The following is a 140,446-nucleotide window of genomic DNA, read 5'->3' on the forward strand; positions in this document are numbered from 1 at the left end:
TGAGATTTGCTGAAGTGAATATTGGTCACATAAGAAGAAGTAAATACTTTCAGTTTATAGATCGAAATATACAGAAAATTCTCCAATTCACTTTTTCGCATTACTGTTAATTCTCTCATGTGGTGATCGTCCGATTCAAATTCTGAATTAATCCCTTTTTGTTCTTTAATTTGGGAATTGACAATTCCTTAACAGTCCGCTACCTTCAGTAGTTAAACTCCTGTCTTTCTTGCAGCTGCTGTCATTTGATGCTGCTAGATGATTCGGTTTGACCCGGAGACTTATATGGACCAGCACAGTGATGGCCCTGCTCCCAAGTGGAGTAAGGGCACTCCAATTTTGATCAATTTCATCACCATCACGTTTCTAGTATGCTCTCCCATTTTATCTGTTGAGTGTAGTGCAATCAGTGTTTGGCCAAAACCAAGAGAATTTTCATGGCCAACTCAACAGGCGACCTTACTGTCTCCTTCTTTTACCATCGAATCTCCCCATCACCAATACCTCTCAGCTTCTGTTAACCGCTATCTTCATCTCATCCTCTCCGAGCATTTTTATCCTCTTTCCAATCCGCATGCCAACCTGACGAATGGCCCCACTTTGCAAACTCTGCTTGTACTGGTCAATGATCTAGCTGCTCCTCTCAGCCATGGTGTGAATGAATCCTACAGCCTTAGCATCCCCACCTCAGGCGACAAAGCGAGCCTGATTGCCGAGACAGTATGGGGTGCTATGAGGGGTCTTGAGACATTCTCCCAGCTTGTGTGGGGGAAGCCCTCATGGGTGGCTGTTGGAGTGGAGGTGCGGGATTGGCCAATCTTTTCTTATAGAGGGATAGTGCTGGATACCTCGAGAAACTACTATAAAGTTGAAGACATCCTAAGGACTATTGGAGCAATGAGTGCCAACAAGCTCAATGTTTTTCATTGGCACATCACTGACTCGCATTCATTCCCTTTGTTGTTGCCTTCAGAACCCGATCTAGCAGCTAAGGGAGCCTATGGGTCTGACATGCAATACTCACCAGCTGATGTTAGGCGCATCGTTGAATTTGGCCTGGAACATGGGGTTCGTGTATTGCCAGAATTAGACATGCCTGGTGAGTGGATTTATAGTACTTCTTCATTGACTATTTCTCTTTCTTCTTTTGGCTAAAATTAGCATCTGCTGAACATAAATTAGTGTACTCCCATGTTTGTTCTTCTGGTTTTCCTGATCCTCTGTTTTTCAGGTCCTGTCCTATCATTGACTTTCTTGCAAATGAATTCGAAGATAAAATGTGTTTCAAAAACAATGCACTATCTAGATTCAGCAGAATTCGCGTTTTGCAGTAAAAACTATTATTTTGACTTTTAGGGTTCTCTACGATTGCTATTTAAATAAGTTTACATGTTCCTGTTCCAAACGGTTCATTTTCTCTGAAAATGCGGGAAAGTAAAGAAAACAATAATGCAGAGAGTATAGCACAATGTGGGTACCAATTTCCATTTTAAGGCTTGAAGGGAAAGTCAAGAAAACAATAATAGTATAGCAAATGTGGGTGTCAGGAGTCGAGAAATTATTAAAACAAGTAGATATGCTTTGAGACAGGATGATGAATCAGAAAGTTAGTTGACCCTTTACCAACTTATGTCTAATGCCAATCTGATAATATTCTTACTTCTGGGAACTTATAGACTTCACCTAATCGTCTTATTAAACTACTAAAGGATTCTGAGAGAAACTTGTTAAGTCAGATGAGAGATGTGGACCTTACGACTGAACTAGTGGCTAGAAATCAAATTTTGACGCTTGCGTGTGCAAGAAGAGCAAGATGTCAAATATGTAGAATTGGTTGTACCAGTTATTCCATGAGAAACTTAGGGACTAAAGACATGCATTAGAACAGTTTTGTCTGAAAAAAAATTTTAAACACCGAGTGAGAATTCATGTGTTTTGATACTGAGAGTGCCCTCACTGCAGGAACAAGAAAATTCAGCATATTGCTGAAAAAGAAAGAGAAACAGGGGAAAAAGGTGGGATTGTCATAGTACATGCTTTTATCTAAAGAATCACCAGGAATTAGATTAAATGAGGAGCATTTGGATTGTAGTCATCTGATCATCGTTATTGTTCGAGGAATTCTCAATAAGCAATATGAGCATCAACTTCTTGGTGAAATTCGTTTTTTCAAGATTTATGAAAGATGAGTACCATTTCCAAATGTAGCACTGTATCTATCTGATTCTGTTCTGGGCATTTTTCTACTGGTCATCAGGTCATACAGGATCGTGGGCTGAAGCTTATCCAGAAATTGTAACCTGCGCAAACATGTTTTGGTGGCCAGCAGGAAGTGAATGGGCAGATCGGCTAGCATCAGAACCGGGAACGGGTCATCTTAACCCATTGAACCCAAAGACCTATCAAGTTCTCAAGAACGTCATTCGTGATGTGGTGACATTATTCCCAGATCAATTCTTCCATGCTGGAGCTGATGAGATCATACCTGGCTGTTGGAAAGCCGATCCAACAATTCAAGCATTCTTGTCGAGCGGTGGCACTCTGAGTCAGCTACTTGAGACATTTGTCAACTCCACCTTACCTTATATTTTATCTCTTAATAGGACTGCTGTCTACTGGGAAGATGTCTTGTTAGATCCGAATATCAAGGTGGATAAATCACTTCTTCCCCCAGAGCACACTATCTTGCAGACATGGAATAATGGTCCCAATAACACAAAAAGGATTGTCTCTTCTGGATATCGAGCCATCGTGTCATCATCAGATTTCTACTACTTGGATTGTGGGCATGGAGACTTTCTTGGAAATGATAGTCAATATGATCAGCCGCCAGGCAGTAATCCAGGGAATGGTGGTTCATGGTGTGGACCTTTCAAAACGTGGCAGACTATATACAATTATGATATAACATATGGTTTAACTGAGGAGGAAGCAACATTGGTGCTTGGTGGAGAGGTTGCACTCTGGTCAGAGCAGGCGGACCCAAATGTTCTAGATGCACGTATCTGGCCTAGAGCTTCAGCAATGGCAGAGAGCATGTGGTCAGGGAATCGGGACGAGAAAGGCATGAAGAGATACGCGGAAGCAACTGATCGTTTGAATGAATGGAGGAGTAGAATGGTCAGTAGAGGGATTGGCGCTGAGCCCATTCAGCCACTTTGGTGCATAAGGAACCCAGGGATGTGCAATACGGTTAATCCATTTGTTTAGTTGCTATTGTTGCCCCAAGAAAATGAAAATGGGAGTTGTTTTGTGTAATCTTACTGCATTTCTTTTCCAATTGTAAAAGCTGAGAAAATGTCCATTTGTTCATCCTTCTACGGGTCTTCTGTTAAATGTGGTCCGTTCAGTTGACCCCTGTCCCTGGTTTGACTGTTCACTAATCAGGCTTTTCATTTATATATTAAATTTGCCAATATTAGTTATAAAACTCGACCTCAATTAGGATGGTCGATGTGAGCCCTAGGTTTGAATTTTCTTACTTGCATTTTACTCTTTCGCAAGCTGACTTTATATGTAAAGAAAAACCCGAAACCTGACAGATACAATTTTATAATCAAGAGGATAATTCACAGGTTGAATGGTGTGGAGCTTTTGCTCTCTTTCCTTAGTGTAATCAGGTCACTTTTTCAAAAATTAACAAGTTGAACTGGGTCACCAGTTTACTTCTCAACCAGGGTCAAATTCGGGGTTTGAGGAAACTCGACTGTTGAAGGCAACCCCCCAGCCCGATTCATCCAGTTGAACATTTCAGTTCAATTCTGTCTGGGTGTCAACAAAACACTAATGTTGATTTTATTAACGATGAATGGACAAGGCAACGATTTTTTCCACTTGGATATTGAGTTCTACATGATGTCATTTTCTGCAGTTAATTGAGTAAAGGCTGGGTTAATTATCCTTTATTTCTTAACAGTTACATTGGTGCTGGAAGAGTTGCAACGGATGTAATAAGCACGATTTTCTCAGATGATTGCATGGTCTATCAGCTTGATGTTAACCAGATGATAACAGTTCAAAAATGCGTCTGGGACTTGCATACACTTGTTCTTTGAACTTGATTGGCGTGCACTGCTATGTTGGAGAATGACTCGATGTGATTCTATCTGAATTACTGTTGGGGATATTTATATTATTGTCATTTGCATGTCAAACCAAAGCTCAAATAAGGACACTTTGTGCTACCTCCATGTGAAGGCCTATGGCCACGGTACATCTTTTCTGCCTATTCCAGTAGCTTTCATTCTTTTTGTGCTATCTCCTGTCATGTGTATTGGATTGGAAAAACAGAAGGAATTGTTGTTTAGTTTAGCACAAATGTTCATGTACTCTTTGAATCCATTGGACTCCATATTTGAGGAAACAGATGCATGTCTGTAGGTTTGGATTGAGATCCATCTTTTAGTTCATACATGAAAGGAGCGGGATTCGTCTGTGTTAACAGTTGCGAGGTAAGACTTGTACAAGGGGGAAGTGAACTGGATTGATAATTAGTGAAGAAAAGAATCTGTATTTTTCTTATTATGATTGAGTAATTACAAGGTGTATATATACAAGAATAGAAGACCTAAATTAGGTAACAAAATCAAATCAAATATTTACAGCTAACAAATCAAATCACATAATATTCCAAATAATTAGGGAGAGATTATAGGAGATTTTCCAACACTCCCCCTCAAGTTGGTGAGTGAATATTTTCCATGCCCAACTTGTGATAATCTCCGAAATCTCGACACCGGTAGGCCTTTGGTCAGTACATCGCTAGCCGATCTTTGCTAGGAGTGTAGGGAGTACTAATCAAACCGATTCAAGCGTCTCCTTTATAAAATGCCTGTCTACCTCAATGTGCTTGGTTCGATCATGCTGAACCGGATTGTGAGCAATGTTGATTGCTGATTTATTATCACAATAGAGTCTCATAGTTCCTTCGTGTTCCACTTTGAGGTCTTCAATGATAATCCTGAGCCACAAAAGTTCACATATCCCATTCGCCATTGCTCTCGAATTTAGCTTCACGGTAGATTCAAGAACCACATTTTGTTTTTTACTCCTCCAAGTGACAAGATTTCCTCCTAGAAAAGTGCAATAGCCGGATGTTGACCTTCTATCTATTGGTGACCTAGCATAATCTGCATCAGTATAGGCTTCAAGATTCAGCTTGTCACCCCTTTTAAACAAAATACCTTTTCCGGGAGTAGCTTTGAGGTAGTGAAGAATCCGGTAGACAGCTTGCATATGTTCTTCTTTAGGATCATGCATGAACCGACTTACAACTCCCACAACATAGGCTATGTCGGCCTAGTATGAGACAGATAAATAAGCCTTCCTACTAACCTTTGATATCTCCCTTTTTCAACTACGCCACTCTCTCCCTGTCCATCCATTTTATGGTTTGCATCAATAGGAGTGCTCACCGCCTTACTATTGAGACATCCTGTTTCCTTGAGAAGATCAAGTACATACTTCCTTTGGGATATAAAAATACCTTTCTTAGAGTAGGCCACCTCGATACCAAGGAAGTATCTCAACTTTCCAAGGTCTTTGATCTCGAACGCTGAGCAAGACTGCTCTTAAGAGACTTTTGTTCAGGCTTCATCATTACCAGTCACAACTATATCATCTACGACACAAGTAGAGCTGTGACCATACCTTCATTTGAATGTTTGATGAACAGAGTGTGATCCCCTCTACTCGCTTGTAACCCATCTCGAGCATTGCCTTCGTGAACCTTCCAAACCAAGCTTTTGGGACCTGTTTGAGACCATATAGAGCCTTTCTAAGCCGACACACCCGATTGTTTCCAAAGTCCTTGTCAAAACCTGGTGGAGGCTCCATAAAGACTTCCTCCTCCAAATCTCCATGTAAAAAGCGTTCTTCACATCAAATTGTGTAAAGACCAACCAAAATTCGTTGCAAGAGAAAGTAGCACCCGTCGTGTTCATCTTTGCTACCGGTGCGAAGGTCTCTTGATAATCCACCCCATAGGTTTGGGTGTACCCTTTTGCGACCAGCCTTGCTTTATACCTCTCCAAGGTCCCATCGGCTTTGTACTTAAGGGTATAAACCCATTTACATCCCATCGGTTGCTTGCCTTTGGGTAAAGTCACAACTTCCCATGTATCATTCTTCTTCAATGCATTCATTTCCTCCGTCATAGCTTGTATCCAATTCCTATCCTCAAAGCTTCATGTACCGAGTTAGGAATAGTAATTGAATCAAGAGTAGTAATAAAGGCTTTGTGTTGAGCAGATAGTTTATGGTACGACACAAAATGGGAGATAGGATGTTGGGTGCATTTCTGGTAGCTTTTCTCAAGGCAATAGGTAAATCCAAATCACTTAACTCGGTTCATTAGAAGAAGGGTGAGTGATTTCATTTCCGATAACGGTTCGGATAACGGGACTTGATCCAGTTCGGATTGAGCTTCGTCCTTCTTGAGTAAACTTGCAATTTGGTTGGTTCATTCTTAGTAGAACTAGATGAGGATGATGATGAACTAGGCAGAGGACTTGACGGGGGACTAGAAGCCTGACGAGAACTTGATGGACTTGATGAAGGACTAGGTGGACTAAGAGGGCTAGGACTAGACAGAGATGGGGAAGGAGATGAAGTTGGATTGAACGAAGTAAGATTGGGCGACGCACTAGGTAGTGGAGGCGATAGTTCAAACCCACTATCTTCATTTGGAGTCTCCCCGAAGATGGTGGTGGGAAGGAAAAAATGACTGGTTTTCATTAAAAGTGACATCCATAGAGATAAAAACTCGACGTGTTAAAGGGTCATAGCATTTATAACCTTTTTGAGTATTAGAGTACCCAATAAAGACACACTTTAGAGCACGGGGTCGAGTTTGTTTCGGTTGTGATTATGAATATGCACAAAAGCAACACGACCAAAGACTCGAGAGGGAAGGTGATATTTATGGGAAACATTAGGAAAAAAGGTAGACAGAGTGTAAGGGACTTTTATTTCCTAAGGTTTTGGAAGGAACCCGATTAATCGATATGCTTTGAAGTTAAAATGCTTCCCCCAAAAATGCTTTGGAACGACATTTGAAAGAGGAGAGCCCGAGTAACATTTAGGAGGTGCCTATTTTTCCTTTCGGTTACTCCGTTTTGTTGAGGGGTATCAACACGGAAGACTCATGAATAATACCCCGAGTTTGGAAAAAATGATCAAGATACTCGATTGAAATATTCCTTCCCATTATCGGACTTAAGTCTCCTAATTGACACCCCAAATTGATTGACTATTATTTTATGAAAGTTTTGAAAGATAGATTGAACATTAGATTCGTCTTTCATAAGATATAGCCATGTAGTACGAGTACAATCATCGATAAAAGAGACAAACCATCTAGCTCCTGTAAAATTAGCAATTTTAGATGGACCCCACACATCAGTATGGATAAGAGAGAATGGTGTTGAAACTCTAGCATTATTATTCAAAGGAAATGAAACACGATGATGTTTTGCAAGTTCACAAACTTCACAATGAAGATTTTCAAAGCAACATCTTTAAAAATGGAAGGAAACATAGTCCTAAGAAGACTAAACGGTGGATGTCCTAACCGAAAATGGTGAAGCCAAATCGAGATGAGTGGATAGGATTGCAAGAGTTGTTTCCTGGGTTACAAGAGTTGTAAGAGGTGCTATAACCCACAAGAGACCAACCAATTTTGCTCGGATCCTCAAGGTAGTAGAGCCCATTCCGTTCCTTAGCAAATCCAATCGTCCTCCCCGTTTTCAGTCCCGCAAGATACAATGATCAATAGAGAAAAGCACCTTACAATTCAGATTTTTGGTAAGTTGATTAATGGAAAGGAGATTGGTGGACAGCTTAGGAACCAAAGTTTGCATTCGGACACGCCAAAACTCAAAATCCTATCTCTCTCCATATGGTTTCGGAGAGTATTAGTGTCTTCACACCTCATCTCTAGATTCGATTGTGATCTATTTCAAGCCAGAGACCTCTCATGAGATTGTAGTATACGTAATGAACGATTACCTTGTTTTGTTGTTGAAGCCTTCGTCTTGAGTTCATACATTACCTTTGCATCTTGAACTTTTGAATAAGATCGAGGAACTGACCTCCCATATGTCCTTGGCGTAGGGAGAAACATGTAGTTTTTGCTGAATTCTGGTTGCATTGAGCTCCACAACCATGACATAATTGAGGAATCTTCTTCGTCCCATGTCCGAAACTTGGGATCACTTTTTTCCGGACCGAGTGCCTTCTAGATGACTTAGCTTCCTTTTCCTTTAAGAAACGTCCTCACAATCTGTGCCCATTGAAGATAATTTTTCCATCCAATCGGTATTCCTTCATGTTGGGAAAATCTCCAATCGATGAGTTGGATCGGTCTGAAGAGAGGACCGGTTTGGTTGGAGATAGCCTTCCCGAATCTTCCATTCGGCAACTTGAAAAATGATTATAGTAAGAGACTAAGAAGGGATTGAGTATGAGTGGTGTTTATCACACAACTTGAAGGCCAGCAATAAGGCTGAAACAGAATGGCAGCAATAAGGCTGAAAAAAAGGGCTGCAATGAAGCAGCAGTGGTGGGAAAGAAGCAGAGGAGGAAATTCAGATCAGAAAACTAGGCTTTGATACCATGAAGAAAAGAATCTGTATTTTTCTTATTATGATTGAGTAATTACAAGGTGTATATATACAAGAATAGAAGACCTAAATTAGGTAACAAAATCAAATCAAATATTTACAGCTAACAAATCAAATCACATAATATTCCAAATAATTAGGGAGAGATTATAGGAGATTTTCCAACGATTAGTCATGTTTCGAAGAGTGAACTTGACTTTCCATTGACCCTAATCTCTGGCTACAGCCACAACAGAGGCGATGCATGCTGCTTGGTTATCACTTTGCTTAACACAAGAGGATGCTGATTTCGGTGTTTCTTTGATATTGGATAGTCGGGCTCAGCTGAGAACTGATGCTGCCAAATCTTGGCTCGATGTTTGTGACATATGCTTATCGTCTGCTTTCTTGCGTTAAGAGAGTTTTTGGTTTTGGTTCTTCTTATTCATCTCTCAAGAGTTGGTTGTTTTGCTGGTGATGTGCATTGCTAATTCTTCAATGCTGGATACAGATTTGTCACAGCATTTATCAAAGGTTATTGTAGATGACATTATTCCCCTTCTTCTTGTTCTTGATCTGCTGAAGCAAGATCGTTGGCATTTTATTACTGTCACTGCATCAAATTTTCGTGCGGTTATTTATGATATACATTTGCTTATAGTAATTACTAATACCATGATGCCCCATTCAAATTGGTCCTTTGATATTACACTAGCTTGGGTAGATTGGTGCAAATAGCTCCAGAGTCGCTATTATCTACATTACTTAGAAATTTCTTAGTTACCCTGCTAACATTAGCTTTAATGTACTTATAATTGTTGATTTCTGTACTTCGTTAATTACTAGCTACTTTTATCCATAATAATTTCTGAAATTAAATTGGCCCCAATTTAAGATTCTCCTTTGATTTTTGTTCTAGAGTGGTTGAATGGTGCACAAATTAGCTCCAGAGCCACTAATATATGCAATAATTACAGGACAACCTTAATTAGCCCCCTAACATTTGACTTTACTGTACCTTAACATGAATTTCTCTCGTTTCGTGCCCGTTGCTCTTTACATCAATTAGCAAAAAAATCTTGATTATGCCACTGACATCAGCGTTGACGTACTTTGACATTAATTTCTTTAGTTCCATGGTCTATGTCTACTCTTATGTATACCTGTTGCTGAAAATAAATTTGGCCCATTCAAGTTTATTCATTGATTTCATAATAGAGTGGGCAGAGTGGTGCACCAATTCCTAGCCATCATTCTTTACATTGATTGGAAAATCCTAATTAATCCACCATTATTTACTATAATGTGCTTCGGTATTCTCTTCAGTTTAACGGTTCATGTCTACTTATATACATGTGATAGCTACTAAGACTAAATTGTCCCATTCAATATTTTTTTTTTGGTCGGTGTCCCATTCAATATTATCTAACTTGAAAACATGCATTTCTTACAAATGCAAATGCCCCCCCCCCCCTCTCTCTCTTTTTAATTTTTTTTGGTGATTTTACAATGCAATTTTATTCTGTCTACTGTTAAAAGAATAATTAACGGCAGCGAGTTTATTATCTAAATGACACATTTATATTGGTTCATGGTATTTGGTATTTGCATTACTTTCTCTAAGTAACTATGTGAAACATTATGAACATTGCTTTGATTATAATAAAAGAACCATATAAATAAAAATTATAGGAGAAGACCGTGAAGGTCTCTTGTCAAAAGCCCCAGTTAAGGCAGGGTCGTTTTTCTTCTAGGGGTCTGCCCGCCCCTTCAAAGACTTCTCATTGGCTTCCGGGCCATCCAGAAGATTAGTGACCATGGTTTTCCAACGTTTTACTCAGCAATTTCCTGGTCTTTTTCTTCTGTTTTTTTCAATTGGGCGTTTGAGCCAGTCATCTAAAAGAGGAATTCTAGATACAACGAACTCCGTGTACAAGATTTGATGTATCAAACGTCGAAATACTATCTATTACGAGATGTGCTTTTATTTCTGAAAAATATGAGCCACTCGACACTATTATTCGACACATCGATTTTGTGGATGGGTGTTGATATGTTATGCCCATTGTCATGTACATTACAGTTGTTACCATTGCCTCTCATGCTTGTCGGGTCATGTGAATTAGACACTCTGATTGGTAACTTCATTTCCTAATTATCATATGGTTGGCTCTTAAATTTCTTCCGCGATAAGCACAGAAATACCAAGAACACGTCTCCTTTATTACTTCTCAAAATCATCGAGCTGCGTTTGCATTATTTGTCCAAAAGGATTATTCAAACCCAAATCCCACCTTGACGTCTAAAAGTGAAAGTCAAAGTCAGATATCTAAGGGCGTTTCCATGAAATGTTCTAAACAGAAGACTGTAGACCGTAGCGAGTGAACCGAAGTCATTGCAAAGTTGGCTTGGTCTACCCCTCTCTCTCTCTCTGTCTCTTTTCTTACGACCTTGTTATGGCCGTGTGTGACACGATGCCAAGAATTTTCTTAAGTTTCCACAGCTGAAAAAAGCCTATAAATAGAGTCTCGCAAGCATTGGCAAATACACACACAATACCAGCCAAAACCAAGTGCAATCTCTCGAGAATCTGCGCAATGGCACACCCTAAGTTTTTGTCCCCAATCTCATGCATGCTTCTTGTTTCTCTCTTCTTCCAATCGGTCTTAGCCCACTCCGATGACCAAAAGCAAAACCCTTTTGAGTTCATCAAGCATTTACAAGGATGTCACAAAGGTGAAAAGGTCAAGGGTCTCCAGGAGCTCAAGCAATACCTCGAAAAATTCGGGTACTTGGACTACAACCAATCCAGCCTCCCGGTCCACGCTGGCGACGACGACTTTGATGAGCTTTTAGAGTCCGCCGTCAAGATGTACCAACTCAACCACCACCTGAAGGTCACGGGAACCTTAGATTCCCAGACGGTGTCGACGATGATGATGCCTCGGTGTGGCATGGCAGACATCGTCAATGGTACCTCTCGGATGCGGTCCGGCAAGAGACGGAGCCACCACAGATCGAGTAACTTCCGCACTGTCGCCCACTTCAGCTTCTTCGATGGGAATCCCAAGTGGCCGCCCTCAAAGTACCACCTCACCTATGCCCTCAGCCCAGGGACCCGGGCCGATGTTGTTGGCCCCGTCTCACGGGCTTTCAATACGTGGGCCTCGGCAACGCACTTCACGTTCTCTCAGGTCCAAAACTATGCGGCTGCGGACATCAAGATCGCGTTCGCGAGCAGGGACCATGGCGACAACGCCCCGTTCGATGGTCCCTCCGGAGTCATAGCGCACGCGTTTCAGCCGACCATCGGTATGTTCCACTACGACGCGGATGAGCAGTGGTCCGTGGGTCCAGCCAGCGGTTCGTTCGACATGGAGACCGTGGCTTTGCATGAGATTGGCCACCTTCTTGGGTTAGGGCACAGCTCAGTCGAGAGGGCTATAATGTATCCCTCCATAAGTCCCGGAATCAGCAAAGGATTGGATGGGGATGATGTTCAGGGAATCAAAACCTTGTACGGCGTTTGATTAGGTTAGAGTGTTTATGCAGTCTTTCACTTGAGTAGATTAAGTTAAGGATGTTAGGCTGAATGTTACCAAAATAATTGGCTTCGCTAAGTCACGGGTGTTGTTTTGGCCATTATGAGGTTGTAAACTCGAGAATTTATCACAATTTCGTCTTATAGAAGACTGAAATGAACGATTAATTTCAAATGATGCTTTTTGCTATCAACGTGACACTCGCTTCTTCATGGCAAATTTAAATCGACACATTTTCTGCTTTCGGGTCATTCATAATAGACTAATAGAAAAGTTCTCTTCGGAACATTGATTACCTAAGGAACCACCATAAAGCTTTTAACGGTTATCTGAAATTGATTAATTTGGTGTCTATACTCTATTGATACAACTATACACAAGCACGATGTAGGGGAAATTTACCAAAAAGTCTTATACCTATTGCACTTTTGTCATTGCGGTCCTAAACATTTTAATATGCTAATTGAGTCATAAATATTTTCACGTTTTGCCGATTGATTCCATCTGGCCAATTTTGGCCGGGAATTTTAACATGGAAGCCGGCCGTTCCATGTGGCACGGCCGCCACTGATGTGAAATATTTTAATAATTTTTCGAATGTTTTATTAATTTTTTATTGTTTCTTTTCTTTTTCCTTTTCTTCTCTTTTCCTTCTTTTTTTTTTTTACTGTGATTCGAAAATTTTTTAAAAAAATTATCTACTTTAGTGTTGACCGTGCCACGTAGGACGGTCTATGTCCACGTCAATGATTCCCGGCCAAAATTGACTGGATAGATTCAATTAGCAAAATGTGAAAATGTTTAGAACTCAATTAGCACAATTAAAATGTTTATGCTTGAATTGACAAAAATGCAATAATTTAGAATTTTTTTGGTAATTTTCCCCGCGATGTAGGGTAATATGTTACTTAAATTATTAGAAGAAAATGTGATTTTATCTTAAATTTCATCTTGTTTCATCGTATTCCATATGGAGCAAATAGAAAATAATAGGGAGATACTTACAATGAATAAAACATCGTTTCTGTCATTTCAAACTCAAGAGAGTTTTTTCCATTTTTATTTGCAATTTAGGAAACATAAGGAATTCATCATAACAGTGAATTTTGTTTTTTAAAGTTGTGGTGAGCCTTTTGTCATTTTACTTTGAGAAGTTTTCATGCATATTACATGCTAAGGGGTGGTTAGCAGACTGATGATTAATTAGTAATCTCAGCATTGCCTTACTCTATTGGTTAAAGATCAATAGACCTCCAAATTACATTTGGCTTCCATAAAATCCAAACCAAATACATAAAACATGTTTTCGTTCAATAAATGAAGGTATATGTGCGTACATTAACTTGAATATATTTAGGAATTTTAAGTACCTAGTTAGAGATGTTAACATCTAAATTTTGGCTGACTGCATAAGAAAATTAGGGATCGACCCCAATCCCTAGACAAAAATATCATTTGCATGCTTCACATTTGCATTAGAATCCATATCATGTTTCGTTGCATTTTTTGACTAACACATATTGTGAGGAGTCAGAAGTGAATTCGATAAGTGGCATGGTGGGGAATTCATGATAAAAAAGAAGAACTGGGTCTAGAATGAGGTATTCCAACTTGTTTAGAGCCCAAAAAATCTTTAATGAGAAGGATATCAGAATAAAATCTTTAAGATTTCCCTATATATGGCCCGCCACTTGAGGACTAAATTGGGCTTGCGATGATTCGTGGTAACGTCGTTATCTCTGCATCATAATGCAAAAATTTAGCAAATATTACACATCTTTAATATATATTGATGATTCTGGAATGATATTGCATAATATCCATGAGCATTGATGTATAATAATAATTCTTGAAGTTATTCACTGATACTGCGCTTCCATCAGACGCTTTCATCATATTTTGCGCTTTTATCATATATTCATGCATGTTGCATATCTCAGGTTATTCTAATCTATATATGTTTCCTAATCTAGGATTTCATGTATTTGATACATTAGAAATCATGATAGTTTAGTTCATTCATGATTAGTAATTGATACATCATTATTTCCTAGTCAATTTATGTTATCACGTAGGCTTAAGGTAGTTTCTTATTTCTAATTCATAAAGAAAAATCCAAAAAATACTTAATTAATATCTCGTGTAGATTGCATTTAATCAAAATTAATTCATGTTTAGTTTTACTGTGCTCGCGTTGCATATTGCATGTTACTTAGTGAATTGTATGTCTTGAGGAATTAATTTTGATTGACATTTCATATAGATTGCATTTAGAGTTAATGCATGTTTAACCACATTGCATAGAATGTAATATTACTTATCCATGTCCTGTAGTAATTTAATTCATACATGTTGTTTAATAATTTAATTTTCGAATGCCTGTAGGTTTCAATCATTTAGTGATCTAGGGCTCATTTGCATATTTATTATGTTAATTAAATGAGAAAATACCAAAAAGATTAGTATAAGTTGCATATTAATCGGTTTTGCACCATAATTGCAAATTCATGCGTAATCATGCATCACATTTGAACATTTCAGATAGTCTTCCATGTGGCATATAATCATTTGTTTATATTTGAGCCATAGTCTGCAGAGGCTTCGTTCCAATTGATGTAGCGAGGCATTGTTTGCGGTTGCTCATGCATAGTTCATCACTTTTTCGTAATATATTTAGTACTTTTGATTATTGAGTGTTGCTTTATTGTCTACGTACCCGCATGATCACCCTTTACATGTTAGTGGCATAGGATAAACCAACAAAGACTACAAGCAAAAACATTTTCAATATGAAGAGAAAAATGTATTGAAATGATATTTAGATAATCTAGCGTAACTAAGTTCGTGTATTCAGAATCTTTGATTCGCAAAAATAAGACAAACTCCCATGTTTTGCTTGGGTGTCTAATAGACCCATAATCGATCACTGGTAGCTCCATATGTTAGTGGCATAGGATAAAATCGACAAAGACTGCATGCAAAAACATTTTCAAGATAAAGAGAAATGTACCAGAATAACGTTAGATTAATAAAATGTAACCAAGTCCCGTATTCAGGATCTCTAGTTCGAAGTAAGACAAACTCCCATGTCTTTCTTGGGTGTCTAATCGATCCATAATTGATTAGTGATGGCTCCTATAGGTAAGTTTCTGCTACCCAACATCATTATCTCTCTCTCATGTGTACAATTATTTCATTACTGCCTTTTGAGTGACAAAATATACGCATTTACTATATAAAAAAAGTTCCCGCGTATATACCAGATTAAAGTCAAGTTTGAAATCTAGATGGAGGTCATTAATTAATTTCATTGAGCAAACTTTTCCTTGAAATCTTTCTATGAAATGCACATGGTCAATATAATAGCACGGAGCTAGTCAACACGTTTTTATAAAAAACTATAATAGCAGTTGGACAACAACCTATCGTTTTACTTATTAACTTCACTTTCTTATACATCTAGATGTGTCCTGGTCATGGTCGTCGTCTCGTACCCACCGTACTCACACTGTTTCGCCATGAACGTTTCCAGTTTAACAGGTCTCTTCATTGACCTAGCTCTTGATCGTGTTCATCAACATCACCTCTCAGATTGCACTTATAAATAGACGCAACAGGGATATGGACAACTACACCATAACATCGATCCAACATAATCATCACTTGCCATGGCAATTACTAACCTCTCGTCCACCTTCTCATACTCGCTCCTCCTTACTCTCCTCTTCTTTCATGCCGTTTTAGCACAATCGCATAACCAAACCAAATCAGCCTTCGAGTTCCTCAATCATCTTCAGGGGTGTCACAAGGGTGACCGCGCCAAAGGCGTTCGCGAGCTCAAGCATTATCTTGAGAAGTTCGGCTACTTGAATTACAACCAATCTAGTGATCCAATTCATGCTGACGACGACGACTTCAACGATGCTTTAGAGTCTGCCGTCAAGACGTACCAATTGAATTATCATCTGAACGTCAGCGGGAATCTGGATCCACAGACGGTGTCAAAGATGATGATGCCACGGTGTGGCGTGGCTGATATCATCAACGGCACTGCCCGCATGGGGTCCGGCAAGAAAGGTCGGAACCTCCGTGGGCTCGGCTCTTTCCATCCGGTGTCCCGCTACACGTTCATGAATGGAAACCCTAGATGGCCGGCCTCGAAATACCACCTCACCTATGGCTTTGCTCCCGGGACACCGACGGCTGCCAAGGGTGCGGTTTCGCGGGCTTTCACCTCATGGGCATCCATATCACGGTTCACCTTCTCTTATATTAAGGATTATGAAATTGCTGATATAGAAATAGGGTTTGAAAGAGGAGACCATGGAGATGGTACGATCAATAGCTTTGATGGGCCTGGAGGAACCATAGCTCACGCATTTCGACCCACCATTGGACTATTCCACTACGATGCGGACGAGAGGTGGGCCGTGGGTCCGGCGGCGGGTTCGCAAGATATCGATTTGGAGACGGTGGCTCTGCATGAGATTGGACACCTTCTTGGGCTAGGGCACAGTGATGTTGAGGGGGCCATCATGTTTTCTTCCATAGCTCCTGGCACAACCAAAGGCCTTCACGAGGATGACATTCAAGGAATTAGGGCTTTATACAACTTTTGATTAGTGGATTAAAAACAGTGGGTTTTGGAGCAGTGTGAAGCACATGGTGATTATCTTAATGTGATTCGGTGAACTCCAAATTCGTATTCTATGAAAGAGATTTAAAAAAGCTGGTGTGACGATTGAAATTTGAGATCTTGTATGGGACGATTATTTTTGTATACGGTCACTTTGTGCAAGTATGGAGTATAAATTGTCTTTTCCAATGCTGTTGGCTTTGTGTAAGGACGGATCGAGAAATGGCGAATCGAATTTATAACTATTCGCTTGAAACATAAATCCGACATTTTAGATTTTCCGCAAACACTGGCAAATCCATGTATAACAGAGTTTACTCCTTCAGATTCAAAATGAACTACTAACAAATTTTATTGCGAATTGGTTATGTTTTCGTGGAAAAAGGAAGAAACGAAACCAAGTATGGTGACTGTTGATTCATCGCGTATATTTCTCAAACCCACTGAGTCACGCTATGAAGTTCATCGGATTCTGCTTTGATTCGCTTTCCAAGGTTTACAGCTTTGATGTGGTGGACCTGGTTGTTCCTTCATTTTCTTCGAGTCCAACCCCAGTTGAAACAACATAACCAGGTACAAGTAAAAGGAAAGAATCAAGTGTAGACCTCGCAAGATCAGCAGCCATAGCTAAACTAGAAGGCTTGAAAGAGAGCAATGCAGGTGCTCAAAAAAGGCAAACTTTACTCAGAATTCTTAAGATCATTGGGCTTCTAATGTGTGCTTCAATAGATCCATACGACAGAGCACGAACGCCGAAAAAATAAAACAATGAACCCAATTCTTCTACCTCATGCATACAAGGCATGTGTTCCATCGCCACCCTTCTTCAGATACAAAGGAAAGAAGAAAAGCTTGAGCTCGTACTTATAGTTTTTTGTTTGCATCGGTAGATAGAACCTCGAGTTCCGCCCAAACAAAGAGGAGAAATTATTGGGATTGCCCCCTCGGGGTGATTCCGGCTATGTCCCGCAACATCGCTGCCGCTTCTCTCGTTGCTGGTCTAACTCTCGGGTCAGGTTAGACTCATGATTTTGTTACTTGTCCATTTCTATCCACCTGTTCCTCTTGAAAAGAATCAAGACTTGAATCCACCATTTCCCTGAGAGGTTGCTCTCCTCTGAAATAGTCCGACGCCCAATCTTCAACGGAACCGTTGTCTACGGAATAAGGAAGCCTAACGGTTATCATCTCAAACTGTTTTATCCCGAAGCTGTAATCATAGCTCTCGAGCCCTCGTGTGGTGGAAGCGGTGTTTGTTGAATACTAATATGAGTACAACAATACTTCGCGCACGTAAGATAATATGAATCAATAATAAATACGAAAGTATAAAGTATGAATGCAAATCCCCCTCTCTTAATAGATTTCCTCCATTTTATCGAAGTCTTCACCCTTGTACAACCTCTACCACTATTGCCTGATCAACTTATCACTGCCCTTGTGTGTTACGGTGAATGGGATTTTTTCACGGGTGAGTATTATTTCGATTCATTTTACTAATCGCATAAGAAGATATAGAATTCATAGTGGGTCCCCCTGAACATGTTTATTTCCAGCTTGATGTGAACTATTTTTTTTTTTTAATGATTCGGACTCCCGCACCGGCCGCACTAAAATAGTCCGACTAGCCAGACATCAACCAAAAGAGAACTAGCCAAATCCACAGACTAGCCTCCATGTAAGTCAAGGGTATGATAAGGTGGAGGGCAGAGGGACTCGAACTTGGGATCAATCACCCACAAGCCCAAAACCCTTACCACTCCACCAACCCCTTGGAGGGTAGCTTGATGTGAACTATCATTGTCTCTACACTACATATCTAATGAAAATAGAATGTACCTATACAACATTTGCGACTTTTCTATGTCGATACTTTTACATTATATACTAACACAACTACTCATTTCACCTTCACACATTGCTTTAGCATTTTGTTTGGCTCGCAATATTGCTTGAACGGTGAGTGGGGATCAAAGATTTGGTCAATGTGTGCGAGGCTTTTTCTTTGAAAAACATAGAAACAACAATTATCGCCCTTTCTAGAACTCGATCACACACACACACACACACACACATATATATAGTTGTTGAACCAGTCCACATTATGTTACTTCTTCATGTCCCAGTCTTATACGTCTTCTTCTCAATGACCTAGTTATGGTCGTTGTCTTTAGTGCCGTACTTAGGGTTTCTTTCCAGGAATTCCCAGTCCTATACGCGTTCTTCTCAATGACCTAGTTAGGGCCGTTGTCACGTAGGATCGTACTATCGGTTTCTTCCCATGCATGAAAGTTTCCGCTTCAACAAGACCTTATGACCTAGCTACTAATCATGACCTTAAAAGAGGCATGTGTCGATAAATAGACCTCCTAGTGTACGTGCAACAACGCAAATAACATTCATTCATTATTTATTCTCTGCTCGAAGAGTGCGCGTTCATTAGTTTAGCGATGGATGCTAAGTTCTTTTCCACCTTCTCATACTTGCTCCACCTTACTTCCCTCTTTGGCGCCGCTTTAGCACATCCGGATGACCAAATGAAATCACCCTTTGAGTTCCTCAAGCACCTTTAGGGATGTCACAAGGGTGATCATACCATAGGCATTCACGAGCTCAAGAGGTACCTCGAGAAATTCGGCTACTTGAACAACAACCAATCTGGTCACTTGACGACCCATGCCGACAATGATGACTTCCACTATTTGTTAGAATTTGCTATTAAGACGTACCAACTCAATTATCATCTAGATATCACCGGATGCTTAGATCCTCAGATGGTGTCCAAAATGGTGAGGCCACAATGTGGTGTGGCCGACATCATTAATGGAACTACCCGCATGGGTCCGGAAAAGAAGGCCGGACGTCCACAGGGTCGAATCTTTCCACGTCGTGTCCCACCTACAAATTCTTGGATGGAAGCCTTAGATGGCCCGCCTCTAGTTGCCATCTCATGTACGGCTTCCTCCCAAGGACCCAAGAGGCCGCGACGGCCCCGGCTGCCTAGGCTTTGGCCACGTGGTCCTCTGTGACACACTTCACTTTCTTGTACGTCTAGGACAATGAAATTGCCAACAAACGAATAGGGTTTGGAAGAGGAGACCATGGAGATGGTGCACATGATAGCTTTGATGGGCTCGGAGGAACTATATGTTGTGAAAGCAAGCAATCGAACAATAAAATAGATAGAATAAGAAAATAAATCAGATACCAGATTTACGTGATTCGATTATAGTGATCTACGTCCATGGAGAAAGCAGTAACGATCGAGCGATACAACGGTACTTCATGTACTCTTCACGTCAACAACAACGCTTCTTGAGCACTCGCACGGCACACACCAACAAAACCCTATAAAATAATATTTATATGACAATGTGAAGACCACCTTTGTCTTTGCCGACTTCAAAGTGATGAAAGGAAATCCCCGTAAAGATCCAAATTCGGTCAAAGTTGGAAGCTTCCCTTCTTATTCTCCATGGCCGACTTTAATTTGAGGAAATAATTCTGTTATTGATCGCGACTTCCACGCGAATGTAATTTCTGCATTATATATTGCTCGATTTCGGACGTCCGTAATATCCAATTCGCAATATTCAGACCTCCACTTCTGATTAGTGGATTAAATTGATTCCTTTGTGGGTTTTGAGCAGGGAAGTACTTACTATTTGGTCATAGTCTCTTTCGATTATCCATGTCATTGAATCTTTAACGCCTGCTACAATCGATATAATCTATCACATACAATTTTGACTCCCTTCTACAACATAGAGGAAATAACAAAGGATGGGATTTTTTGCGAAGTTTGAACTAGTTGCAACTATATGTACCAACACAATGTATAAGTAAAGCCACCCGATTCATCTCGAAGGCTCCTTTAGCTCAGTCCTAGTTTTCGCATGAGACTGCAAAAAATGTATTAAAGCCGAGTGATGCTTCTTCTAGAGACAACAAAGATAACCTAACGCATTAATCATCAACTTTAAAACGTAATGAGGAGGAACATAATCTCCAAGAAGCCTTCAATGTCCCCCTATTTCTGGGTACCATCCCACGCACGTTTTTGGTTTGCTGTTCTATTTTATGATATCAGAATCAGATGCCATTTGTGTCACTTCAAGAATATAGCAGCAGTATCTCGCCCTTCATATATAAATGGAACTTCCTTCTCTGTACCACCTCAATTGCGAAACATGCATCGAAGCTTCGACATTACTCCCAGGCATATGTTTGCCTGGAACACATCTCGAGAATGGCAAAGACGCTCAGCATCAATCCCGATGTCCCTCAGTACCCAAACGTGTGCAGAGCCTTTAAGAATGAGCCAGTCTTTAACGAAGTCAGGAATGGGGCTCAGCTTGGCCAGTACCAGAAGGATCTTCCTCAGCAGAAGGTCGAAGCAGTGTCGGTGCCAGTCTTCTACGAAGTCCGAAACGGGGCTCTGCTCAGCCAGTACCAGAATGATCTTCCTCAGCAGAAGGTTGGAGCGGTGTCGGAGCGGGATTATGAAAAGAATGAAGCCCGCGGAAGATTTGCTGAGTTTGAAGCTGATGGCGATGGCTTTGTTCAGCAAGAGAAGAGGAAGTTTCACCTGAGCAAATGGAAGATCTACAAACAGTTCTAACCGGCATCCAAATGCACTGGTGTTAATGCAAGAAGAACGAATTTGGTCTTGGCATGTAGTAGTAATTCACAGTGTTGAAGTAAGCGTTATAGTTTCTTTATAGTAGTTTATAGTTGCTTTGTAATAAGGCTTTGAGTACTATCCCTCTGCTTTATAGCATATTCTGGTTAGTACTAATAATAGAAATTTTCATGTCTAAGCAGACTATTGATTTTACATTTCTGAGGAAAGATGAACATCTGATTCATCACGAATAAAACTTCCTATGAACTGGGGGAAAAGTAGTAAACTAAAGAATTGAAGTAGAGACACCAGATGAAGCAGCTAAGTACAGGAACCAGGTGATCTTACCAAACTATAACTTGCAGAATACGAATTACAGAAGAACAAATGACTTTATGAGTCCTTTTCTTCTAGGATTATTGATCCTTGTCATTCATCTTTTGGAAGCAATTGTCGACACCAAATTTTTCGTTTAACATACAGCCTAACATTTCATACGCAAATTAGGAAAAAAAAATTTAGCTGGCCCTAATGTGTATGAATTCGGCCATACAAGGGCAGAGAAACAATTTCGCGATTTGAATCTCCTCTGAGGGACACTCATTCAGCACGTGAGATTGAAAGAAAGGCAATAAATTCAAGAGATAATCGGCCAATCCTTTCCAAGAAAAGAGAACTATGAATCTCGCCCATAATGCTGGAGTAGGGAGACCAATTTGTGCACATGTGAATGATGTTTCTAGGAAGGAAAACGCAGAAGGAAAGAAGATTATTCAGCCAGCTCTCCCTTCCTTGCCGGAGGCTCACGATTTTGGCTAAAAGGAGAGGGATTTTGACCAAATTCACTCACATCTACCTTATGATATGATAAAGGCACTGACTTATCGATCGAGGAACAAGAATTTGGAGATATCAATCAAAATCACGAGATGATTCTTGGAGATGCAAGAATCAAGTGATTGACAACTCTTTATAATATAATGATCTTTTCATTTATTATTTTCCAATGTTGTTTTGTTTCCTTACGAAGTGTAACATTTGTAATATCTATATATAATGGAAATCATCTCAACAATGGTACGTTGAGATCAAGAATCAAACTCATTTGTTCTTTTATGGTATTAGAGCAAATTTTTTCGAAAGAAATTGATCCTTCACCATGGCTTCCACCAATCCTAAGTATCCATACCCCTCGTCTTTGAACATTAGCAATTTTGTGTCACTGAAATTGACACAAACAAACTATTGCTATTGGAGAGATGCTTGCACTAATTGAAAGTCAAGATCTGGTAGGATTCATTGATGGCGAGTACCAGATGTCGAGTCCAACAATAGTCACCCCCTCTGATTCCGAAAAAGAAGCTAGAGTCTAAGAGGAAGTGACAAAACTAGATTTTTTACAATGGAGAAGGTCATATCGCCTTCTGCGGAAATGGATCATTTCAACGCTCTCCAAAGAAGTTCTTGCTCAAGTAGTAGAATTGAAAACATCTGCTGAGTTGTGGTTAGCTTTACAAAATATTTTTGCCAAGGTATCTGAGGAACGTGAAGTTTCAATTTTTCTACAAGTTCAAAAATGTCATAGAGATAATTCTCATCTCTTCACGAGTATCTTGGTGTTTTTCAAAAATATTTTGATGAGTTATCTGCTATCTGATGTCCCCTTGAGGACAAAAAAGAAGGTTCTCTTTGTTTTGAATGGCTTAGGTGATCAATGTGATTCATTCACAACCTCCATGTTGAAGCCTCCAATGCCGATATTATCTAACTTGGTTTCGCAACTGCAAAGCTTTGAGAGTCGGCTCACAAATAAAAGTTTCCTTGTAATTCAACACGGGACGGCTTTCTTTGGTCAAAGAAGTAATTTTAAGAGCAGCAAGAAGGGCAAACAATTCCAACATCCCAACAACAATTATTTTCTTCGCATGGAAGAGGGTTTCTCATAATGGTCCAAGAATGAAAAATTCTCAGGCTGATTTTGTGCATTCGCAGGGTCACAAGCCACAATTTAATCAAAGCAAGATCGAGAAGCTTGCGAAAGGAATCGACAAAGTCATTTCTTGTCAAATATGTAACAAGTAGGGACATGTTGCTTTAGATTGCTTTAATCGATTTAATCAATCTTTCCGCCTGTTAGATGTGCCAAAGGCATTTGCTGCACTTACTATTGGAGATAGTCAGGATTCAAAATGGTTCACTGATACTGGAGCTTCAAATCACATGACCGGAGATGAAGGTAACCTTTTCAACTTATAACCATATATTGGGAAAGATAGCGTTATGGTTGGAAATGGTGATTCGCTTAAAATTTCCCATACTGGTGATGCTCAGATCAATTTGGGCCAAAATAGCATTGAATTAAAAAATGTTCTACTTGTTCCTCAAATGAAAAAGAATTTATTATCAGTAAGCCAATTTACAACTGACTATCCTCTAAATTTTGAGTTCACTGCCACTGGTTTTGTGATAAAGGACAGGAAAACGGGAAATGTTCTAATAGTTGGAAACCGTAAAGGTGATCTATATACCTTGAAGGTGCCAAAAGAAGCGCCATTTTCGAATCGGTTCAGGAAAGCCGATAAAAGTACTTGGCATCAAAGGTAGGGACATCCAGAACCGACGACAATCCACCATCTGCAAAATAAAGGCGAGATTACTGTTACTGGTTGGAATAAACCTACTACCATATGCAATAGTTGTTAAATGGGTCGAGCATCTAAACTTCCTTTTTTGCCTTCCAAATCTATTACTACTAAGCCTTTTGAAAAGATACATTGTGATTTGTGGGGAAAGGCTCCAATAATCTCATTTCAAAGGTTTCGGTATTATGTTTGCTTTGTGGATGATTATAAGCGATATACTTGGTGGTTTCCATTACCGAAAAATCTGACTTTTATGCATGTTTTCTCAATTTTGAGAAATATTTGGAAAGGCAATTTGGAGGGCATATTAAAATCTTTCAATATGATGGAGGAGGAGAGTTCAATCAAGCAGATTTCTTAATTCATTTGCAAAAGAATGGCATTATTAATCAAGTATCTTGCCCAAATACTCCAGAGCATAATAGAGTTGCCGAGCCGAAACATAGGCACATATGTGAAATTGGCTTGACTACACTTCATCAAAGTGGAATTCCTAAAAAATATTGGGTCAACAGCTTCCAAACGGTAGTTTTTCTCTTGAATCGGCTTCCTACAAGAGTGTTGGGCATGAAATCACCCTATGAATTCTTATTTGGCAGAAAACCAGATTATAATTCTTTGCGAGTTTTTGGTTGTAGGTGTTTTCCTTGTCTTAGGGACTACACCAAAAATAAGTTCGATGCTCGGTCGTTGCCATGCGTGTTTCTCAACTATAGTGATCGCCATAAGGGATATTGATGTCTCTATCCTCCAATTGGTCGAATCTATATATCACGACATGTCGTTTTTTATGAGACGGTATTTCCTTATATCGTGCCCAGCTCGTTATTTCGGGGTCAAAGTGACAAAGTGGAGATATATGAATTTATAAGCTGGCCAAATCATGACACGACAACATCAGACTTGGAAATTTCACCTTTGTATTTGCAACAAGGTGCATTCTCAGTTAACTCTGATTAACTGCATGATGACTTATTAAATTCTGCTACCAATGATACTTCTCATGAAGACAACATTGATGGAGGTGAATCACATGTTCATCAAAATCATGTTGAAGTTGGTGACACATCGAGTGCTCTACTCAATTCTCCATGCAATTTGGAAAATGAAGATTCCTCTATGGATGTCCTTCATGATTCTTCAGTAGCACATTCACCCACTTAGAATCATTCAATGATTACTCGAGCATGTGCTGGTATTGTGAAGCCTAATCCAAAATATGCCAATTTACATATGATGGATTCTATTCTGAAGGAGCCGAACAATGTACGCTCTGCTTTAAAGCATCCAAGGTGGTCGGCGGCAATGAAAGAGGAACTCGAGGCACTGCATCGGAATAAAACTTGGACTCTTGTTCCACGTCCTTGAAATACTAATATTATGGGATGTAGATGGGTTTTTAAGTCTAAGTTAAAGGCCGATGGTACATTAGAAAGATTACAAGCAAGATTAGTTGCCAAGGGATATACTCAAGTAGCAGGAGTAGATTTCCTTGAGACTTTCTTGCCAGTTGTTCAACCAGGAAGTATAAGAACGGTCCTCACCATTGCTACTGTTAAAGGTTGGCCCATCAAACAATTAGACATTAAAAATGCCTTCTTACAGGGTTTTCTATCGCAACCTGTTTATATGGAGCAACCGCCAAGTTTTAAGGACAAAAATCACCCTTCTTATGTCAGCAAACTGGAGAGAGCTTTGTATGGCCTTAAGCAAGCACCAAGAGCATGGTTTGATTTCTTTAGCTCATTTCTTTTGGCACCCGGTTTCTTTTGCAGCATTGCGAATCCTTCTTTATTTATTCAAAACTCAGCTAATGGCATTCTAGCTTTGCTTTTATATGTAGATGACATGATTGTTACAGGTGATAATCCAAAATTGCTTGATGAGTTCATCTCTACATTGAGTAGCAAATTCGCAATGAAGGATATGGGGCCGTTGCAATATTTTTTAGGTGTGTAGGTTAGGATATTCTCTGGTGGCCTTTATTTGTGCCAACAACAATATGCTTTGTCAATTCTCAAATGTGCACAAATGGAGGGCTGCAAGCTAGTTTCTACACCTGTGACCGCTAGTTCTCAATCTAGTATGGATGCAAGACTATTTTTGGATCCTACGCTATATTGAAGTATCGTCGGAGCTCTTCAATATCTCACGATTACATGGCCGGATATTTCACACGCAGTCAATTTTGTTTGTCAATTCATGCATCAACCTACTGTGAGTCATTTTCAAATTGTGAAGCACATTTTACGTCAGCGGCACAATAGATTGAGGCATGCATATCTTGTCCAAGTCAACCTTGGACTTGTATGCCTTTTGTGATGCAAATTGGGCAAGTTGTGACTTGACTCGACGATCGGCTACTGGATTTTGTACTTTCTTAGGTAGCAACTCTATATCATGGAGTGCTAAAAAGCAACGAACGGTTGCTCAATCTAAGTGCCGAGGCAGAGTATCGTGCAATGGCATTGACAACTGCAGAGATTACATGGATATCATTCCTTTTGAGAGATTTGGGTATTCATCTCTCTAGTCCATCAATATTATTTTGTGATAATATCAGTGCACTTTATATGTCGATTAATCCAGTGTTTCATACAAGAACTAAACATATCGAATTAGATTATCATTACGTGCGAGAAAAGGTGGCTCTTGGAACACTTGTGACTAAGTATGTTCCGTCTGTGCATCAAATTGCTGATCTTTTCACGAAACCATTGTCTAGAAATGCATTTGGAATCTTATGTCGCAAATTGCGAATTTGGGATTCTCCTATTCCCAATTTGAGGGGGAGTAAAGGCACTGATTTATCGATCAAGGAAGAAAAATCTAGAGATATCAATCATAATCACGAGATGATTCTTGGAGATGCTAGAATCAAGTGATTGACAACTCTTATAATATAATGATCTTTTCATTTATTATTTTCCCTTGTTGTATTGTTTCCTTACGAAGTGTAACATTTGTAATAAGGGAAAACACCACCAAAAACCCCAAACTATGCCACTTGTGACATATTTACCCTACAATATTTTGGCCCATGGGCATTTTCGTCTTTTTCCTTTTTCTGTTTTTTTTCCTTTTTTTTTCTTTTCTTCTCCGGCGAGGGCAGCCTCGCTCGACGCCGGCGAGGGTCGCCCTCGCCAGATCCGGCAAGGGCAGCCCTTGCCTGAGTCGGGCGAAGTCGCCCGACGTCGGATCTGGCGAGGGCGACCCTCGCCGACATCGAGCAAGGGTCGCCCTCGCCTGGGCGGGCGAGGCTGCCCTCGCCGGAGAAGAAAAGAAAAAAAAAGGAAAAAAAATAGAAAAAGGAAAAGGATGAAAATTCCCATGGGCCAAAGTATTGTGGGGTAAATGTGTCACAAGTGGCATAGTTTGGGGTTTTTCGTGTCACAAAAAAAGTTTAGGGTAAATTTTTCATAGGTGACATAGTTTGGGGTTTTTCGTGTTATAAAAAAAAGTTCATGGTAAATTTGTCACAAGTGGCATAGTTTGGAGTTTTTGGTGGTATTTTCCCTTTATAATATCTATATATAATGGAAATCATCTCAACAATGGTATGTTGAGATCAAGAATCAAACTCCTTTTTTCTTTTATATGGTACATGCGGTTTTTGATGAAGACAATAAAGAGCCTTAGTCTCAAATCGACCAATATGATTAGTAGGAGATTGGTCAACTCCGCCATCAAAATTAATGAAATCAGGGATCTTAAAGTCTTTGGGAAAAGGCCGGTTATCAACCTATTCAGTATAAGGTTTCCTATATGGGTCTCATAACTCCTCTATCCAGTTGCAATCGTTGCATGACCTCTTCAGCTATTTGGACCATGTCTAATTGAACATTTGGTTGGACACCTTGCCCCCTAGGTGGCAAGGCTGTCCTTGCCGGATTATCTATGTTGATGTTGAGCGACAAGTTAGGCCTAACAAGGATATTTGCATTTGGTGTTACCAAAATTATCACTGCCCTAACATTTTTAACTTCTGGCATTTGACCATTTGGTTGACCAGTCTGGTTAGCCAAATTATTATTACCGATTAATTATTTTAATCAACCTCATTTTGTTTGTTTTGGCCTTGATTTGAGGACTCGTGCCTTTGTAAAATTCTCGTAAGGGGTTGACTAGACTGACCCCCATTGTTATATAATGGAGGACTAGGAACATACCTCGGTTTTGCGAAAATTCCTTGCAGCAGCTGGTTGGAAGATATTGGGCTAGACAGGATATCGTTCACAACATTGACAACCACGTGCCTGATTACATACGACATATGACTTATGATGTAATTAGTCATTTCGCCTTGTTCTTCTTCAAACAACCTCCCCATTGACGACACCATAGTAGAATTCGGTATCATTTCCCTTAATTGCTTTTCGGTAAGATTCCTGAGAAGATCGCCTCCTTCACATCGACCTTCTTTCGCCACTCTTCAGGCAGATGAAGACTCAAACTGGGCAACAATATCATTTCCAGTTTGTATCACTGGATTGTTGTTACCAGCAGCATTGTTTCCCTCTTGTTGATTCATGGTTCTCGCCATGACAGCTTCATCATGTTAACAAATAAGAGTCTCACAAGGTGTGCCAAAAAGATGTGTTGCCAAAAAATATTGACTAAATACTTTCCGAAGTATGAATCAATGATTAATTCGACAAAAGGTGTGAAGGGTTCTTTATTGATTATTGGACGGGAAACACAAACGACGAAAAAATTAAGACAATTATGTCCAACCATGTAAAGGTGCTGGGAATTTAAATATAAACAGGAAGATAAAATCGAACAACGGATGTTCTCTAATTGATTGAAGGTTTCGTTTATTAACTACAATATAAGTATCTATACCTAATATCGACAATTGACAACAGTTGCAAAAGAAATTAAACACACCCCACATGATTTTTACAATTCAGCAATCTGTATTTACAAAAGGAACCGACTCTACCACTTCGACAATTATGTCTTCACTACTTCAAACGGTTGGCTCTTCCCCACTACTTCGATGGCTATGTCTCCTCCACTTCTCTACAACCCTCACTAGCAGTTTCTCATGAACTTCTTGACTCCACTACTCGATAGTTGCATTGAGTTTCCCGTTTTGCGAATATCTCTCTAATGATTGCATCCAAAATTGTTGGCTCCAACACTTGGATGGTTACTCCACTCTCACTCCGTCAACGACTACATCACTCGTGGCCTTCTATCACGGAGTTGACCTTCGCTTGTCGACATTGTACTCCTAAACTTAGTTATTTTTCTATCGGCTAAAACCAGTTTTCTTGTCGACTAACTGAATTTGCCAACTAAGAGCTTTCAACACTTAGCCAAATTTTCTTCCGTCGAATCTTGTTCATTCTCTTCTAGTCCAAGTCGACGGTGAAAGACTTGATCTGTTTTTTGGTGTCAACAAGTTCATATATGAAAGGAGCAGAATTTTTCCGCGTTGACAGTTGCGAGGTAGGAATTGTACAAGGGGGAATTGAACTGGATGGATAATCAGTCATGTTTCGAGGAGTGAACTCGACTATACTCATGACCCTAATCTCTGGCTGCAGCTGCAACAGAAGCGATGCATGCTGTAATTTGTAAGTATTCTAATAATTTAAAGCAACTGGGGTGAAAAAAAAACCAATTTTATTCTGTCCAATGTAAATAGAATAATCAACGGCAGCGAATGTATTATCTAAATGACACATTTATGTTGGTTCACGGAATTTGTCACTTGTACCAATTTTTCTAAATAACAATATGACATACTATAGACATTGCTTGGAATATAATAAAAGAATGAAATAACTAATGGTTATAGGAGAAGACTGTGAAGGTCTTTTGTTCAAAGGTCAAGTTAGGCAGGGGTCTGCTCAACCCTTCAAAGGCTTCTCATCAGCCTCCAGACCATCCAGAAGATCAGTAACCACGTTTTTCCAACGTTTTCCTCTTCAATTTCCTGGTCTTTTTCTGTATTGGCCCCCTGGAATTGGATTTTTGAGCCAGTGATTGTTTCTCGATATAATGAAATCCGGGCACAGGATTTGATGTATCAATCGTTGAAATATGTTTTATTATGCGATGCGTTTTTATCTCCTTAAACATGAACCATTCGAGATATCATTCGGTATATCGATTTTGTGGATCTCTCGATGTGTTTGGCATAGTTTGGAAGGTTATGCCCACTTTCTAATTTATTATTCTGCAAAGACCTGAAAAGTAGTGACTGAACTGAACATATTGCAAAGTTGGCTTCTCTCTCTCTCTTCTCGCGACCATGTTATGGCCGTGAGCGACACGGTGCCAAGAACTTCCATAAGTTTCTACTATTAAATGTCCCCAAAGAAATAAAGATAGAAGACTATAGTCAGCATTGATCAGCAGGAAAATAAAAGAGCTTATAAAAAATAGTATCACACGTGATGGCAAATACACACACAATACCATCCAAAACTAAGTGCAATCTCTCGAGAATTTCCGCAATGGCATATCCTAAGTTATTGTCCACAATCTCACGCATGCTTCTTGTTCCTCTCTTCTTCCAATCGGGCTTAGCCCACTCTGATGACCAAAGGCAAAACCCCTTTGAGTTCATCAAGCATCTACAACGATGCCACAAAGGTGACAAGGTCAAGGGTCTCTGAGAGCTCAAGCAATACCTCGAAAAATTCGGATATTTGAACTATAACCAATCCAACCTTCCAGTCCATGCCGACGATGATGACTTTGATGAGCTTTTAGAGTCCGCTGTCAAGACATACCAGCTCAACTATCACCTGAATGTCACCGGGAACTTAGATTTCCAAACAGTGGCTATGATGACGGTGCCTCGGTGTGGCATGGCGGACATCGTCAACGGCACCTCTCGGATTCTGTCCGGCAAGAGAGGGACCCGCCACAACTTGAGTAATTTCCACACTGTCTCCCACTTCACTTTCTTCAATGGGAATCCCAAATGGCCGTCCTCAAAGTACCACCTCACCTATGCCTTCTATCCCGAGACCCGGGTCGACGTGGTGGGCCCCGTCTCGCGGGCTTTCAAGACATGGGCCTCGGCAACGCACTTCACATTCTCTCAGGTCCAAAACTTTGGGTCCGCAGACATCAGGATCAGGTTAGCGAGGAGGGACCATGGCGGCAACATCCCATTCGATGGTCCCGATGGAATCATAGCCCACAAGTTTCAACCGACCATCGGTATGTTCGACTACGATGCTGATGAGCCGTGGTCCGTGGGTCCAGTCCACGATTCGTATGACATGGAGACCGTGGCTTTGCATGAGATCGGTCACCTTCTTGGGTTAGGGCATAGCTCAGTCGAGGGGGCTATAATGTATCCCCCCATAAGTCCCGGAATCAGCAAAGGCTTGCATGGGGATGATGTTCAGGGAATCAAAACCTTGTACGGGGTTTGATTAGGTTAGAGTATATGCAGTCTTTCACTTGAGCTTATCAAGCGAAGGATGTTAGTGTGAACGTTACTTAAATAATTGACTTAGCTAAGTCTTTAGTGTTGTTTAGGCCCATACGAGGTTGTCAACTTGATAATTAATCATAATCTCGTCATTCGATACATCTGAATATTTATCTTCAAGTTCACTAGTGAATGATTAATGTCAAATGATGCATTTTACTTTCATGACAAGTTTACATCAACACATTTTCTCCTTTCGGGTCGTTCGAATAGAAAAGTTTTTCTTTGGAGCATACATTACCTAGGCAACCGACATAAAGCTTTAACGGTTATCTGTAATTAATAAATTTGGTGTCTATCCTATATTGATACCAGAATACGTACACACGCCATGATGATTGCCTACAATTGTGATCAATTAAGACAATTATTAAGAAGCGAGTTACCCTAAGGTTAAAAAAAGTACCAATATTGTGTAAAAAAAATTCAATGAATATGAGGGAGTTATAAAAGTTAGGAAGGCAGGATGACCAATATTGACATCAGGCCCAAAAATTGTGCCCAAATATAAAGAAGCTAATAACTCAAATCAGGCCATAACAATACACTCAGCCTCGATGTCTCTTGTGCTACCGTCTTATTTTAGCCGTGTCTTTTGAGCGAAAATGGCCGAATACGAGTTAAATAAGCACATATACGTTAAGCTTTCACAAAAATACGAGGGGCCATGTGTGTCATATGTGATATACATTTTCTTTTAATTCAATACAAACAAAAAAGTTACGTCCACTTTTCTTTTATTCTTGAATTCTCCATAAAAATTTTACTCTCTTCCGGGTCTTCTCAAAAGAAATCTTTTCAATCTATTGAACGTGGCTCAAAATTTGGGCCTAGTTTAGTTTGGAACGGACTTGACTTGGAGTTCAAGGGCACCCGAAGTGCGCAAAAGATGTTAGGTGCATGCGACGATGTAAGTCGCACGTTCTAAGTAAAGGAGCGGACTTTAAGAATAAGTCGAGGATTTTGGACCAACTAACGTAGGTCCGAAATTGCTTTTCGGACGTCCGACCAGAACGAGACAAGAAGCATCGTTGGATTTCAGACGTCCGGTGATGTCTCTTTCCGGACATCCAATATGGGCCGCGAATTTGTCTGAAGAAATTCGACGTCCGTGCCACTTTGGGTGGATGCCGAAGGCACAAGGAATTGAATTTAAAGAAATGTTTTCGACCAAATTTCATCAGTACGTCAAAGCCTAACTTGAGAGAAAGATCTAGGAAGTGCCAAGAAGTGAGAGTGTATGAGTAAACACTTGTGTATCTCTTATTATAACGTTGATCATTGTTGGGATATTGGGGTGTAATTTGGGTCGGGAAACACTTCTGTGAGTGTATAATTCGAGCAATTGCATTTTCTTCATCTTGATTTTAGTCGAACATTCTCTTTCATAGTGTGACATTCCGAATTTCGGCCCATTTTTGGGATTTATAAAACGTGTAATTCGTCGGTGTGCTTATAGTAAAATCTCGTCCGGGAATTGATCACTCCCGATTATTGTTTTTAAAATTGAGATTTCGCTAGAATCGCACTCGATCGAATATGGCAGTTATTTAGAGCACAAACTTTGGTGTCGAATTTCTCGGAGTTTCGGGACAAATTAAATTGGACGGTGTCAATATTAGTGTGGCCAACCTCGATATTACCCGAGATATGTGAAAAACGAATTTTTGACCGAGTGCGAATTTGGAATGGTAGAACACCATCGCAGTGTGTTTTTATTAACACCATTTTGGCCAAATCTTAAAATTATTAATTAGAATTTTTCGGGAACCGTTAGATCGTTTTTGAATTCGAATCGTGGCCGTTGGATCGCAATTATCGCGATTTGATTTTTCCTTTTCTCTCTCTCTCTTCCCTTCTTTTTCCACGCCGGTCACCCCCTAGGCTGACACCCCCCACCTACCCCACTAGCCCCATCATTTCCCCTTTTCTTTTCTTCTTTTTTCTTTTTCTCTTCTCTTCTCCTTCGTCGGTTTTCTTCTTCCGTCGGGCTTCTTCATTTTTGCTGCCACCGCCGGCCTATCCTCGCCGGAACCAGCCACCCACCGCACGCCACCTTCTCGCCGCACCACCCCAGCTCCTTCCCGGCCGAGCAGCGTTGCCACCGTCGCCCCCACGACCACCGTTGCTAGACTGTCTAGCCGGCTCGTGGCTCGCGCCTCCCGCCGGCCCAACCACCGCCCGTCACCGCCGAGCGCCGCTCCTCCCCACCGTGAACCACCCCCGTCCCAGCTCTCCCCCTGGCCGTGCGGCACCGCCCCTGGCCGCTCGGAACCTCTCGTCACTGGTTCGCCCAAGCCGCGTGCGAGAAGCGCCTTTCGCCGATTCGGCCATCGTTCGCCTCCGCCGCTTGCCGCCGCTGTCCGGCACCCCAAACCACCGCCACCAGCTGCTGTTCACGCCGAGAATAGCCCCGACCAGCCACCACAGTAGCCACTCCCTTCGCTGCGTTCGTTCGTCGCCCGTCCGCCGGTCGCCGAGCCCGAGCCGAAGCAACCCGAGGACACCGCGGACCGCCCTCTCCGCCGCCGTCGTCCTCGCGTCTTCGCCGGCGTTAGCCGAGTAAGTTAACCCCTAATCCCGTGTTTAGGGTGTTAAACTTGCTTAGGGTAGTTTAATTAAGGTTAGATTAAATTAATGTTTGATTATTTGATAATCATGAACGATAGGTTATCGTGCTATTGATAAGTTATTATTATGTAGTGATAGGTTATCAATTATATTATTATTGTCTATTATTTTATTAAATAGAAATATTTTCGGAATTAAATTAAATTTTATTATTTTCTGATTTAAATATTAATATTTTATTATTAAAATAATTAATTTCCGAAATTAAATATTATTATTTTCGGAAAATTTCTAACGTCAAATTGTGATGCCAATGTTGGATTTCGCCGTATAAGTTGGCGTATTTGGAAAATGGTTTGAATGATTTTGATTCGGGAAAGTATTTTGAATTTTGGAAAATTAAATTATTCTTGGATATTATTAAATAATTAAATTCCGAATTTATTTATTATTATTTCGGAAAATTTATAATTTCAAATTATGATTTCTAGTTTGAATGTTGGCGTTTGTGCCGTGATTTGTCGTATAAAACTATTTTTTTTACGACAAATTGTTTTGATTGGAAGTTTTCAAGAAAGTTTACGAGATTATTGGCATTAAATTATTTTTATTGTTATGCCAAGAATGATAGTGATGCTTTGTAGTTGATAAACATGTTTGGCATCGAAGTTTGCAAGAATTAATTGACTGTTTGCATGTGTGACCACTTGATTTGTTATGTGGCATTTTGTGAGCACTATTCATGGATGCATGGGCTAATTGCAAAGATAATAATTGGCCGGAATGCTTGTGTGCTCGTGTGGTCACACGTTGGAACCGTCTTGCTGTGTATCGCTTGACGTTGCCCGATTTATCGGATGCCTGGGGATTATCTGGAGTACCGATACCCCGGATGCCTTGTCGCGGCCCGAGGCCGGACTCGATGCTCCTTACGGGATACCATCTTACTGTAGATCGTTTGATGTTGCCGTATTGGAATGCCGTCTTACTGTAGATCGTTTGACGTAGCCGTGCCCGACGGGGCGGGACGGAGCCCGGTTATACCGGTAGACTGCCATCTTGCTGCAGATCGCTTGATGTGTAGTGGCCCCGGGATACCATCTTACTGTAGATCGTTTGATGTTGCCGTATTGGAATGCCGTCTTCGTAGATCGTTTGACGTAGCCGTGCCCGACGGGCGGGACGGAGCCCGGTTATCTTGGTAGGCGCCATCTTCTTGCGAGATCGCTTGATGTGTAGTGGCCCCGAGGGGGCGTAATAACTGGATACGTGTGATGCATAGTGCTTGATTATGGGGTAGAAACTGCTAGGCATGGTATGAGACGTGCCCAAGCGGGTTTTTGCCTTATAATCGAGACACGCGCGACTGTAATGCATTAATGCATGGAAAATCTCTTTAAATGCTTTGAGTATGTGACATATGCATTTCATCAACGAGTGTACCAAGGCGAGGTAAGGATGCCTGTGGTTGTTTAATAATGTATTGTTGGTGCTGTGTTGCCTGCTTAGGGACCCCCGTGCGAGCAAGCCTCCTAAGCGGGGCTTAGGCCGTTAACTTATTGAGACTTTCGTCTCATTTGTTGTTGTTAACCCCTTTTTCAGGCCCTTAGCATGTCGACGCACCCAGTGTGGTTCAGGTTGTTTGAAAGCTGGTTTTTGGAGTTCGACCTGTTGGTGGAGTAGACTGACCCCAGCCTGATATCTTTTTGCTGGCTTTTTGTGGCAACGCCCGAAATGGGCTTGTAAGAATATTCCCAGGGGTTAATCAAGTGGAAATTAAAATAGTGTTGTTTGGCTGTTGTGATTTGTTTTCCTGACTATCCCTATTTGTTGTTGTCTGGGGATTGTTGTGTCGTTTCCGCATGCGTAATTAAAAGTTAAAATGAAGGGTCGGCGACGAGTCCTGGAACGTCGCATCATAATGACCATAGCGGGATGTTGCGTGTCCGTAGGGTTCGGGGCGTGACACATAGTCTCTTCCTATGAGAGTAGAATCACGTAGCTCTTTCATAGGGTAAATTATCCAAAAAATCATAAACCTATTGCACTTTTGCCAATTCAGTTATAAACCTTTTAATTGTGTTAATTGAGACCTAAACCTGTTTACGTTTTGCCAATTGAGTTCATCCAGCTAATTTTGGCCGGAAATCGCTAACGTAGACGCTGGTCGTCCTACTTGGCATGGCCAGCGCTGACGGGAACAATTTTTAATAATATTTTAATATTTTTTCAAATTATTTATCTATTATTTATTCTTTTATTTTCTTTTTTCCTTTTTTTTTCTTTCTTTTTCTTTTTTTTTCGTCCCTTCTTTCTCTAGCCAATACCCAAGGATGTTGACCTCACTAGCCTTTTGACGAAGCTCACCCCTTGCCGACCACTGGCGAGGGCGAGCCTCACCCACCCCTGGCGAGGTCGACCTTGCTAGCTCGGCGATGGTGAGCCTCGCCAAGGACGAGTGAGGCATGCCCGACCTCGTTGGCCCTTACATATGGCTGGTCGTCGGCCATCGCCGAGGCCCAGCAGCCGACTAGAGGAAGAAGGGAAGAAAAAAAAAAGAGAGAAGAAAAGTAAAAAAAAAAAGGGAAAAAGAAAGGAAAAAAGATAAATAAATAAATTCGAAAAAATATTAAAATATTATTAAAAATTATCCACGTTAACATCGTCCGCAACACAAGACGGCTAGCATTCATGTCAGCAATTTCTGATCAAAATTGACAGAATAGACTCGATTGGAAAAACGCAAAAGGGTTTAGAGCTCAATTTGCAAAATAAAAAGGTTTAGAACTGAATTGGCAAAAGTGTAATAGGTTTATGACTTTTTGGAAAAATTTTCCCCTCCTTCGTGCTAGGTTTAATTTCTGCATTTATTTGTCACTCGATTGTTTGAGTTTGTTCCAGACTTCCGGCTTTCATTTTTCCTAACGCAGTCCATAATACTTTTGAACCAATGACGATAACAACGCATTTTCTTTTTTCTCCATTCAATCCTACCAATGTCCTACTATCTAGGTCGTATGAAATCTCTCAAGAGCCCGTCACACATGTCTTTTGGAACTACCCACGACTTCTCCTTCACACATTGCTCGATTTCAACACATAGTCGGTCAATTTTTCAAAGTCTTCCAAAGATATACACACACCATAACTACGAACGCGCTCGATAAAACAAAAATTCTCCACTTCCCGGTCCTTACACATCTCCTTCGATGACCTTAGTTTTGGTCGTTGTTTCGTGGTACCTCCTTCTTGCCTCAAGAACCTTTCAACTTTTGGACCCTATCAATGAGTTTCATCACTCGTCGCTCACATAAATCGGGTATAAATAGACCCACTTGAGAAATATGAAACTACACAAACAACATTGATCAATTACTTTCTCTAGTAGAGAATAGTGTGTTCATCAATTAGCCATGGCCACTAATAAACCCTATTCCACCTTCTCATACTTGCTCCCCCTTGTTTTCACCGTCCACGCCGTTTTAGCACATTCACATGTCCAAACCAAATCAGCCTTCGACTTCCTCAAGCACCTTCAGGGATGCCACAAGGGTGACCACACCCAAGGCATTCGCGAGCTCGAGTGATACCTCGAGAAGTTCGGCTACTTGAACTACGACCGTCCGGTCCATGCCGGCGATGATGACTTTGACGATCTGCTAGAGCATGCCGTCAAGGTGTATCAGCTCAATCATCATCTGAACGCCACTGGAACCTTGGATCCCCAAACGGTCTCGAAGATGACAACGCCGCGATGTGGCATGCCAGATATCATCAACGGGACCACTCGGATGGGGCTCGGCAAGAAAGGCCGGAACCTCCGTGGTCTCAGCTCCTTCCATGCGGTATCCTACTACCAATTCTTTAAGGGAAACCCTAAATGGCCGACCTCGCAGTACCACCTCACCTACGGCTTCTTTCTGGGGAGCCCAGCGGCCGTTGCGGGCCCAGTATCTCGGGCTTTTGCAACGTGGGCCTCGGTGACGCGATTCACCTTCTCTTACGTTGAGGACTACGATAGCGCCAACATAAAAAAAGCGTTTGCGAGAGGAAACCATGGAGATGGCGTGCAGAACAGCTTTGATGGGCCTGGCGGAATCCTAGCCCATGCATCCGCACCGACCGGCGGGTTGTTCCACTACGATGCGGATGAGAGGTGGGCGGTGGGTCCAGCCCCCGGTTCTGGCACGCACGACCTAGAGACGGTGGCGTTGCACGAGATCGGGCACCTCCTTGGGCTAGATCATAGCCGGGTTGAGGGGGCCATCATGTACGGGTCTATACCTGCGGGAACAATTAAAGGTTTTCATGAGGATGACATTCAGGGAATCAAGGCTTTATACAACTTTTGACTGGGGAGACGCTGCTCTGCATGACGGTTCCACCCAAGCAAATACCTTACATTAAGCTGTTATGGTCATTATATACGATTTTGTTAAGCTCAATAATCGCAATTCGTCTCCGTAATTGCAATTTGGGTAAGTTAGGGACATGACTGAATTTTGGGATTACATTTGAGACGGTTGCGTCTAACTTTGATTTTGTTACTGTTACTCTATTTTCATAGCTTTGGCTTTGTGCAAGGAAATTTCCGATTGTTACTCGAGCATACTCATGTAACTGATGCGTTATCTATACTGGCTACCATATTTACCAGCGATATGCTAGGATGGAGTTAAATTACACTCTTGCAAGGGTAGTATGTACTGGTTAAAGATCAATATATCACCCCAATACATTTTGCTTCAGTAAAATCCACGCCAATACATTAATATCCACATGCCTTTTCCTCCCCCATATCATTCTCTCTCTCTCTCTCTCTCATACAATTATTTCATTACTGCCTTTTGAGTGATAAAATATACGTATACAATATATGAAAAAATTCCCGAGTATGTACCGGATTAAAGTCAAGTTTTATATATAGATAGAGGTCATTATACACGCAATCAATATAATAGCAAGGAGTTAGTGAAAACGATTAGTATAAGAACGGGAAAATTGTCCAAAAAGTCATAAACCTATTGCACCTTTGGCAATTCATTTCTAAACTTTTTAATTGTGCCAATAAAGTCCTAAACATTTTCACATTTTGCCAATTGAGCCCATCTGACCAATTTTAGCTGAAAATTGATGATGTGGACGCCGGCTGCCGCCGCCCGCCACCGCCGCCCACCTCCGGCTGTCGCCCACCTCCCATCGCCGCCCGCCATCCACCGACTACCGTCTCTCGCCGCCGGCCACCCTCCTCCTGCCGTCGCCCGAATCCCCTCGCCGCCTGCCTCCCACCGTCGGCCACCGTCTCTTGCCACTGCCCGCCCTCCTCCCGGCGCCCACATCCCACCGCTGGCCACCACTCGCCATCCACCAGCCACTGCCTTCCGTCGCCGGCCGTCCTCCTTTTGCCTCCCACAGCCAGCCACCGTTTCCCCCCGCCCACCTCCCACCACCGGCCACCATGGGCCGCCGCCCACCGTCCATCGGCCACCGCTCTTGCCTCCGGCTGCCCTCCTCCCGCCGCCACTCCGCCGTGGGCTGCCGCCCACCTCCTATTGCCGGCCGCCATGGGCCGCCGCTCGCCGTCCGCTGTCCACCAGCCACTGTCTCTCTCCACCGGTTGCCCTCCTCCCGCCGCCGCCCACCGTCTCCCGCCGCCGCCGACCTCCCATCGCCAGCCGCCGTAGGCCGCCACCCGCCGTCCATCGGCCACTACTCTCGCCTCCAGCCACCGTCTCCCCCCAGGGTTCGCCGCCACTATCTGCCGCCCGCCGTCCACTTGCCAGCCACTCAAGAGGAAAAAATTTTGTGTTGTTATCAAATAAATTTCTGTTTCTGGAACAGAAATTTTGTATCGTTATCAAACGTATTTTTTTGCTCAGTAACTCCTTTAGGAACAGAAATAGAAAAATTAATTTCTGATTAGAAATTGATTTCTGAAATAGGATAGTTGTCATTCGCAGCCTTAGCTACTAATCATCTTCATCAATCATCACCTCTTAGGTCACGCTTATGAATAGAATCGACGGGTATATGATGGACAGCTACAGAAGTAGAAAAGATCGATGCAACATAGTCATCACTCTCCAATAGCTAGTATCATCAATCAATCTAACCGTGGCAATGACTAAGCTCTTCTCCACCTTCTCATAATTGCTCCTCCTTTCTCTCCTCTTTCATGCCGTTGCAACAAATTCGCATAACCAAATCAAATCACCCTTCGAAATCATAATGTTGAAATATTTTATCATCTATTAATAATTAAAAGAAGGGATTAAATTGGGCATAGAAAAAAATAGTTGTTAGATACGAAAAGAAGTGATTATTGACATGAAAAGAAGTAATAATCGTGAAAATTGATAATGGTTCCGATAATGTACATATTCTTAAGAGATGTGTTGTTTGGCTGTCTATAAATTGAACCGAATCACACATTATTCATAACAACTTTCTCTTTTTCATAACTCCCTTCTTCACAACATTCTCTCTTCATCATGATTCTCTCTTCTTCTTTTTTCTCACATAAGTTTGAAACACATTCAAGGTAAAATTCTGAGAGGGAAATTAAGTAATTGTTGAACTCATTTCTCTATACCTTTGGTAGATATCCTAAAAGTATATTTGACCTAACAACAATAATAATGGAAGCAAATAAAACCTTAAGGACAATGATTATTATCAAGCATCAAAACATTAAAGAACTATAAACCATTGCATGTATCTTCATAAGCAATCAAATTTTCTCAGCACCTTAGTCATCTTTAAGGGTGTCACAAGTTTGACAACACCAATGCGTTCGGGAGCTCAAGCAGTATCTTGAGAAATTCGACTACTTGAATTACAACCAATTCAATAATTAGATACATGCCAGCAACGATGATTACAGCAATGCGTTAGAGTTCGCCGTCAAGACATACCAATTGAAATATCAATCTAATCATTAGCGGGACTCTAGATTGAAAAATAGTGTCGAAGATGATGATGCCACGATGTGGCGTTGCATATGTCATCAGTGGCACCACCCATATAGGGTCTAGGAAGAAAGGTCGGAGCCAACGTGGGCTCGGCTCTTCATATTTAGTATCTCACTACACATTCAAGAACGGAAACCCTAGATGGCCAGCCTCTAAGGGCGCATTTGGTAGTATTTCTATTCCTCCGTTTTTCTATTCTTTTGTTCTCCATAATAGAAAAAAAATAGAACGCTATTTGTGTATGTCTGTTAATTTTTCCATTCCCCAAAATAGAAAAATGGCCAGGGAATACATTTTAAATAGAAATAAGAAATAAAAAAAATTTACTTTTTTGTTCTCGAGAACAATTTCTGAAACAAAATCATTTTCTTTTTTCCTTCCTTCTTTTTCCTCCTCTAGCTGGTCGTCGAGCCTCAATGATGACCGGCAACCGACCAAAGACGAGGGATTGCAAGGTCAAGTCTCGCTGTGGCTGGTCGAGGTTGAGGGGCGAGGTCGAGCTCTTGACCTCACCTAGCCACCATGAGGTTAGCTTCATCTGGCCATGGCGAGGTCGAGCCTTGCCGACTATTGCCAAGGCCTGACTACCGGCTAGAGGAGAAAGAAGAAGGGAGGAAAAAAAGAAAAGAAAAAATTCAAAAAAATTTTGAAACCTCTCAAAAAATTATTAAAAAACCAAAAAAATTCCATGTCACGAATTTTTTTTAGGGTTGTACCAAATGCTTTTCTGTTTTTTTTTTCCATTTCGAGAATATAAACTTTGTGTAGTTATCAAACGTGTTCTTCTACTCGGAAACTCGTCCAGGGAATAGAAATAGAAAAAACTATTTCTAAATAAAAATTGTTCCCGGAAACAGAAATTTTACCATATGCACCCTAAATACCACCTAACCGGGCTTTCACCTCTTAGGCACCCATGTTGCTCTTCACCTTCTCTTATAGTAAAGATTACAAAAACGCCGACGTAAATATAGGGTTCAAAACAAAAGATCACGAAGGTGGTACAATCAACGGGAAAATTACCAAAAAAGTCCTAAACCTTTTGCAGTTGTGCCAATTCAGTCCTAAACCTTTTTTTTTTGTCAATTCAGTCCTAAACCTTTTGCAAACCAGCCAATTCAGTCCTTTTGGCCGGCCGGCGTCCACGTGGTAATATTTTAATATTTTTTTTTTATTTTCGATTTTTTTTTCCTTTTCCTTCTCCCCCCTAGCCTGTCCGGCCAGGGGGGACACTCGCCGGCGAGGGTCCAGCTCCGGCGAGGTGGGAGAAGGAAAAGGAAAAAAAAATTCGAAAATATTAAAAAAAATATTAAAATATTGCCACTTAGACGCCGGCCGGCCAAAAGGAATGAATTGGCTGGTTTGCAAAAGGTTTAGGACTGAATTGGCCAAAAAAAGGTTTAGGACTGAATTGGCACAACTGCAAAAGGTTTAGGACTTTTTTGGTAATTTTCCCTACAATCAACAGCTTTGATGGGCCTAGAGGAAAATTATAGCCCATGCATTTCATGCATTTCGACCGACCATCGGACTCTTTCATTATGATGTTGACGAAGGTGGGCCGTGGGCCTGGCGATGGGTTCGGAAGATGCCAACTCGGAGACAGTGGCTTTGCATGAGACTGGACACCTTCTTGGGCTAGGGCTTAGTGATGCTAAGGGAGCCATCATGTATTCTCCCGCAGCTCCTGGCACAACTAAAGGCCTTTATGAGGAAGACATTTAAGGAATTAGGGTTTTATGCAACTTCTGATTAGGGGGTTAAAAACAGTGGGCTTTGAGTAGTGTGCAGTACTCAGTGAAACGTTACATTTTCAAAATCTCAAGTTTACGAATAGTTAAGACTCCAAATCATTAACCACTGAGTTTGCCCATGTGACCACCCTTTTTACATGGGAAGGGGGAGGTGGGGAGTTCGATTCTCTATCTTCTTGGAGGGTGGGTTAGGTGTGTGGACGTTTAGTTTCAAATGTGAGTTTTGACTTCCATGCCCTGCAATGAGACATGATAAAAGTTTAAGAATGAGTTGAGAGTTAGAGTAGGACAAACCAAAAAATAAAAGATACCAAATCATTAACTCACCTTAGTTATTCTTACAAATAGGAATTATTTTGCAATTTTCAAATATGTAGCGTACATGTGTAAGGATTTTTTTTTCTAATGGGATAAGTACATTACAAGTCTTAAAACTTGTCACAAAAGTGCAATTAAGTCCTAAAACTTGCAAAAAGTGCAATTAAATATTAAAACTTGTCAAGTTGGTTCAATCGAATTCTAAAGTCAACACCGTCAAATTTACTGACGTGGCACAGACGTGACTTATTTTAATCATTTCTTTCTCCAACGTGGCAAATAGTCTAAAAAAATCTCCACATTTGCAAAACGATGTCGTTTTGGACGTCTCTCCCTTTTCTTAGTTGAAGTCGTCTCCTTCCTTCCCCCAAAGAACGTGTCTCCTTCCTTCCCAAGCTGAAACCATGTCGAAACCTTAAGCCCCAAATTCAGCCTGTACAACATCTCTTCAGCTTTGCAAATTGAAGTCCTCTGAACCCTAAGCTCCAAACTCAATGTTGTCTCTCTCTCTCTGAACGAAATTAACATTCGTGTCCCGTCTCCCTTTGAACCCTAAGCCCCAAATCAAGTTCGACGATTTGGAATTCCCTCGAGATTTGGGTCCCCTTGCCGGTTGGAGTTCAACGGCCATCGTTATCTGGAGTTCAATCGTGATATGGAGTTCATACAGTTCAAGTTTGACGCCCCTCGCAAGTTCAAGTTCTCTTCTTCAACGATCGCGAGTTCGTGCAAAGACCTGTCTTCAGCTTTGCAAATCAAAGTCCTCTAAACCCTAAGCTCTAAACTCAATGTCTTCTCTTTCCCTCTAAACGAAATTAACACTCGTCTTCTGTCTCCCTTTGAACCCTATGCCCCAAATCAAGTTCAATGATATGGAATTCCCTTGCGATTTGGGTCCCGTCACAAGTTAGAGTTCGACGCCCATCGTCATCTGAGTTCAATCATGATTTGGAGTTCATAGAGTTCGAGTTCGATGCCCATCGCGAGTTCAAGTTCTCTTCTTTGACGATCGCGAGTTAGTGCAAAGACCCGTCATGCGGGAGTCTCGGCAGTGGATCGAGCGGCATTGATGACAGAGACGACGACGGCGATGGCAACTATCTCCAAGCCTCTCTCCTCCTCGTGCAAGTATCGCTCTCTGCATTTGTGATGTTCCACCGTAACTGTGCGATCCAAATTTTTTTCTGAAGAAATTCAGCAACAGGCCTCTTCTTTCCTCTTTGTTTGACCTTAGTTTTGCTCTATTGAAGTTAATAGGTGTGCCCATAGGTGTGCCCATAGGGTTGCTACTCTTTACAACCAAAAGATGAAGGTTTATCGTGAGAAAATTCATGCTTAAACTGAGATAACAATGCATGTTTTACTTGCGAGGAGGTAAAATAGTTCGATGCATGTTTCTTATGAGAAAATTCATTTGTTATAGTTGTGTTGTTGTCCAATACATATTTCCATGGTCTTGGCCAATTTTGATCAAAACAAGCAAGAGCTATGAACAAAGGAAAAAAAACGGAATTTGAACAATCTTGATAGGACACGTTGAGTGGAAATACAAATTTTAAGTATATGGCAATAAAGTGAGAACCACATAAATCCTCACTCAACACCAAAACAGCCACATAACATATGCTACAAAGGAAAATGGACTAACACTTTACATGGAAGACAGTTACATGCATGTTTTTTTTTGTTTGGTCGATAGATACATGCATGTTGAAAAATATAATCCTGTGGCTAGGAAAAGGGACCAACATGTGCCTCTTCTTGGGTTCTCTTGGGACAATTGAAATGGATTGTTACAAGGGGCTCATTTTCTGGATTTTGATAGTTAATAATGTATTCCTGTGGAAATACTTCTAAAGGAGTCATTACATTTATGGTAGTTAACACTGACATTACATCAAGAAGTAAGAACACAGCTCAAGGAAGTCTTTCACCAACACCAGAAACAAGTAAATCAAATAAAGAAGATGAAGGTTCGATATCCCAATTCAAGCACATCTTCTGGTTGTAAAGAGCAGCAACCCTACGGGCACACCTATTAAGTTCACATCGTGCAAAACTAAGATCTAATAAAGCGGAAAGAATAGGCCTCTTGCTAAATATCTTCAGAAAAAAATTTGGATCGCACAGTTACGGTGAAACATCACAAATGCAGAGAGCAATACCAACGTGAGGAGGAGAGAGGCTTGGAGATAGTTGCCGTCGTTGTCACCATCGTTGTCTCCGTCATTGATGCCGCTTGATCTGCCATCAAGACTCCCGCGGGATGGGTCTTTGTACAAACTCTCGATCGTCGAAGAAGAGAACCCGAACCCTCGATGGGCGTCGAACTCAAACTCTATGAACTCCATATCACAATTAAACTCCAGATGACGATGGGCGTCGAACTCCAACTCGCGAGGGGACCCAAATCACGAGGAAATTCCATATCGCCGAACTTGATTTGGGGCGTCGGAGAGAGAAATGATTAAAATAAGCCACATCAGCGTTTTCTCATCAGTAAGTTTGATAGTATTAACTTTATGACTCAATTAAACCAACTTGACAAGTTTTATGACTCAATTGTACTTTTTGCAAGTTTTTAATACTCAATTGCACGTTTTGACAAGTTTTAAGACTTAGTTGAAGTTATCTCTTTTCTAATTATGAAGTCAAGAACATAGTAATTTGAAAACGTTTGGGGAGGCTAATGCTTGGGCTGGCGTCGCCTCAACCTCTAGGATCAGTCCCTTGTTTTTCGGATGGCATGATGTCGTAATTAATTTCACTGCGCAATTCCACTTTCTCTTTCAGGACATTATTAATCCTCTAAACAATTGAGAAACTTTCTAACACAACATGAAAACTCCTGGCTACCTCCCTGCCCTTTGCTTGAGTAAGGAAAACAGCACAATTGAAAAATTACTTAAGGGTGCATTCGAACAGCTTTCAATGTACTTTAGGGAAAAAGTTAGGGTTTTGGTGAATTTTTCTATGAACCACTTTGGGGAAATGTCAACGTAAGCCATGTGGAAAGCCCAAGGCTTGTGGGCTTTCGGCATTTTCGAAATGGTATTGTGGGATTTAATGACTTATTTTTTCTTTCAATCTTGCCCTCGCTAATAATTGAAGGGAAGCCTTAGATGGCCGGCCTCTAATTACCATCTCACCTATGGCTATATCTCGAGAACCTTGCCCAGGCTTTTACCACACAGACCTCCGTGACATGCTTTATTTTCTCGTACGCTGAGGACTACGGGATTGCCTACATACAAAGACACGACAGCTTCGATGGACCCGGAGGAACTATAGCCCATGCTTTCCCGCCAACGATCGGGGCTGTTCCACTACAATGCGGAAGAGAGGTGGGCTGTGGATCTGCATTCCGGTTCGGGTGCTTTGGACTTGGAGACGGTGGCTTTGCACGAGATCGGTCACCTCGTCGGGGTACGGCACAGTGATGCTGCTGGGACCATCCGGTACTCGTTCATTGCTCCTGGGAGGACCAAAGGTCTCCATGCGGATGATATTCAAGGAATCAACGCTTTATACAACTTTTGATTAGAGGATCAAATTGACTCTCTTGTGGGTTTTGAGCAAGGGAAGTATTTACTAGCTGGCCATGATTTCTTTCGATTATCCATGTCATTTGTCTTTTATTTTTGTCGCAGTCTATTTAGTCAATCCCACATGGTATGCACCATCACAAGCAAGTGATGCATCTTGGAGGCTCCTTTTAGCTCAGTTCTATTTTTCGATACAATTAGAAGAATATCAAAACTAAGTGATGCATATTCTAGAAACAACAAAACGAAATATCTAGCGCATTTCGACACCATTAAGCGTCAAGTTTATGACGTGATGTCAAGGAATAAATCTCCAAGAAGCGTTTGATGCCCCCACTATTTCTGGGTCCGATCCACACATGGTTCTTGGTTTGTGGTCCAATCATAAGATAAAGGAATCAGATGCCATCAATGTCACTTCAAGAACATAGCACAAAGTGTCTCACCCTTCATAAATAAATGGAACTTCCTAACTCTACCAACTCAATTGCGAAACATGCGTCGAAGCTCCGAAAAAACTCCCAGGAATGTCCCTGGCTGGAACACCACCTCCGATGATTACCTCGAACACATCTCGAGAATGGTGAGGACACTCAGCGTCAGTCCCAATGTCCCTCAGTACCCAAACGTGTCCAGAGCCTTCAAGAAAGAAGTCCGAAACGGGGCTCCGCTCGACCAGTACCAGAATGATCTTCCTCAGCAGAAGGTCGAAGCAGCGTCGGAGCAGGACAATAAAAAGACCGAAGCCCGTGGAGGATCTGCTGAGGTAGAAGCTGCTGATGATGGCTTGGTTGAGCAAAAGCAGGGGAAGTTTCAGCTGAACAAATGGAAGACCTTCAAACAGGTCTAACCGGCATTTAAATGTACTAGCGTTCATGCAAGAATGAATTTGGTCATGGCATCAGTGGCATGTAGTAGTAGTTTACAGTGTTGAAGTGAGTGTTACAGTTTCTTTATAGTAAATTATAGCTGCTCTGTAATAAGGTTTTGGGTACTATCCCTCTGCTTCATAGCAAATTCTGGTTACCATTAATAATAGAGTTTTCCATGCCTAGGTTGACTATATAAATGAATTTACGTTCTGAGGAAAGACGAACATCTAATTCATCACAAATTAAACTTCCTACAAACTAGGGGGAAGTTATGAATTGGAGCTCAAACGGATCGACCTGCAAGGGAATAGCAAATGTGGTAAACTAAAAAATTGAAGTACAGACACCAAATCAAGCAACTAAGTACAGGAACCAGGTGGTCTGACCAAACTATAACTTATTGGATACAATTGACAGAAGAACAAATGACTTGATGAGTCCATCCTTTCCGAATAAGGAAGAGATATAAATCAAGCTACATGTACCAGCCAAACCACCAGACAAGTTGCTTACATACGGTTCACATGGCGGTAACGAAGCCTTATGAGTTGAGAATTATCTTGAGGACATGGTATGATAAACTACAACAGAGCAAAATTTCAATTGGACCCGCATCAGCAGCATTTCTCCAGCGGGTAAAAGAGAATAAGTCATCCATCCAAAGCTGCCAAAATGGATACGTCAGATATGAATACGAATTAGCTTTTCATGAACCAGATCGAGGAGACATGACCACAACCATCTGCTCAACCGAAAAGAACACTGACTTTAGGATGCTGACGAATATGATGAGGGCACTTGTAAAGCAAGTCTTTAGCTTCAGAGTGTCTGCCTTCCTTAAAGAAAGACTCCAAAACGTAAACATATGCCGATATCGTTGGATAGTCCTTGACACTCAAGGCCTTCAAGAACTCAGAAGCATCATGCACAGTTCCAAACCTTGAAATATGTCGAACAAAAGGCTCTGGGTATGCCGGGTAATTCTGTTTCTTCATTAGCCGAAGAAGCTCCATTGCTTCATCAAGCTTTCTTACTCCTAAAAGCTTGTCAATTAAATTCTTGTATGTAGCCTGCCATGGTCTTATACGAGCCTTATTGATCAATTCGACGAACAATTGGTAGGCACCATCGATCCTGCTCTGACTGATGAAACCATTGATCAAAACATCTAGTAGATCAGCATCGGCATCGATCTCTGTCTCCATCATTTTAGCAAACAAGAATAGTGCTTTATCAACTTCATTAGCCGCACAATGACCTTGAATCAAGATGGTCCAAGTTTTTATATCCGGAGTACATCCGCGTTCTTCCATTTTATCGAGCACCTCACATGCTTCGTCCAGTCTCTTCGCCTTGCAGAGTCCAAAAACTAATTGACTATGTGTGATATTGTCAGGCTCGTACCCCGCATTTCTCATGACTTGAACAATCTTTTCTGCCTCATCAAATCCCCCGACGCTCGTCAAAGACCGATGAATCCCGTCATAGGCAGCTTTAGAGAGGCAATTCCCCGTGGATTCATATTTTCTCGCAACTCTAAACACCAAGTCTAAATCCGGCTTCTCAGTTGCAGAGATGCTTCTCAATAGCGTGCTGCAGTCCTGAACCGAGGGCCTGTAAGGACCATCCATCATGAACTCGTACAGCTTAACCGCATCGTGCATCATCTTACTCTTCTGAAATTGCCGTGAAACTTTTATGTACGTATCCAGGTCCATTTCATGACCTAGACTCTTCATCTCCTCAACAACGCCCCAAAACTCCTCAATGGAATCCTCCCGTCCGAGGACTCTTGCGATCGCATTATACGTGACCGCATTGTGTTTATAATCGGGACATCTTCCGACCCAATCAAAAAAATTTCGAGCTTGCGCTGGGTAATTCCTCAACTCCTTCAAGATCCTTATGACCATTGTATCCGAGAAAGCTATGTTCATATCTGCCAACGCTTTCTCAGCTTCACTGCTCCACGCCTTCCCAAGAACAAGCTCAACCAATTTCTTGACGACACTGTCCCTACCATTCTCTTCGATCATCCTCTTATAGAAATGGGTCAAACCCATTGCATCGCTCGCCATCTTCGCTTTCTTGAACGCCCCTAAAATAGTCACATACGTTTCCTCATCAAGATAAAAGCCCTGCTCTTTCATTTTCTTCAGAGCGAACCAAAACTGCTTCATCGACTCTTTCTTGCCCAGAATCCTGAGCAACATGCTATAAAGAGAAGAACTTGGACAGAAACCATCTCTCCCACTAGCCCAATGGAAGAAACCGGAAGCCTTCACCGGGTCTCTGTCCAGTTTCTTCAGAACATAAACCACCGTCTCATGGCTCAACGCCGGGCTGATATCTCCCAGCTGGCTCTCCAGCTCAGCAGACCATTGGTTGGCCGCAACCAGATCCCAGATTGAGTCGGGTTTGGTGGAGAAGCGAAAACTTCCGTGGAGATTGAAGAGGAAAACGTGATGGGTTGATGGGAGAGATGGGGATGGAGACGAATGGCTGACCTGGGTCCACAGCGCCCGAGCCGTGCGCCGTCGAGACGACAGCAGCGAGTCAGCGAGTCGGACGGACGCGAGGGCTGCCCTGCCACGAGACATCATCGCCTTCCCCTGCCCCTGCCCCTGCCCCTGCCCCTGCTCGCTGCTCTGCTGCGTAAGCTCGCCGACTGTGAGGGTTTAAGCATCGGCGGCGCTCGGTGGTTTGCTGGTTCGGCGAGCGCGACGACGCAGCTAATTTTTTGTTGGGCCGGATCCGCCTAAAGGGTCAGTGATGATGATGGCCCAAGCTGAGCAGCGTAGGCACGGTGCAATGACAAAGGGCTTGCTGGGACTCGTGCAAACAATGCCTGCACGGCAAGGGGATGGGTGGCCCGTCGTCGAGGTGTCTGAAAAAATGGCCCGTCGTGCTTCTGTTGTATTTCAATGGTGTCTTTTGAGTGAAGATGACAGGATATTTGAGTTAAATTAAGTGTATAGGAAGAGATCATTAACTTAAGTTAAAGAATTCACAAAGAAACGGAGGGCCGCGTGTGTCATGTATAATTTCCCATTCACTTTTATCCGGAGAAATTCGACGTCCGGGCCATTTTTGGGCGGACGTCCGAAGGCGCAAGGGATTGATTGTGAAGACGTGTGTTCGACCTAATTTCATCTGGTACATCAAGCACAACTCGAGAGAAAACTTTTAGGAACTGTCAAGGAGTGAGAGTTTATGAGTAAACAGTTGTCTGTCTCTCTTAGTTAATGGCGATAATTGTTGGGCTATTGGGATATAATTTGGATCGGGAAACACGGCAACCAACATGTGACTTGAGCAATTGCATTCTCTTCGTCTTGATCGATATCTCTTTGGAAGAAGAGTAGGCATGCCCGATCAAACTGTGTAAATCTTCTATGCCGGGTTTAATTTCTGCATTAATTTTTCGCTTGATTATTTGAGTTTGTTCCATGCTGCTATCTCCATTTTGCGCAAGGCGGTGCATAATACTTTTAAACTTACGATGATAATGAAACGTTTTCTTTTTTCACCATATATATCCTACTAATTTCTTATTGTCTAGGTCGTAATATATTTCTGTTGAGAACGCGTTACACACGTTTTGGAAGAAGACACAACTTCTACTTAATACCTTGCTTAACTACACCACAAATCAGGTGAATTTTTTCATAGTTTTTCTAAGAATCACACCACAATATATTAACGTGCTTAATAAAATAAAATTCTCCACTTCCCAGTCCTTGCACGCCTCCTAAACCTATCAACATTTTGATCTTAGAGCTACACTTGATCGTTGATCTTCACTTTTCTGCAAACAAAAAATTAGAACTTGGAAGAAGAAAAAGAAGATGAGTTTTTGCACTTTTTCCACTTGTAAAAGCTGCCTGTCAACATATAGCAATATCCTTGACCAAAAAAAAAAAACATATAGCAATATCCATTGCACTTTTCATACCATGTTACACCACATGTGGTCATATGTTTCACTCTTCCATTACATATTACACCACGTGTCGCCATATAGCAAATTGTATTTCACTTTTCTTACCAAATTACACTCAATATTGCCACATAACAAAATCTATTTCACTTTTTATATGAATCACGGCACTATTAAGTATCCCCTAAACAATTCATGTGGGAACTCAAAATTCATCACGATAGATAGCTCTTTCTCTATGAACGATAACGTAGCTTTCTCAGCTGAGTCCTTAAACTTGAGTCTAAATTGTCCACCCTTACTCTAGACCTCGCCATCATGTATTGGTGAAATTGAGCACATATAATACAATCAGATGCGGTGATGATTACTAGCTCATTCTAGGCAAAAACTTGCAACCAATATGTCCTTAATCAATTTCATAAAGTAACCATGCAAGAACGTTTTGGAACAGAAATAACAGCCCGGCTACAGCAAGGAAACAAAGAGCAACTTCCGCAAACAACGAATTACGCGAATCTTCTCGGAGATCCAAAAGTCAACCCCATTCATCACCATGATGTGGATCAGGTCCGTGTCGTTGGGACAATCACAGTGGCCCGTCGGCGATCGAGATAGTGAGCTGGAGGGCAGAGCCGTCCTTGCTAAACCTCACCCTCTCCACTTTTCCCCTTTTTCACCGCGTTGAAGTACTCGTTATGTCACCATTAGTTCCCTCAAGAAGGTACGACAAAGCAGAGGCTTGAGTTCGGAGCGGTCACAAGCAAATTCTGCCCGAACGGTGATGAATCAGAGGGGGCTCCGGTTTCGTGGGTTGCGCTTGGATTACAGGGGAGAAATTGGCAGATTCGGAGCATCGACAGCTTCGGCTTGTGGGACTGTTGAAGAAGCGAGAAGTACGACCAGAAGTATGGCTAGAGTCATCTTGGATCGCGCAGATTTCAAGCGCTCGAAACTGGGCTGAAGATGGTTTGAGTCATGTGAAATTTTCTGAAACTTTGCGAAGAAACGAGATCCTGGTTATAGGAGTTGGAGGAGAGAGCAAGACTCTAGCACCATAGAAATTCGAAGAAAGAAATGGGTTTGTAGTAGGTTGCTTCACTTAGGTTCAAGAGTTACCCAAGTATCGAACGGCGGATCTAGGCGAGGATCGCCTCAAGCACTGTCGGCGGGGCTGTGAAGCCCTCCTACGGATGGCGAGGGTGACCGGCGACCCTCACCGGCACAAGAAAAAAACACAAAATAAAAGCCAAAGGAGAAAAAGGAAAAAAAAAATAAAATATTATTAAAAAAATTTCACATCGGTGGTGGCTGTGCCACGTGAGACTGCCGGTATCCACGTCAGCGATTTCCAACAAAAAATGGTCGGATGAACTCAATTGGCAAAAAGTGAAAATATTTAGAACTCAATTGGTGAGATCGAAAGGTTTTATGACTGAATTTGTAAAAATGCAATAAGTTAGGACTTTTCGAACTATTTTCCCGCGAAAATTTCATCAACACGATGGTGGCACAAACCAAGAGCACAGGCGCGCAATGCGAGCCAATCCATCAATGGAAGCACAGCCTGAGCCGGTCGTTCGGCAGGACGAAAAGCATAATTTAGCGATCAATAGCATACGGTTGGATCTTGACTCAAGAGACAATGTAAAGACAATTCTAATTGCATATCAAGAAATGAAAGTGGGGCTCACTCCTTGTGGGAGGGTGGAGTGACCCACTTGCGTTGGGAGGGGAGGGGTGGGGTGAGTGGTGTTGCAGTGTGATTTCGATATCCCGGGCAACAAGCGAAAAAGCGATGGCATTATCACTCGCACAAATTCCTTCTTTTGCTTCAGCCTTTACCGCCACTTGAAAAAGAGAACACCGAGTGACTCACGGTCACTAGTCACCACGTAAGTATTGTTGCATGCACTGAGCCCCATGCGCACCAAATCCACCTCAATCCTTTTGATCTTGACATATATTCCAAACCCTAATGACGTCCCAAGTGGCGAATATATATTGGAGTTGGCGAATATTTCGGGGACCCTTGTTTCTCATACCAAGTATGCCAACGTGAATTTAGAGAAATCGAAGTATGAACCGACGACATATGACCCTTATGCACGGAATGTCGGGGGTCCCGCTACCCAAACAGCGGGCGGGGGTTTTGCTCCCCGATGAACGAATGGGGACTCGGGGGCAACGCTCCCAAAACAACATCGGATTTGCTGACCCGTTTGTTATGGGATCAAAAGGATTCGGATAGGATTGGGCTTTAGGCCCATTTTAAGTCCTAAATATTGTACTCGTATGAAAGATCATTGTGACGAGTGGTTATGGTTATAAAACCTAAATATCATAGTGAAATCCTTTTGCAGGACGTAGCCCTATTCTGGGGTGAACCTGGATAAACTCATGTGTCAATTTTTTTCTATTATCCGTGTGATTGTTTTGATTCTATTTAGGATATAACCCATCAATAGATCCATACTTCCTCGTATTAGTTGGAATTATGAATTGTGTCGTACAATTTGTGAATTTCTCACCGGAAAGCCTCGTGCATGTGACTTATTTTAAACAAGAAAAATAAAAGATCCCGTGTGCGCGCACGACAAAAGGGTGATGTTAAAGCATTACGACTGATAGGATGATAAAAGGACAAGAAATGCTCTACGAACATTCGAGCTCGAATCACCCGATTCATACATTCTATACTGAGATGAGTACTTGTACGCGACGAGGTATCATGATGCTCAGCGGAGCTTAATCGAGAGTTTGGAAAAACATGTAACAGACATGAAATTGATATTTAGGACAAAGGTAAAGAAAGAGTCACGAGATGAGAGTACTAAGATTCTTACACGATGAAATCGATATTTACCGAATGTCATCGAATGCCCCTTTGCGAGCTGTATCCGATCCATATCATATCATAATAACTCAAGACAATGATTATGTGATTGGTCGTTTATTTCAAAAAGAGACATGTGGGCCCCAGATTCTTTGATTGTCGTCCACGCGAAGCTTCATTTTCCACCGTTGAAAAACGGGGGTCCCACCCAAGGGGCGCCCTTCTTCCCTTCCCTCGACCGGGAGGCGTGGTCGACAGCTTCTGCAATTCTCTTTCTTTTTAGGGACATGCGCAAAACTTATCGCAAAAGTACAATTGAGTCATTAAACTTTCAAAAAATTTAAACAAGTTCTAAAACTTGTCACGAAAATATATTTGAGTCTTAAAATTTTCAAACAGTACAAATAAGTTCTAAAACTTATCACGAAAATGCAAATAAGTCCTAAAATTTGTCACGAAAGTGCAAACAAGTCCTAAAACTTTCAAAAAGTACAATCAATGGAATGACTTGATTGAACCAATTTGACAAGTTTTAAGACTTGTTTGTACTTTCGTGACAAGTTTTAGGACTTATTTGCATTTTTTTTAAGTTTTATGACTCAAATGCACTTTCGTGATAAGTTTTAAGATTTATTTGCACTTTTTGAAAATTTTAGAACTCAATTGCACTTTTATGATAAGTTTTAGAACTTTGAATTATCCCTTCTTTTTAACATCCCACGTGTCACTGGACATGGCGGTGCCCCGGTCCCCACTCCCCCCTTACATCCGACGGTCCCACACGCCTCCGGTGGGGCCCCGCACGCCCTTTTGCTCTCCAGGAAAGACACGGCGGTAGAAGACAAAAGGCGTCGATGTTTTCCTCGCTGTCTCGTTGGGCCCCGCCCCGCGGGTCCCGCCGGAGCCCCAAGGAAGGATGTCGCACATTTTTTTTGACACGAAAGGCACCATCATCATTTGACAATTATATAAAACTCCAATCCATTGTTGAATTGAAAGAAAAAAAAACCTCAGCACGATTACAATGATGAGGACCTCACCCGCGGGCAAAGTCTGTTTTGTTTTGGCGAGTTGTTCCACATATTTTATATACATATACCTAAAATACTTGTAAACTTCTCGAATATATAGAATAGATTATTTTGGTGAACATTTTTCTATGTTGGACCCCTATATCTTTATCGAAGTTTTTATGCGGGCTTGTTTCGTATATTTAGGTGTGTTTTGTGATGATATAAAGAATTCTTGATTGTCAAAGAAAAGAAATAATGACACGCGCGACTCCGTTACTCAAACATCTCGTGTATGAAAAATTAGTTCCGTTAGAATAATATCGAGATGTCGAGTCGAGAACTATATTTCATCTCGAAAATAGTATGCATACGAATATGGACATTGTAAACATGGTTTGTACTTATTTTCAAAAACCCCATGGACATAATTAGGATGACGTCCATTTTATTTAATATAGTTCCCATCTCTCAGGTATGGACGCATATAAGCATCCATGCATATATGTGATTCGCACAGAATATAGACGGGTGGATAAATAGTTAAGAAAAAATGTGCAAGACATCATTTGATCTCGAAATGTTTATTTATAATCATGATTGTCACCGTATCTATTTTGAAATGATAGTATCTTAATAGCGAAAGTTGCCAGAATTTATTAGTTATTGCGTATATTAAGATAACTTCCACCGAATTAAGAAAATATTATTATTGTCACGAGATACTATAAAAACGCGCCTTTCTTTGGAATGGGCAAAAGAGTAGTCCCTAAAAGAAAGGAAGGAAGTTTTACAATCAGCAGAAGAAACCCTATGCAAGCAAAACCCTATTATACAGAGATCAAACTTACTTTGGCAAGAAAATCCGACCAAAAGAATAAAAAAACCGAGGCACATTCAAACGAACATACAAACATTATGTAAAAGGATCCTTTTGAAAGAAATTGTGGTGAGTCGTTTTCTGTCAGACCCTAAATCTTTATTGAAGTTTCTATGCACGCTTGTTCCATATATTTAAGTGTGTTTTATGATGAAATAAAGAATTCTTGATTGTCAAAGAAAAGAAGTATGGACACGCATGGCACCTTGCTCAAACATCTAATGTATGAAAAATTAGTTCTGTTAGAATAATATCGAGTCAAGAACTATATCTCATCTCGAAAATAGTATGCATACAAATATAGACATTGTAAACATGGTTTGTACCTACTTTCAAAAACCCTATGGACATAATTAGGATGACATCCATTTTATTTAATATAATTCTTATCTCTCAGGTACACATGCATACAAGCATACGTGCATATACGTCGCACAGAATATAGACGTATGGATAAATGGTTAATAATAAATGTGCAAGACATCATTTGATCTTGAAATGTTTATACCGTCTCTATTTTAAAATGTCAGTATCTCAATAACGAAAGTCACCGGAACTTAATAGTTATTGCGAACATTTTATTTAATATAGTTCCTATCTTTCAAATACACACGCATACAAGCATACATGCATATACGTGATTTGCTTAGAATATAAACACATGGATAAATGGTTAATAATAAATGTGCAAGACATCATTCGATCTTGAAATGTTTATTAATAATCATGATTGTTACTGTATCTATTTTAAAAAGCCAGTATCTCAATAACAAAAGTCACCAGAACTTAATAGTTATTGCGAACATTTTATTTAAATAATTTCTATCTCTCAGGTACACACGCATACAAGCATCCATGCATATACGTGATTCGCATAGAATATAGATGCATGGATAAATAGTTAATGATAAATGTGCAAGACATCATTCGATCTTGACATGTTTATTAATAATCATGATTGTGACCGTATCTAATTTGAAATGTTAGTATCTCAATAACAAAAGTCATCAGAACTTAATAGTTATTGCGACCATTAAGATAATTTCCACCCGAATTTAGAAGATAATGCTATCGTCACGAGATATTATAAAAACGTGTCTTTCTTTTGAATGGGCAAAAGAACAGTCCCTAAGAGAAAGGAAGAAACTTTTAATCAACAGAAGAAACCCTATGCAAGCAAAACCCTATTATACAGAGATCAAACTTACTTTGGCAAGAAGATCAAACCAAAAGACGAATCAAATCTAAAAAGCGAGGCACGTTCAAACAAACGCACAACATTTTGTAAAATGACCCTTTTGAAAGAAATTGTGGTGAGTTGTTCTATGTCAGACCCTATATCTTTATTGAAGTTTCTATGTAGGCTTGTTCCGTATATTTTAGTGTGTTTTTTGATGAAATAAAGAATTCTTGATTGTCAAAGAAAAGAAATAGTGACACGCACGAAACCATCACTCAAACATCTCATGTATGAAAAATTAGTTTCGTTAGAATAATATCGAGTCAAGAACTACATTTCATCTTGAAAATAGTATGCATACAAATATAGACATTGTAACCATGGTTTGTACTTACTTTCAAAAACCCTGTGGACATAATTAGGATGACATCCATTTTATTTAATATAGTTCCCGTCTCTTAGGTACACACACATACAAGCATACATGCACATACGTGATTCGCACATCATATAGACATATGGATAATGGTTGATAATATATGTGCAAGACATCATTCGATTTTGAAATGTTTATTTTATAATCATGATTGTTACCATATCTATTTTGAAATGTTAGTATCTCAATGACGAAAGTCACCAAAACTTATTAGTTATTGCGTACATTAAGATAATTTCCACCGAATTGAGAAGATATTACTATTGTCACGAGATACTATAAAAACTTGCATTTCTTTTAAATGGGCAAAAAAGCAGTCCCTAAGAGAAAGGAAGGAACTTTTACAATCAGCAAAAGAAACCCTATGCAAGCAAAACCCTATTATACCGAGATCAAACTTACTTTGGCAAAAAAATCCGACCAAAAGATGAATCAAATCAAAAAAGCGAGACACATTCAAACAAACCCACAACATTACGTAAAAGGACCCTTTTGAAAGAAATTGTGGTAGCCTTTGAAAAGCGAAGCCTCAGCTGTAGGGCACACATGCTTTTGCCTTCAAAGAAAAACAAACACACCCCCACCACTTTTCCTTCTTCCAAACTTTTTTTCTTCTTTGGAAACGTGCCCTCTCCATTAAAGAGGTACCGTTTTTGCATGCGGGAATCAAGATTCGCTCTCTCTCTCTCTCTCTCCCCCACACACACCAGTCTCTTTACTTGTACAGTATGCGTGCACTACAATACAACAGTTGACTCCTTCCCCACATTGAAACTTTCTGCACTAACTTCACATATACATGTCTACCTTCCTCTATAAAAATGTTTACTTGCATCTTCTGTTCTTGCCCCAGCAGAAACGGATTCATATATGGAGATTCAGATGGACGACAGTCATGACGATGTTATTCCTTCTGTTGCTGTTACCAGTGCAGCTTTGGCCACCGGGGGTGGCCTTCTCGAGGTGAATGGAGGTTGGAGCTATCGTTCGGTGATCTCAGAGATGGTAGTCATCTCGAGACTTCAAGAATTGTCATGAAGTGTGCTTGGAGATAACAATCAATCCATGCAAGGGGGAATTGAGCTTTCCTGGTCCGAACCCACTAGTACTACAATGTGTTGGTTTTTGTAGTTTCCACTTCGTTTACTTTTTTCTCCTTTTGTTTTCTGTTTTCTTTTCATTTATTTGCCTTATTTTGGTAGGATTAGCTTGAAGAAGAGATGAAGAGTGATTTCTGGGTAGAGTAGTTACTCCAGTACCATAGTGATTTGATATAGGATAGTGAGCATGCAAGGAGTTATGGATGCTCAGTAGCTGTGTGAGTATTGAAACTTATGTAAATAATGCTTTGTACTTGCTACCACCGAATTCTCGGTAAATAGTGATATGTAGAGGGTGAAGCGGAATTTTATGAGCTCTTAGTTTGTGCCAAACAATGATCAGCAGATTTTGAACTATCAATCTTTATCAAATAATAAGCTAAACTATGTCCATAATTATTTCTCTTTTGTTTGTGTGATCTTGCCTATCTCGAGTAGGTTGTTGCATTTCGCTTTCCTGAAGTTCAATAATCACGATTGTATTGCACTATATAATTGCGAGTTTCTGGTTCTTTTGACTGTGATGTACAGAGACCACAACTTTCGATTTAAAAGGCGATATTAGGGTATTGCAGTGCAATATCTCTCTGAACAATCGAGAATGAGCAAGAAAGATTTGATATTGCATGCATCTTGCCATACAATTCCAGAGAGCAGAATACGAGCTCATCTCTCTCTGGACCATCAGTGAAAAAGCAAATTGGACAAGAATTTGTAGAAAAGCATGCGATTTTTCCAAACTAGAATACATGATGGACTAACTATAAAAGCTGCCGTTTCATCTATTATATACATCAAAGAAGCTCATGGAAAATCTTTGTTCTTTGCTCTATATCAAGGAAAAAGAACAAATACATCCATTGTCATGCTTAAACCGAAGCTTTTTCTCTTTATCCTGGACACAAACCTGAGCTAGCTCCTAACTATACTCACAACTTTTACTGATAACAAGAACTGGAAATTCCTCAGCAGAAGCCACTATTTTAATAGGTATCATGAGATTTAAAAAGATCGACTCGAACAGCTTTCGAGAGAGAGAAGTAAACGTAACTAACGTTAGCAGGCCCGCCAAATTTCTTCACAGAGAAACACTTGCATGATGATACATGTCCATGCCAGCCAACTGAGTTATACTATTGTACACGGTATTTGTTCCATTCAGTATGCTGCGTCGCCGAAGACCTTTTTCCGGCCACTGAGTTCTTTACTGCGTAACATCGTTTCATACATACGATGCTGTACTGATTGGGCAAAGAACTCTCTGACTTGCTTTGCAATATCTTTAAAATAGCAAACTCTACTCCATCGCATCATTGAGTGCCATGAAAACACCTATCCCATTGTAACCTGGCTTTGATCGAAATTCTGATGAGGTTGAATTTCGGTCAATCCCTGGTAAAAAATTAGGTGCCGCCGAGCTCTTCGTGATTTTTTGTCTCTCGATGCTGTGCGATTCTTGCTCATAGCGTATGTCCATGTTGAATGTGCTAAGTGACGTGTTGGGATGTCCTTACTTTAACTCATTTTGTACCTTTAATGGGTCATTCCATTATGCATCCCGATCTTCCTCTGCAAGAATCCCTAATTGCATTTTGACTCTCACACTACTCTAGGGATGATTCGTAACTACTGTCCGACCGTTTTGCTACAGCTATCCTTTGGTCGATGGATCCTACTTGACTCTGATTTGTGTTTCGAGTTAATCGCACATTGCTACGTATCATGAACTTTACCTAAGCTGTGCCCATTGAAATGTCGTGATCGATGAGCCCTTCACACATTCCATTGATGGGATCTGTGGACCAATCGTACTATTATGATTTTTATGATGAACACATTCTATCAAGTTGATTTGACGGTAGGGGCCTTGGTTTTGGGCCCGGTCTCGAGAGGGCTATATTCTTGTTGATCTACATACATTCTCTGTGTTGCCTTGATAGATGAAAGGAAAGGCTGCTTCCTTAAGTGATGGAGCTATGCCCGTCCCTCCTCAAAATGGGCCTTTTTCAGGCTTATCCAATCACTAGGCTCAATCTATTTGGCAGAGGCCCACTTTGATTTTCAAATAATCTAAACAACTGTAATTGACATTATAGTGGACAACTTAGATGTTTCGGGTGGTGGAACACAAGTGTCTTTCTAATCGATCTAAAAAAATGGACATGTCAATGTCTAGCTGAAAGGTACGTATGGTGTGTCACATTCATATTGCCTCCGTGTTTCCTTTGAAAAGCTTTCTCTTTAAGAAGGCCACCTCAAAATGGCCCATTTGACCCATATTTGCCTAAAATGTAATCGATTATTGTTGATTAGAGAATAAACAGTGTTGTTCCCATTACCATCTTTTCTTATTTGGGTCTTCGTAGATATGATGATAATAATGATAATTAATTCCCGTATTAGGTTTCTTTGATACTTTACTAGATGTCATGCACTATTAATATATAGAGAAAATGACATAAATGTTCATTGAACTTTAGTCAAATGTGCAATTTCGTCCATAAACTTTTAATTTGTTCAATGTAGCCCTTGAACTTTAGCACAATATGCAATGTCATCCCTAAACCTTTAATTTGTTCAAGATAGTTTTTGAATTTTTGGTAAATGTTTGATTTAGTCATTAAACTATATGAAAATGTTCAATATTGTTCTTGAACTCGAATTAATGAAAGGTTCACGTTGAATATTTTTATATAATATATGGACTAGATTAAACATTTATGAAAGGTTCAAGGACTGTATTAAATATTAGACCAAAGTTCATATATCATATTAAACAAATTAAAAATTCAGGAACGACATTGTATATTCGACCAAGCTTTAATGATCATTTGTGCAATTATTTCTTAATATATATAACTTTTTGTCCAACGTGTTAACCGCGTGCCTTTTTTTCTCGGTTAGATTGTCTCTTTTGTCACCCTCTTCCTTCCTTACCCGTATTGTTTTCTTCATTTTTATTATCCAAACTCCTTCATTAATGCCCACTTGACCTTTTTAGGCTAATTTTCAGTACGGAATTTAGGAGGCGGCTAATGGTGGGCGGCTCCAAAAAATTATACAATATTATACGGGCAAAAATAAAGAAGAATTTTCCTAAAAAAGAAATGTTGTGCATGACAATTACATGAAAAAAAAATGTTTGTCTCCCCCCTCCCGATCTTGATTTCTTAGTCCACCATTGAAATGGAACGACAACATGGAATGGAATGGAATGGCATGGAACGTGGACCTTAATTTTTTTGTTTGATTTAAGTAAGAATGAAATAAAATAACGAGTCTTTCGTGCTTATTGTAAAAAATGAAAGATATGAAACGAAATGAAATTGGACGGAATGGAGGTTTCAATAAATTTAAACTGCATCACTATGTTATCAAATTGCTATAAATGACTATTTGCTGGACATTATTCTAAAATACAACAAATCGATTATAGAACATTATCTTACTAATTGTATTTAATCAGATAAATTTACAATAGAAGATCATCTAAAAATAAAGACATAGCCAATAATAACCACAACTATGAGCATGCTTTAATTCAAAAATTTATTATTTAATTTGCATCGACAATAATTTTTAATTTGTAATATGTATTTACTAATTTATTTAATAATTTATGGTTAGTTATTATTAATCGTTGTCATTGAATATATATTTGGCAAGACTTGGAATGGAATGGGCAAGCTAGGGAATGGCCATTACTTTAGTAGAAGGAATGCCCGTTCCGTTATTCTAATGATGAACCAAACATAAGATTAGGACTTTTCACTATGCTAAAGTTCCAAATGATTTCTATGTGGTGCCAAATCCATTTCAAGTCGTTTCACTCATGCCAGGGGAACTATACAATATCTTCTAATGACACGCCCATTATTGTCATCTCTATAAATCCATCATATCAAATGCGTCACATCTCTACACTCCATGTATCCGAGTTATTGAACTAAGCCAATTTAAAGTTTAAACTATCGAATCGCCATCTAATCCAATAGCCTACCTATATACAGACGCATGTTAGACACACTCGCTAAAACTTCAAGAAATTCTAATTCTTTTTCTATCGACAAGAAATGCTAAGTTACAAAGACCAATTTACAAAGCCGGTTCATCAATCGATATTGCAGGCTATCATCGAGTCCTAAACTTTGCTCATTACTAAATGCCCCGGTTCATTTCATAAACACATTTAAGTAAATCAATCTTATCATATATTGGCATTGCTGCTGAGCACAATAGATGGACACCAAACCACCCAAACACCCAATGCCGTCATGTGACAAAAAAGTCATGCCTTTTTTTATCTTTATGGTGGATGATGTTCTTCTTGTTTTCTGCCTTTTTCTTTCAAGAAAAAAATTGGCCGGAAAGAGACCCCATCGACATGGAAAGATGGGCCCAAAGAGAACTTCGTCGAGAAGCTATCTCTCCCTCATCAGAAAGCTGCATGAACAAAGAACAGTTGCTGATTCACCTCCACTGGCCAAAAGTTCCAACCGGTCAAAATGCAAATCAGAATCAGCAAAGCCTACTTTTTAAGCTCTTCCAAATTTAAAACAAAAAAACAACACGCACACGCACACGCACGATTGCACACATAATAATCAGAAGCTTTCGGCTATCAACTTTTGCTCCGAACCACACAAACTCTTGAAAATATGCAAATGATCTCCAGCTCCAAAGCAATTCAGCAGGACATTTGCTTGACTTTACCTTGGAGAAGAAGGAGGAGGAGGAGAAGAAGACAAAAGTTGGTAGGATAAGTAGAACTTGGTCGATCTACGGGTCAAGATTCACAGGAAAAAAGAAAGAAACAAGGAGCGTTTTGCCACCGCGCCACGTGTCGGCTTCCTATTCAGCCTGTGAGCTTCAGAGAAGAAGCCATCCTTCCTTCCTCGCTCTTGCAAAGAAGGAGAGCGAGCAAAATATAACGAGGGGGGGGGGGGGGGGGGAGTGACACCACTCACACACGCTCGTTCCTCAGCTGATCGATAATCGAAAGGCAGCGCCTTTATCCTTCTCTCGTCCCTTTCTCTCTCTCCCTCCCCGGATCACCGAAGACCCATTTCCCCGCCTGGCCGGAATCCGGCGGCGTGTCCCGGCGAGACGAGGCCCGGCAGCATTTAGCCGGAGAGAGCTGAAGATATGGACGTTGACTTCTGGTCGTCGCGCGTTCGCTCCTCCAAGCACCGCCTCTCTGCCATCCATGCTTCTGGGCTTCGTTATGGTACTCCTTTGCTGAGCTCGCTTATCTGCCTTCTGGGTTTCCTTTATATGTTCTAAAAAAAAGCAGAAGGATAAAGAAAGAAATAAGCAAGAAGCTTCTGGGTTGTTTTGGTTCCGTTTAATTTTTTGTTTTTATCTTTTCTTGCTTCTTCAAGAAGGTTTACTTTGTCTGAGTAGTTTAGTTCTTTTCTGAAGCTGGAGGTCTTGGGAATTGTTTGGATGCAATCAATTTGCAGATAGCGAGCTCCTTCAAGATAGCAAAATCTTGCAGCTTTTTTTGGTTTTGGGCTGCAATGTTGAGACAGATTGGATTAGTAGAGATTTTTCTTCAATCGGATGGTTTTGAAACCGTTCTAGGACAAGGAGTGTGTTCTCGATTGGCCTGCTCAACTGTGGGTTTTGAGTCCAGTTGGCTTGGTCTAATTAGTCTAACGCAAGTGCTCTTGTATGCTTTAACTTTGCATTAATTGCCGTTGATTGGAAAGTCTAAGATTAATTCCTTCTCATGGGTACTCGAGAGTCTTTAAAAGCTTTCTGAGTACCTGTTTATCTCATTCGTGTAAAGCAAGGTCGTTATGACTATAATTAGTCCTTGTACAGCAAGGTCTTTATCTGAGGTTGTTGGAAGTCTTGAAAGCTCCTAAAATTACTAGGTTAGGTGAAAAACATGCGAATCTAATTTATGATAAAGCATCGAGAGTAATCGATTCGCCCCTCATTTGCTCTAAATACAGCAGTCCTTTTCCAAGTTATGATTTCTCTTTATTTTATCTTTCAAAATCCTGATGAATTCGTCTGTTTTGCGATCCATTGGTGTCTCCCTTCTATACTTAATTCATATAACATTCAATTCTTGTTTTTCTGTTCATCTTTTTGTGACAGATAATCACATAGTATTGGATGATTCAGAAGGAGATGATGACTTCAGGGCTTTCTTTCCCTGCCCCTTCTGTTACGTGGAAATTGATGTAAATATTCTCTGCAAACACTTGCAGAATGAACACTGCTTCGACTTGAAAAATGCGGTACTTCCTCTTTCTTTTTGCTACTCTGAATTTGCGGGTCTGCCATATGCGTTGTTCATCTTACCTTGATTCGAAACAATACATACATGCAAACTTGGCAGTTCTGAAGTAGCTACATAGAAATTCATCAAGTTATGGTGCTTCATACAGTCCAAATGTAATTAGAATTTGCATTTTGACACATTGCTTCAATGCCTGCTATTTCAGGTCTGCCCTCTCTGTGCGGCAAATTTAGGAAAAGATGCCACCAGGCATTTCATAGAAGATCATACTAGTTCATTAAAGGTATCATCTTATCTTCTGCACATCTTCTTATTATAATATTCGGTGCATGCACTTCGTACTCAAGTACTCTGATCCTCTTAAGTTTTATCAAGTAATGTATTGATGTGGACTCTGCAGAGGAGGAAACGATCCAATAAGTCTGGATTCTGGACTGCTAGCTCAGCATCTCTCAGCAGGGAGCTTAGCTCATTTCTTGGGTCTTCAGCGCATGTAAAGGCAAATGCATTTGAGATGACACCTGATCCGCTCCTCACACCTTTCCTACACAATTTACCATTCTCAGATCCCGATCAAGCTCAACAAGAGGATGATTCTTCTATGGATTCACCAACTGCTTCTGATGCAAAAAGGTACGGTTTTCCACAGAATACTGTGAGCTGTCTGTTCTGCGTAGGCATGTGATAAACACACTTGTGACAGGGTAAAAGAGTATAATCATGGATTTAAAAAGTTCGTCGAAGGCTCTTTTCATGATCAAAATTGATACCTTAGAATCGGTATTTTCGTATTATCAGAACGCAGAAATGGTGCTTGGCTATTTCTTTTGGTGTACGACAATTGATTGGACTTGCTGACGTATTTTCGCTCGATGATTGTAGGATGCATCTTGGGAATTTAAATAAGCATATGAACCAAAGTTCTCGTCAATTCGTAATTTGCAGCCTTTGTATAGTTAGAACCGGGAAGTGGAAGCTTAGAGAAATAGGCATAATTCCAAAAGGCAAATCTCGTTTAGGTTGATTTTTAGCACAATCGAAATCACCAGCGCCTCAGAGCATCTGATGCATCCTTTTCTTTTTAATGGTTAACCGAAACTTCCTTATCTTTGTTGCTCAATCCCTAGTATTGTGGAAGCATTGGTGTGGTGTAAATAAAAGGGATTTTCCATGTGAACTAAGGACTGAGCCCATCATCTTGTTCTCTCGCTTAATCTTTAGTAAGAGATCATTGGCTGACAAGGATAATCTGGGCACAGACTGACAATAGCGCTGTTAATGATAATGTATTCCATCTGCATTTCCCAGAATAAAACCAAAGTTACTAACTGATGCTCTCCGTGCAGCGCTTCATCGGACGAAGGTGAGGGACAAGACTATGGAACAAGAAGGCAGAGAGCAGCATTCGTTCAAGATTTGATAGCCTCAACCATTTTCTAAGATCTCCTCTTCTCGTGGGTTATCCCCCCTTTATTGTCGGGTGCTAGCGATTGCGCATTCTTTACCAAGTGACGAGCTGTGGTTGCTGATCCTGGTGCTTGATAGTTGAAAGTAGCTTATGAATTATGTATCTCGGGACAACTACTTGTGCTAATTGGAAATGGCACACGTTATTGAATTTTAATCAGGCAGTGTAACTTATTTCTTCAGCAAAAAGGAAGTATATAGATTTCATTTGTGTGAAAAGCCTCTTGAAAACTTTTCCAGCTCCAAAGCTATTCTAAACTAAATTCCATTCTCCAGTTAAAAATTTTAACTTTGTTGTGCTATGGAGGAACTCTCTCCAAGGCCAGGTATTACTCCAACCAAATATTAGATTAGTCACTTGTCTACATAACAATCCGTGATCGAAGTATGTGTAACATTTGCTTTCAAAGGATTCAACAAAAATTAAGCAAATTACAAAGGGACCGGTGGGTTTTGCCTTGACCATCGAATGCTATGTATGTAGGAGCTTAAGGTCGATATATTCCTTGTAGCAAGAGCCCATCCTTGTAACAGCAAACACTGAGAATTCCCAATCCCGAACACATAAAACCAAGGATTCAGGGCACTGATCTAATTTCATAAGAGCTTGCAGTTTGCTAAGATAATAGAAAAAGGATCCATATCCTCCATGAAGATGCATGATGCACCAGAACCTATGAACATAGGCATTCAATATCGTGAACAATCGTCACCGGGCATCTTCAGCTAAAAAGGCGAGGACAGTAGCAACTGATGACAAGAATGGGCCAAGGTGAAACGACAAGAATCTACTCCACAAACAAGGAATAGTTCGTAATGGCCAAAGAAACTCAGCGGCCGCTAAGATGACAGACACAGCAGAAAGCAATAAGTTCTGGATTATCAGAAAACTAATCGTCCAACTACACTACAACACCTTCTCGCAAAGCAAAGATGGGGCAAAACCGCAAAATATATGACATTCATATTCTCATTGGTTCCACAACTTGACGGTATACTGATTGAATCAACTTAAAGAGTCAAGAACTAAGCAGCGAAGCCAAAGCATACTCCAGTGTCACTCAATGATGGCCTGAATAACGCCCGCTCCCACTGTCTTTCCACCTTCTCTGATAGCAAACCTCATTCCCTGCTCACAAGCCACGGGCATAATTAGCTCGACCACCATCTTAACACGGTCGCCGGGCATAACCATCTTGGACTCCTCATCTTTATCGTTCATAATTGAAGTCACCTTCCCGGTGACATCAGTAGTCCTCATGTAGAATTGGGGCCGGTAGCCGGCGAAGAAAGGCGAGTGCCTACCACCCTCCTCCTTCTTCAACACGTACACTATGGCCTCAAACTTTGTGTGCGGGGTAATAGTTCCGGGCTTGGCCAAAACCATCCCTCTTTGGATATCGATCTTCTGAATACCTCTGAGCAACAAACCCACATTATCCCCAGCCATTGCCTCATCAAGCGTCTTCTGGAACATTTCTACTCCAGTAACTGTTGTATTCCTCGTCTCTCTCAAACCAACAAGGTCCACTGTTTCTCCGACTCTGATTGTACCTCTCTCAACACGACCAGTAGCCACGGTACCACGACCAGTGATCGAGAACACATCTTCAATGGCCAGCAAAAAGGGGAGATCAGTCTGCCTTTGCGGAATGGGGATGTAACTATCCACAGAATCCATCAGTTCATAGATTTTGTCGACCCATTGGTTCTCCCCGCGTTTGATGCTGGGATTTGCCATCAAAGCCTCCAAAGCTAACAAGGCAGAACCAGAGATGATGGGGATATCATCACCAGGAAATTCATAGGAAGAGAGCAACTCCCTGACTTCCAACTCTACAAGCTGCAAAAGCTCCTCGTCATCAACCTGGTCCTGCTTGTTCAAGAAAACCACCATGTTGGGCACACCAACTTGCTTAGCCAACAGTATGTGCTCCTTGGTCTGTGGCATCGGGCCATCGGCACCCGAAACGACAAGAATAGCACCGTCCATCTGGGCAGCACCAGTGATCATGTTCTTCACGTAGTCAGCATGTCCGGGGCAGTCGACGTGGGCGTAGTGGCGGTTCTCAGTCTCGTATTCCACAGTGGCGGTGTTGATGGTGATACCTATTCCACAGACAAAGTTTCAACCGTTTCATCTCTCGAACATCAAACTCAATAATCAAGTAATATACTTTCTCTTTTCAATGAGAAACAATCTATCGCACTTTTAAACACAGTCTCGACATCACCTGACCACTATGTAAACAACGACCCCAATTATTTTTACCTAGTTTTCTTAAGCAACTTCAGTTACAATCATCCCCCTCAAACTAAACCTCTAACACACAATACGCAAGATAATTACTAAACTGCAATCACAATGTTTAACCACTAAAGACAAGTCCATACAATTTCACACCCTCACAGAAGCAATTCGCAAGAAAAAAAAAATTCTTTTGGTGAAAATCCGAGAGACCCGCATAAACTGATAATTCCAACAACCCCACGACGACAACGAAAGATTGATACCTCTGGCGCGCTCCTCGGGAGCGGCGTCGATTTCGTCGTACTTCTTGGGCGCGCTGTTCCCCATGGCCGCCAAGGCCATGGTCAGAGCAGCGGTGAGCGTGGTCTTCCCGTGATCGACGTGCCCGATGGTGCCGATGTTGACGTGGGGCTTCTTCCGCTCGAACTTCCCGCGGGCCGCGCGGACCGTGAAGGCGCCGGAGCCGCGGCGGCGGAGGCGCGCGGCGGAGGAGGAGGAGGAGGCGGGGGCGGCGAACGGGGCGACGAAGGAGGAGGAGAGCCGGGCCGGCGCGAGCTTGGCGCGGAAGATGGCCGCGGCGGCGGCGGTGGAGGGGAGAGCGCGGGCCGGAGCGGCGGCGGCGGAGGAGGAGGAGGAGGAGGAGGCGGGGCACGGGTAGATGAGCTTCGACGAGGCCGAGGTAGAGATCGCCATTGTCGGGCTCTGCGAACTGCAGAGAGCTTGAAAATGGGCTGAAGAAGCGAGAGAGAGAGAGAGAGAGAGGAGAGTGAGCGAGGATAGAGAAGGAGAAGGTTTATCTCTGCAAAATCAAAGAGGGCCATCCATTCCTCACGCTTCCTTCTCTGGGGAGAACGCGGGGAGGGATTGGGTTGAGCAGGTTGCACCCGGTTTCCGTGCAACCTGGCTGGAAATGCGACACGTGTGCACTGCCCCGCTTTGCCCACCCCTCCCCCCTCTCTTCGCAGACAAATATTCATAGCTCGGTTTTTTTTTTACATCGACGGTTAATATAACGAAAAACCCCAATTTATCCTTCATTAATTTACCCTATGTCAAATTTCGAAGTTGGACGACACATGGCAGTTGATAGGTACATCATTCGTTTGTCACGAGTGTACCGACTTGTGATTTTTCGTGATATTAATTTAATTTAACATTGGGTAAATTTATCACAAGTGTACTGGTTCAGGGTTTTTGATGGTCAGAAAATTAGTTTGGGGTAAATTTATCATAGATATAACGGTTTAGGATTTTTTGTGGTCAAAAAATTAGTTTGTGATAAATTTACCAGTTTGGAGTTTTTCGTGCTATTAACCCTTATATCAATTTTATTTGATTCGACCAGTAATATTCAATGATTTGCAAAGGTGAATTATACCAAGTGAGCAAGATTTTCTTTTCCCCTTATTTTCAGGGTCTTCGAGAAACCATCATGGCCAATCTTGGACCTGATTTTCCATAGCTAGGCGCCCAAGATTGTAACCAAAGAGAATTTTTTAGACTTGATCTTTATATGTTGATTTCTCTTGGCTTATGGAATGGAACGCTCACTTTTGAGGCTCATATTGTGCAGCAGATCACCCATCTACCGCTTTTTTTTGTGGTTCATGGAGCCAGTGTGAAACGACTGATGATGGTGCCCTGGTGCCCCACAAGAAGCCCAAACCGATTGAGCCTCCCATTGGCGCCACGTAATTCAACTCTGGTACACACGTTGGCTGCTTCACGAGCTCACTGAGGCTCACCAAGTTCCTCTCGGGCAATTGCCTTGTGATTAGCTAGGGTGACTGAAGCCTCGACAGTTCTAAAAACCAAGATTTGCCATTAGAATTCTGCAGATTCTGGAAAGAAGGCCACGCTCAGATGGTGAGACAGATGCTTCCCAAGCATCACCAAGCAACGAGTGACTTTCGGTATAGACCGAAGAGGATGACATGTCAATAAGCATGTCAAGAAAACCCTGGGTGTCTGCAAGTTTTCCTTAGCAACACAACCAACAAGCACCAAGAAGGGTCTCTGTGTGACCACAGTAACAAAAAACTGCCGCCGCAAAAATGCGTGGATCAAAATTCACCTGATACGGATCGAGATACTTACATAGAACCAAGAAGCGACTCTGCTGAATAAAGGAGGATATCATGTCCTTGATGACAGCAAGCACAAGGAAACCTACTCTGTGTAGATTAAGTTGGCTTGTGGGGCTTAAAGCCCACCTCAGCCGTGTCATACTAGCCTGAAGCGTCTGTTGAGGGTTTCATTAGCACCAGAAATTGCCATATCAAAGGCATCTTACTTGCAAAGCAGAAAGACAAGAAATTCTGCCATAAAAACAAGTAGTCATGACTACCGCTTCATCAGTACATATGGAGGATCATGCTGATTAGTAGAACTTTGTGACAGTTCGATTGAAAGACCGAAGTTGGAACGTCCATGCCTGTACATTATTCAAGAGCTTATTCTAATTCTTTGCATTACCTTCACATGGGGCATATCGCTCCCTGCTTGCAGAATACTCGAGATAGGACATACATGAGTATGTTCACATAAGATTAGCTTTTCTTTAAGCAGAGTTATCATCAGACAATCAGAAACAAAACCCTGACTAGCACTGCAATGAATCTCCTAATCAAATTTCAGAAGGAGATTGAGCAAAACATCTCGATATCTAGCATAAACTCAGTATCAGAGCGTCTTTCCCTCTAATCAACTACCACGGATACAAATTGTGTAGTATTAATGTTAAGGATCAGCAGAATTTGAAAGTAGAACGCTTTCTAAATCTTGGATGTGGCCCAGTACTACACATTGGGCATTTAATTATGCATCACTTACAAAATCAACTTCAGTTTGGTATAACATGGCTGTGATTGGATATCTTGGGAATTCATTGTTTTTTCGTGCTTCAAAGGACATGGCAAAGAAACAGAGGTTACTAAAGCCGATTCACAGTTAGAAATTACGGGCACATACGTGATGTGTGACAGCATGAAAATTCCCTTGTGCCCTAGGAAGTGTCAAATCCTTCACTCACTGGTTCAGGTAAAAATCTTTGCAAGAGTATCTGGAAGTCAGCTTCGATGATTCCTCCAGAAGAGGAACATCCTACAGTGAATCTAGCTGAATATGGTGTCTGGTGAAACTCCAACACGAGCCTGAATCCATCAGAAAGGAACCACAAAAGGGAGGAACATGTGCAATGCATAATCAAAATCAGTTGATGAAGCAATCACCGATCATGAGAAAAAGAATTTTAAACCGATTCCCTTTTTGCAGGGCAGTACTCTTGATGTTTATGTTGTCCCAAGTATGAGAAATGGCTAGAGGTTGTATAATAGATAACAACAATGGTTAAAAAAGGTCGCAAGAACACACCGAAGACGAATTTGGTGTCCCAAAGGATTCTCTCGGAAACTTCACTAGCAGCCAGCTTTGTCTGCACGTGCTGTCGATTTTCCACCTGGCATTGCTCTGCGACTCGGAAAGGTTGCAAATTTAGTATCGGCACAGGAGTGCTCTAGCTTGCTTCTCCAAATTATAAGCAGAGCCTACCAATGACATGGAGAGAGAATCCAAGGAATCAAGATAGATCGTCATGCCTTCTAAAGGAACCTAGCTATAACGCCCATGTCTGCCACTATCCTCCTTACTTGCAAAATTTCTTTCAGACCACCATCATAGGTGCCATAGCGAGTCAGCAACCATTTAGGCTGATTCACATTTTCTCTTCTTTCCTGGGCATTTCCTGCTCAGGGTACAAAAACAAGCAACTTCATGGAGTTGATCATAAGTAGCATTAACTCAAAAGAACAGCCGTAGTGTCCTGGCGTTAACTTATCCCAGTGCCTTTCATTCTGTGTGTTGATGCCTTACAAGATGCTTATAAGTAAAATCACGAACGTTTTTCACATAGCATTATAAGCTACGCACTTTGTTCGGGCTTCTCAAGTTTGATGCAGGAATTGCATTACTGCATAGCTAGAACCTGAGGGTGGGTTTCCCATCCCATATGGTCCTCTTATCCAAAAAATGATTTGCTGAATCGATCAACCAATTCAAGGAAAAGAAGTTGGTGAAAATCTTTTGCAAATTACACAAAGAAATTATGGTGAAAGAGTCTCCAATGGGTCGAATAATAAATGCTTATTCGGCCGGTCAACTGACAATCTCTAGGTACTGAGGGACCAACATAGATCCCCATCGAGATGACCAAATATCACCGGGATGTTTAATTTTTCATTGAGATGCATGACAACATTAACATCAACTAATCAACCACACGAGCAAGACTATGTTATCCAATCCAAATTAATAACATGTGCAGCTTTTTTGCTCTATCCAGTACACGTTGATAGTTTAGTTTCTTTTCAATGTTTCCTGGCAAGTATTGTTGCTCCAATTAGAGCAGAAAGCTGAAACATCATGCGTGGCTTTCAGCCAATAACACTTCCCAAAGACTAGATAATAGGCACGCAAACACTGTTGAATGTTTCAAATCGAAAACATACGTTAAACTCTCAATGACATAATGGCTTGAGCTCGAACTCAAAGTTCCAGTACTTCGACTCTCTGAGCTACCAGCGAGAGGAAAGTCACAATGCTACTTTGCAAAGTTAGGAACTTTCCAGATCAACAACAGTGGCAAGATCAAGAACCTTGCGGTTTTTTATCCGCCCGAGTTCTTCTACGACAGTTGAGAGTTCCCCCACCAAAAAGGATTTCAGACAACTCACAGCTCAACTGTAATAACGTCAAAGTTTTTTTTTTTTTTCCCGAGAGGTCGTAAAAGTACATCAAATTCAGAGGCCCAATAAAACACCCCGCTCTTTATCGTCTCGTAAAGAAAAGGTTTTCTTTCCTTTCGGTATGCGACTAATTTCATCTTCGCGATTTCTTGATTTTCTTGATAAAGAAGGGAAAAGGTCTTTCTTATACAATTGTTATTATGAAAAGATAATTAAAGTTGCTGCCTTTTTTTAAAATAATCTCATGATAGGACTTACACGTAACAACCGAAGTCCAAGAAAAGTCGCATAGGATTCTACTTTGGCAATAAATGAAGTCAAATCTTTCCATGTCAAACTAATCAAATAAGGTGCAAGAAATCACCTTTTCTCTCACCCAATCTGATACAACTGTTTCTTAGTTGGGTAATCTGTGACAACTGGTTAAATAATAGAGATCCAACATGCCCACTTCTTCTCCTCCCCCCCTCTCATAATCACATATATCATTTTATCATTGTATATACCCTCAATTTCTCTCTTTTCTTGATACCACATTGAAGAAAAGGGCATGATTCTCTGCATGTAATTAGATTCTATACTTCATCATCATTAAAGATGTGCATGAAATGCCTGGTCTTGGAGCACCAATCATTGGCTTCTGATTGCAAAGTTCATTCTTGTATTGAGAAGGGCGTGCAATTTCTGTTTGGAAAATGCTCTTGATTAAGTTATCTGGGAAATACTTATCTCAGAAACTACAAATTGAAAACTGGCCGAGACGAAAAAGAAAACAGAGACTCTTTAAAGATGCCATCTTTTTTGTTCAGTCCCACGATGGAACTTTTTAAATAATTGCCAGATGGGACCTTCACAACCTGCCTTATTCAACATGGAGTGGTGAGTTTCGTCTGCTAATCACTTGCCCCATCTTTATCTCTGAGCTGTGAGAAGCAGAGAAAGACTGAGATTTGGGCCCAATCTATGGCCTGCAGAACCATAGAAGGCAGACTTCTCACTTTCTGCCACTACTACTGCTATTAACTAGGGCCTAAATTCCTCGCTCAGACACCGTTTTCGAAGAAAAAAAGGTTAAAAGTGCATTTCCACGTTGTTGTAGTTGGTGTTCAACTCAAATCATAGAAAATTATGAAGACCCACGTTGAAGTAACAGAGTTTCTCTCTCCGCCTTTCCCTCTAACTTTTTTTTTCTTAAAACTAGGTGTTGACTGGTCATATTTGTTAATTTTTTTCTCCAAACATATCATGTGCCTGGCATGCTTAGCAGAGTTGTATTTGGTTTTTCTTTTTAAACGCAATAAACTGTACTTTAAATCCGGTGAAAAAATGGCGTCTCTGCTTTTTCAACATGCATGGGAAAGAGTAATTTAAGTGTTACAGAAGCAAAAGAAAACACCTTGGTTTCACAAAAGCTGTCTCTAGCTTAATTAGTTAGAAAAAAGAAAATCAATTAAATAGGAAGACAATATCAGAGAGATGTAAAGTCCAGTTGAGAGGAAATCAGGCAAGGCAACAAATCATTGAAGGATATAAAAAGGGCGTCTTCACTAACTCTCAGTCACTGCCATCTCTATGACAGTTTGGACAAACAAAAATCTTTTGTTTTTAACTTTCTGTAAGTAAGTGCTGCCAAGAAGAACACCTCTGGCAGCATCTCTGATTTGAATATATTTTAGCAAGTAAGATCTCTCTCTCTCTCTCTCTCTCTCTCTCTCTATGCTGATATTCATAGGCCTTTCATCCTGCCTGTCGCACCCATATTTTCTCATCTCTTGAGCTGCTGCTCCTTCTTGATTTTAGCCGGCCTTTGTCCATAATCAAGTTGATCAATCAAGATTCAAGCAAAAGAATGCAAGACCAGATTGGGATTCCCGCTTGCTTTTCATCCGGTGAGAAGCTGAGTGATGATCAGGCTGCCGTGACAAGGTCCGGCCAGAGCGTTTTCATGTCCGTTTACCGTACAAAGATTGCTGATCAGTGCAGATTGATCACCATCACATGGTGCAAGAATTTGATGCTTCATGGCCTCTCTGTATCAGTCGAAGGCCCCGAAGGAGAAAACCAGTACACCTGCAAAGTGGAGCTCAAACCGTGGTACTTTTGGAGGAAACAAGGATCTAAGCACTTCACGGTTGAGGGAAAAGTTGTCGACATTTTCTGGGACCTCAAAGCAGCGAAATTTAATGGCGAAACTGAGCCGAACTCGGAGTACTATGTCGCCGTAGTCTGCGATGAGGAAGTTGTTCTGCTTGTTGGTGATCTGAAGAAGGATGCTTATAGGAAGACTGGTTGTAGGCCGGCTCTTATCGATCCGATTTTAGTTTCGAAGAAAGAGCATATATTCGGTAAAAAGAAGTTCTCGACAAGGGCTAAGTTTTATGAGAAGGATGGATGCCATGAGATATCGATCGAATGTAAGAACAGGAATTTCGGTGGCGGGAGCATCAGCAATGGCAGTTCGCTAAATGGGATCGAACCAGAAATGGAGATAAGAATCGACGGGCAGTTGGCAATCCATGTGAAACACCTCCAGTGGAAATTCAGAGGTAACGAGTCCGTCTATGTTAACAAGCTTAGAGTGGAAGTCTATTGGGATGTCCATGACTGGCTTTTTAGTCCTGGTCTAAGGCATGCATTGTTCATATTCAAGCCGATTTTGTCATCAATATCTGTGTCCTCGGCATCTTCGCCGTACGCATCAATGCCATTGTCATCGCAAACGGAGAGCTCGGGTTCTGTGGATGGGATTTCTGCAAGTGGGTCCACAGAGTTTTGCTTGTTTCTCTATGCTTGGAAGGTTGAGTAGAGGAATCATATTAGGCCAAACCTGAGTATATTGTCAAGGTCCCCAGAAAAAAGCTAGATTTGCCAAGAATTTGTATGGGTCTTCAGGCATGTTATGGACCAGCAACATGGAGTGGTGAGAATACAGATTGGATTGATAGAGAGAGAGAGAGAAAGAGAGAGAGAGGATTAGATGTGGCGGGGCCAAGAGAAGAGAGCTTGGAGGTAACTTACAGCTGGGGAGGAACAAGTGGGCATAATTGGACAAGAAAGATTGGATCAATTACATGCCCAATAATGCCCCATCTAGAGGAGCCTATCCCCCTCTCTTTCTCTCTTGATCTGATCTTGAAAAGTGAGCAAATATTTTCTTTTTCTTTTTGGGTTCCAAAAAGATTCTGTCTCCCAATATATGTATGCCCTTCTGCAACCATATATATTTTTTATACACAAGATTTGGAAATAGGTCAATAACTTACTGAATGTCTGTGTCTGGAAAACAATGCTAATGCATGTGACTGGGCAAAGCAAGTTGCTTCTCTCCTCTAGATGATGACGAAACAGACTAAAGCGTTGCAAAGAGCATGCACATGTGCTCTTCCTATGATGTGCTGCCTTTTTCATTTCATTCCCTGTTTTTGCACTCTGCTGAGGCCATCTACACGCATCTGTATATGATCTATCTAATTTCTTGGTTAGGTTTTTTCAGCATGTAAAGTTTTACTGGTTAGGATTACCTTAACGCGGCATTAGGAATACACGACACAGGTATAACTACTTCTGCTTTCTTTCGTTAATTAACAACAATGGAAGTTGGTTAATCAGATAAGCATTCAAGGACAGAACATGGGGAGAAATGTACTCCAAATGGAATTTAAGTCCTAGCCGGTCAAAAAAAAGATAATTAGAAGCAAAAGGAAATTATGACTTCTAACAGAACAAACCACCCCGCCGTCAACACAAATTTGACACCATTTTCGTCCATAAAAAACTTCGCTGGTATCTTTTATTTTTCTTAATCTTTTTGTTGAATTTCCTTTGGCTCTGTCAATAGTGCCAACTTAGTTGGCGAAGCCTTGTACACAACATTGACCGCCATAATGATTGATACTTGTAATGATCTAGGCTTAAACTTTTTGACCGGCATCATCTCAAAGGCTTAAAGTCTTCTCCTAAATCAGAATAAAATAGAGCAGTCACTTCCTTATCCAAGCTCCGAAAGGATCAGCTGCCCATTTTATGGGCAGAAACAGACGATGTATACAGTCAAAGATGAAGTCACTTTCAGAATGAGAATGCCTAGATGGAGTGAAGACCGGTGAGTAGTTACAACTTACAGCTAACATAAGTAAATATCAATAAATGTCAATAGCATGATGGGTTTTCTATAGCCTGCCGTGACGGGAAGAATAAAGACGATTGAGGATGGGTGGAAAAGGGGCAATTTTTTCCCGATAGCATGTGCAAAGCAAAAAAATGAAAAACAATGTTGGAAATGAAACAAACACTCTCAGTTAAAAAAAACTACAGTAATGTAGCTTCATGTGTTTTAAAGAAATTGATAAAGGTATACTCTGTAAATATACATCTTCCCGATCTGTAGCAACAGACAGCAAGGCGAAGCACCGGATTTCAATATATTTCTCAGGAATTATGGCGGTTGATCCGCAAACAAATGTTCATCTGGTATGATCTCATCTTCCACAGACAAGAACATCACAATGAGCTGAGATCAACAGGAGCTACTCAAAGAAGTGACGACAAAGCAACAGCCACAAAGGAAAAGTTCTGTTTCCAATGGCAAACAGAAGACTGCTACATTAGGAGGAATAACTGATGTTACAGATGATGGCATACCACAGTGGTCTTTAGTCTTCGAAAAAGCTCCTTTACCACTTCTTCAATCTCTTATGTAAAAAAACAAAAAAAAAATCTCTTATATAAGTACGCTTTCATGCCATAATGAGACCTAAAGCAAGAATAAAGGAATATTTTGGAGGGACCAACTTTTTTACCCATTTTGCTCATCAGCAATATGGGAGACCGATCTTGACTTCCAATTCAGTAAGAGTTCCTTGAAACAATCATACTTCACCGGCCATTCATTTTGAACCAAAACCAAACCACCTGGCCAGGAAGAACGTATTCTTTCCTCGACCAGCATCGGATGCTTTTTTTGGAGGTTGTACAGGATTTGGACTCTGTTTATCTGCACGAATCGGACGATACCTATCACAAACTTTGGAATAATGGACTGGTACTATTTGAGGACCATGCACCAAACAGCCGAAGATTACGAGATGCCAACAGAAATTCTGCTTTCTCGACGTGAAAACAAAATTATGTAAAGTCTCACCTTGTTTTGGGGATAACCTGTCAGTTTTTGCAGTTTTAGCATCATGCTGATTTGTTTCCGGACCTTTCTTAATGTCTTCTTTGGTATGGACAGAGGTAGACTTTCTTTCAGGAACGCTATGGTCCATCTTAGATCCAGTAATGGAACTACCTGTGGTGTTTTACCATAAAAGCAAAGATCATTTTGGTGCTAATTTCGTGCAAAATTGCATTTACCACCGTAAATCAGATCAAAGACTCTATGAGTATATATTCCTTACTCCCATTAGGAGGCTTCCCGTAGTTTTGCTGCAAGGCCTCAGTAAAGGTATTATCTTGTTGATCCTGCATCACTGATGAGGGGCCATGAAACCAAGTATGTGAACACATTTCATAGACACTCAAAAATCTGATAGTACATATGGCTTACGTTGATCAAAGAGAGTATTTCTGTAATTGGGGGCTGAGCCAACTAGTAGCAGCTGTACTGCTTCAGCATCTCTTGTAGTAGACAATTTGCCGGTTGCATTTAGGTTTTGAGTGTCTAGCAGTATTCCCGCCAGCTGTAAGAGGGAAGATGGTAAGAGTTCTGTAGAAAAGCTTTAAGCCGTGACTTTTGTACAAAGATTACACAGCTTTCTACAGAAACGGGCTAAAGTTTACTCGCCAAAAGTTTCTTGAGCACTTCAGTTTCGAGCAGATCGTAAGCTTCTTCACAGTAATTATCTGTAAGAACTGTGCATTGAGATCCAACCTAGACATTCAATGACTTAGAGAGTGAGTAAAATACAGATATCTTCATCTTCTGAAGTGCAATGAATGAAAATGGCAATTATTTGGAGCCTAAAGATGATTTACAGTGATTGATTTGCACTGACCTCACCATTCGTTTTGAGGACATCTTGCCCAACCACAAGGATGCTTAATTTTCCAGCCATCATTAGACTTTCCAAATCCACCTAAACCAAGTGGAAGAAACAACATCTTACTTCGTCTAAGCAATCCACAAAGCAGATGGACATGGTATAGGCCGGATATTGAGCATACAGGTTCTGATGTAGAATTTATCATAATTGGCCATGTCGAAATTCCAAGCAAAGTCACCCTATCTAAAGACAATAATAAACTCAGCAATAACCAGAACCACTTTTACACAGTGACTAACTTCTTTGCTTGAAAGAGAATTCATATATTCTCCAACCACATTACTTGCATTGGGCTAGTAAAAGTTTCTCGTTATCTATTTGTTCTATGTTTTGTCTATCTAGCAATGTGCTTGGGAGCCACAGGAAACAGAAGAGTCGCCCCAAAGAAAGCATCTGAGTAAGCACAAAACTCCAGGGAAGGATTTACTGTAAACACTAACGTTCCTTTGGTAATTAGACCATTTTTTTTTCCGTTGGAGCAAACATGGGGTGCAATGGAAAAGCAAGTACCTCGTCAGCAAAAAGCAAGGAGGTGGCATCAAGACCAACACGGTGAAAGAGCCAAGCAGCCTGACGTTGCTTCCACATCCTCGCTCTCCTAACGTTCATCACGGGCACCGCAATGGACCCTCCTCCATTGCCTTCTCCCTTCTTGTTCATCCTATTCTCCAAAAGCCATGCATAGCATATTGCAGCTATCATAGAACTTGTACCTGCAGCCCCAGACGATTTCATACAAGCACAATTCAAATCTAAGCAAAGTTCTAAAATGACAAGCCTGGTCGGTCCGGGAGTGACCAAACCAAACGTGATTGATCATGCTCACACAAGTTTGTGCTTGTCTTCAATCATTGTTAACGGAAGTAAGCACCCATCCTCCAATAACTAACATCTGCAGTATTAAGTAGTATAACATCACCCGAGTGCTTAGTGTAATACAATGTGATGTCAAAGTCCAGCTCCTCTCAAGTGGAGTGTTAACATTAGTGTTAGACAATCAATTAGCATCGTGATCTCGCATCAGTAGATGGAACTTCCTATAGATCAGTGAGTTCTAGAATCGGACTAAGAAAAGTATTGCCAAGAAAACGCTATTCACGGGAAAAATCTTTATCCACGAAAACCATCGGTCATGGAACCATAGGGGAAAAACGGGAAAAAAGAGAAAAAAGCATAGAAAGACACTTAACTGTTTGAAGGTCCCGAGAGAACAATCTTGGCCCTGGCATTGATCTCACCATTGAAGATCTTCCCAATCTTGCTTCTCTGCTCCTTGAGAAATCCATTAACACCAACTTTCCTTGCTCCATTGCCTTCCTTCAACCGCCCATTACCGATCGCCTTCGGCGCGATCTTATCGAGGGAACAAGTGGACGACGACACCGACCTCCGGTGAGCTGACTCCACGAGGCTCCTCGGAGGCGACAGGACCCGATCATCCGGCACCGAGCACGTCGAGGAAGAAATCGACCTCCGGTGAGCAGACTCAACCAAGTTCTTCGGCGGAGACAGCAGCTGCACGTCCTGCGACAGCACTGGGGTTCGGAAGCGCCGAGGAGGGGCGGGAATAGCCTGCGGCTGGGCCGCAGAGGGGTCGCTCTGAAATCTGGACCTCCGGTGCGTCGACTGCCTCAGCGGAAGAAGCTGAGGCGGCGGCAGGTCAGAGCTGACAGAGTGTCGCGATTGAGATGAGTCGTTCGCGTTGGGGGGTTGGAGGATGTTGGAGAACCACTTGTGGACGGATTCGGCGGGCGAGGACGGCTCCGTAGGAGAGTCCGGCGGAGTATCAAGGGTCTCCGATCGGTTCCGGCCGTGCCTGACGGATTTGGAGAGAATTTCGCCGCTGAAGCTGTCCACGGCTCTGTTCCTGCTCGAAGAGGAGAGCGAGGATCAGTCGGACTCGATGATCACAGTGTCGAGGCTTGACAGTTGACAGTTTGACAGTTAAGTTAACCGCTCCCTCCGTCATGTAAGAAGTACCGCAACATGCGACCTCGTAATAATATAATAAAATTATTCTTTTGACATTCAAAATAAAGTTTACGTCTTACTATTACATCAAATTCCGTTTACATATCGATAGCTTAGCAACATTCTACAAGTAGAGAGTTAGTTCAACATTATACTTTGCTAAATGGTAGTCATAAACATTTATTAAGAATTAAAAATTGAAGTGTGACATTTAGAAAAATTAAAGAACCAATAGTACAAAAAAAATTGTTGAATAATGAGAGCCGAGAATGTTAATGTTGAAAATGTCGGGACTTTCGCCACCAACTTCACAGTAATATAGGAACTTTGGACATGTTGCAATAGTTTAGGGGTTTGATTACACGTTTCGCAAAAAAAATATATTGAATATTTAGAAATAGTTCAAGCATCACATAAAACGAATTAAAGGTAATAAATATTATTGACCATTTATAGAATCACAAAACGGATATTATGAAATCAATTTATAAATTGATAGACATTAAAAATGTGCAGACCCAATTTTTTTTTAGAAATTTATCATAAGAACGTGCAAACAAATTCTCTCTCTCTCTCTCTCTCTCTCTCTCTCTCTCTCTCTCTCTCTCTCTCTCTCTCTCTCTCTCTCTCTCTCTCTCTCTCTCTCTCTCTCTCTCTCTCTCTCTCTCTATATATATATATATATATATATCGATTTTTATTATACATAACATTACTCATTTTAAAATATAAACGTATCTCTGTAATTTGAGAGTAGAGTCAAGTAGACAAATTCAAAATATCCAGACAAGACATAAGTCTGTCAATTCGTTTCATAAATTAATTTTTTTTTTTACTTTAGAATTCTTCTTACTGAATTTTTGTTTGCAGAGTAACCTGGCTATCTTGGAGTAAACTTTCATTTACTGACATTTACCCAACAATAATCATCCTTCTCATTTGGTTTGTGGAACAATTGAATTTTTCAATCCTTAATTGACCCTTGGATATACAGTACCATGAATCACAATTGCCAACTTATCATATTTGTAACCATTATTTATAAATTGAGTACCATTAAAAGTAAAAATACTCACAATCAAATTTTTAGAAACTCAATTGGATGTCCAAACTACGAAGCTTACTTGTGTTGAGGTCTCACATATCCTCATGCCAAATGGAGGGTTTATCATTTTTCAAAGTTTCAAACACACGTACCTCCTAGCAGATCTAGAGAGGGGGTCTCTTCTATCAATTTTGGAAGACGGAGAGAGCCTGCCCTGAGCTGCCGCAGCAAACCTCGGCGACCCCACGAGCCGAGAGGGCGACTCGCACCTCCCCGGCGAAGTGGCCACCATCTGCCTGGCCTCTTCTAGCCATGCCTGAGTCAACCTGCTGCTGTTGCTCCTGGTGCTGCTGTCAAAATCATCCTCCTGATAATCTTGATCTTTCCCCAGGTTCCCGCTCAAATCATACGCCTTCGTCTCAGTGCTGGCAGTGCCGAAGAACATGTCGTTCATGAAGTCCGTGAGGTCGGGGGCTGGCTCAGGCTTGGCGACCGCAGCCAGTCGCCTGCTCTCGGTTAGTTTCTGTTGCAGGCCCATGGACGAGCTTAGTTTGTTGTGATCTCTTGCAAAGTCCCTGTTCGTTACCCTTCTCTCCATCATGATCAAGAAAAGGACTTCACAGACAAACACCAAACCCAGAGAGAGAGAGAGAGAGATTGTGTTTTGGCTGAGGACACGAGAGGGAAATGGGGTTTAAGGGGCATGCGACATTGGTAATATCAAGCAAGGGACAGAGCAGAGGGAAGAGACCGCGTAATGAAACACAAGAATGGCCGGCTCATTTTAGATTTAGGGACGGCGTCTTCTTGTGGATGTAAGCGGAAGGCACTTGTACTATCCTTCAGTTTTGTATAGTAGCTATAAGCTGTTCTGTTGCAGCAATTTATAGTAATATTTAACATGTAGACTTGTTCCAATACAAATTATGCATGTGTGTCTAACATGGTAATCTAGTTCTGAGTGAGAAACTATTTCTATTAATATTTTAATCACCTATTTTTCTCCGTAAAAGCTTACTAATCTTAATTAGGGTGATTACTAACATTTCCTTTTATTAAATTACCAATTAGCTTTGTGTCATCGACTCTTATTGGAGTTGATTACCAATGTTCATTTGATTTTCTTTTTCAAACCATCAACTTCTTTATCTATGGGAAAAAAAAAATTCTTTTATCATTTATTACAGACCGGTCAACAAAAAAGTCATAAACCTATTACAATTGTGACAATTCAATCCCAAACCTTTTTTTTTGTCACTTGAGTCATAAAAATTTTGTATTTATGTCAATTCAGTCCATCCGTTCAATTTTGGCGCAGACCGGCACCAGCACGTAAAAATAAGAAACGCATCCACAGAGCATGCCGTGATTATGGGAAAGAAATGTTGCATCTCAATTCATTGCTAGTAGCCATGGCGAGGACAGTAGCCAAGCCCCTTTCTGTACTCTTCTTTTCGGCAGTGATGTCATTCCTCATGAAAGCAAATTGCTTTGTTCCTTTTTTTTTTGGTCATAAAATTGCTTTGTTCAGTCACGTAGAATTTGAGAAGCAAAACCGGTCGCTATTTGAATTCAATGTCAAATCATTCTCGGACATGTTTGGTTGTCCGGATTATTTGGCCGGGTAAAAGAAGATAGGATGATATGGATAGGATTTCTAATGTCCTATACATTATTTGGTACAATATAATAGTGTCCAATCGATTAGTTGCTTGGTGTAATTTCGCATTTGTGGTGCTTAGTGTATTTGCGTGGAGTCAATCGACCGCAATCAAATACATTTTGAACAAAGAATAATTATGTATAAAAATGTTCGATTGACAAATTTGATCCCATTTAATGTTGAATATTGGACCCACTAAGTCAATTCCTCGATTTGACCGTAATCTTACATTTCAATTTGAAAAGCCCATCTGTAACATTAATCAAGAGGCCCAAACTCAAAAGATCCATTAAACCCATCTTATATCTGAAAGAAATACATAAAATTTAAGATTAATACCACAAAAAATCCCAAACTGATACATCTGTAACAAATTTAATCCGAACTAATTTGTTGATCACAAAAAATTCAAAACTGGTACATCTATGATAAATTTACCTCAAACTAATTTTTTAACCACAAAAAACCCCAAATTGATATACTTCTGAAAAATTTTTAAAAACAAAAGGGAGGAAACGAGAGCTCAATTAGGTTATTTTGAAGATTGTTAGAACCGACCACATATCGTTCAATGCTTTAATTCGTGTTATCTTGTTTTGATCATTTGCTTTGAGGCTCAGATGGTCGTCCTTGTGATTTTACATTTTTTTAATTAATTTTTCTCCTTCTGCATAGCGAAAAATTCAATCTATCTTCGATATTCACATTAGTAAACTTGCTCCTTACTTAATTTATTGCATCCGCTGACAAATTAATTAATCTCCGCTGCTGGCTTTAGGACAAGACGAGATTGAAAATCAAATACTAATTGAATATTTTCTTAAAGTAAATCAAGAGAAAAGTCGAATCTTGGTTGGTAGGAATCTAACTAGTGATCGATCACGCGACTTGCATGAGATGATCTCTTTGTAGACAACAACAATCACCCCGTGTGACAACAAGTGCGAAAATCACTATAAGAAACCTTACTTTGGATGTTTTTTATTTGAAATATATCTTGATGAGTCCGGATATATCAGGTTCGATATATAGGACCAACTTGATATAATTTTCTTAAAGTACTTGCGGTTTATTGCGTCCCCTGATCTTATATTTATATCGCCCAAATTTAAACTTTTCAATCCCGAGATAACACTCGACGTTTAGAATGGCCGCCATGCTTTAACAGCATGTACCATTTCACTTGTGCACACTTATCCATTGCGAGAACTCGAGCTGCTACTAAAGGAAGGATCGCGCACGAAAACATTAAGGTGAATGTGAGAGTGCATGATATGAACGCATAGATGAGCTCAATGAGACTCAAAAATTAAAAGACCGGTGCATAGCTATGATAGTAATCAAGAAACGGGATATAGATAGGAGCTACACAAGCTCTGCATAATCCAGAATATGGTAATGTCTGGTCAACAAGCCAAGCCATGTAGTCAAGTAATGCATGGATGAATTATAAGAACATCTACTAGGCTCTTATTCTAACGAAAAGCATGCATATCCATGGTCCATCGAATGTTCAAAAACTTAGTAGGGATGAGCGGGAGCCGGCGCATGTGAGGGCACTCTGTGGTGGTAACCGTGGTGCGGGACCGGCACGTGAGCTGGGTGGTGACCGTGATGCGTGAAGGGGGCATGGGCCAGCAGGTGGTGGCCTGGAAACAGCTTCTCCAAAAGCTCGGGCGTTGGCGCTGGGGCGTCAGGCGGGGGAGGGGGTGGGGGCAGGGGTAGGGACCTTGGGGGAGGGGGCGGAGGCGGGAACGGGGACCGCGGGGGAGGGGGTGGGGACTTGAGTGGCGGGGACTTGGGGGGTGGCGGTGGACGGGGGCGGACTCTGAAAAATCCGTTGAAATGCTCAGACATCAGCCCCAGGGCGCGCCACGCCTGCTGTGCAGCATGAGCCCGTGGTCCGGGCTGTTGTTAATCGACCCCGTTGGGCGCTTGCGCTTGCCAAGCACATCAGTTGGCTTGGCGTAGTCGGCTAGAGCTGGGGCGGCCAGAACCACCAAGCTGAGGATCAAGAGCAACAAGTGCTTGGAAGACATCTTGTTTTCCACCAAATGCAAGGTGATTTTTGCTACTACGCCGAGTGTTCGGATGTGGGATGAGACGAGGAGCCAAACTCGACACCGTTTTATAGTTGTCCTCAGCTTAACATGCATACATTGGATCCAATTCGAAGTCTCCTTCGATCGAAGCCCATGTTTCATTTCACGCTACGTCATGCATGACATGTCGTTGTCAACTTTTAGGCAAACAAGAATATCCTTAATCTAGGTCGACAAAATCGAGTCAATTGCAAAACGTCCACTCAAGCAAAGTCCTATCCAAACAAAGCACCAAATGAAGTCATGAACACTCGAGTTTCTAGCACATAATTGGTGTTTGTCTTACTAATTAGAGAGCTCCCTCGTCAAGCCAGCCTTCTTGTTGCCCCCATTTTTAAATGCGACGGGGTTGATGATTCGATTCCTTGTTTTCCACTTGGAATTTTGACGCAATCTTGAACTAATTACCCCATCCAAAGACGGCAAGCACACGCACGATTGGATGTAAGTGAACGTGAAAAGGTTTCTAGTGGAAAATGGGTCTAATTGGGACAAACGCACATGGCCACTTTTATGGTACTTTAGGTATGCCGTATAGTATCACGACGTGTTGTTGTAATAAAGTACAAAAAGGTCGTAAACTTGATTTATAACGTTGAGATGAATCAAAGTAATCGCATGTAAAATGGTCATAAAATAAGTGGTAGGACGGTCGCTACAACACATTTGAGAATTAGAGCAGTATGTTAAAGTGGCAAACTATCATATGAGAACACTATTATATGCCCCCGCAATATGTTCCATTCATCTCCATACAGTGAATAATTTTTATTAGGAAACATATGGCCTCAAATACTATGCTTTGGTGAATATTAGTATTGCCACTAAACGAACATTATCAAAATCATTATCAAATAGTCGAGGTGCACGCAAGCTGGCCCGGACACCTCGGTTACCAAAAAAAAAAATTATCAAAATCAAATACGAATTAGTCTCTAGATAAGATAAGATCATTTTGATGGCTACTTATTCTGCATTAAAAGGATCTTTTAATACAAACCGCCATTTAAAATTATTAATGATTAAATTACCAATGCCTCATGTTATCGTGGTTCTCAATGAGTTTCTTTACTCGGTGAAGTCTTATCTTTCACGTGGCTTAAGTAAAAAATAAAAATGACGTTGTTTTAACTGAAAAATCATCCAATGGAACATTGACAGAGGGTAATTGTATCACATAGGTACGAGTTTGGGGTTTTTTATATCAAGAGAAAAAGTTTAGAGTAAATGTGTAAAAAAGGTTCAAAGTAAATTAATGTGTCATAATGGGCATAGTTTGGGATTTTTTGTGACTTCTATTTAGAAATGTTCTTTTGTTTGTTCTTTAATATATATTTACAATTGTTCTTACACGTGAGAATTTTATCATGCATTTTAATTCTTTAATATGAATCTTGGATGATATACGGTTGCAAATAATCTAAACTAAATGATGTCTCTTGCCTCACTTTTGAAAGCCATACGCTAATCAATTTATCAGAAAAAATATATATATACGTGGCAGATATGTTTGTCTGATAAACAAAGGCATATGTGTTTTGTATTTTAAAACAAGATATCGGAACTAATCGATTTGCCACGAAAAATGGCTATAGGAGCCGAATTCATTTGATCTTCAAAGAAGCTATAGAGGCAAAATCATCATTGCTATTGTACATCATTAGAGGCAAAATAGTTAGACACTAAATATAAAAATTACATGTGAGTACTAATCCGCCACCAAAAACTTTCTACGACTCGGCATACTTAAATTATCCGCCCCAAAAAGTTTTAGAGACAAATTTCTGTGTTCTGAATTTTCAAATGTCTGACAGTGAACCCGCTAGTGTACATTCGAAAATGTTCAAACATAGGAATCCTCATGTTCGATTCAAAATAGAAACGATCACTTCTTTTCGTTGAAAAATAAAGATTGAAGAGATAAGATGTTCCAAGCCCGCAAAAGGAAGTAATCTTTTTTCCCGTGTTCATCTTTTTAAGTATAGTCTGTCCGTAGATAGAAAGTCAACGGGGGGATACTAATGAAGTTTCCACCATCAACCTCAACCGGTTCTTTGCATGATCCTTTCTTAGTTGTTGCCTTGCCTTGCCTTGCCTAGCCTAAAAAGAGAAGAAAAAAGACAAAACACACGATATGATATTTTGGTGATTGCGGGACCCACCCTCCCGCATAAGAAGAGTCCGGCGGATGTGGTTGAATCCATCGGACCGATCGAATCAAGTTGCGGCTCAAATTCACCTCTGCTTGCATGAGTGATGATCGAATCAGATGAATCGATGAAATTTGAATTGGGTTTGAGAGTCGTTCCATAGAGCCCGATACTCTCGGATCATATTGTAACTTGTTTTGATGTTACAATTCAATCTACGTACTTTACTATCGAATAATCAAGTAACACTACCAAATTGATCCCTAAATTATATGAAATTGTTCAATATAGTCCTTCCATTAATTCAAGTGTAGGGACTATATTGAACATTTTTATATAGTTCAGAGATTACATTGAACATGTACCAAAAGTTCAGAGATCACATTGAATAAATTAAAAGTTCATGGACCACATTGAACATTAAGCTAAAGTTCAGGGACTACATTAAACAAATTAAAAGTTTAGGGATCATATTGCACATTAGATCAAAATTCAAGTACTGTTTGCGTCATTATCCCAAAAAGATTGAAGAGATAAGATATTCCAAGCCCACAAAAGAAAGTAATCTTTTTCCCTTGTTCATCTTTTTAAGTATAGTCTGTTCATAAATAGAAAGTCAATGGGGGGATGCTAATGAAGTTTCCACCATCTTCCTCAATTGGTTCTCCGCGTGATACTTTCTTAGTTGCTGCCTTGCCTTGCCTTGCCTTGCCTTGCCTAAAAACGAAGAAAAAAGACAAAACAAACGACATGATATTTTGGTGATTGTGGGACCCACCCTCTCGCGTAAGAAGAGTCCAGCGGATGCAGTCGATTCGATCGGACCCACCAAATCAAGTCGCGGCTGAAATTCACCTCTGCTTGCATGAGTATTGATCGAGCCGGATGAATCGATGAAATCCGAATTGGGATTGAGAGTCGTTCCATAGACCTTAATACTCCCGTATCATATTGGAACTTGTGTTGATGCTATAATTCACTCTATGTACTATACTGTCGAATAATCAAGTACCACTACCAAATTCGATCCTTCCCATTCTTCCTTCATCGACTATTACGATAATTGTTCATTAACAAGGTAAGATACAAAACATGCACGATCTTGTAATTTTGTTATGGTAAGTTCAAGGAAAATCGACCACATAGCAAGTAGATAGCCAGAACGATTAACAAATTATAGCTTTTAACGATAGACTAACATTCTTAGGGATGGTCAATCTAACATGTCCCGATGATATTAGCTTCACTAGGCTGTAATGAGCCGTCTGCCTCCAAATCTACATTCAGAAACGAATGATCTTCCTTCAAAGTTTAGAACACCGATCATTTCAATCTAAGTTAAAAAATGATTGCATTAAAGAGTGGCCTAACTAAAAATATGTCAATAATCAAATGAGAAAATACTACATTATCACTCGACTTTAGATTTTTTTTTTCATTAAGTTTTTGGCGGAGGATTTTAATTTATAATTTACAAGGCCAAAATGAGTTCATTGGAATAGGATTTTTTCTGGAGCCAGCATGAATTCTAGGAAATGACCAGGAAATTCGAATTTATGATCAAAGGAACTACAAACCCCTTGAGAGTAAGTCTTAATCCAGCCAACGGCCTTGTTGTTCTTCTTCTTCCATTAGTTTAACAATTAATGGACCAACTTATTTTCTAAGTTTTGCTGTGGATTTTTTTCATTTTGAGATGCGACATTTTTTCCCATTAGATTTACCTACATGCATGACTCCTATTCACGTATTTTGAATTTCTACAAAATTATGATGATAAGCCACATTATTAATCATCTCATAATTTCCTTCATTTTCAAATAATTTCACTCGATTTAAGAGTCGATAAATAGAGAAAATCTCCCAAAAACTATCAAAGACTCATCACTTGATGACGTCATTTTATGTAACACTCTTGGACCTACTATCAATTAATAGTTACGGTCCTTTCAAGTACGTTCTGGCTCAGGTTTATGAAATGAATTATGTAGCCTTTACGAGGAATCGTATGTTAATTAGGCATCACACAGAAATAGGGGTTCGTTGCGGGGACCCTTGCCCCTAAATTTTTCTCTTTGGCTATACATGAAAATTTATGTCATATGACATAGTGTCCCACCAAAATTGCTTGAAGTTTAGCTTAGGACTTTCATTAATTGAATCTAATTTAGTACGTGCAGAACCTAGATATAGGGTTAATATATCATGTTTATCTGCTTCCTAGGACGTAGCTGGAATTTATCCTGATGCATAGATTTTCGTTTGGGGAAGGGTTTGATTAGCAAAAGGCGATAGACTAGTAACTTCTGTACAAGTCACTTTTTCTCATCTATCTATATGATGTTATGGACTTGTATCCTGCTAGGAAATAAGGCAATCTTGTTGGATATTAGAATTAATGATAAATTCCGTTAAATGAGTTGCTTCTATTACAATATTCACTACTTATTGAAAAGATAAAAATTCTGTCATAAAATGAGGTTTCAAAGAAAATAATTGAATGATTGTTTCAAACTACAAGGAGAATTGTGCCCGAAGACATTGACATATTTATATCACTTCTATTACTAACATGATAAATTTTTGAAAATACATGTGATACAAATGTAAAGTACGCTATGTTTCTCAAATCAAATTTTACTAGTTTATTGATCAAACCGAGATTATCAAATTAATAAATCCATGCAAAGCAGGGGAATCAATTGCTAGTAAAGATTAAAGTTCGAATCCTTAACTTGGTTTGTAACTTACAAGATATAAAATTAAGTCAAAGTAAAGAGTCGAAGAGCACATATATATATGGCACGAATTACTTCTCCATTTTATCTAATTTGCGGCAATATTGTCGCTTATTTTCGAAATATATATTCAACTACGAATTTTGGGATGCTCTCAATCTCAGGAATTTAACTGAATTTAGGCTCATAATTAGTCACGAGTGATTCTTTCGAAAAAAAATTATATATAAGCAGAGATAATTAGTCATGATCTAAAAAATGTAAATAAAACTAATTCACCTTCCTCAAATCAAGATGATTGGAGCTCTTCAAAATAGTGGCATTCATAATTACTAAGTAACAAGAGAAGCAACAGAAGAAGAAAATCTCTATTATAATCGAAACTTGTGAAAAAGAACACGTATTACCCTCGACATTGTTGTATCATATAAGGCTAAGTTCACAAAATAAGATCACGCCATGAATAATTGAGTTTCATAAGTTTGAACCTATGAAAAAAAAATTGATGGAGGAATTCATTCAATCCCATATGATATCCGAATCCACAAAAGTCATTGATGCTCGTCTTTACGGTGTTTACCGATTAGACTCAAACCTCGAGATGACACGGCTTCATGAGAGAAACTCCGCGTGCATGAAATGGATTATGTGAATTTTGAGTTTCACCTTATTTATTTATTTTTATTGAAAGATCCCATATTGCTTGACAATTGGATTTATATAATCTTTATATACATCTGATCTATCTCCACTCTTTTGAATTGGACTTTCTAACAATTTCATTTATTTTTTGGTGGGGGAGCGAATAGATATCAAAAGCAATCGCAGGTCCGATTCAAGTTAGATAATGTAATCGGGGCCAAGCCACAGCTTAAAGCTAAGACAGAGTGCTTCTTCCCAAGATTAATCAAATCTTCATCCTTTCACATCTGTCTCTATCTGTTATCCTGAGAAGCAAAAGCTTGTTTTGTTACAAACTGTAATAATCACGAATCGCGCGACAACTAATCACGGCCATCACTAACCCTAATCTATACTGTGTTTAGAGAGAGCACTAGCTTTGTGTAATCCAAGAAATACCAAAATTGTAGCAGCATCCTCCCCAGTACAGAGTTTAGACAAAGCTTTCAACTGAATAATCCACCGGCTCTAATCCAGAATCCATCTCTGCCTGCTTCTTAAGTTCACGTATATCATCCCATTCCGAGACATTTACAGGGCAGGGACACCGGAATTCTACAATCATGGCCTTCCTAAACTCACGATGCCAATCTGCCATTACTGTCAGGATGAAGCATATGATGGACAAGCTCCCTTGGGCAGTTTCTGAATAGGGTTACCCCACTTTTGTATTTCAGAAATGGCTTCGACTTCGACTCCGGTTAACCCTATTCCGAATCACGGAGAAAAGCCAAAAAAGTTCAATAGTACGGATTTCAAGAGATGGCAACAAAAGATGTTGTTCTATCCCACGACCTTGAACTTGGCTAGATTCCTCAATGAGGATGGTCCTAAATTGGATGTTGGAGAGACAAATAAAGAAAAGGTTGCTGCTGTGGATGCATGGAAGCATTCTGACTTTCTGTGCCGCAACTATGTCCTCAACGGTCTGGACAATACTCTCTATAACGTCTATAGTCCGCTAAAAACGGCTAAGGAGTTATGGGATAGTCTGGACAAGAAATACAAAAATGAAGATGCCGGATTGAAGAAATTCATTGTCGGTAAATTTCTGGACTTCAAGATGGTTGATTCAAAGACCGTCTTAAGTCAGGTTCAAGAGCTTCAAGTGATTATGCATGAATTATGATATATCTCTTCAATCAAATTTAATTAGTTTATTGATCGAACCAAAACTATTTACATACAAATGAACTCGTGCGATGCACCGGTATTGCTAGTAAGATCTAAAGTTCGCACACTTAACTTGGTGTGCAAATTACAAGATGTAAAGTTAAGTCATCATGTAAAGAGTCATAGAGTTAGTGAAGCCCCCATATGGCACTAATCATTTATCTAGAGAAAATTACCAAAAAAGTTCTAAAACTATTGTAGGGATATTAATTCATATAAACTTTTGAATTTGTCCAATTTAGTCCTAAACGAATTGACAATTTACCAATAAAATCCTTCTTATCAATTTTGGCATTAAATTGCTAACGTGGACACCAACCGTCTTACAGGGAACGGTCGGTGCTGATGTGTATATTGTTTTGTAACTTTTTATAAAATTTTCTAAATTTTTAAGCAACTTTTTTTTATTTTTTAATTATTTTTATTCCTTTATTTTCCCTTTTTCAAGAAAATAAAGAAAAGAATAAAATAAAATAAAAAATTATTAAAATTGTCGACATCGGCGTTGGCCATTCCACATGGGATGGAACGGCCATTCCATGTCAACAATTTCCGACCAAAATGGCCGGAAGGCGTACATTGACAAATCATCAAAAGGCTTAGGATAAATTAGCCAAATTTAAAAATTTAGAACTGAATTGATATTCGTGCAATAAGTTTCTAACTTTCTTTTATGATTATCCCTACTTATCTATCTTTATCCTTTGAGCCTATAATATCTCTTAATTTTTAAGGTTTAATACCATGAAAAACCCCAAACTGATACACATGTGACAAATTTACCCCAAACTAATTTTTTGACCACCAAAAACCTCAAATTGGTACACTTGCGATAAATTTACCTTAAACTAATTTTTTGACTACCAAAAACCCCGAACAAGTATACTTGTGACAAATTTACACTCCGTTAAATTTGATTAATACCACAAAAAATCACAAACTAATAAACCTGTGACAAACGAAGGGGTAAAACTCTAAATTGGTACACCTGTCAACTACCTCGTGTCATCCAACTCGGTAATTTGACGATAAAATTTAACAGAAACTAACAGAGGGTAAATTTGTCACAAGTGTGCTGGTTTGGAGTTTTTGGTGGTTAAAAAATTAGTTTTAGGTAAATTTGTTACACATATACCAGTTGGGGATTTTCTGGGGTATTAACCGAATTTTGAAATATGAATACGACTAAGAATTGGGATGCTATCAATTTTAAGAATATAACTGAATTTAGGCTCATAATTGGTTATTCATCTCTTTGAAAAATATATATAAGCAAAACATTACTTTCCCCGGAGATATTTATCACATCTCACAAAATGTAAATAAAATTAGTTCACCTTCCTCAAATCAAGATGATTCAAGCTCTTCAAATTATTGGCATTCATTACAACTAAGCAAGGATAAAAGCCAGCAAAAAAAGTTCTATGTTATAATTAAATTTCATGAAAAATAAAATACACATTGTTCCCAACACTGTTGTATAATATAAGAGTAAGTTCACAAAGTAGGATCACACCATGAATAATTTGAAGGATTCATAATCATGAAGGAAAAAGTCACATAAACTCCAAACTATACTCACTGTGACAAATTTACCCTGAAATTTTTTTGCAACATAAAAAACACAAAGCTATACCCACTGTGACACATTTACCCTAAACTTTTTCTTGTGACAAAAAAAAATCCAAACTTGTACCTATGTGACACATTTACCCTCTATCAAGGTTTCGTTAGATAATTTTACAGCCAAAACAACATCGTTTTTATTTCTCTTAAGCCACTTAAGTGCCATGTCAACATTGTTTGCTTTCTAATATCCAAGTAGGCAGATTTTTAATAGTTCTCATTAAAAGAACTTGACGGAGAGAAAATGTATTACATAGGTACAAATTTGGGATTTTTAGTGTCACAGAAAAAAAATTTAGGGTAAATGTGTCACAATTAGAGGTGTCAAAATGAGTCTTAAACCCATATATGACCCATTTAAAAATAAATGGGTCATATATGGGTCACTTTAATTTTAAAGAGTCAACCTTAAATGGGTTTTAAATTTTAAAGCTTAAAGATAAATGGGTCTAAATGGGTTGAGTTTGGAACCCATGTCCAACCCACTTACTAGACCCATCCACACACTCTCTCCCTCTTTATAAAGATGTTTAAAAAAAATCGAAATTTAATTATTTTTATTTTTTCTCTTTTTCTTTTATTTTTTCTTTTCTCTTCTTTTTTTTTTTTTTTTATTTCGGCCGGTGGTTGGCCACGGCGACCGGCCACCGGGGCGGGACGACCTCGCCGGAGGCCAACGAATCTCGGGCGAGGCTCGAGCCTCGCCGATCTGGCGAGCCTCGAGCTCGCCCGATTCCGACGAAGCTCGAGCTCGCCGGCCTCGGGCAAGGCTCGAGCCTCGCCGATCTGGCGAGCCTCGAGCTCGCCCGATTCCGGCGACCTCGAGGCTCCCCGATCCGCCTCGCCGACCTGTGGCGAGGCTCCAGCCTCACCGATCTGGCGAGACTCGAGCTCGCCGGCCTCGGGCGAGCTCGACCTCGCCGGATCTAGCGAGGTGGAGCCTCGCCCGAGGCTGGCGAGACTCGAGCTCGCCGGCCTCGGGCAAGCTCGACCTCGCCGGATCTGGTGAGGTGGAGCCTCGCCCGAGGCTGGCGAGGCTCGGCTCGCCAGAATCGGCGAGGTGGAGCCTCGCCTGAGGCCGGCGAGGCCTCGGCCTCGCCAGATCGGCGAGAACGAGCTTCGCCGGCCTCCGGCGAGCTCGTCCTCGCCTGTGGTCGGTCGCCGGCCACGGCGGCCGGCGATCGGCCAAAAATAAAGGAAAAAGAAAAAAATAATTAAAAATTCGATTTAAAAAATAAAAAAATATTAATATTATTAAAATGAATGCACAAAGTAAAATCAAATCAGATTTTATATACCAAATATCGAAAAATATTTTCTAGTTTATTTTCAGGTTTCAGCCAAACGTCAAATTTTTTTTTATTTTCTTGGATAATGACTTTATGGAAAATATTTTCTAGAAATGTCGCATTTTTCGCAAAACAAACAAAACCTCAATTTTAAAAAAAATTATAAAAAAATTTCACTAGCTTTGTATTGCATAAAATGTTTTAGCAGTATAATTTAAAAAAAATTATAAGAAACAAGTATTCCTAGATTATGTTAAATATAAAAGTGTTTTAGCAATATGGGTCGGGTCGGGTATGGGTTGGGTATGGGTAGGGTCGGGTATGGGTCGGGATATTTACACTACGAATAAATGGGTCATAAACGGGTTAATGGGTCAATTTGGGTCGGACCATTTATGACCCGACCCAAACCCGACCCGACCCACGTGTTTAACAGGTCTAGTCACAATAGACAGGGTTTATGATTTTTTATGACATTTGCCCTAATATTGAATCTAGGAAATGCTTTTTGATGAAGGGATTCATTCAATCCCATACAATATCTGAATTTACAAAAAACTGTTGATGTCGTCGTATCATGACCGTTACATATTGTTTTTACCGGTTAAACCCGTTACTTGAGATGGCACGGCACAATCACCTCAATATCCTTCGTAGGAAAAACTCCACATGCCTAAAATTGATTATGTGAATTTTGAGCAGACTATTCATTTTATTTTATTTTATTTCATTTCATTTCATTTATTTTTAGGTGGGGGAGCAAACGGATCAAATTCGAGCTACATCATGTAATCCGGCCCCAAGCCACGGCTTAAAGCTAAGATGGAGGGCTTCTTCCCAAAATTTAATCAATTCTTGATCCTTTCAAACTTGTCTCTATCTGTTATCCTGAAAAGCAGAAGCTTGTTTTGTTACAAACCGTAATAATTCACGAATTGCGTGACAATTAATCACGGCCATCACTAACCCTAATCTATACTGTGTTGAGCGCGCAACCCCGCGCACGCGTGAGAGAGAGAGAGAGAGTTTTGTGTAATCCAATAAATTATTCTAGCAGCATCCTCCCCGGCATAGAGTTTAGACAAAAACTTCCAACTGAATAAGCCACCGGCTCTAATCCAGAATCCATCTCCGCCTGCTTCTTAAGTTCACGTTATATCATCCCGTTCCGAGACATCCACTGGGCAGGGACACCAGAATTCTCCAATCATGACCTTCCTAATCTCACGATGCAAGCATGCCATTACTGTTAAGATGAAGAATTTGATAGACAAGCTCCTCGGGCAGTTTCTTCGTAGCCTGTGCATGGAAAGTACTTTGGGTCAATATGTTTGAGCCAGCTAAAGCGAAAGGTTGATCAACCCAGACGGAATATTAACCTGGAAATGTCTCATGTGCAAAATCGGCTGACATCCAACTTCTGCAATTGCCTTTCCATGAGGTGTTCGTGACTTGAATCGCTCCGCCCTAAAGGTTGCAAGGGCATTCTTATCATCGGGCAAGTTGTGGCAAACATTCAAAAGTGAGGTCAGAGTATTCATCTGCAGGACAAAAACAAGTCATGTAGATTCAAGTCATAAATCTTGCAGAACATCAGCTCTGAATCTTTTTAAAGCGCCAAATCAAACATACAGCTACCTAATTTGTCGAAGTAAATAATATAAAAATTAAAGTCAAGTCAAGGTGAGCAGAAATTAATACCCATGATACATGTACATAACTAAATTCTGGGCGGCTGCGCCACTAAGCAAATTGCTTGTCCAGATCAAACTATGTTCACATCTAAAATGAATAGGTGATGGCAGCTCCGGTTCTCCCCAGTATGACCAACATACAGGGCGGACATGATAACCAAAAATACAGAAAGGATCATCAAAAGATCAGTGACTCTAATTAGCATGTAGAAATGATGTAGCATATTGGCATGGGCAGGAAAAATCACGCACATGCAAATGCCCAAGCAATGAATATAGCGACGAAGATAAAGGTTAACCTAATAGATAAGTGGATGCAAACTGAAAGACCGTCACAAAACTACATCTAGCATGTAACATAAATTACCCGCTCACTATTAAGTGTTTCCTTGAATCACTAATTTATCACGTGCAAGTCGATGACCCCTCCCAACAAGGGCCTTTTTGGACCCTTAGAACAAACTAAATCATTATTTTCTCGTCAACATATAATTCTATAGCTGGTCCTATATGGACATAGTGTTGCGGGTAACATCTCACATCTGCATGAACCTAGTTTTTAGTACAATTCACAGGAGGCATCAGGCCAACAAGCTGCTTGCAATAGTAAACCTGAATGGACTTCATCGTAAAAACTATGACAATTACCATAGAAACTAAAACAGACCTTCATATATGGGCAAGATGCACAGCCACCATGTATAGAACAGCCTTCTCCACTTGCAACTCCAGGAATGACAGGTAACACGACATCACCAATTTTGACTGAACTCATGGGAGGGGATGCATTTGTTGATGTTCCAGTAATTGATTCTGAAGATACTGGAAAAACGATCTCCACGTTAATCTTTGGTCCCCCTGCAGAAGACTCTACAGAAGCCAAGAGATTCCGAACAGCCGCAACAATTGAAGTCACCATTCCCGATTCTGTTCCCAAGACAAATTGAAGGTGGTCATTGACCTTTCTATCCAAGGCATCTTGAACCCTCTGTTTAATGAAATCCAGTATATTTTGGGTGGAACCAACTACCCCCATTCCTCTTCTCTTCGCTTCCATCGCAAGAGAGAACATTTCTCCAGGGACCTCAAAATGAGCAGTCAGGAAAGCATCACAATACATTTCATTTATCTTCTCCACAACTTCATGTCCAAAAAGGTGATGTACGATGCATGTTCCCTCCTGTTAGGGAAAAGATTTTAGATGGTCACACTTCAAAAGACTTGTATAGTTATATATATGCATAGAGACCATGACTGTCGAGATATCTTATGCAGATACAACCAAAATCTTCACTACAATAGATGTATTCTCCAGTAAATCGAGTGCCTTCAAAATATTGCCAATAATACCATATAAGTAAATCAACCTTTGATCGAGGAGAAAACTTCTGAAAAGTATGAGCCAGAACCGAGTGAAAACTGCGTACCATGGGTCACTTAAAACTTTTATTCACATGAGAAAAACCAAAAAGAAATGAAAAGCTTATGCCACACAGCAAGGCATGACAATATGAATTATGTAGCCATATTTATATAGTGGCTGAAATATTCATAGAGTTAGACGAGTTAAAGATTCATAAAGAAGAGGACCTGGTAATAGTGGAGGTGAGGCAGCAATGACCTGATTGATTGTCTACTGTGTCCTGGGTGGATTTCATGAATTTCCTCATCAGTCATCATAGTCATCTGCTGGAACAACTCCTTAATATTTGCACCCATATAAGAATCAGGTCCATACCAAACAGTCAAATCTGGCACTTGAGCAAAAGCCTATAAGAAAAAGGTTAGAATGAGAAAATGCAGAGCCCAGTGAGGATAAAAGCAGGAAACTCCTTCGTGCAACAGACCTGCAGAATAGTTTGAACAACATTTGAGGAAGTACATGTAATTGTGGGCACAAGCTCATGGGCATAAGCTTTTGTTTCCAGGGAAGTGTTGATGTAGACAACGTGCAAAGATGGGGGAGACTGAGAAGCTCCCTCCAAATAATTTGTGTAAGCAGGAGAGGAAGCAGCATCTGCTAATGAACAGCTGATACGTTCATTTGACATCCGGTAAACGCCAACCTGCATATTTGTATGTAAATAGAAAACTTCATGAATCATCTGTCAGGTGTCCCTGAAAACTTTAAACATAAGTTCATCCATTTGACTGATTCAGACAAAAAAGTTTGCACTTCTAATTAACTTTTCTTTCTGATAAACCATCCTTAGACCAGCTTGATCGAGTTTACCCCTGCAAAGCTGGCTTGATCAACCATATTTCCGACATGATATCTATAAATGAAAAACCATTGTTTATGCTTAGAGTTTACCTCGGCAAAGCCGGCTTGATCAAGTATTGCACGAACATTTTCTGACATGAAATCTACTCCCAGAACAGTTATGAACTGACATCCAGATTTTGCCATCTTCACCGCAGAATCTGCCATCACCAAGGAATCAGATATATGGATATGAGGCCACTGCTTCTGTGCAGCCGTTAGGACGCCTTGGACTTCAGGGTCCATGTAAAAATGTGCAACAACACCAATTTTCTTCTCCTTAAGCACATTGACAAGTTCTTTCACCTTAAACTCATCAGGAGACAAATATCTCGCCTGCAATTAAACTATTAGGAAGCTTAGGTTCTTATTCGTCATGCCAGGTAACATATCATGCCAAGCCCACCAGTTTAGACTTTGAGATAGTATAACATGACCTTCATGAAGGTAATAAGTAGAACAATAAAAGAATGCATGTGGAACAAACCCACTCTATCCTTGCTTGTACATGTTTCATTCAAAAAACCATACGCATGAGGTACTTTCTTTGATATACTGAACAAGTTTGATGGTGTTGTCCCAACATTTTACTCCAAAATTCACATCGGAGATAGAATAAGAGGCTCAAGAAAATCTTCCCCTAAAGGGCTTGTCTAGCAAACAAGGGCCCCTAGGCATTTCAACATTTTCTTTGAATTCTCAACATATGAGAAAGGAAACATGAAAAGAGAACACCCTGCGCTTCTTATATGCACAACACATATCCCTATTTCAGCTAGGCTTACAGTCTGCAAAAAACAATCTAAAAATCTAGGCTCAACTCCACAAGCATCAGATGGAATCTCTTAGCTTAGCAGCAGTGGAAGATGGTGAATCAAGCAAAAGCTCATACATCAACATGGGAACTATTATTAATGCTATTTTTTCAAATAAGAGCAACTAATAAACACAAGACTGTCCACCTAAGCATATTGCTAACCTGAGCTTCAGCATAGCTTCCCTTTGCTTGAATACCATCTGCAGTCACGACCAAAGATGGGAATGGATCGAATGGTGCCTTCCCTTCTCGCTCTGCAATTAAGGCCTTAGTCCTCTTTTGCATGCTAATCAGCACATTATGCCACGTATTAACACGGGAGCGTTCAGCCCCTGGGATCCCTACATTTAGTGCTGCCAAATCCTCTGTCTTCACCTTCAAAACCTCATCAGCTGTTGCCCCATCTAATAATGAGATCAAACACGAACAGAATCCTCTCGTGATCTCCGAATCACTATCGGCCGCAAATCTCATTCTGCCATCTTCTTCCATTTTCACCTCCAACCACACCTGCGCAGTTATAATGGTATAATGTAAGTGATATAGGGCAAATCAGATTAGAAAACAATAACGCTTGAAATTTACGATGAAGCAAAATCTGGGCATCCCGCTCAATACTTTCGAGGCTCAGTAACAGAAAACCTACAAAGAAAGACCCTTTTTTCTTGTCATACTCCAACTTCCATAACCCAACTTTTTAACAATGTTACAGACCACCCAGCTAAACTCTGTAGTATGTCTATACTAAAAGTCGCCAAAAATCCAATCTTCATTTCAAATTTGAGAACAAATCGACATGCCTCCTTGCAGTCGCTATGCAACAGATGAATTTCCAATGAAACTTGACAATCAGCCAAAATTGATACGATAGATTGATCGCACAGAAAGCTGAGTCCTTGTGCATAATCTCTCGGCGACGAAAGTTCAACAGGGCATCACGACAGAAACAGCACGTCAAGGGGAAAAAAAAGCTAATGAACCGAACCTGAGCGGTGCAGCCCATGACTCGTTTGGAGTCGACCCGGGCCGAGTCGGGAAGCTTCGGGAGGAGGCCGGCGTAGTGCAACAACCGCTTCACTCTATCGATCGGCTCCGACAGGGACCGAAACTCGGACACCAGGGACTCGAGCTTACCGGGCACGAGATGGGCGGCCCGCGAGGGAGAGAAGCCGAGGGCGGAGCAGCAGGTGAGAGGGGAACCGCGGCCCTCGTCCGAGCCAGGCGGGGTCGGCGACCGGACGCACCGGGGTGATCCGGAGACGAGGCGGAGCCGGAGCCGGAGGAGGAGCCGCCGCCGCCTCCCGGTGGTTCCGCGGGGCCCCCCGAAGGAGAAGGCGCTCGCGGGGAGGGTCTTGGCGCTAGGGTTAGAGGCAGGCGAGGGAGCCACCCTCGTGGCCATGGCCGCAGCAGCAGCAGCAGCAGCACAGTCCATTTGCAGAGGTAGAGAGGCAGAGAGAGGCAATGGCAATGGAAGTGAGGGGAGGGGAAGGCAGAGAGGAGAGGGAGAGGGAGAGGTGGGTGGTGGTGAACTACTTGGTGATGGAGGGGAGGGGGAAGAGAAGAGGAAGGGGAGCCCTTAATTAAAGGGGGAGAGGCTGAGGGAAGAAAGGAAAGAGAGAGAGAGAGAGAGAGAGAGAGAGAGAGAGATGGGGAAGAAGCAGGCACCAACTGCCCAACGAAACTCCGCGCGAAACAACGCGAGGATTCCTGGTGATCTTCTCTCTTTTGCTTCCCACTTGCTTGGGACCAAGACCAAGACCAAGACCAAGGAAAAAGCATAGCTCCTCCTAGAGTTTATCCCAAAAACTTATTACAATTACCAATTTTCTTTCCTTTGCCACTTAATGCTTAAATGATTTAAAAATATATATTTTTCTTAAAATTAACGGCTCGTAATAGAGCTTACGGAAATAAACGAAGAAAAGCTGTTTTCATTGTTGTTGATGATGAATACATTTTCCATCGACAACGGATAAAGACCGGTCATTTTTAGGAAATCAGTTTATAAATCGTTCATTTTTTCCGCGAAATAAACGGATCCCTCGATATCTTCACGGTATTCTCTTGATGAGATTCGTGATTTTACCTCTGATAGACCCAAAGGAAGGGTAGTGATCAGATCACCTCCGAATCCATGTGCTGTGTTTTTTTTTTCCCTTCTTGTTTATAGGATGAGGCCGATGACGATATGCCTACGATTGCTTTTTTTAAAACCACACGCATCTTAGTCAATTCTCATCGGTTATCGCGAGAAATCAAAAGTCTTAATCAATCCTCATCGACCATCGCGAGAAATTAAAAGTGATAAAAGCAGGTCAACCTTAACATTGTTGTATCGACTTGAATTCGTCTTATAAGTTGTTGGGAGTATAATGGAGCTCTTCATCTCTTCAATATGATTTCTCTGCATATCATTTACACTATACAATCGCTTTTTTCAAAACCACACTCATCTTAGTCAATCCTCATCAGTCATCACGAGAAATCAAAAGTCTTAATCAATCCTCGTCGATCGTCACGAGAAATTAAAAGTGACAAAAAGCAAGTCAACCTTAACATTGTTGTATCGAACTAAATTTGTTTTGTTAGTTATTGAGAATAATAGAGCTTTTCATCTCTTTAATATGATTTCTCCACATATTATGTACATTATACAGGATTTCCAATTTAAATTAGCAGTAATTTTAGCTTATCTTTACACATTGTGATTATATATATATTTTTAGCATTCATAACATTATATATGTTAATTTTGCGCTTCATCTAAATGTTATCTTTATACTTATTTCGAATCTCTCTTTGATCATGGTTTCAATCTAAGTTTTGTACATGCATTATAGCTTTAGTTCAAATTTATGCCAAAATTAGTGTTCCATACGAAGGAAAGGAAAGAATACTCAATTTTTATTTCTTGTTTCATCCCTTTTTTCTCTTTATTTTCCAAGGAATGGAATCATCGATCTAGTTTAGTACATATTATAACTTTCCAATTCCTCTTTTTCTTTTTGTTTATATTAACACATTGATATATCTGCTAACTTTCATGGGAGACGTATATCCTCACTTCATTTACATACGCGACATTGTAGCCTTTTTGTATTGATATATGAACCACGAGGTCCTAAGTTTGTCCTGGCTAATGTGAAAAATGAATTGATTTCTTTTTAATATGCTTAGTTTTGGCACATGTATGTGTGTATGTGTGTAGAGTCCAGACATAATGGGCAAATTGTTTGGTGGGTCAGGCCAAGATTAACTTATGATTAGTTTAATATTTTGGGTATGCAAAGTGGGAAGATCTGGCGGATCCAAAATCTTGACGCTTTAATTATGCTTTCCGATGATTAGGAGCATTATATTAAGGTCAATGAGCCAAAGACGGAATGGTTACGAAATCTTTCATTTCTCTCTCTCTCTCTCTCTCTCTCTCTCCCTCTCTCTCTCTCTCTCCACGGCCAAACTTTTCATTCAAAAAGGTGAATTATGTTGTTCTTTATTGGCTGCGGGAGATGGAATATGCCTACATGCGCAGACAAGTCTTCGGCGTCTTGCTTTTGGCCTCTTCATCTGCTCGTGCCCAAGTTGGTTTTGGTATACATATATTATGGGAGAGAAAGATTTGGCCTATACGAGAGAAGAGAGAGGTTAGATTTGGCCTCTATGATTATAGCATGTTGCTCTGACAAAAAGAAAAAGGCAAAATCGTAGCATGTTGCCCCCCGGGACAGCGATTATAATAAGGGTGGCTAATAAACCATTTCGTGAATGACAAAATGAAAGGCATCACATTAATATTTGATCGACAGTCTGATTTAATCTTGATTAAAGATAATTTTATAAGCATCACATTAACATTTGATCATGAACTTGTGATTTGTCCAACCGGTCCTTCAATTTGAAGAATTTTTCCTAATCAAGTTCGTCCTCCTAGGAATAAACTCTAAACGTGGAAACATGACGAGTTGAAAGTTTGAATTTATGCGGTTGTCCACGTATTTGCCAAAATCAGAGACGAAGCGACTTGATTGTCAAGAATCCCTATGAGCTCAAGGACTAAACTTGATTGAAAAAAATTTACAAAATTTCAAGGATTCCACCCAAATTATCGCACGAGTTTAGGGATAAAAATGCACATTTCTTGATTGGTCTTTACGATGGAATGTGAATTGTGGATTTCAATTTGCGATGTTGGTGCTTCCAAGCGTCAAAGTCGTGAATGCGACGCAGAGGATAACCCATCATCCTCGACGAGATCGAAATTCTAACTCCCAATTTTGTTCTCTAGAGCCAGACAGCGAAACATGGGGACGATGAAACTACAGTGGCATTTCCACATGGAATTCACGTGAAATGTGTCCATTTTGTTCCCTCCAAGCGAATATTACTGGACATTATAATTGTCAAAGGGGTTAAGTCCTTGTCTAAGCCAAAGGGACATTTCTTAATCGCATCGATCGAATCGTTTTCTAATATCACGTCAATCTTTTGACAATTACAGGCAACTGACGTTCATAGCACCCCGTTTGCCTTTCTAGTCATGTCGAACTCGAATCATACGTAAAGGAACCGCAAAATACATGAGTTATACAACTAGCGTATGACCTTATCTTAAGAGTTTTATATGTCTGAGTGTGATTCAAATTGAAGATGTTGGAGTGAAAGACAAAACCAAAGTCTTGTTGTATAATCGATTCTGAACCATGGACCATCAGCAGAATTCAAATCAAGAATTATCTTCCTTTAAGACTCCTAGGCTGCGTTTGGTCAACCGGATAAAAGCCAGGATATAATATGTTTTATCCTATCCTGTGTTTGGTAGTGGTCCAGGATAGGATAAGGTCGGATATAGACCGGATATAGCCCGGATAAAAAAATCCGAGGGGGGGTGGGATAGATCTAGATAGGATTTCTAATGTCTATTTTTCCAGAAACCCTACGCTCCACTCGCCGTCATCTTCATCCCCACACCTTGTGCGCTTTCACCAAAAAAATTTCCCGGCTTTTTTTCCTTCACCGACTCCTCCAGACCTGTGAATAGCAAAAAAAAAAAAAAATTATCCTATCCGACTTTAAATCCGTAGTTCACCAAACAGTGAATAGAATATGAAGAAATCCCAGAATTTCTTATCCTATCATATCCAGTCCTATCCTGTTTAGAAATTTGGATGACCAAACACAGCCCTAAGACTTTGTGGAGGAAGATCTGGAAACTGAATCCTCATCCGAAAATCTGTATCTTAATGTGGAGTGTGGGTCGAAATGCTTTGCCCACACAAGGAAGTCTTGTTTCAAGTGAAAGGCCTTACATGGCCCATTCTTCCCTTAGTGTCAAAAATCTCCAAAAACTATTGGGCAAGGGCCTTGCCCAGATCTGGCGGGGGCTTGCTGGCCCTCGGTCGCCGGCCAAAATGAAAGGAAAAAAGAAAGAAAGAAAGAAATAATAAATATTTCAAATTTCAAAATTTTTTTAAAAAAAATTGATCAAATTAGCACCGGCTATACCACGCAGGACTGCTGGCGTCCATGTAAACGATTACCAAAATTACCGGATGGACTCAATTGATAAAATGTGAAAAAGTTTATGATTGAATTGAGATCAATGCAACAGGTTTAGGCCTTTTTTTGTTACTTTCCCCCACGTACATCTCGAGTCCAAATTGGCCTTTGTGGGACGTTTGGGCTCTAATCGTTGATCAGGTGGCACACTGTCTTCGCGAATCAAATCAGTGGGCCGACTAGGGGTGCGCATGAAATGCATTCCGGAATAAAAATTCTGTTCCGGAATGCATTCCGAAATAGAATGGCGTTTGTTAAAAAATTTCCGGAATGCATTCTGGAGCGATTTTTGCATTATGGAATAAAAATGCGTTTGTTAAAAATACTTTATTCCAGAATGCATTCTTGATTCCGGAATGCATTTTTGATTCCGGAATGAGTTTTTGGCAAGAAAAAGAGAAGCTACTTTTTTTAGCTTCTTGATTCCGGAATGCATTCTCCCTATTTTCTCATAATTTTTTTTTTTCAGAAAAAGCATAAAAATTGAAAAATTCTAGAAAAATTCATAAAAATTTCCAGAAAATAAAAAAAAGTCAGATTTCGGGAAAATATGAAATTTTGTGAATTTTAAAAATAAAAAAAATAAAAAATAAAAAATTTCAAAACTTCACAGAATAGCTTAAAACACATGTAGCCATCCACTTTGAATGAAATTTAAATTTTTTGAGGTGCCCAAAAAAAATCAAAAATTTCAAAACTTCATAGAATGAGCTTAAAATACCCGCCACCTCTTTTAGTAAAATTTAATTTTTGAGGTGCCCAAAAAAAATAAAAATAATATTAAAATAAAAATTTTCAAAACTTCACAAAATGGCTTAAAATACTGTAGTACCCACTTTGAGTGAAATTTAAATTTTTTAGGTGCCCAAAAAAATAAAAAATAAATAAATAATTTTAAAACTTTACAAAATGGCTTAGAATACTGCATGTGCACCACTTTGAGTAAAATTTAAATTTTTGAGGTGCCCAAAAAATAAAAAAAATTAAAAATTAAAAACTTCACAAAATGGCAGAATTGTGGCCACCCACTTTAAGTGAAATTTAAATTTTTTAGGTGTCCAAAAAAATTAAAAAAATCAAAAATTTCAAAACTTTACAAAATGGCTTATAATACTGTGGCCACCCACTTTAAGTAAAATTTAAATTTTTTAGGTGCAAAAAAATCAACAAATCAAAAGCAGTTTACTTTGGAAATCAATTTCGGGAGCGAGAATTAGTCATGTTTTACCAAACAGATTTCTCCTCCGTAAATCAATTCTGCAAGAATTCGAAATCAATTTCTGGCAAGAATTTGATTTCTAGAGTAGAATGGTTACCATTCGCACCCTTCTAGTTGGTTGTATAAACCCACACCCCTCGTCTTATGGGCTATTCTGTGTTCGAAGCCCATCAACTTTTTTTCACTAAGTGTTGATTAAAGTAACGAGAATTCCTATATTAAAAAAACGAAAAAGAAAAAGCCAAAGCCTTGTTTGTCTTAGTTACGGAAAAAGTACAAAGAAAAGTCTTAAACTTATTGCATTCGTGCCAATTCAATCCTAAAACCTTTCAATTGTGCTAAATTGAATCCTAAACCTTTTAACAATTTGTCAATGCAGTCCATCCGGCTAATTTTTGCCGGAAATCGCTGATATAGACGTCGGCCGTCCTACATGGCAAGGCCGGCACTGACATGGACAATTTTTTTAAAAAAAATTCTGACTTTTTTGCTTTTTTTTCTTCTTTTATTTTTTCTTTTCTTTCCTTTCTTTTCTTTCCCAACTGTGGGTCGGCAAAGTCGCTAGCCATAAGCGATGTTTGGGTGAGCCCCTCGCCTAGATCCAAAAGAGGGCGGCGACCCTCGCCTGTCGGCCGGCGAGGGCCCAGTGCCCTCACCAGTGGCCGACGAGGGTGCGGAAGCCCTCATCGTGGCAAGCGAGTTGTAAAAAAAAAACAATTAAAGAAAAGAAAAGGAAAAAAAATTTAGAAAAAAATTTAATAAAATTTGTCCGCGTCAACGTCAATCATGCCAGGTAGGACATCCGGCATCCGTGTCGTCGATTTCCAATCAAAATTGGTCAAATATACTATATTGGCAAATTGTCAAAAGATTTAGGGCTTCATTGGTACAATTAAAAGATTTATAATTAAAAATTGATACATGTGCAATCGATTTATGATTTTTTTTTATACTTTTCCCTCTCACTAGCCCAACAAATGCACTAGGTATGACAAGGATCAAAATAATCAAGAGAGACGTAAGAATAATAATAAGTATTTATCACTTGCCGTTGACCGATTTGGAATAAGATAAACTCTTGTTGACTCTTGGTCATGCCAATCGCTGAGAGTACTTGGACCAACGACACCAATTCCAGCGGCTTCGATTCCTGGAGTTCGTCATCTCGAATTGATCACCAACCACTTTCAAGCATTTAAGTTCACAATGAACTGTTGAAACTGTGAACAATCAAGAAGCGGGTCCTCTCTCAATAGTTCGATCCTCGATTACATTCGCCCTGAGTCGCCATCTGCATCTAGTGCAGATGGTTAATGCTCACCAGCAAAAATCAGCTATCCCTTTCGGCTGAAGGAAAAGGCAACCACCACGCACTTATTCATCAACTCCTCCTCTCTTCTCTTCTCTTCGATACGAGTATATATAGAGAACCCAGTTGCGCCTCCTTCCCACGAGATGGCTTCGATGGCGGTAGTTGCTTATCAAAGGCTGAGGAATGAAGGTCGGTCCGACGATGAAGAAGATGAAGAAGTGGAGAAGGAACTCAGAAGGACGGCGAGGTGGCCCAAGTTCAGAAGATTTACGTGTAGGCGTCAACCCAAGGTGCAGATTCCGAGACTGACGAGGTTCTTGAGGAAGAAGATGCGGCTCTTGTCCAGCGTGAGGCGCTCCTGGCGAAGGACGTGGGAGAGTTTGAAGAAGAGTCAGGCTCACTTGAATGATCTCTTTGCTGCGAATTATATGTTCATGAACTTGGGATTGGCCCCATTCAATTGCAACTAAATTATACATCCATAAATTTTAGATGCTCGGTTGTCGATTACGTGGGAGAGTTTGAAGAAGAGTCAGGCTCACACGAATGATCTCTTTGCTGCGAATTATATGTTCATGAACTTGGGATTGGCCCCATTCAATTGCAACTAAATTATACATCCATAAATTTTAGTTGCCCGGTTGTCGATTTTTCTTTCTAGCCTAAACCTCAAATAGCACATGGTCATCATTTTCGTCCTCGAATGGCAATATTTTTTTTCCATTAAAGTAGGATCGGAGTAGAATTACGTGAAGATTCACCCGATTTTAGTTGTGCGCTCTCATATACAGCCTCCAAAGCAATCTTCAAATCTGACTAAACTGATATATATAAGAGCCTAAAGTTTTAAAGTTGGAGATCCAATCACCAATCGAAATAACAACATGAGGATACACATATGAAGGTGAGTCTTTGCGTCCTTTTAAGTGTATGTTGATGCGTGCCTTTCTTGCGCTGATTATGGTCGCTGTGCCACGTGTCTCCGACAGTGCATGTGCTGTTGGCATTGGCAAAGTTCTTCTCGGTGCGACCCAGGATGGCAAGAACGGGTGTCCTTTCATGGACCGTTAACAAAAGAGCACATAGAAACTAAGAATAAGAAAAAGGAAAACTGAATGGAGTGACCGACCGAACTTGCTAGAATCAAGAAACGGCAAGCGGTGCTTGGCTTCAGCTGTTTAGGAACTTCTCTGGTCTTCCTCTTCAAAAGCAGAGAAACCCACCATCCACCCACTTGCTTTCTCGATCAGCTTCCTCTGTCAAACATCAAAGGGACACTCTTCCAGTTCTGACGTGCAGGCATGACTATCTCAGCCACCCCATCATCAGAGATGGCTCCCTCATCATGAGAGGCCAGGTGGTGTTGACTGGAGTCCCCGGAAACGTCACCGTTAAGCCCCTAGTTTTCAGCTCCGCTTTCATCGGCGCAACCTCGGAAACTCAGAGCTCCTGCCATGTTTTCACCCTCGGAGTTCTTGAGTTAGTTTCCTCTCTTTACTTTTTCCTCTCTTGATTGTTTTCTATGCAATGTTACCGATAGATAGAGAAAAACTCTCCTAAAGCAGTAATTATCAGCTCCTTTGACACGTTCTTGTACAATTAATTGCTTGGGGTACTAGGCCTGGAACTAGTTAAGTGAAATCTTAACCAGCCCTATAGGAATTTATTTATCTTCTCAGAGAAGAGGTTTTTAGGTCCTGTTTCTAGATTCTAATGATGATTTACCTATTCTGGGAAATAATAGGGGATGCAGATTCCTGTCCTTGTTTAGAGCCAAAATCTGGTGGATGATGCCCCGAGTCGGAGACTCTGCTGACGAGATTCCTCCAGAAACCCAAATGCTTCTTGTAGAAGCAAGAGAGAAGTCTGCTATAGAGAATGGAGTAAATTGCGATACAAATTCAGATAGTACCTTGTATGCTGTTATTTTAACAGTTCTGGATGGAGCATTTCGCGCGAGTTTGCTAGGGAATTCAGCAAATGAGCTCCCGTTCTGCGTTGAAAGTGATCAGCAAACTATCTGAAATCTAGTGAGTTGCAACACTTAGTGTTTCTATTTATGCTCGAGTCCACGATATGTTTTTGACGTTTCAGGAGATACAAATGTCCAAACTACACAGTCCTTGGAGGCAGTTTTCATAAATTCTGGTCACAATCCTTTTGAGCTCCTTAAAGAATCAATCAAGTACGCTCGATCCGACATGGTTCATTTTCTCCTTTTGAATAATATAAGTTTGGCCTCTCAACATTGATGACTATTCGAATGCATTTGGATAGGATCCTGGAGGAGCAGAAAGGCGCCTTTAGCCGCATTGAGAACAAGAAGGTTTAAGAGATTTTCGATGACCCATAGTATAGAATCAATGTTATCTTTGATGGTTTTTCTTCTATTTATTCGAATTTTGGCCTTCATTTGAGTAGTTGCCGGTGCATCTGGATTGGTTCGGTTGGTGCACGTGGGATGCTTTTTATCGACAAGTCAATCCGGAAGGTATCAAAGAGGGCCTTCAAAGGTAATTTGGCTGTAATTTAAATATCTTGAGACTAAGCTCCATAAGAGTAGGCTGAAGGATCATCTATGTTTTATATCCATGCAGTCTCAATGATGGAGGCTGCTCACCAAAATTTTTTATCATTGATGACGAGTGGCAATATCCATTTGATGAGTTTCACGAAGATAGGGATCTATTTCTCCAAGAGACAGTATATATTAGCTTCTTTTTATAGTGGTTTACCATTTTACGGAAGGATATGACAACGGCATTAATTGGTGAATCATCACAATCGTCTTCTGTTGAGGTCTTTCAGTTTTGTTGTCCGGTTAGTTGACATTGAAGAAAGCGGTAAGTTCAGGAATTCCGTTTCAGAAAATGCGTTTAGGGATTTGCATGGCTTGATTCATTTTGTCAAGGACAAGTATGGAGTAAGGTAAGGGTCCACATTCGGCATATTTCACTGTTGCTAATGAGGATGATTTAAATTGTGTTGTTTGAGATTATCAGCATTTGCTCGTTCATGCAGATTCGTATATCTGTGGCATGCTTTGGCTGGTTATTGGGGAGGTGTACTCCCATCGTCCGAGAAAATTGAAGGAGTACAATCCGAAATTGGTATACCAGGTCCAGTCAGATGGAAATGTCAGCAATCTTAGAGATATGGCTATGGACTGCCTCGATAAATATGGGGTCGGGCTAATAGACCCTCGGAGGATACATGATTTCTATGATGATCTCCATAGCTATTTGGCGAAATGCGGTGCTGATGGTGTGAAGGTAGATGTTCAAAATACATTGGAAACCTTAGGACAAGGATACGGTGGACGAGTTGCGTTGACCAGGCAGTATCAAGAAGCGCTCGAGCAATCTATTGCAAGGAACTTTAAAGAAAACGATATCATTTGCTGCATGAGTCATAACACGGAGTCCATATACAGGTCTGCCGGATGGTTCTCCTTTCTTTCTTGTCAGTGATCTCGTCAGTAGTTCAAAGTTCTTGTAAGTAGGGAGTTTTGATACAAGTTCTAATTAATTATTAGCTGTTCAGTTCAAAGAAGAGTTCGGTTGCAGGGGCGTCGGAGGATTTCATGCCTCGAAAACCAACATTTCAGACCCTACATGTCGCCTCGGTGGCTTCTAATAGTCTTCTTCTTGGAGAGATTGTGGTTCCAGATTGGGACATGTTTTACGTAGGCTTTCTTCTCTTGCATTTTCGTCTTCCTAATGGAGCCACTTGATATTTTCAACATTCGGCTATTGCTCTAGCACTTAGCTTCACCTGCTTCATGATGAGGATTGCAGATTTTCATTTCTGATTTCACATGTCAAAGGCAGAGCAAACATAACACAGCCGGGTTCCACGCTGCGTTTGGGAACACTTTGGGGGAAAGTTTTTGGGAAAATGCAAAGGATTTTGAGCTAAAAGGGTTTTCCGAAATGCAAGTAGTGTTTGGTAATGTGTATTTTAAAATCACGTTTAAAAGCAACTTTGGTCTAAATACCGTTTGGTAAAAATTAATTTTGTAAAGGACTTTTGCTAATTATTTATAAAAAAAAATTCAGCAAAAAGCACAGCCACTACCGGCGGGCCAAAATGGCCGCCGGCCAACCTCCGGCGGCCAGATTTGGCCGCCGGCCAGCCTCGCCTGAGGTCGCCCGACCTTAGGCGAGGCGGCACCGCCAGGGCGACCTCAGGCGAGGCTGCACCGCCGCCTGAGGGTCGCGCAACCCTCAAGCCGCCTCGCCTGGGTCGCGCGACCCAGGCCGACGCTTGCCTGGGTCGCGCGACCCAGCCGACGCTTGCCTGGGTCGCGCGACCTCAGGCGAGGCGGCCTGAGGTCGCGTGACCTAGGCGTCACCTGGGTCGCGCGGGTCCGGCCAACGCCGCCTGGGGGTCGGCCGACCTCCGGCGACCGCCGCCTGGGGTCGCCCGACCTCAGGCGGCGGTTAGGTCGCACGACCCAGCTCTGTCACGCGACGACCCAGCTCGGTCACGCGACCTAGGTGCCGCCTGAGGTCAGGCGACCCCAGGCGGCGGTCGCCGGGGTTGGGCAACCACCAGGCGGCGGTCGCCGGAGGTCGGCCGACCCCCAGGCGGCAGTGGCCAGACCCCTCAAGCGGCGGTCGCCGGCCTCCGGTTTGGTTCCTCGGGAAGATGAACAGTGCCAGACGAGGGCAAAATCGGAAAATCAAAAAATAGATGAGGGTAGTTTCGGAAGAAATTTTTTTTACTTACCCGGGTACTATTGTTTACCGAGAAAGCTGAAAACCCAAGGCAGCCTAGGACCTGCCTTGGGCTTTCAGCCTTCACAAGGCCAACTTTGGCTCAATGGGGTTTCAAAAAAAATTTGCCAAACACCAAATTTTAGCCTAAGGGCTTTAGGTGTCCAAAGTGGATTCCTAAAGCCAATCCCAAACGCAGCCTATGTAAGGTGCTGACTCTGACACAGAAGATATCAGTGAATCCCCTTGTTTTGTTAATATCCTGTTCTTCTGCTAATGATCACATGATATAGTGACAAGCTGCGGAATCACGACTTCAAGATCCTCAGAAAGCTGGTGTTACCCATGGGTCTGTTCTGAGAGCTCGATGTGCTGGCCGGCCCACTCGAGACTGCTTGTTCAAAGACCCCGTCATGGACGGGGAAAGGTAAAAAATTTTCAGCTTCTCAAATAAGTAGAACGTAAGGATAAGACTGTAGAACTGGCCATAGTCTTCTCACAAGTCTTCGGGTTTGCAATCTCTAGTTTGCTGAAGATATGGAACTTGAACAAGTTAAACGGGGTCGTGGGTGTGTTTAATTGCCAAGGAGCGGGAGCTTGGCCTTTGAAAGAGGGAGGTCAGGAGAAGCCTATCACGGCGCCTATTCGACCGCCTATCTTGGTACATGTCCGTCCTCTTGACGTCGAGCTTCTCGAAGACGTAGCTGGCGATAATTGGGAAGGAGACTCTGCAGTTTATGCCTTCCATACAGGCCAGTGCCTAAGTCCTCGTGTCTGTACCGCATCCGAAATCTCACTCTTACTTGAATGATCAATGAACCTTTTGGGTCACAGGTTCGCTCCAGGCATTGTCGAGGAGAGAGACTGTCGAAGTATGGTTGCGGACCTTAAGTTGCGAAATATGCACCATATCGCCCATTAGGGTAAAGCACCAAAGACCCTGCTGTTTTATTTCCTTCTTCTGCATCTGCTCCTGCATCACAACCCTGATTTGTCGAAAATCTAAGCACGGACACTTGGACAGGTATTTGATCGGGATGTTCACTTTGCTCCGATCGGATTACTCGACATGTACAACTCGGGAGGGGCCGTGGAAGAGCTCACCCACAGGACGGACCCCTCATGGTTGACCCCTCGTGGTGCGTATTGAACGTTAAGGTGCGAGGCTGCGGACGGTTCGGAGCTTACTCGAGCAGCAGGCCAAAGTGGTGCAAGGTAGATGCAGAGGAAGAGGAGTTCACATACAGTGTGGAAGACAAGTTGCTGACCCTTAAGCTTCCAGGAGAATGCAGGTTCTGGGATGTTGAGGTTGTTTTCTAGGACTTTGGCGTATCGACTCATCCTTGCTTTTTTTTTTTTTTTTTGGCTAGAAGACTCATCCTTGCTTAAGTAATTAGAAGGTCCCACTTTTCGAAAAATACGAGGCATCTAAATCATATGTTTGTGCAAGGAATATGTACATAAGGTATCGGGCTTTGCATGAGTGTGCACAAGAACATTATATTGATGATGTACAAGAAAAAAGGGCGATGATTAGATGAATTAGACTCCGTTTATTTGGTGAAAAATGAATAATTTGGAAAATATTTTCCTATAAATGATTGTTTGTATCGCTTGAAATAATTATTTCATGAAAAATATTTTCATTATCAATAAAAATTCATGTCTAAATATTTTCATGGACGATGATAATATTTTTCATTTATTCATTTTTATAAACGATAGTGATAATTTTTAGAAAATATTTTCCTCAACATTTATTTTTCTTGAAACAAACTGTCAAAATCCCACACGAAACATCCTCACTCGACGCAGGCTATGGCTAATGATTTTTGGACATACATAATGATGAAAGTTAAGGCTACTAATAGGATTTCAATAAGGGCATTCATGAAACTTCATGAATTAATATTGGTATATTGCGACAAATATTTTTCATGAAAGGAAATAAATTTCGATCTCCGAATTTATCTTTCTCTCCCGATATCTATGAAGATCGATATTAATATGCCTATATTGAGTTTGGAGTGTCAATTTTAAGAAAGAAAAATGTATGAATCGAGCCGGCCGGATCGGTCCGGACCAACTATCTGTGAAGTGAAGGAACAACAGGATGACATTTCTACAGTATTTTTTTTAATTATTATTTCTTCTCTTCAAATTAAACCCTAAAATCTCAATGATTCCATAAAACTTCATGGATAAATATCAATAACAAAAATTATGACCTTCTTTTTCATGGAAGGAGACAAATTTCGATCTCCAAGTTTATCTTCTTCCGTCGATATCATTCGAAACCAATATTAATACGCTCGTGTTGTGCTATGTTGTAGAGCATACATTCTGAAAAAAGGAAATATACATTAATCAGCCAAGCCGGCCAAATCGATCCGGCCCAACTGTTTGTGAAACGAAGTATCGCTTGGGCGACAATATCCATAATTTCTTCCCTGCAAGTTAAACCCTAAAATGAGAATTTCAATAAGGTCATTCCATGAAATTCCAAGAATAAATAGAGTGTCAATTTTCAAAAAGAGAAAAGTACATCACTCAGCCGGACCGGACCGGACCGGACCGGACAGGACCGGGCTTACCGTCTGTGAACCGAACCGGCTGACATATATATATAAGTCTCTTCTGTATCATTTCTCCTCTTCGATTTAAACCCTTATCTTCAACCTCCAAACCCTCTCTCTCTCTCTCTCTCTCTCTGTATCTTCTCTTTCTCTCTGTTGTTGTTGTTGGTGTCTCTGTGTGTGTGTGTGTGTCTGTGCGACAATGGCGACGACAGCGTTGAAATCCTTGCTGACGACCAATTCGTCCCTCTTCTCCAGCCCTTCTCGCTCCAACTCCGCCGCGAAAAGCCCTCTCCTGTACCTCCCAGCCTCTTCCAGGCGCCTCAGCCTCCGCCTGTCCCGGTCTCGCTCCGCGCTCTCCTCGGCCTCCTTCGAGCCCCGCCACCGCTCCGTCGCCGCGTTCGTCGCGCGCACCGCGGACTGGGCCGCCCAGCAGGAAGGACAGGGGAAGGGCGAGCTCGAAGCCCTGGGATCGGGCTGGGGAGCCGAGGGGGAGGACGCGGGCGTCGGAGTCGACGAGGCGGCCGAGGGAGATGGTGGCGAAGATGGGTTTTTCGAGGGGGCCGAAATGAAGGGATCTTTCGTGGAGCCGCCCGAGGAGGCGAAGATATTTGTTGGTAATTTGTCTTATGATATCGACAGTGAGAAATTGGCTATGTTGTTTGAGCAAGCTGGAACTGTTGAGATTGCTGAGGTGAGCCTTTTCGGTGATTTTTTCGTAAAATTCGTTGAGTTTAGCTTCAAGTTTTCATCTTGAGTTTTGGTGCGGCTGTTTATATTGTTCTTTTGAATTGTGTGGCAGGTTATTTATAACAGGCAGACCGATCAGAGTCGTGGGTTCGGGTTCGTTACAATGAGTACGGTGGAAGAAGCAGAAAAGGCTGTGGAAATGCTTCATCACTTTGTAAGTTTTTCTCTAGATTTCCTTTTTGACTGTTCTGATGAGTTTGGTTTGTTCAGCTACATATCATTTTTCTCATGTAAATGCCGAGATATAAAAAGATTGTACTTTTGCAAGGACAAACTGAAAATCCTTCCGAAAATCTCGGAGATCCATTTAACTACGCGTGCACACACGTCTTACGTGGGCATGACTGTGAATTTGGCGTGTCTTGGCCCGCTATGGGAATGTTTTGATGAAGAAAGTATGGTAATAATGATTTATGACGGGTGTTCATGCAAAATTAAGCGATATTGAAATTCAATGCAAAGTTGATTTTCCTGATAATCACTTTTGTGGAGAGGTTGTTGAGTTGCTTCGCCACTTACATGTCCTAATCAGTTCATGGTACACCTTTTCATTGTGGAGGAGTGGGGTTGCTGTTGGGGATTGTTCAGGGCAAGATGAAAAGGGTGGGTGGAAGAGGGAAGAAGATAAATGTCTGCCAAATTTTCTGGTTGTCCTTGTTACTCTGTTCGATTGTCAAAACTTTGCAATTTGAATCTCTTGGTTGTCATTTTAAATTCTCTTTTCAAGTGTGTTGAAGACCTGTCATGAATTATGACATTATAAATTATGTGGAGAGGTTATTGGGTTGTGTGTGTTCTGTCTAGATGCCTTTTAATGCATCCGCCTTATGATCTTGGATTTTTTAGTACTGAGTCAATGACTATTCAAGCTGCACATTCATTCATTTTGTGCCATGTGTTCCTGGTTGCTCATAGCTGCTTCTTGGGCATGAGAATCTTGTGAATAAAGTTGATGAGCATTATTTCTGTTCGATATGGACGAAAAGCACTAATCAAATTGGTGAAAAGTCGATGCATATCAATGATTTCCCTACCTGTATCCTATGCGTAGTTGAGATTGGCATCCCTCGAAATGTATGGAAATTGCCTAACGGCGTGTCTATTAATTTCTGATGCTAATAAGGTCGATTACCTTCGCCTACAGGATTTAAATGGTAGACTTCTAACTGTCAACAAGGCTTCCCCAAAAGGATCACGAGCGGAGCGCCTCCCTCGCGTCCTTGATGCTGAATATAGAGTGTATGCTGGGAATCTGCCGTGGAATGTGGATGATGCTCGTCTGGAACAAGTTTTCAGTGAACATGGTAAGGTGGTAAATGCGCGGGTCGTTTATGACAGGGAAACTGGCCGTTCTCGTGGTTTTGGCTTTGTGGTGATGGCATCTGAGGTTGAGATGAATGATGCTATTGCTGCTCTTGATGGACAGGTACTACTACATTTCATGTTCTTTACACATTTCTGGTTATCTTAAGCTCATCCAAGTGGTTTTGTGCATGTCATGGTTGAAGAAACCTGTACAAATTATTTCAGATGCATTGTTCACACAGCGGCTGCAGAGAATATCTCGGGCGGTTTTGTCAACTTGCTTGCTAGTTTTTTTGTTATTGATTTTGGCTGGTGGAGACGAGTCTTTACACTAGTTTCAAGAAGATTAGCTTCCTTTTTTCTCTTCAGAAATTGCTTTTGAAGAAATAAAGCATGAGGATATATTTTGACCATTTGTGTCGCCTGGTATTACAGAGCTTGGATGGGAGAGCCATCAGGGTAAATGTCGCGGAGGAAAGACCGAGACGCAGCTCCTTTTAAATCGAAAGGAGGAGACTATTTAAGCTTTGTTTTTCTCGCCTTCTCTCCTTTGTCGAGCCTTTTCATCTTTTCCTTGCATAATCTCATCTTTTACCGTTGTAAGACAATGAAACTGTTCGTTCATTATAGAAAAGATGTACAAGTTACTGATGACAGGTACCAGAAGTATTTTGTTAGAAGATGAACTGTGGACAGATGTTCAGGGATTCTTCAAGTGGTGGAGGATTCATTTAGTTGCGGACTGCCGCCTTTCATTTGTTGGATGTCGTGGATGGAATTGTGGACTGTTTCTTTCGAATAGTAAAAGTTCAATTTTTATTGCAATAGGCAACACCAATAATTGTTCAATTCCTCGTAATGAGCCATGAGTAGACTCTCAACTCTTGCTCTCTGGGGTTACGGGTACAGGGAGCTGATCCTAACTAAGGAAATTTAAGAGCTTTTTCTGGCTTTCTGAAGTTGGACAATGCAAGTGGTCAAGCCTCCCTCTCTTTTGTGTTTCGGAATAAAAGATAAAATAACAGTTAAACAGCTGATTTGAACGGTGGCATAACCATGGAGGGTAATTTCAGACAGGGTGTTGTCACAGTCAAAGAACTGCATGTCGTTACCAATTCATGTCGTTCAGAGGAAAAGATGGTGAATTCAGTTTAGATTCATCCGATGAGAGGAAAGAATGTCCGAATAGATAATATTGTGCACCAAAACCACTGCCATTTGTTACCATTTACTTTTGGGATAATGACACAAATAGTCTTCGAACTTTGGCTCAATGTGCAATTTGATCCTTAAACTTTTAATTTGTTCAATATAGTCCTTGAACTTTAGCCTAATGTTCAATGTAGTCCCTGAATTTTTAATTTATTCAATGTGGTTCCTGAACTTTTGGTACTTGTTCAATTTAGTCCCTGAACTTTATGAAAATACATAATATAATCCCTGAACTTGAATTAATAGAAAGACTACATTGAACATTTTTATAAAGTTCAGGAACTAAATTGATCATATACAAAAAGTTCAGAGACCAAATTAAATAAATTGAAAGTTCAGGGACCACATTGAATATTGGGTTAAAGTTCAAGGACTATATTGAACAAATTAAAAGTTCAGGAATCAAATTGCACATTGAATTAAAGTTCAGAAACTGTTTGTGTCATTTTTCCGTTACTTTTCAGACTGATGAAATGCCTTCAATATTGTGCCAGGCCCATCAAGCACAAACTGCATTTACTCAGGATATCATTACTCGGCAGCAGTCATCCTTGATGCATGAGAAATCTACAACAATGGGATGCAATATTACCATGAGTAACAGACATCCATACAACCTCCCACAAACTAGTAGGGTACAATATAAACATGGCCGGCAGGCCCAGAACCTATACATTAAGTTCATCACAACAGCCTCTCTTGGTACCGCCTGATGATGCCAGGGCTGTAAATCAATTGTAATCTCAAGAGCCTTGTAGCTGAGCATCTCGACTCGTGAGGGGAACATAACGTACAGAAGTCTCATTCCGAATGCTCAGGCTTCCGTCCAAGTTCTTGTCCACCACTTTTAAATCCTGAAATACATTTCCGACAGGAATCACCATCCTCCCTCCCGGCTTCAACTGGTCAATAAGTGGCTGTGGTATTTCTCTCGCAGCCGCCCCGACATGTATGGCATCGTAAGGAGCAAACTCTGGCCAACCTTGTCTGCCATCTATGAGGTAAAAATGTCAGATCATGAGCAATTAATAGACAAAACACATTCAATAACAATTTATCAAGTTCTTGTCCACCAATCGACTGCTTACTCATTAGAAAATTATGGAACCTACTGAAGTAATTGGGACCATTTAACATGAATATGCCATGATAGATTTTAATGAAGACTAAAGTGAGTTTGGCAACGGTTTAGCTTCAAAGACTTTGCGTTTAAGTAAAATTGAATCAAAGTATTTTCATGAAAAGCAAATAGTGTTTGGTAACCATAGGCAGAAGAAAAAAGCAAAAGAAAGTATTAAAGTTTCCGATCTTTTATGAGCCTGGTTGTTGTTGGATTTTAAGGTACGTCTGCAGTCAGTTTAACCCTTCAACTTTGCAGCATACAGTGCAGATGGTTACATTCACACTCATTTCCAACAAGTAGCTTAGAGCCTTTACAAAAAATTCTCCTCTTCAGTAAGAGTCAAAATCCAAACAAATCTATGCTTTAATCTTGATTTCAAGTCATATTCACTTAAAGCTAATCCAACGAACTAATAGATAAATTGTTTTCCAAGAAACAGTTTCACAATCCTAAATTTAGCATATCTCTCAACACTTTCCTAGATCGAGCCTCACATGTGAAACTAACAACATGGATGTAGCGCATCAAACAACCAGAATGATGAACACTGAGAAGGAAAACAGGCAAAAGAAAAATAGCGGGCAGTGTTAGGATTCAGACTCTTGATATGTGTTTTAGTGCTATTGTTAATTTTTTTCGCTCAAAAACCTTAAACTATCAAGAAATGGATCTGATAGTTGTTATTGTAATATTTTATCAGCATAAACACCCTCAAATTTCCATTTACTGCCTTTCAGAAAAACAATCCTATCCTTTTTTTTTTTTTTGACATGCACAACTTTAATCACCAAGGAAAATAAGAGTTATTTTCTAACTTCCCATTATCATTATCACGAACATGAAAGATGGTATTGCATTCCTGGATAGTGGATACATACCACCAACATTGATGGAAAGGGAGCCTTGTTTCAACAACCCTGCTGCCTCACTTTTTTCAATGTTCTGGATTGAAGAAGTAACCAGTTCAGGAATGTGTTCCACACCAACAGCTCGACCTTCAGGTCCAACCATCAGTGCAAAGCATGCTGTCAAATAGCCAGTTCCTGTACACAAGATGAGAACTAGAGTTCATAAACTCCCATTTAACAAGAGATATAAAAAGACTGGAGCAGGATTCTTTCAGACTGATTTGGAAAAAATCATGACAATATCAATTTGGATAGTTCTGCAAACAGAACAGAAAAGTAATTAAAGATCGATCGGACAGTTGCCAATTTCAATTCAATGAGTTTGCTCAGCAAAAAAAAAGCATTCATTCTGAACCTCACCCCGGAGTGCAGCAGCAGATTAATAAGACCCCTAGAGGAAGAATTTAAGATGGGGACAGGGGAAAAGATCAAGTTTAAATCGTTTGGACTACTCAGGGAGGATGAGATTAAAAAGGGTGTATCAAACAGATAGTTGCCATTTGTGCTCTCAAGGAGTACTTATTATTCCAGCAAGTCACAAACAGGGGGAAATTGTCAGCTGAATCATTAAGGTGAGCAGAAAAAAACATGATTATTTTCCCCTCTCTATCTGGATTCCGATCTAAAGATAGATTTAAGTATTTACAGGAAGAGGACCCCAGATGAAAGAGGATACTGCAAAATTGTGGAGGATGTATGTGCATATCCATGTAGACATGATCCATAGAAAAAGGATTAACATGAAAACCTGAGCCAACATCTAGAGCATGCATGCCGGGCTGCAAATTCTTCTCCAACAACTGAAGGCACATCGCATGCATATGAGGTGCAGAAATGGTGACATTGTAACCAATTGCCATGGGGCTGTCAACGTAAGCTGGAGTCCCGTCAGGAACGAATAAAGCCCTATCAACTTTCTCCATTGTTTCAGCAACTCTCTTTGAATTAAATATGCCATAGCGCTGCAACTGCTCCACCATTGCTTTGTTCCTATCTATGCCATTTCCAGTCGAAAACCGCTGCAAAACAAATTTAGTTCTTCCCTTATAATGGTCCAATACAAGTAAAAGAAATTGATAGCACGAGCCGATGTTGATTCAAACGATCAAAGAGCGAGGAAGTAATAAACCAAAGTGTATCTACAATACAGACCATCAGTGATCCTGGACAAGCTCCAACATGCTAGAATCCTTTAAAGAGAACTTCAAAAATATAAGGGTGCAGACTGAAAGTTCTCTACATCAGAGATCCTTGTCCTACATAGTCCTACAGTGAAGTATGATGACTAAAGAAGCCAAAGAAAGCTTTAGTGAAAGGGACAGTACAACTTATACTGTATCACCATATTCATGTGCAAAGCTACAACCTATGCCATCAATTACAAGTTACAACCTCACAACATAAATGGGCATGACCTCAGCACTGGCATGATTTTTAAGGTAACTAATCAAGTCTACATTGCGAAATCCGCCCAACAAAATTCAGCACATCAAATACCAATTTCCAGGTTTCGTCCCCGAAATTCTACCAGAAAATAATCTGGATGTATCCAAATTCAAAGCCACCCGATGGTTTTCCTCTATTTATATGCCAGAAAGATCATCATCTGCTCCAATATCAGATACTCGATGCATCCTCATTCTCAGTAAAGGCTCAAAATTCTCTCTTTCCCTCTGATGACCGACAAAGAAGAAATTCTTCAACTGTATCCCTCACCATCTAGTTGAAACTAACACAACCCCACTAAGCTGCTGATGCTGCCCGACCCGGATGAAGTCATCAGGAACCGACCCTTTATTCCAAAAGCGAAGCTGAACTCATCCAGACCCCACTGCATGTGAAGAACTCGACCAAATTCACCTCGACCCAATCTTTCTTCTTCCACTATGAAATTACTAATGCGCGAACTAGCGGGAGTCAGCAACATCGAGCGCAACGGGTCGAGCGATCCAAATTTGCAGTCGGATACGATGGCGAATTAGATCGGTCAGGTAAAGAGCATTACCTCCATGCGCGAGGAACCGCGGTTACCCGTTTGGAACGATGAGGAATGGAGCCACACGAGAGAGAGAGAGCGAGCGAGAGCGAGAGCGAGAGAGAGCGATGGCGAATGGCGAGAGCAGGGCCCAAAGAGTTATCGAAGACGTGCGCACAGAGGTAGCGGCATATACACGCCAGGCCCAGGACATCGCTATTCGTGTCATCCGTCTCCGTTCCTACCTTTCACGCAATCGAGCAGCAATTTTGAATTGCTAGACAATAAAACAAATATGTAATATATGTATTATAAAGATTTGATCTATTTGAGCAATATGGTATAAATTTTAAGCGATTAGGGGTTCATGAACTAATTTGCAATAATCATCTCGAATTTTTTTTTTTATCTGTCCTACTTTAACTCTCAGCTTACTCTCAGACTTTTATCCTATTTCTTGCAGGGTGTGGGAGTCGAAACCCACATCTGAAACTATACGTCCCCACCCCTAATCCTCCCTGGGTATGAATCCCCACCTTCTCGAATTTATGTTCGGCACGTGGGAGTTTTGTGATTCTAAGGAGTCGAGGGAACGATGGCAATTTGCTTGATTTTCATAAATTTCGATTTTGTCCGTTTCGTGATGGAGCACGGTTATAGTTTTGCGCTAAAAAGAGATGGGATCGTGAAATTTCCGGGTAAAAATCCGAGGCCGAAGATTGTATGTAAAGGAAAGTACATAGAGAAATGTGTAGTTTTGCTGTTTCAATTGCTCATTCCTCCCACGAATTTTTTATAGGTTTCTCAATTTAGGAGTTGGGCTTGGGCTCGGATTCGGACCTTGCTGCACCCCCACGCTCAAGGATTTCAAGGCCCATATCCCACTATTGTGCCGTGTGATCCACGGGCCTTTTGATGCTCATTTCTTCTCTCCTTTCTGCACAATCTATAACTCACTCATCTAGAAAAGGAACAAAAAATGAGCTAATACCGGAACGAAAAAAGTTGAAAATTTTCAGACAAGAAACACTAGCTGCCCGCAAAGAACTAAAACTGTGTATAAGAAAATAGAATTTGGATGGAGAATAATCGGTTGATTCGGCCCCTTGCTTTTATTCAACAAATAACCCGAATGCAATTAAAATTTCATCTTTGCAATCATTAAAACTTGCAGTATGCGTTCCTCTCGGTTGTTATGTTGGCCTATGTTTTGACGAACTCATCAGCCCGAGTTGGTTTTATGCCTTTTCTCCGCATTCCACAATCTCAGGAGCCTCTCGCCATTTTCGAGGACAGCGCTGATCCTTACTTAATATTACAACAACCGTAACATTTGAATATAACCTTCCCACGATAAGCCCTCCTCTATAATCACACGTTTGAGTCACTGTCGTCCATTTGGAACTCCAATTGTTAACATCTGGGCACTACTAGTCTTGCTAATTGGTCGGGAGATGGAAGTGAAAAAGACAGAAGCCTTCAAATTCGGATAGAATTTATTTCTTGGCCAACTTGTCCGATAGGCTACTCGAAGTCGTTATTGCTCATATGTAACCACAAAAAAAAAAATATCCCAGAAATGAAGACGATAAAAAAAAAATTAAAACCAAAGATCAAGAAGAGCCGATGACTCACGGGTCAGTCTCGATCGCAATCCAACGGCCCAAGATGGGCGGAAGACTTGCCTTGTGTTTTTGTTGACTTGACCGGGCTGTCAACATCAAGCCCCGTTGACCCCAAGTCTTCGCTGATGTTGACCTCGGAGTCGACGCTGCTCCCGGTCATTCGATCCAACGGCCAATGTTCGGCCCTTCTCTCACGTTCAACTGGACCCAAAAGGCCAACCTTTTTCCGTCCACGAAGCGTATGGTACGACTGCCCCTTCTCACACGTTCAAATGGACCCCAAGAAAACAGAGAGAGAAGAAAACAGAGAGACTTGAGACAGACAGAGACAGAGAGAGACAGAGATGGCCATTTGCAGAGACGTTTGTGGGGTGCGCGTGTTCTTGGTCTCCATTATCGCCCCTTCTTCTACGTCGATGATGTCGTCTTCGGTGCGAAATCGTGGATGTTGCCGGGTAGTTTCTCAGAGTGAGAACGTGCCCGGCGCACAAAGCCGGGTCAAGCCAAAAAAGACTTTTGACTCCTGCAGAGCTCTGTGATCTTAACACATGTTCCGCATGGTTCGATTGCCAAATCCCGGACCACATGCTTAAGTTTTGCAGACTTCGTGTATACTCGGCCATGGCGTCCGAAACGCGCGCATCTCTCTCTCTCTCGAGGATGCGAGCGAAAACATATCGCGCGACTTCACAGATCTCGTGTGTGCCAAACGAATACGCCGAGCGACGGATACAAAGGACAGAGTACTCTGTTTTTGGTGTTACCTCTTGAGGATCATGGGGACGGTGCTCTGTCAATCTCCGTGGCATGGCAGTTGAGATACCGCACTGGGTCAATCAAACAATACTTTCTAAACCCGTGGAGGGGGGAAAAAAAGAGACAAAAGGATCATGCAACGACTGATATTATCGTATTCATACTTATCGTAGCATTTGACCAAACTATATACACAAATGCAACAGAATCGGTCATAAGCAACATCTACTCTGCATTTGTTTCTTTCCCTCCCTCCAATGACACCTTCATCCGGTGGATTGAAGAGAAGATTCAAGAACATTTCCTTATAGCAATTTGCAGTTGAAAAAGTTGATGCAACTCCAATCACTGTGCTTGTTCTAAGAACCTCCTGTGGTTTTCTTTCCCTTTCTTCAGTCGGAAAAGTCCAAAACAGAAATTCAAACGAAATTCTATAAACTCATCCTCACCAGCCGGGTTGAAAAGTAAGTCAATAATGCACATGGCCCCAGTCAATAATGCACATGGCCCCATTACGTGCAATATTTTCCACACGGGTTCTGCTTAAAAAGCCAAACCACACACTAATCATCCACCAAGGAAGTTCCCAAGAGGAAATAGCAAAACAAAATCTGGGATTCCTCATAGTCAAATATAGCCTCTGTTCAAGTCCATCCGAGCACTCAACCTAAAACAAGCCCCTCGCCAGAATCCACCACCATATGGCGCCCGCTACCGGCGGCAAAACCCGCCTTTTCCTCCTGTCCATGCTCTCTCTCCTCGTCCTAGCCCATGCAAGATTGGTTCTTGACCGTTCGGATCTCGACGCCCTCAAAACCATCCGAAAGGACATGGGCTTCGACATACAGCTCCATCTAGCCCCCACCACACCATGCAACCTACCTGGTGTAATCTGCGAAAGAAGGCTCACAAGCAACAATACGTATGTCCTGAGAATCACAAGACTCGTCTTCAAGTCGCAACAGCTCAAGGGTTCGCTCTCCCCGGCAATCGGACGGCTTTCCGAACTCAAAGAGCTCTCCCTGTCCAACAACAAGCTTGTTGACCAACTACCTTCCCAGATTGTTGACTGTACCAAATTGGAAATTCTGAACCTCAGAAACAACAGGTTTTCAGGAAAAATTCCATCTGAATTGTCATCTCTCGTTCGCCTCCGAGTGCTCGACGTTGGATCAAATAAATTCACCGGGGATTTGAGTTTCCTTAAGTATTTCCCCAACCTGGAAAAACTCTCTCTCTCGGATAATCTCTTCACTGGGAAAATTCCGGCTTCCATACGCTCATTCCGGAATCTCCGCTTCTTTGATGTTTCCGGGAACTTGCTTCTGGAAGGTCAAGTGCCATCGCTGAACAGAGTTGAACCTTCCGGTGACAATCTACCGAGACGTTACATTTTTGTAGAGAGTCCCCGCACGGGATCCAACAGTTCGGCAGCTGCACGAGCATCATCGCAAGCTTCATACGCTGCTCCAGCTCCTTCTCCATCAGCAAAGCTACACAAAGGTCACAACGGCCGAAGGAAGCTAGGTGGGTGGCTACTAGGGTTCCTAGCTGGAGCAGTTGCTGGAATCGTATCGGGGTTTGTTTTCTCGCTGCTCTTTAGGCTGACCTTGGCAGCAATCCGAGGGGGACGCAGAGAATCCGGCCCGGCAATCTTTAGCCCGTTGATCAAGAAAGCCGAGGATTTGGCTTTCTTGGAAAGCGAAGAGGGACTGTCGTCGCTGGAACTCATTGGCAAAGGTGGCTGCGGGGAAGTATACAAGGCCGAGTTACCTGGAAGTAATGGAAAGATGATTGCTATAAAGAAGATAATTCAACCTCCCAGGGACGCAACAGAGCTAACAGAAGAAGACACCAGGGACTTAGATAGGAAAATGCGCCAAATTCGGTCCGAGATACAAACTGTTGGCCAGATTCGGCATCGCAATTTACTTCCCTTGCTGGCCCACCTGACTCGTCCAGACTGCCACCTGCTAGTGTATGAGTTCATGAAGAATGGGAGCTTACAGGATTTACTAGAGAAGGTTTCACAAGGTCAGACAGAGTTGGATTGGCTCACGAGGCACCGAATTGCGCTGGGAGTGGCGGCTGGGCTCGAATATCTCCATATGAACCACACTCCGAGGATCATCCACCGAGACCTCAAGCCTGCCAACGTCCTTCTAGATGACGACATGGAGGCCCGAATATCCGACTTTGGGCTTGCAAAAGCTATGCCAGATTCTGATACTCATGTCACGAGCTCCAATGTCGTAGGGACTTTGGGATATATCGCTCCGGAGTACCATCTGACTTCCAAGTTCACGGAGAGGAGCGATATATACAGCTTTGGTGTTCTGCTTGCCGCCCTGGTCATTGGAAAACTACCATCAGACGAGTTTTTCCAACACACCCAAGAAATAAGTCTGGTCAAGTGGTTGAGAAATGTGATGACTTCGGATAATCCTCAACAAGCAATTGACCCAAAGTTGATTGGCAATGGGTTCGAGGAGCAAATGCTGCTGGTTTTAAGGGTCGCCTACTTCTGTACAGTGGATGAGCCAAAGCGCAGGCCCAACAGCAAGGAAGTGCGAGTCATGTTAGCTCAGATTAAGCACTAAGCCTCTGTGTAGATGGTGTGCTCCCAGATACATCACAGTAAAGATATATGACCAAATTAGAAAGGCAGCGCACCTTCAGAAAGATAGTCCTATGAAGCTTAAGATATGTCTAATACCATTTCTATGTTAATGCAATTTCCTTTGTCTTCTTAGCCGACTCCTTAACTCGTATAACTCTGAAACAAGAAAAGAGAGGCAAAGAAAGCTTCCACTTCCTTGCCATGATATTTGCATGCACTTTCCTCGCAAAGCAAATGCAGAACAGCACTAGCAATTCGATACGCCTCTAAAGTCTAAGATAATTGAGATAATTTGTCAACCTAGAAATCACGCCGCTCTTTGTTTTCCCGGCTTCGCACAATTAATTTGCTAACCTTAAAGGATCACCCTCCCTGCTTACCGACCTTAGCGCTTACCCAACGATGAGATTATCCGAGCATTCCTTATCATATAAGCCCCTTCTACCATCTCTAGGATGGAGATGGAATGATGTGCGTACACAGCACTAGTTGTGATTTGAACAGAGGCAGGTCTGGTAAACCAAAGAAAGACCAGCAGACTTGGCATCCCACCCTCAAGTTTGCTTTCCTTTGTTTTCTTATTAGCAGCTCAAGATTCCATGTTGGTAACTTGGTATTGCATAGGTAATAACAATTCGATCTTTAGATTCAGATGCGCTCTGACAGAACATCTTAACGCAAAAGCGGACCAAGAACTTCATCCAGAGAACCCACAACAGTCACAATTATGGACAATAACAGAAACAATTCAAAACGCTCCAAACCCAGCCGCATCGAATTCTCGCCGAATTCAAATTTTTAAACTACGACTTGGCCTTTCGCCGGAGGCGCTTCCTGAGCTTCTTATACTTGCGCTTGTTCATCTTCCTCTTCCTCTTCTTCTTCACGCTAATCCGCCCACACGCGCCAAGGGTCGTCGCCCCCCGCGTGCTCCGCTCCATCGAGGGCAGCCGAAGAGACGGGATCGGGGTTCGCGCAGGACCCGAACGGGAAAGCCGGGTAAAGCTGCGGAATCCGCGAGCTTTTCGCATTCTCGTGGGCGCCCTGACCCGGAACGCGCGACGAATCGCGCGAGCGCTCCGGCCCCGGCGAGCCGGGGACGGTCCGGCGAGGGACGAGAGCGGGCGCGGGGTGGAACCGCGGGTTCAATCCGGATTGTCTGAACAGTTTGAGAGAAGAGGGCGCGGCGGTTCTGGCGAGCTTTTGAATCAGAGCGGACATGCGTCGGCCCCCAGAGTCATTCCAAAAACAAAACAAAGGTTGAAACCTTTTCAGGCGTGGAGTGTTGATCAGCTCACGGAAGCGAAGTGGGCTTGAAGAAGAAGAAGTACAGAGCTGCAAAGAGAAGCGCAGGGCTCGCAATCTGGACAAGGAGCTGCCGAAACAGGCGACGGTCGATGTTACGTCATTCGTGGGACGTAGCGACGTCATCTTTCCGTGATGAGAGAGCCCAAAAAAAAAAAATTAGCAAAATGCCCCCATGCAGGATCGAACTACAGACCTTCAGTTTACAAGACTGACGCTCTACCACTGAGCTATAGGGGCTTATCGAACAAAACTTTACTGTACTTTATTTTTATTTTATTACTTAAAATCTGCGATATATATATAAAACATGTCCTTCCTCGTTTTGCCCGGCTCTGCGAAAGCGGGAAATTCGCAAATCCCTGTGGTTCTGCTCCTGGTTCTTGGGCATCGCGTCGATCAAGTCTGCTTCGCTTCCAATGGAGGAAGACCCGACCTTCGATCCTGTAAATTTCCCCCCCCCCCCCTCCCTCTTTCTTGATCATCATTCGCGACCCCCTGTTGATTCTTCTTCGTCTCCGTTGTGCCTTCGATTCTCGCAATTCTGTAATTTGGGGTTTTTTTCTCTCTCTCTCTTTTTCCCGTTCAGGATCTGATCCATTCCATCTTCAAGAGCGTGTGGAGCAGGATGGCCCTTGGTTCGACCATCTCTCCCCCTTTCGTGTTTCGTTAAATTCAATCTCGCGAGATCAATGTCTTTTCCGGGGTCGCATCGGCCTTTTTTTTTCTTTTTTTTGACTTGGAATGCCCCGTTGCAGAGCGCGAGAGAAACGATGCCGCCGATGCGATTGACAACGAGGTACCGTCCCGTCGCCGCATCCATTCATCGTTTCTTCTCAAGCTTATCTTGAACGAAGGCGATCGCGAGTTTTCGTTTCCATTTTCTTTTTCGTTCTTTTTTTTCCGTGGGCATGGTTTGCTTGCGATGGTTGAATTTGAGAGGTGTCCGTGGCCAACGTGAATGCGGCAATGACCCGAGTGCCATTTGATTAGTCGAAGCTGATGGGGCTTGGCGAGTTTTGAAACAATTTCTCCGGAATCCGTTTTTGGTACCGCCTATAATTTGGAGGCGCATGACATGAATATGAAATGCTGTCATTGTGGAATGATGAAATTGGCCTACTCGTTTCTTCGAGTCGGATATTTTGCCGCAAGAATTCAAATGGGACCAGACGAAAACTACCCTTTCAGAAGAATGAAGCGGTGTTGCTGTTATTCCTTGGAATTTGGTAGCATGAGCTGTGTTGTCTGTGTTCGTTTATGGTCTCTGACTGTGTATATGATTGCTGCAGGCAGGACCTGCGAATGCGACGTCCAAGAAGAACCGACCGACTTCCGGTACTCATAGTCGTTGGGCATTCCGGTTTTAAGGAATATGATCGTGTAGAGTTTATTTACGGAAAAGGAACATAAATTTCGAGTAGTTTTTCCCTAAGACACAGCGGTATATTTTGATGCAGCTAATTCTAATGCACTGAAGCTGAGCTGTGAACTCCTGCGGCTCTTTATCACAGGTTCGTCTTGGCCAAAAGTTGTTTTCTGTATTGTCAATGGTATAGTAAGAACCCTCATGTACTCCTCATTGATGCAGAGGCCGTGCAACGAGCTGCTGCTATCGCTGAGGCAGAGGGCATGACGAAGATTGAGCCAACTCACTTGGAGAGGATTCTTCCCCAGTTACTTCTCGACTTTTGAGGCGTTCCTTCCTGATATAGCTCGGATACTGAAAAATCAGGTCTTGATGAGAAGTTTAGCATGTTTTTCATTAATCAGATGTTAATTGTTTCTTGCAAAAAGAAGTACGTGATAGGTAGAACTTAATTAGGATACTCCTTTGTCCAAATTGACAAATTTTTGGATTCAACCTCCCTGCTCTCTTATGAATTAGCGTGGTTGTGAAGTTTCAAGAAATCTTATATTGTATTTCAGTTTCTACCTCAATCAGGATTTCTAAATGATATCTACCTTTGAAGATTATATAAAAGTATATCATGTTTTATTCTGATATGAGGTCAAGACATACTTTTTATAACATATGGACTTATGTACCTCTTTGAATCTATTTTCTCTCCTACCTTCTGGCTCTATCTGATGTTATGCCAAAAGATCCTGTAGACCTCCATCTGAATTTGATCTTGGAAGATAATATTAGATAGTTCATGCTTAAAGTGTTGTGATACCATCATAAGCAGTCCATAGCAGTTCATAGTGATGAAGGCAACAGACATGATGCTGAAATGCTTTGTATCCTTGAGGAAGTGATCACGTTGTTAAGATCTTTATAAAATATTTAGCTGGAGAAACTAAAGTATCAAACTCGAGAATTGACTATTAAATACAATGCTGGGTCGATTAGGAACAGCTACGGTGGAAATTCTTCAAAAAAAACGAAGATTAGTTAATTTCTAGAATGTATTTCCATTTGCAATCTGACTAATGTTAGCCATGTCTCAAATTGATATGAATTGCAGATGTTCCAACACCTCCAAAAGGGGTACAATCTTCTAGATGATTCTTTTTGTTGCTGATAACAATATTGTAGGTGACTAAAAACAAAGATATTTGAACAGTATGTAGAATTTTTTCTGCATTCTGTACTAGCCAAATCAGAGTATGGGTTGCCTTCATGTTTTCGCTGAATTTATCTATTCAAGTTTGTGTGGAGCATTGCTGTAAGGCCCCCTGACTCAAGAAAGGACACTGTTCTCAATTCAGAGCAAAGATCCTAGGAATGACTAGCTTCTTGATAACTTTTTGGAATTTTACCTGGTTTTACGGATCTTCAGAAGTTTGAACATGACTGGGGAACTCTAAACTTCTATAATGCGAATTCTGGTAGATATCAGCTGATTAGACATATTTTTCTTTAATAGCTCTAGTTTGGCACCTACACTAAGGTAATTGCATATGGTGCTCTTCCTTGAGTTCAGACACAATTTTAAGCTATATGTCTCACACTTTTCTCTCCTGCTGATGATTGATCTTGAGTCTTGACTATGGATTACATGAAATAGGAACATAAGCTAGAGACGATTAGCTTGAATTAGATACTCTATCTGCTTGTATAGAGATTCTTTGACAGATTATTCGACTATTTGAGTAAGCTCCTCATCTTCCCTTAAAGTTGTTCAGGATACAGATTATATTCTCCACACTAGGTGCATTATTGACTAACCTAGACTTTGTACCTTGGATTCTTGTCCTTCATTTGTAGTCTTAGACAAGACATCATCCATGTGTTGTTACCGGGAGTGATTAGTTTAGCAAATTTCTCAATTAACATCGAGGGTTTTTTGAATAAGAATGATGGGATGCATTTGCCTCAGGCGTTAATTGGGCCGTGTTTAAGGATCACGGGATGAATTATTTGGCTATACAGGGGCATAGATTGAAGGATAGGTGATAGATAGGAGTAGAATGATGACAGTAGAAGCCACAAAACGATTAGTGGATGACTAATCTACTAATACACCATCATGGGGAATATTTGGGGACAAGTAAATGGTCAACAGACTGCATTAAAAACATTATCTACTGGTCGAATGCTGTCGATATGAAAGATAGGAAGCAATTCAAATCCTACAATTGATGTTTGTCTTTTTACATCTTTCAAAAAGGTTCTTCTCGTGGATCTTTCGCTAGCATGTTGTCCTTTCCATGTGAACGTCTGTACAATTATTCACTGACGCTGGGGTGCAGATTCTCCCATCTGCGTACTTTATATCCGTCGCATTCTGTCAGTCCATCACGGTACAAATAACCTTCAAAAAAGATGTGTGACACTCAAATTATAAGCGGTCTACGTAAATGAAACTTTTCGGCTCCGCGAAACATCGAAAACTTAGTCATACTGGGTGTACTTCGGCTCTTTTATCCTTTGAAGCATGATCAACACGGCCTATGATAATGGGTATCTTCTGGTTCTGGTACCGCAAGGTTTAAGATATCTTTTATTAAAGGACGGCTAAAGAACTAGTCTTAGGCCTTCATAGTGCACAACAAAAGAGTTGAAATGCTTGATGAGACAATTGCTTACGTTAAGGGAAATTGACCGGTGAACCTGTGGAGAGCAATGCACATGCTCCCACTTTTACGGAAATGTAGAGGTTAGTCTAAGAAGGCTGGGGCGACAGAACTTGAATGGCTGAGATTGTTATCTGTCCATGCCAAGCTCCCAAGGGAGCAAACCTCTTATTATAATCTTAGTGATCATCAATGGGGGTATCGTAATGCACGCAACAAAACATTATTAAATGGCGCATCTAGACTTTAGTGCACAGCTTTTTTTTTTATCGGATGTCTCCGAAGAGACTAGTGCACAGCTTTTGAACGGCAAGAAAAGAATAAATTGCAGTATCATTGTTGATCACGTGGATGATACACTGAACATCAGTCGTGAGAATGTCATAAAGATATGTTATTGGCTGATTGGTGTCGTTCCCGCATCAAAAGTTGCGATCCTGTGTACCTTCCTCGCATCGCTATCACATCACATGATGACTAAGGAATAAAAACAAGCGGGGGCAGGTGATGTTCCATAAGTGGAGCATGTCAATGTCTTGAAGGAAAGCGCAATGTTCAGTCACTTATGTGCATCATATTATTGCATGACAAATAATGAAAATGCAAATGCATGTGTAGCTCGAGCCGAGAATATTTGGTACCCATATTACCAAAAAAAGAACAGATACGTATGTAATTCCATTTGGTTTGATCATATAATTAGCTGACCACGTTATCTTAGAACAACATAACGAATGACATATGATTGACTCATTACATCAAGACCTTGAATTCGATTACTAGGATATATTACATCAGATGATAGGATAAGTATACGATAAATACTTGCTTGTGACTTCGACTTTTACAAATGTTGAAAGAAAATAAGAAGACGGTGCATGGTGCGAAGCTTGCCGGATGATGATTAAGCAATCTGATTCTGAGGTGCCAATTAAGCAGTAATCTCCCATAGCTTAATCTCACCATCAAGACTTCCGCTACAAACTGTGATAGCATCATTCTCATTATTCTGAGAAGCATCTGTTGAAGTTGAAACTCTCACCAACGACTTCACCGGCCTTTCATGCTTTCCCATGGTTCCCACGCAACAATACCCACCACCCTCCTCACCCCGCCGCCAGACCCTCACCGTCTGATCACTCGATCCGCTGAGCAACACGTCATTGCCGACGACGGTCAAGCACAGTATGGCCCCTCCATGACCCCACAGCGCTTCCCGGAATGCCATCCGGTCACGGCCATCATCTCTTCGCCACACCCCAATCGAACGGTCGGAACCCCCAGAGAACAAGACAAATCCGTCGTCCCCGGAGTGGTTCAACGCAAGCGCGTTAACACTGGATTTGTGCCTCTCCAACACATGCATCAACCTGTGCCTCCTCTCTTTCTCCTTCTTCTCCCATACCCTAATTGCTCCATCAGCCGATGCCGTGTAAACCGTCCCATCGTCGGAAACCACCACAGCATTGACGGCGTCGTCGTGTGCTTTGTGCACGGACTCCAAGCACTTGTTCTCACACGCGTCCCACACTTTCAAGCTCTTGTCCCATGAGACCGAATAAACCAAACCCTCGTTGACAGCCAAACAAGAGACGGTGTCGGCATGCTCGATCCAGAGCCGCTTCTTGTGGCGCCTCACATGAACATAGTTCTTGGGCAAGATAAAACGCATCAAACGGTCTTTGAGGGTCGGCAGCGAAGACAGGAGGCGGTGTCCTCTCGAAGGCGTCATCACGACTTGCCATACACGGATCTTGCGGTCTTGGTGGGCGGTAAAGACCTTGGAGCCGGAGAAGGCGATGGATTTGACGGAGCCGGAGGACGGTTTGGCGGCATTGAAGGAGTCGACGTGGGCTCGGGTGGACAAGTCGAAGACGTGGACTTGGTTGAAGGCGGCAGCATAGAGGAGGTTGTGGTTGGCCGCGAGGCAGCTGAGGTGGGGTGTTAGGGTTTTGAAGGAGGTGATGCATTGGTGGTTCAGTGTCATTTGGTTGTGCTGCATGTTGGTGGTGATATTAGAGAGAGAGAGAGAGAGAGAGAGAGAGAGAGAGAGAGAGAGAGTAATGTTGCCAATGGTAGTTGGTGCTGGAGCCTGGTTTATATAAGCGCAAGTTTCTTCTGAAATCTTTATGTCATGTCTTTACAGTGAGACTCGCAGCAAATTTTCCGGCAACTGGGGCAGCTCAACAGACTTTAGGAGACAAGACAAGGTCAATTTCCAAGATAATTGTTGAAATATTACTAGAGACAGAAACATGCATTATTTATCTAAAAAAAAATAGTGTGACATGTACTTCTAATAGAATACTCGAATATGCCTCGCTTATTAATCATCCAATTACAATCGACCATATCACTTAGTATTAGATTTTACGAAGTTGTGTTAATAAACTCAAATTGGTCGCAATTGTAAAGGTGAACAGTATATTATCATAGAGATGACCGGAGGGAACAACTCTGGTGGTAATGGACGAAGTGGGAGCTGCCAGTGGCCAGAGACGGGCCTCACAGGGTTGCTTGCAATGCTTATGGAGGAGAAGAAGAGGGAAAAAGAAAAAGGAAATATATAGCCTAATAAACTCGGGCCTCCAAAATCAAGAACAAAATACACACAACTATAAAACTATTTCTATAGCTTGGGAAATTCATTTTTTTACAGAATATTCGGCATATAAAAATTCTTGAGTCATGCATCGTTTATTGCGCCTCTATAAAAGTCAAGTACACCTTTCGTTTATTGCGCCTCCTTTACTGGTGTACTTACGAAAAAGCTGGTGAATGTCAAAAAAATGTTAAGAAAAAAGCCACAAAAAAATCTTTAAATTATGATCACTATGATAACATTTATATTGAACTTTTTTTTGACATAAAAACTCCAAATTATGTCCATAGTAACATATTTATCTTAAAATTTTTCCGGGACCTCTGAGGCCAGGACCGGCGGCCAGGCACCGCCGAGGGAAGGAGGGGGACAAAAAAAAAAAAGGTGGAAAAAAAAAATATATTTATGTAACATATTTACCTTCAATCAATATTTCGTTAATTTTTGGCAAACCAACGTCGAGATAATTTTTCGGTCAAACCAACGTCGTTTTTTTGTTTCACTTAAATCACGTGAACGCCATTATCAGTACTGCTTACTTTTTAACATCTATGTAGACAGATTTTTAATGGTTCTTATTGACAGAACTTTAACGGAGGGTAAATGTGTTACACAAATACGAGTTTGGGATTTTTGGTATCATAAAAATAAATTAGGATAAATGTGATAGTTTAGAATTTTTTGGTTGCTTTTACCCAAAAAACTATTGGTAAAAAAATTACTGGTCACCTGGTTTCTCAACAAGTTGGCAACTTGTTGACACTTTTCTAAATTTACCATCTATTTTCAACAATTTGAAGGTTAATAACTTTAATTCTTGTCTGTCTTTCTAATCAATGTTTTATATTAACAACTCTTATATAAATGGACCAATTTTAATTTGAGCGATTTAATACCAACTAGTTTGGGGTTATCAACTTTCATTTGAATTACTTACCAACTTTTTTCTAATTAAGTGATTAACTAGGTTACCAGTACCAACTCATGAGTTAGTTACTTATGATTATTCAACAAGATGATGACACATAAATACTTCAATTTTTGTCTGTTTTACAATCAAGTACCTAAACTTTTTATAATTCAATTAAGTGCTTCAACTTCTCAAATTTAACTCAATGTGAGGCCTTCATTTAAACAAACTACGATGTCATTTTGCTGACAAGGCTTGCTCATTTAGAAAAAGTTAAGCTCGATCGTTTCAACTGGCTCGCTATTTTTTTTTTTTTTTGATCGAAGTAGGGGCTCGCTTACTAAGCAAAAATTATGTCATCTCTATTTGGGTGTAGGGTGATGAGGAGAGAGATGATGATCTTGGCAGTCTAATATGTTTCCATTGGCGTGGCATCATTTGCAGAAACCATATAAAATGCCAATGTGGATAGTCAACGACTATTAACCAGCGTCCGTGTTCAATTTGACATTTGCCATTCATGATTTTTATGGAGGTCTCACTAGACCCATATTTGAAAAGTCGAGATATTCGATTGAATAAAAAGAAATTTGGGTATTCGATTATACAAATGGAAAAAAAAAATTTGGTATTTGTGTTGTCTTTACCCTGTGGTCCTTGTCCTTCATGAATTGCTTCACCATGCTCGTCACTGCTAAATAGGGGTCGAGTCGAGGTCAGTCCACGTTGTTTCGGTGTGAATAATGAATCCCCCGTTCCGTCTTCGCCGGTGTTGAAAACCCAATTTGGTGTATTCATCGGCACCCCTGCGATGTTAGCAAGATATTTCACATTAAGCTCAAACACGAAATGAGTGAAGTGACTACTTTGGCTTGGTTTCAATGTATAAGTTTATCTCTACACCAAACTGATGAACGAGCTAGCAGTTTGGTCAAATCTATTCAATATATATCAATGTAGTCTATCAGAACCAAATCGAACCAAAATAGAGTACCAGCACCCTGATATCATCCACCTGCACTTCGTATTGCCAACTGCCCGTGGACAAAAGCGCCGTCGTGCGAGTCCGATTCTCAGCATACCGTGGGCCATGCCGGCGTTGCGGTTGCTCGAGGCACAGTACGAGAATTTCCTGAGCCCAATCTGACCCGCCAGAGAAACAGTATACCGGTTCATGCCCGCTATACCAACTGGCTCCGGAGATTGCCCGTCGCCTCGATTCGCATGCCCACACCCGAAGAGCATATCTGTGAAGTTTATGTTCCCGGAATGTTGGTCCTCGTGAAGAAACATCGTCAGTTTTTAGAGGTGATACTGTCTGTTAATATAACATCATTTGTGACTTGTGAGGGGGCAAAGTGAACGTTGTCATTCTTCAACCCAATCATGCTAGCCGCGCTCTTGTCGAAATGTGAGTAGATCTGGTTTAGTATAGTTTAGGTAAATAGTGCCATTTTCCGTTCTAGGAATTATTTCCTGATTATGAATCAAATTTAGTAAGAAAATCAATCCATGCAGCTTTGGTTGATTTGCACATCATACTTGTCATAGAGATAAACTCCATCGGTAGACATCGAACTTCAATTCAACTTGGGTCAAACGAATTTTGAATTACAAATATGTTGAATTTCATTTCTTTACGATTCATATACTTAGGTTATTTTCCCCATCGTGTCTCTCTGAAGATATACCATGAGGAGTTGATAATGACCGAACAATGTTTGTGTTTTGCCGAAAAGTGTAGATTGAAATGTCATTCGAAGTATCGACGGATCGATGAGTGAATTGACAAATGATACAAAGGGTCCTTTGTTGATTCTGGATAGGAAAGTAAATGATAAAGAATTTAAAGGTATAAAGACCGAAAGCAATTGAACCTAGCCATTTAAATTGCGAAAAAGTAGAGTTTGCAAAAAATATTAAGTCCTGCAATTGATTGGAGATCTTTTTCAAAAAGTATGACGTGGCTATTTATAATCCACAATCGACAATTACAAATAGTTATTCGATTTAAAAAGATGACTTCCTAATTCATCTTCTAAATAATAACTTCTCTCTAGTTACAAGAAGTTACATCATCCACAATTTCCTACCATTTAGCAACACCTATCTAAATGAAGTTACACATTGAAAAATAACGATATTTGGCATTTACATGTCGACATGGATGACTTCATCCCAACGAAGGTTCTCATCGATAACTAATGTTTGTTGTTTGCTGTCCATAACTTTCTCGGCAAGTTGTTGATGCTCTTCAAGTTGTCTTTTTTTTTTTTTTTTTTTGATGACCCAGGGAACCCCCGTGCGGCCGACAGCCGGGAGGTAAACCCTGGGGGCGACACGTGCTAGCCACCACACACGTGCACCGGTTAAGTCACCCTACAGCACCCGGGATTCGAACGATTAACCTTTTGCGAGAGGAAGAGTGCGTGCTCCAGCAGCGCCACCTAGGCGGGTGGTATGCTCTTCAAGTTGTCAATTGTTCTTTTCATCAATAAATTCTGTTGTTTACCAAACTCTGCTATTACCATCTAAGTCTGTCACTCGTCGATTATAATCAAAAGTTAGTCTTTTTTTTTTTCTTGTGTCAACAGTCTGAAATTTTTCTTCTTATTGAGGAATTTCTAATTGCTCTCCGATGATATTGTTTTCTTCGTCAGAAATTGCTCTCCGATGATGAATAAAAGTATCGATACGTTACCAATAAGTTATTTAGATAAAAGTCGCCAGTCATTTTTTTTTTACCGACACTTTTTTTTTTACACTAAATTTCACGAGGTAAAATACATCAGCACAAGAAAAATATCTATATTCGTGGGAAAGGAAGGATATAAATATGCTTCATTTAGTGGAAAACTCAAACTGCAGTCCACGCTTTCATACGATGTTGATGTTGGAAAAGCCATCGGGTTCCAATGGACAATCAGCATCGCGCAAAGACACGAAATTGTAATCCAAATCGTACCCGACATTGACATCCCTCTGCTGGTACACTCCGAGTATAGAGACCGAATCGCCTGCATGCATCGCGAGGCAATATTCATCCGGATAGTAAAACTCCCA

The 140,446-nt window shown here is 41.0% G+C and overlaps 17 protein-coding genes, 1 non-coding gene and 5 pseudogenes across 20 annotated transcripts in view; 13 read left to right on the top strand and 10 right to left on the bottom strand.

Moving 5' to 3' along the window:
* LOC115693686 (beta-hexosaminidase 2-like) overlaps positions 1-3,312 on the top strand; it is a 3,886-nt gene extending 574 nt beyond the window's left edge. The window contains exons 2-3 of the mRNA XM_030620734.2: positions 236-1,099; positions 2,258-3,312. Coding sequence (XP_030476594.2) covers positions 259-1,099; positions 2,258-3,210 — 1,794 coding nt within the window. The 5' untranslated portion in view covers positions 236-258 and the 3' untranslated portion in view covers positions 3,211-3,312. The remainder of the gene's footprint in view (positions 1-235; positions 1,100-2,257) is intronic.
* Positions 3,313-11,162: 7,850 nt separating this feature from the next.
* On the top strand, positions 11,163-12,281 carry LOC115661572 (metalloendoproteinase 3-MMP-like). Its single transcript, XM_030583818.2, has one exon. The coding sequence runs from the start codon at positions 11,198-11,200 to the stop codon at positions 12,128-12,130; it is 933 nt and encodes a 310-aa protein (XP_030439678.1). The 5' UTR covers positions 11,163-11,197; the 3' UTR covers positions 12,131-12,281.
* A 3,529-nt stretch (positions 12,282-15,810) lies between these two features.
* On the top strand, positions 15,811-16,831 carry LOC115692215 (metalloendoproteinase 3-MMP-like). Its single transcript, XM_030618994.2, has one exon. The coding sequence runs from the start codon at positions 15,811-15,813 to the stop codon at positions 16,759-16,761; it is 951 nt and encodes a 316-aa protein (XP_030474854.2). The 3' UTR covers positions 16,762-16,831.
* A 2,397-nt stretch (positions 16,832-19,228) lies between these two features.
* Positions 19,229-21,399, top strand: LOC115692206 (uncharacterized; annotated as a pseudogene).
* A 9,115-nt stretch (positions 21,400-30,514) lies between these two features.
* Positions 30,515-31,447, top strand: LOC115694131 (metalloendoproteinase 3-MMP-like; annotated as a pseudogene).
* A 5,969-nt stretch (positions 31,448-37,416) lies between these two features.
* On the top strand, positions 37,417-38,683 carry LOC115694123 (metalloendoproteinase 3-MMP-like; annotated as a pseudogene).
* Positions 38,684-40,197: 1,514 nt separating this feature from the next.
* Positions 40,198-47,755, top strand: LOC115692197 (metalloendoproteinase 3-MMP-like; annotated as a pseudogene).
* A 166-nt stretch (positions 47,756-47,921) lies between these two features.
* LOC115694113 (pentatricopeptide repeat-containing protein At3g48250, chloroplastic) lies at positions 47,922-50,245 on the bottom strand. Its single transcript, XM_030621238.2, has one exon. The coding sequence runs from the start codon at positions 50,138-50,140 to the stop codon at positions 48,284-48,286; it is 1,857 nt and encodes a 618-aa protein (XP_030477098.2). The 5' UTR covers positions 50,141-50,245; the 3' UTR covers positions 47,922-48,283.
* A 13,602-nt stretch (positions 50,246-63,847) lies between these two features.
* LOC115691330 (protein DEHYDRATION-INDUCED 19 homolog 6-like) lies at positions 63,848-66,858 on the top strand. Its single transcript, XM_030617929.2, has 5 exons — positions 63,848-64,146; positions 65,028-65,170; positions 65,378-65,455; positions 65,573-65,805; positions 66,519-66,858. Exons 1-5 carry the CDS (start codon positions 64,065-64,067, stop codon positions 66,610-66,612), a joined length of 630 nt encoding a protein of 209 aa, XP_030473789.1. The 5' UTR covers positions 63,848-64,064; the 3' UTR covers positions 66,613-66,858.
* Positions 66,859-67,499: 641 nt separating this feature from the next.
* On the bottom strand, positions 67,500-69,679 carry LOC115692192 (elongation factor Tu, chloroplastic). Of its 2 annotated transcripts, XM_056314464.1 has the most exons (3): positions 69,528-69,598; positions 69,154-69,392; positions 67,500-68,748 (listed from the first exon to the last, which is right to left on the bottom strand). In XM_056314464.1, exons 1-3 carry the CDS (start codon positions 69,581-69,583, stop codon positions 67,697-67,699), a joined length of 1,347 nt encoding a protein of 448 aa, XP_056170439.1. In that variant the 5' UTR covers positions 69,584-69,598; the 3' UTR covers positions 67,500-67,696. The 2 variants fall into 2 exon arrangements, with proteins under 2 accessions (XP_056170439.1, XP_030474825.2); XM_030618965.2 differs by having other exon boundaries at positions 69,154-69,679.
* A 5,436-nt stretch (positions 69,680-75,115) lies between these two features.
* Positions 75,116-76,899, top strand: LOC115691321 (uncharacterized). The gene is made up of 2 exons (XM_030617918.2): positions 75,116-75,311; positions 75,433-76,899. The coding sequence occupies exon 2, from the start codon at positions 75,482-75,484 to the stop codon at positions 76,436-76,438; it is 957 nt and encodes a 318-aa protein (XP_030473778.1). The 5' UTR covers positions 75,116-75,311; positions 75,433-75,481; the 3' UTR covers positions 76,439-76,899.
* Positions 76,900-78,028: 1,129 nt separating this feature from the next.
* On the bottom strand, positions 78,029-81,559 carry LOC115690899 (uncharacterized). Its single transcript, XM_030617401.1, has 8 exons — positions 80,867-81,559; positions 80,187-80,389; positions 79,629-79,709; positions 79,418-79,504; positions 79,181-79,313; positions 79,032-79,103; positions 78,773-78,922; positions 78,029-78,625 (listed from the first exon to the last, which is right to left on the bottom strand). The coding sequence occupies exons 2-8, from the start codon at positions 80,376-80,378 to the stop codon at positions 78,519-78,521; spliced, it is 822 nt and encodes a 273-aa protein (XP_030473261.1). The 5' UTR covers positions 80,379-80,389; positions 80,867-81,559; the 3' UTR covers positions 78,029-78,518.
* Positions 81,560-85,876: 4,317 nt separating this feature from the next.
* Positions 85,877-86,394, bottom strand: LOC130138962 (extensin-like). Its single transcript, XM_056314741.1, has 2 exons — positions 86,279-86,394; positions 85,877-86,183 (listed from the first exon to the last, which is right to left on the bottom strand). Exons 1-2 carry the CDS (start codon positions 86,392-86,394, stop codon positions 85,877-85,879), a joined length of 423 nt encoding a protein of 140 aa, XP_056170716.1.
* Positions 86,395-96,951: 10,557 nt separating this feature from the next.
* Positions 96,952-102,320, bottom strand: LOC115665033 (quinolinate synthase, chloroplastic). Its single transcript, XM_030586911.2, has 8 exons — positions 101,874-102,320; positions 101,051-101,398; positions 100,123-100,407; positions 99,656-99,874; positions 99,399-99,578; positions 98,476-98,988; positions 97,494-97,655; positions 96,952-97,413 (listed from the first exon to the last, which is right to left on the bottom strand). Exons 1-8 carry the CDS (start codon positions 102,318-102,320, stop codon positions 97,339-97,341), a joined length of 2,229 nt encoding a protein of 742 aa, XP_030442771.1. The 3' UTR covers positions 96,952-97,338.
* Positions 102,321-109,118: 6,798 nt separating this feature from the next.
* Positions 109,119-112,708, top strand: LOC115666220 (probable galactinol--sucrose galactosyltransferase 2; annotated as a pseudogene).
* Positions 112,709-116,362: 3,654 nt separating this feature from the next.
* On the top strand, positions 116,363-119,062 carry LOC115661879 (28 kDa ribonucleoprotein, chloroplastic-like). The gene is made up of 4 exons (XM_030584078.2): positions 116,363-116,963; positions 117,072-117,173; positions 118,164-118,445; positions 118,760-119,062. The coding sequence occupies exons 1-4, from the start codon at positions 116,472-116,474 to the stop codon at positions 118,823-118,825; spliced, it is 942 nt and encodes a 313-aa protein (XP_030439938.2). The 5' UTR covers positions 116,363-116,471; the 3' UTR covers positions 118,826-119,062.
* A 948-nt stretch (positions 119,063-120,010) lies between these two features.
* On the bottom strand, positions 120,011-123,778 carry LOC115661449 (protein-L-isoaspartate O-methyltransferase 1-like). 2 transcript variants are annotated; one of them, XM_056314265.1, is made up of 5 exons: positions 123,573-123,778; positions 122,720-122,833; positions 122,316-122,586; positions 121,538-121,702; positions 120,011-120,530 (listed from the first exon to the last, which is right to left on the bottom strand). In XM_056314265.1, the coding sequence occupies exons 2-5, from the start codon at positions 122,720-122,722 to the stop codon at positions 120,280-120,282; spliced, it is 690 nt and encodes a 229-aa protein (XP_056170240.1). In that variant the 5' UTR covers positions 122,723-122,833; positions 123,573-123,778; the 3' UTR covers positions 120,011-120,279. The 2 variants fall into 2 exon arrangements, with proteins under 2 accessions (XP_056170240.1, XP_030439586.1); XM_030583726.2 differs by lacking the exon at positions 122,720-122,833 and having other exon boundaries at positions 123,573-123,775.
* Positions 123,779-126,422: 2,644 nt separating this feature from the next.
* LOC115661613 (leucine-rich repeat receptor-like serine/threonine/tyrosine-protein kinase SOBIR1) lies at positions 126,423-128,671 on the top strand. The gene has a single exon (XM_030583845.2). It carries the CDS (start codon positions 126,625-126,627, stop codon positions 128,521-128,523), a length of 1,899 nt encoding a protein of 632 aa, XP_030439705.1. The 5' UTR covers positions 126,423-126,624; the 3' UTR covers positions 128,524-128,671.
* Positions 128,672-129,220: 549 nt separating this feature from the next.
* Positions 129,221-130,148, bottom strand: LOC115661624 (uncharacterized). Its single transcript, XM_030583856.2, is given in 2 exon segments — positions 129,221-129,433; positions 129,435-130,148. Coding segments are annotated over 2 exon segments (627 nt in total). The 5' UTR covers positions 129,975-130,148; the 3' UTR covers positions 129,221-129,346.
* TRNAT-UGU (transfer RNA threonine (anticodon UGU)) lies at positions 130,017-130,088 on the bottom strand. The gene has a single exon. It is a non-coding gene; the product is annotated as a tRNA-Thr (tRNA).
* On the top strand, positions 130,146-131,789 carry LOC115694246 (protein MHF2 homolog). Its single transcript, XM_030621367.2, has 6 exons — positions 130,146-130,294; positions 130,438-130,486; positions 130,607-130,647; positions 131,141-131,186; positions 131,309-131,362; positions 131,440-131,789. Exons 1-6 carry the CDS (start codon positions 130,268-130,270, stop codon positions 131,541-131,543), a joined length of 321 nt encoding a protein of 106 aa, XP_030477227.1. The 5' UTR covers positions 130,146-130,267; the 3' UTR covers positions 131,544-131,789.
* Positions 131,790-134,624: 2,835 nt separating this feature from the next.
* On the bottom strand, positions 134,625-135,904 carry LOC115691486 (protein JINGUBANG-like). Its single transcript, XM_030618128.2, has one exon. It carries the CDS (start codon positions 135,871-135,873, stop codon positions 134,803-134,805), a length of 1,071 nt encoding a protein of 356 aa, XP_030473988.1. The 5' UTR covers positions 135,874-135,904; the 3' UTR covers positions 134,625-134,802.
* A 4,356-nt stretch (positions 135,905-140,260) lies between these two features.
* Positions 140,261-140,446, bottom strand: part of LOC115692184 (aspartic proteinase nepenthesin-2-like) — a 1,857-nt gene continuing 1,671 nt past the window's right edge. Inside the window, exon 3 of the mRNA XM_030618955.2 lies at positions 140,261-140,446. This exon is cut by the window's right edge and continues 278 nt beyond it. Within this exon, the coding sequence (XP_030474815.2) occupies positions 140,261-140,446 (186 nt within the window).

The sequence above is a fragment of the Syzygium oleosum genome, unplaced genomic scaffold, assembly GCF_021117445.2.
Source record: "Syzygium oleosum isolate NSW1041296 unplaced genomic scaffold, Sole_v2.1 Sole_v2.09, whole genome shotgun sequence".
Taxonomy (NCBI): domain Eukaryota; kingdom Viridiplantae; phylum Streptophyta; class Magnoliopsida; order Myrtales; family Myrtaceae; genus Syzygium; species Syzygium oleosum.

Coding starts and splice junctions, on each gene's coding strand:
- LOC115694113 (XM_030621238.2), bottom strand. CDS start 50,140: ATGATGTCTCGTGGCAGGGCAGCCCTCGCGTCCGTCCGACTCGCTGAC.
- LOC115691321 (XM_030617918.2), top strand. CDS start 75,482: ATGCAAGACCAGATTGGGATTCCCGCTTGCTTTTCATCCGGTGAGAAG.
- LOC115661449 (XM_030583726.2), bottom strand. Junction 121,703..122,315: donor TGCTCTAGATGTTGGCTCAG/GTTTTCATGTTA, acceptor TCTTGTGTACAG/GAACTGGCTATTTGACAGCA. Junction 120,531..121,537: donor CCTTTCCATCAATGTTGGTG/GTATGTATCCAC, acceptor TTTACCTCATAG/ATGGCAGACAAGGTTGGCCA.
- LOC115661879 (XM_030584078.2), top strand. CDS start 116,472: ATGGCGACGACAGCGTTGAAATCCTTGCTGACGACCAATTCGTCCCTC. Junction 117,174..118,163: donor TGGAAATGCTTCATCACTTT/GTAAGTTTTTCT, acceptor CTTCGCCTACAG/GATTTAAATGGTAGACTTCT. Junction 118,446..118,759: donor TTGCTGCTCTTGATGGACAG/GTACTACTACAT, acceptor CTGGTATTACAG/AGCTTGGATGGGAGAGCCAT.
- LOC115692215 (XM_030618994.2), top strand. CDS start 15,811: ATGGCAATTACTAACCTCTCGTCCACCTTCTCATACTCGCTCCTCCTT.
- LOC115694246 (XM_030621367.2), top strand. CDS start 130,268: ATGGAGGAAGACCCGACCTTCGATCCT. Junction 130,295..130,437: donor AAGACCCGACCTTCGATCCT/GTAAATTTCCCC, acceptor TTTCCCGTTCAG/GATCTGATCCATTCCATCTT. Junction 131,363..131,439: donor CCTGCGGCTCTTTATCACAG/GTTCGTCTTGGC, acceptor TCATTGATGCAG/AGGCCGTGCAACGAGCTGCT.
- LOC115691486 (XM_030618128.2), bottom strand. CDS start 135,873: ATGCAGCACAACCAAATGACACTGAACCACCAATGCATCACCTCCTTC.
- LOC115665033 (XM_030586911.2), bottom strand. CDS start 102,320: ATGGACTGTGCTGCTGCTGCTGCTGCTGCGGCCATGGCCACGAGGGTG. Junction 101,399..101,873: donor TCATGGGCTGCACCGCTCAG/GTTCGGTTCATT, acceptor ATAACTGCGCAG/GTGTGGTTGGAGGTGAAAAT. Junction 97,656..98,475: donor CATCTTGCCCATATATGAAG/GTCTGTTTTAGT, acceptor TTTGTCCTGCAG/ATGAATACTCTGACCTCACT.
- LOC115692192 (XM_030618965.2), bottom strand. CDS start 69,583: ATGGCGATCTCTACCTCGGCCTCGTCGAAGCTCATCTACCCGTGCCCC. Junction 68,749..69,153: donor TCCCGAGGAGCGCGCCAGAG/GTATCAATCTTT, acceptor TCTGTGGAATAG/GTATCACCATCAACACCGCC.
- LOC115661572 (XM_030583818.2), top strand. CDS start 11,198: ATGGCACACCCTAAGTTTTTGTCCCCAATCTCATGCATGCTTCTTGTT.
- LOC130138962 (XM_056314741.1), bottom strand. CDS start 86,394: ATGTCTTCCAAGCACTTGTTGCTCTTGATCCTCAGCTTGGTGGTTCTG. Junction 86,184..86,278: donor AAGCGCAAGCGCCCAACGGG/GTCGATTAACAA, acceptor CGGATTTTTCAG/AGTCCGCCCCCGTCCACCGC.
- LOC115661613 (XM_030583845.2), top strand. CDS start 126,625: ATGGCGCCCGCTACCGGCGGCAAAACCCGCCTTTTCCTCCTGTCCATG.
- LOC115690899 (XM_030617401.1), bottom strand. CDS start 80,378: ATGATAGCTGCAATATGCTATGCATGGCTTTTGGAGAATAGGATGAAC. Junction 79,314..79,417: donor AAGTGCTCAAGAAACTTTTG/GCGAGTAAACTT, acceptor TCCCTCTTACAG/CTGGCGGGAATACTGCTAGA. Junction 79,104..79,180: donor AAATACTCTCTTTGATCAAC/GTAAGCCATATG, acceptor GCCCCTCATCAG/TGATGCAGGATCAACAAGAT.
- LOC115691330 (XM_030617929.2), top strand. CDS start 64,065: ATGGACGTTGACTTCTGGTCGTCGCGCGTTCGCTCCTCCAAGCACCGC. Junction 65,456..65,572: donor ATCATACTAGTTCATTAAAG/GTATCATCTTAT, acceptor TGGACTCTGCAG/AGGAGGAAACGATCCAATAA. Junction 65,806..66,518: donor ACTGCTTCTGATGCAAAAAG/GTACGGTTTTCC, acceptor CTCTCCGTGCAG/CGCTTCATCGGACGAAGGTG.